This window comes from Mytilus edulis, chromosome 10 (genome assembly GCF_963676685.1).
Source record: "Mytilus edulis chromosome 10, xbMytEdul2.2, whole genome shotgun sequence".
Lineage (NCBI taxonomy): Eukaryota > Metazoa > Mollusca > Bivalvia > Mytilida > Mytilidae > Mytilus > Mytilus edulis.
In genome coordinates this window covers 62,302,086-62,429,911 of record NC_092353.1, presented here as the reverse complement: position 1 = coordinate 62,429,911, position 127,826 = coordinate 62,302,086, and the positions used below count along the sequence as shown (strand labels likewise).

The 127,826-nt window shown below is 33.2% G+C and overlaps 3 protein-coding genes across 9 annotated transcripts; 2 read left to right on the top strand and 1 right to left on the bottom strand.

Moving 5' to 3' along the window:
* The first annotated feature begins 26,943 nt into the window (after positions 1-26,943).
* LOC139491667 (uncharacterized) lies at positions 26,944-87,434 on the top strand. 4 transcript variants are annotated; one of them, XM_071279463.1, is made up of 5 exons: positions 26,944-27,543; positions 31,564-31,617; positions 35,866-35,983; positions 37,320-37,459; positions 55,914-56,558. In XM_071279463.1, exons 2-5 carry the CDS (start codon positions 31,607-31,609, stop codon positions 56,170-56,172), a joined length of 528 nt encoding a protein of 175 aa, XP_071135564.1. In that variant the 5' UTR covers positions 26,944-27,543; positions 31,564-31,606; the 3' UTR covers positions 56,173-56,558. The 4 variants fall into 4 exon arrangements, with proteins under 4 accessions (XP_071135564.1, XP_071135563.1, XP_071135560.1 ...); XM_071279462.1 differs by having other exon boundaries at positions 26,949-27,543; positions 31,509-31,617; XM_071279459.1 differs by lacking the exons at positions 35,866-35,983; positions 37,320-37,459; positions 55,914-56,558 and adding an exon at positions 84,559-87,434 and having other exon boundaries at positions 27,164-27,543; positions 31,509-31,617.
* On the bottom strand, positions 62,434-75,101 carry LOC139491668 (uncharacterized). 4 transcript variants are annotated; one of them, XM_071279465.1, is made up of 3 exons: positions 74,969-75,093; positions 67,403-67,456; positions 62,434-64,287 (listed from the first exon to the last, which is right to left on the bottom strand). In XM_071279465.1, exon 3 carries the CDS (start codon positions 64,109-64,111, stop codon positions 62,831-62,833), a length of 1,281 nt encoding a protein of 426 aa, XP_071135566.1. In that variant the 5' UTR covers positions 64,112-64,287; positions 67,403-67,456; positions 74,969-75,093; the 3' UTR covers positions 62,434-62,830. The 4 variants fall into 4 exon arrangements, with proteins under 4 accessions (XP_071135566.1, XP_071135567.1, XP_071135565.1 ...); XM_071279466.1 differs by lacking the exon at positions 74,969-75,093 and adding an exon at positions 69,573-70,000; XM_071279464.1 differs by lacking the exon at positions 67,403-67,456 and having other exon boundaries at positions 74,969-75,101.
* A 10,485-nt stretch (positions 87,435-97,919) lies between the features above and the next one.
* Positions 97,920-113,266, top strand: LOC139492894 (uncharacterized protein DDB_G0284459-like). The gene is made up of 6 exons (XM_071281045.1): positions 97,920-97,953; positions 99,167-99,274; positions 105,676-107,850; positions 109,316-109,390; positions 110,849-111,430; positions 112,508-113,266. The coding sequence occupies exons 1-6, from the start codon at positions 97,920-97,922 to the stop codon at positions 112,561-112,563; spliced, it is 3,030 nt and encodes a 1,009-aa protein (XP_071137146.1). The 3' UTR covers positions 112,564-113,266.
* The last annotated feature ends 14,560 nt before the right edge of the window (positions 113,267-127,826 follow it).

The window sequence follows — 127,826 nt, the reverse complement described above, 5'->3', positions numbered from 1 at the left end:
TGACCTATATTATTTACTATAATACTGTAAATAGTAAAACCACTTTCCCATGTTTACGCACGACGATGAACATCCAAGGGGGGCTCTGAACCGTTTTTGCTTATGGATATTTATTTATAACATATATATATTGATTTATTGACTGATTAAATAGTCATTGCTAAACTTATAACTGTTTTTGTTATATTTTGTCTTGAACTGAATAAGAAACCAGTGTCTTAGAATACTCAGTCCAGCTACCAAGGTTTGCAAGTTACCATTGCATGTTTCACGATTACCAGTGAAAGGTTATAAAAGGCCTGCTACCAAGGTTCTAGTGTTAAGCAAACAACTCATTAGTAATTGATATACAATGTACCAGTTTATGAATTGTAAGATACGATTTTGCTGCAATGTTGTTCTGAAGTAGATACTTTTCTTTTTATACAACCCAAATGAATCTCAGCCTTGTTTGTGCGCATAAGAATCATGTGTCCTCAGCAGCTAAATCAGATTTCTCTGTAACATTTAGTGTTTACTAAAAGGATGACAATAGTATTGTGGTATTTTTTAAAAGAGGGGCAAAAGATACCAGGGGGACATTCAAACTCCGAGATCGAATATAAACTGACAACGCCATGGCTAAAAAGAAAATGATAAACAGACAAATAATAGTACACAAAACACAACATAGAAAAGTAAAGACTAGGCAACACGAACCCCACCAAAAACTTGGAGAGATTTCATGTGCTCCGGAAGGGTGTAACTTAAAATTTATGATACATTGTTAACAACGGTAATTGGGATAATAATCCTGTCACTTATGAATTGAGTAAAACATTTCTGAAAAGAAGATGGAAATGTGAAAGTTTACGGGCGGTTGTTGCAACAGGATACCGACAGCTCACATGGCTCGTCAGACTAAGAGCTAAAAAGTGGATCAAAGTCCATGAAAATTTGATTTAAACTTTATTCATTTCAACAAAGTTATTGAGATTGTGTTTAGGATTTTACCATTTACGGCAATAAGAAAACTTTTAGAATTTAATGCAAAGAAGAGGGGGGGGGGGGCAAGGGGTTTAACTGTAATGCTGTTATGGGGCAATTTAAATCTTTATTATCTGTTATTTTGAAAATATATTTGCTGTTAGCTGTTATTGTCTTATTCTTTGTTAGCTGTTATTGGGCTATTAGTTTTTTTGTTATCTGTTATTGTGATAATGTATTTGCTGTTAACTGTTATTGAAAATTGGAATGTTAGCATTTTTTTTTTGACAGTCAATATTCGGTATAAACTGAAGATCATTGGACATTGGGGTCTACCACTACTAATATGTTTGTACCGTATTCAGAGAAGGATTCCATTAACATTTACCCATCACAGAAGTGAGGTCCAGGACAATTCAAGTATATCTTATGATTATCCTTTGTAATAAATTCCATTTTTTTTATGAATGTGTATTTAGAATTATCTTAATTTTTTGTATGAGAATAATGTTCCTGGTTTCCCGTACGAACATATTACATTAAAACAATACTTAATATGACAAAAAGAAAAACATATGACCAGGAATATCTGACAAGGATCTCGATTAAGGACTAGGTCTAACAACCAGTTAACCTTTTATATAATATGGTACATAGACTCAGCTGTGTAATTCCTTTCAAAGCAGAACCAAATGCATTGTACAATGAAAGTTCCAACGATGTACTTGGGTCCGAAGCTGCACATAACTCATTACAAACAAAGATTTCTTTCGTTTCAAGCCATTGTTTCCCTACTAAACTATGTATTCTACTTACTAGTACACTTGGTACAATCAAAAACCTCAGCTGATAAAAAATTGTTCAAATAAGGCCTTTGAAAATAGTGAAATAAATTGCTTTTGGAGTGTCAAAATTCGTTTGAAGTACTTGATAAATTGCATGCTTATAATTGATTCTTTTGATTTTGCTACCCTATATACCACTTTGCCTCATAGTCTTATCAAGAAAAATTCACACACCTCATTAAATGGTCATTTAGAAAAAGTCAGAATATTCAAACTCTTTTAGGTCATTTTATTAGCAACAAAAGGAGCTTCAGTCAATATATATAAACAATACACCAACGTTTCATGAGAACTGCTGAAAGCATTTTTGAGTTATTTTTGAAAACAAGAAAATACCACCTTTTTCTAATGAATAAAATCCCTTAACTCAATAACATAAAATCTAAATAAACAAAAATCGAAAGGGAGTTTACAACAATAGTTATAAACATTTCAGCAAAGTTTCGTGAGAACTGCTGAAAACATTTTTGTGTTAATGTCTGAAAACTGGAAAATCCCCCCTTTTTAATTAATAAAACCCGCTAAAACGTAAAATCTAAAATTTATAAAAATTGAAAGTGACCTCATGTTAATAGATATAAACAATTCACCAAAATTCCTTGCTTTGTGAAAGCATTTTTGAGATATTCTCAGAAAACTGAAAAAAAACACCAATTTTATTGAATAAAAACCCATTAGGCAGCAACCATTTGATTTTCTGGGGGGGGCTATGGTTTTTTTTTCTGGACAAATCTATTTTTTTCGCGACAAGTCGAAAACAATTTTTTTCTTTCAAGTTTAGCATTACATATAGTGGCAGCTGAGGGTGAAACAAACAATTTTTTTTTCTCAGAATCAAAAACAAATTATTTTTTTCTCCAAAAACTGGAAACAAACTTTTTTTTCCAAAAAAAACCATAGCCCCCCCCCAGAAAATCAAATGGTTGCTGCCTTACCAATAAACTTAAAATCTAAAATTTATAAAAAAAAAAAAAAAAAGGGAGCTCACGTCAATAGATATAAACAATTTCCCAAAGTTTAATGCAAATTGGTTAAAGAGTTTTTGAGTTAATGTCCGACATGTTGACAACAGACGGACAACAGTATACCATAATACGTTCCGTAAACGAGCGTGTAAAAAATATTATAATCTATTGAGTAGTAATTTAAACACATTCTAGATACATAAATTAATACTAAAAACATAGTCATAGAAAATGGAATGCATTACAAAGGATTATATCCGTAATAAGAAATACTGATTTGTCAAAGACCGAATTATTTTAATATTTCATTTACTGTTATCTGTTTTTGTACATTTTAATTCCTTGTTATCTGTTATGAGCCAAATCAATTTGCTGTTTAGCTGTTATTGGGACCCCCCTTGCACCCCCTCAAAGAAGGTTTAGAGTCTTTCGCCCAAAAATACTATCAATTTCTTCTTATCCTATGTTAACCTCCATGCAATAAACATCCCTTTATGAACAATTAATTGAACTGTGTTGTTACATCACTGTTCCAAAAAAGCAGGAAAGGAAGAGGGTTTGGGTGGGTGGAGGTGGAAGGGAGCGTGGAGCGCAAACAACCATGTTAAGCCCTGTCACGAGTGTCCAAAACCAGTGGTTGTCGATGGCTGCTATCATATTTGTATTTTGTTCAAAGTTGTATTTCAAATCAGGCCGAATGTCTTCAATTTTAATCGTTTACTAGTATTCGTTATGGTTTTGCTCGTTGTTGAAGGTGAGACTTTGACTGGCAATTGTTCATATATTGTTCCATTATAGCAAGTTTTTATCAGTCATGTATGAAAAGCATGTCTTGGTCGTTTTTTGTTTTTATTATTCAGTCGAAATGTATTGAAGACAGTGTATATATTAAGGAAGAAATTAGCGGCACCAGTAGTTAGATCATCTAACCTCGTATATTTAACTGAAATAAACCGGTCAAACGTTTATTGTCGTTATAAATGTCGCTTTATCTTAAGCACCTTTTAAAACTAATTGTGTTAGCATAGTATGTAGAGAACCATCAACTTAAGGGCATTTAATATCTTAAATAAAACTATTCTAATTAGATATATGTTCATCTGATATAATATTAGAAGGAAGATGTTGCCCTTTCATGTACTGTAAGTTACGATTGTTTGAAAACACTCATTAAACAGCCAAAGTAAAAAAATAGGAGTCACAAATCCGATTGAATACAATTATCGGCCCAATTTTATTGAGTCTGTAACGTTTGCTTCAAATATGACAATGTTTTTACCCAAAATCACCATCACCGTATCAGGACACACCAGCACAATGACTGGACCCACCAGCACATAATCAGGACATGTCTAAACTGGGAAAATGATCACTTTTAATAAATTACACAATAATTTTGTCGTGTGGATTTAGGTATAGAAAGCGGACTCCAGGAGCATTTTGTTTTATTTTTTCAGTTCTAGATTTTCTAAAAATGAGCACTTTTGTGTTACGCTACTGAAACAGTTTAGAGGGTTACATTTTTAATGTATGCCAATGAACCCATAAGAAACAAAATTAAAACATCTCAACTATTTCCTTCCATTTTCTATGCGAGAAAACGTCAAAAATAATTATTTCGTCTTCGTTTATATATCTTTTATGATCACCAGCACCAGTCAGGACTGAATCACCAGCACAGAACAGCCCCCTCCCCTGTGGTATAACTAGTTACTGTAATTGATTGTGTTCATTCGATTAAATTTAACTACATAATTTTGATTCAATTTTACACGATTGAAACCAAAACTATGCTTCAAACGTCAATATGAATGTCCAAGTTTAACTAAATTATCATGTTTATTATATTCATAACATTGTTTATTTCAAATGTTCAATACACATAACACATTTTCTCGCATTTAATAATACAATGTTTAACAGTATATGAGGGTTATAAACCTTAATGTTAAACTGATCTTTTTAATTTTATCAAAAAGTAAGTTTCTATACTTCATTCGTTCTTTATACTAATTCATATTCAATAATTAAATTTATGGTTTGTAAGCTTAGCCATTTTATTCCCATGTACCTAGTGCTTATAAAGCACAGCTTGTGTGTCCTTGGCGCCAAATATTTGTCCTTCGTGCACTAAGAATTCATTTTGGGTATTTCTACGAACTTGAATGTATCCCTATTGTTAACGGTTTCAGCGAAGAAAATATTACGTTCATTGAAATCTGAGACGTCAATGGGACGTCGCGTATGAAATGTACACTATGAAAAAGAAGCCAAAGAAATAGCCCCAAAATAGATAGGAAAATTAACAATAAGAAAAGAAATTTTGTCCCATTTTTGGGTACAAATTTTGATATGCTGAGTACTATGACAAGTTTTAAAAATGACAACGATAATCATTTATGTAAGATATTATATACACTAAAATTGAGAATGGAAATGGGGAATGTGTCAAAGAGACAACAACCCGACCAAATAAAAAACAACAGCAGAGGGTCATCAACAGGTCTCCAATGTAGCGAGAAATTCCCGCACCCGGAGGCGTCCCTCATTGATAATTCGATTGTTTTAAAACAGAGAATACCCCGGATTCAAGTAATTTTTTGTTGAATCTTCATCCAAAGCAATTACAGTAAAGGAACATATCTACAATATATAAGATAAGATAAGTTAAGATAAGATAAGAGATTTTATTTTCCAAATTATGTCCCCAGGGAGGCATTATACACATAACAAATATAATCGTTACAACATACAGAATTTATATGACATTCGTATAATAAACCTAAAATATTGATATAAAGTCATACAGGCTATTATAATTATTATGTCAAATTAAAAAAGTATTTTAGAGATGTGGCAAACGTTTTTCTCACTTGATTTTGTAATATTTTTGCTAGAAATGTATAAATAAAATTGATTGTTTATCTGCAACAGGTCCCAGTGTAAGATGCTGAAGACACTTTGTCTAATGGATAATCAATTATAACGTGGCTGTATATTTTTTATTCACAACGACTGCTTGTCACATAATTGGATGACAAGTTACCTTTATCGATTTGCCCAAATTCTCATATTTTATTTATAACATGATAAAACGTTACTATATCTCATCAACAATGCATGGGCTCGTTATATTGAATCGGCATTCCGTGCGTACTTTAGACCAGACGCCTATGGCACGCCGTTATTATATTTATTAAATTTCGAGATATCTTATTTAGTTAAATAAGATATCTTATAAGCTAATTGAGATATCTTAATAACAAAATGAGATATCTTATATATTAATTGAGATATCTGATTTATTAAATAAGATATCTTATATATTAAATAAGATATCTTATAAATTAAATAAGATATCTTATTAAAATGTTTATAAAGATATCTTATTAAATATATAAGATATCTTTTTTAAAATATAAGATATCTTTATTAATTTATAAGATATCTTATTAACTATATAAGATATCTTTTATATAGTTTATAATAGAGATATCTTATCTACTTGATAAGATATCTCCATAAGTTAATAAGATATCTCTATTGGTTTATAAGATATCTCTATTATTTAATAAGATATCTCTTTTAGTTTAAACGATATCTCTATTAATTAATAAGATATCTTATAAAGTATGTATGTAAACGATATCTTTATAAAGAAGTAAGATTTCTTATATACTTTATAAGATATCTTATTAATTAATAGAGATATCTTATTAACTTATAGAGATATCTTATAAACTAATAGAGATATCTCATAAACTTTTAGAGATATCTTATTAACTTATAGAGATATCTTATTAACTTATAGAGATATCTTATAAACTAATAGAGATATCTTATAAACTAATAGAGATATCTTATAAACTTTTAGAGATATCTTATTAACTTATAGAGATATCTTATTAACTTATAGAGATATCTTATAAACTAATAGAGATATCTTATAAACTTTTAGAGATATCTTATTAACTTATAGAGATATCTTATTTAATTGGTTATAAAGATATCTTATTTAATATATAAGATATCTCCATAAGTTAATAAGATATCTCTATTAGTTTATAAGATATCTCTATTAATTAATAAGATATCTTATAAAGTATGTATTTAAAAGATATCTTTATAAAGAAGTAAGATATCTTATATACTTTATAAGATATCTTATTAATTAATAGAGATATCTTATTAACTTATAGAGATATCTTATAAACTAATAGAGATATCTTATAAACTAATAGAGATATCTTATTTACTTTCAAATTAAATAAGATATCTTAATACTTAATAAGATATCTTGTTAAATAAATAAGATATCTTCAAATTTGAATAAATATAAAACGGCGTGCCATAGACGCCATCTAGCTATCCATCGAGATGATATCCGAAGCCTGCTGATCATAAAACCCGATATGAAGATTACTATAAAGAAAAATATAGATAACGAGCAAGTGCAATCGGATTTTGTAGGTCTGTTGATTACATGTTATAGTTTTAAAATACTTGTAAATTATCGTTTTAACTGCAGAAGAACGATTTTTTTGTGGGCTGCATCAGTCAAGGAAATGCTTTTTCCTAATGTCTGACTAGTATTAAGGTTGCATAATATTTCAAAATGTCTGACTGATTAAAAATGGAAGTTTGAAACTACAAAACAAATGTGTTGGCTAGAATCTTAGGTTGTGGTAAACAATGCAAATGCGTAACTTAAAGACTTACATCCAATAGATTTAGTATAAAGACGTCATGTCTGTTAACATATGTACAAATGAACTGTAAAAAATGGTAAAGTCTTAATTTAGAGCATTTTTTTAAAAATGATAGACATTCCTTTTTTTCAATCTACTGGGCAATTTTTTCTGTTTGATTAAGTAAGAGTATTAATACAATATCAGTATGATTGACAATAATTGGAATTGTATAATTTTATAGAACCTTCTCTTTTAAATGCCAATCATAATTGACCACATTCCATAATTCCTAAAATTAAACGAGACTTACCTTGGTAAAGTCGAAGTTTGATTGGAGTTTTATGAGTCATGAGACTCACTGAGGTATAAAATGAGATAGTGCTGCGCAGATGTGACCTTCAGCTTTAAAAAAGATTCTTTGTTGGATTTCATGCATTAATATATACATATTTTTTTACATAAATAAGGCCGTAAGTTTTCTCGTTTGAATTGTTTTACATTGTCTTATCGGGGCCTTTTATAGCTGACTATGCGGTATGGGCTTTGCTCGTTGTTGAAGGCCGTACGGTGACCTATAGTTGTTAATGACTGTGTCATTTTGGTCTTTTGTGGATAGTTGTCTCATTGGCAATCATACCACATCTTCTTTTATATATATATTTTGCGAAAGCAAATTTACAGATCTAACATTGTTGGGTTGATGTTTAGACGAGTTGTATATATATATATATATATATATAAGTCTGAAAATTACTCCAAACAGTGTTAGAGTTAGATTTTCTACTGACAATTTTTTTTTTGTTCGTCCCTCAGCGGGATTCGAACTCACACCTTTGATACACTACAGCACCAATCGCTTAGCCTCATGTCCAGCGCTCTAGACCACTCGACCACATCCGCTATATAAAAATATAACTTCAATAGTCGTAGTGTTACCTTGTCACGGAAGGCTAATCTAGAGATAGACATGAGACACGTGTTTTATATATATATATATATATATATATATATATAAATACAACTGTAATTGTACCATATTGTTCTTACTGAGTATATAATAATTATCTAAACAACAACTTGCATGACGAAATAAAATACATTATGAATTACTACTCCCTCTCAACAGGGTGGAAAGGGAGGGCATTTTATATCTCAGTAAGTTTCATGACTCATAAAACTCCAATCAAACTTCGACTTAGTCTCGTTTAATTTTATGAATTGTATTTCGTCATGCTCACTTCCAGTATAAAATGAGACTTTAAAGGAAATTAGACAAAAAATATCCTTTGTTCAAAAAGAAATTAAAGAAATAATGCTTACTGTGTTACTGTTTCAGAGCACCTTCTGCAAACCCATCTTTCACTATCTTCTTATCATAGAATTTAGCAAATGTTTTGACATTTGACCATCCTGCTTTCTTTAGGATTTCATCTATTGAAACAGCATTAAAGTTATCTTTAGAAGTCGAGGCCGATCTAACACTTTATCTTACCTTCTATACATTTCCAGGAATATGATTGGTTAAAAGCGTCCGCGTGCAAACCGTGTATATTTGATATTAGGTTAGTAGGGAGGCGGGGCTTATCTCATACACGGTTAGTAGTGGAGTTACTTGTTATTTGTACATTATAGTTGGCTCATCGCAGGATAAAAGATGAGATGTGAGTATACATCAATGCAACAGTAACCAATCAACAAAGATATCCGAATGATATTTTGATTGATATTTTGATTGTTGGTTGCTTAATTTCCAGTGGCAGATATTTCGTGCATGTTCAAGATATCCGAATGATAGAGAGCATATACAGCATTCAATATTAGACAGCTGTTTATATAAGCGCTTTGGTATATGATACAGATATTTTCTTGGTTTTTTTTTGTTGTTGATTAAAATATTCAATTTTCTATATTTATACTACATATATATCACTACGTTGCATCTCTCAGCCTGGTTTCGAGGTATTTTACTAACTCTGAAACAACCCCAGTTTACTATCCACCCTAAGAACCAAAAAGGCAACTAACTCGACGCCATCTTGCGTCCTATTGATAAATAATAAAACTTACAAAGATATAGGAAGATGTGGTACATGTATGAGTGCCAATGAGACAACTCTCCATCCAAGTAACAATTTATAAAAGTAAACCATTATAGGTCAAAGTACGGTCTTCAACACGGAAACTTGGCTCACACCGAACAGCAAGCTATAAAGGGCCCCAAAAAAGTACTAGTGTAAAACCATTCAAACGGGAAAACAAACGGTCTAATCTATTGAAAAAAACGAGAAACGAGAAACACTTATGAACCATATCAACAAACGACAAATACTACCTGGATTACCAATCGATTTTTATGGAAAACGTGTCTTTCTCGCAGCCCGATCACAGACGTCGTTTATATTTATTAAATTGGTATTGTTCGTAACATTTTAGTCCATCTCAAGCATATAGTAAAAAGATTTTGACTTTTTTCACTACTTTCACATTTACGAGCCCGGAATGTGCTGTTAATATTCAGGGTAAGGTTCTTTTTCCCGAACTTTGTTAAAGGGAAGTAATTTTCCCCCGAACTTTTTCGAAACATTTCTGCTCGTAAATGTGAGCAGTATTTAATAAAAACGTGGGTTTTTTTTCAGAATAAGATAGAATTAACCTTGGATTGTGACAACACTATGTTAATACAGATATGGTTTATGATTGTAATTTTTGTTTCACAATTTGTGTCGCTTTAGAAAATCCAAACGTGGAATTCGAGTCTTCCGATGTCGATCGTTTGTTCAAACAACTAGAAACGTATGGAGAAACAAAACTGACATATTACAAGAACCTACACAAAGAAGAATTAAAATCGGACTTTATTCGGCAATACTTGGCGGTTGCTGTTTTGTCCAAAGAAGAGGTCCACGATTATAAAAACTGGGCCGGTCAGATGCCAGAATGGTGGAAAGGGAACAATTCACGACTTCAACTTATTTTCAACAGAAAAATAGAAAAGGGCGTATTCCACACAAATCACAAGAAACCTTTGCATGGCGAAATTATATTTTTGCATTTAGATTCGAAATTAGATGAAATGCTTAATTCATTTAAGGCCAAACAAAAAGAATCATTTTCATTCGTTTTTTGTCTTTTCGTTCTACATCCCTTATGCCAATATAATGAATATTGAATATTCGTGTGCTGAAGAACTTGCCAACCACGCACTTTTACACAACAAAGATTACCAAATGATGGTTGGTTGGACAGAAATATTTTGAGATAAAACTGCCAAAACTGATGATTATATTTCGAAGAAGTACATGACTCTTGGTGGTAGTCAACAGTTCCAAAAAGAAAATGGCAAGTTTCCGAAACATCCAACAAAGAATTGTTTAAACCTGCAAAGAAACTTATCCAAGCTTTGTATTTTAAATGTTTGAATTCTATAGACGATGAAGACTGTTGCATGATAGATTCATCTACCATTTTAGAATAAAAGAACGATAGAAAAAAGTGGATATTGGCATATTATATCAATTCCATGTATCACACTTGTATATATGATTCCAAATTTAATGGACCGCTTACGCAGCTCAGACTTGAATCACTTTATAAATGCACCGATAATCACATTAATGAGAACACTTGAAGTGCTTGTCAAAAGTGTTCATCGCATCGCACAAAAAACTTGCTTACAACGTGTTCTTTATATTCACAAGCTTATGCAACCCATATTGGAAAACCATTTAACCTACAGAATCCCTATAATCCTGAATGGATTCAGGTCCGGTATCCTGGAGTGATCTATACAAAGACTGTAATTTAGATATTACTCAGAATCGCCAAATGTAATGCTTCATGCCAGGTGCTAGTATGAAAAGCCTATGCACAAAAATGGGAGATGATTACACAAAACTTCATGACAAATACAAATAAAAAATACAACAAATGAAACAACAAGCCCCCCATAAACAGGGAAAAAACAACAGCAATCTCAACATTTGTATTAAGTGACCTTCTAACATCAAAAGGCAACACCTCCAAATCAGAAATTTTGTTTTCCTTCAGCCTGACAAAATAGTTGTTTCTTCAAAGTTGGGAATCATAATATTGTATACCTGCGTGACTAAATGTTGGGGGCATATTGTTTTACCCCGTCCATCCGTACTTCCATCCTTCCTTCCGTCCGTCTGTCCCAAATAGGGGATATGATTTGTCCGGGTGTCTTATCTTTCAGCTTTAAACTTGAGCTTTAAATTGGTTGTTATTCCTTCAATAAACGAAGGTGAGCATATCGTCTTGATATTATCAGGATTATGATTTTCTCTTAATTTTCCACAAGTGACGAAACTTTCCCATGTAATTGTAATGTAAGGCATGCAGGGTTTATCCTACAGTTTTCAATATAGAACGTTTGTATTATGTTAGGTGTTGTTTCATACACCGAAGGTGTGCATTTTATACGGATTTCATTTTCTGTTAATATTGTTCCACCGAGACCGGTTGTTGAACTTTGACATTTTAATGTAATGTAAGGCATGAAGGTTACATATTGTAAATATGAAAATTCCATTCTCTCAAGAAATGTATGTTTGTGTGTTATAGTCTTGCTACGCAAAATAAAACAATAAGAAATAGTTATTGTTACTTCCGACACTAATTGCCGAAATGTATTTGAGGACAGTAAACCAATTTCATATGAAAATTTCAGTTACTTGTAATAAAAATGTCGGTTTTTTTTATTGTTACCAGCAGTTATTGTTATCTGCAAAAATGTTCATAAACGGGATTCTTTATAAACTGTCTTCGTGTCATTGCACTGTATACGTTGTTTTACCATATTTACGTATTTCAACAAACTTGTATGATCCTGTATGAATAAAAAATTATTCATTTCAAACGCAACAATGATAAATTGAAAGCATATTGATGCATATTTAGATTTTTTAAGTTGTTTACATGTGTTGCACTTCCTTATTTGATTTTTCGGTGGCACTTCATGCATATCCAATATTTAACTCTCATGCATGAGCATTTTGATGTAAATACATTTCAGTTGATACCACTTCAGACACCTGTTGCAAACTATAAATCCATTTTTATTTTTTTTTTCAATCGTATGATACATATAATTATAAAGGAAAAATAAAAATAAAAACAGATAAATATATGATTCATCTAATACCTGGTTTTTCGAAATTCTGGAAGAGATGTTCCACATTAGATCATTTATTTGAAACGTATGGTTCACAATGTAAAACGCACCCAGAACGATTATACATTTAACTATAAATAGATTCAAAGGATAAATACCTTTTGCGTCATCAAATACAGTTATCTTAATTGCTTTTTCAAACTGTAAATTACATGTACACGAATCAAATGTACCCGTAATTGTTTAAATAAAACGTAAACTATATTAATTGTTTTTTTTTAAGTTTCTGCATTTCATAGTTTGTTTATAGTTTGAAATAGTTAAACATGATATAATAATAAATATTTTTTTGAAAATCACCCGGAACAGATTTAAGGATTATGTACCCTTCTGTTGATTCAATGCTAAACATATGGAAATTTTATAGAAAATCCACAGCCTTTATCCTTGTACTATCATATTTGGCATTTTGATGATTGATATAATTTATATAGGATTATTGCATGCAGTGCTAGCATTAATTTCCTTAAAACAAGTTTATTAATTTATTTATTGGTTAAAATAAATAAAAATATGGACCAAATCAAGTACACCATTTAGGGTGCGCTCGACTTAAGTGACTTTGCACGAGGTATTTTGGAATTTACAGGTTGGTTAGAACTTTTTGTAAAAAATAAATACTAACACATCATAGAAAAGCAAATGAGTAATCTATGTTTCAAATTTTATAACAAAAATCTCTGTATTAAAGGCTGTGGATTTTCTATAAAAATCTTGGTTTATTTGCCACAAAGTACTCTTTTTCTATTAAATGCAATGAAACGGTAAATAATAATGCTTTGCATCAAGTTTCTCCCTAGTATATGCACAAAATGGCGTGTCTCAATTATTCATTATATCTGTAGCTTTAATACAATTGATGTTTGAAAAATTTGTACAAAAATGGCTACAGAAGGGGTCATAAACCTTAAAGGACGATTACGTTTTGCGTCTTGAAAATTAAATTTTGTTTATTTACACTTTTTTACGTAATTAAAATTTTAAAATACACGTATTCCGAAATTTATATATAAAAATAACAACTGCACTCGTTGGAACTATTTTGTATATAACTCTACAGAGGTATCCAATATGACAATAGCGAGTAATCATTTTCAAAGTGTTAAAATGGATTTATTTAAACGAAATTACATAAACCCTCGAGGTTTCTGTAATAAGATAAAAACGTGGTATGTGTTTCATTACATTTTTCCTTCACTGACTTGTGTTCTTCTCGTGCAACAAACATATTGTTCAACATAAGCTTCTCCGGAATGTCGTGTTGGATATGATGCATAATATGTCAAATCCATCGACTGAAAGTGTGGACGACATTGCGAATTTACATGGATCTGTGACCCTTGTCAAATATTAAACAGAACAGCAGGTAATTATAAAATGACGGATCACTGCATAGAGAAGACGAAATATCTTGGAAATATTTCCGTAAGTTATCTTATTATAAATGGTTTATTTAAAAAGAGGGAAAATTAAGAATTAAAATTGGTTCAAGTTTGCATATCCAATCAACACCGACAACATATATGTATGTGGTTATCTGTAATAAGTCTCCCAAATTTTTGAAAATATTATAGCAAACTATATATATATATATATATATACCAACTTATTCAACATTATCCTCGTCCACTAGAAGATTAACGACATCATGTGTGCATAATGTGTAGTTTATTTGTAAGTCTGCGTATGGACGTCACGTTCGATGTACGACCTTATCGGTTCCCTGCATCATTGTACGCAGGACACATGCTTAGTTATACCTTTTAAGAAGATTGCAACCCTTACTTGAGCACGATATGTAAAAAGTCAATTCCGAATAATATTGTTCGCGCGATAAGTCCGCGTATTTATGTACGGACCTATCGGATGTCTCAGTCTCACTTTTGTCGTTTTGTGACAAAATTACCACTGAAAACATTATGATGTTGTATTGTCACTCTTAAAACGTTTGTGTGAAACACGTATTTCAATGACATGTTAATTCAATGTCAGTGCATCTTTTATACATGGATATAACCAGAAATACATCGGTGGAAGTCGTGCGCAGAATAGGTGAAGTATAAAATATGGAAAAACTTCAATATTTTCAACAACATGCCATGAAAAAAGGCATAAGTAGAACTTCATAAAAACTGCATTTTGTTTGCTTTTCTTTTGCATTTTTTACACGAACAAAATAAAAGAAATAGAGTTTTTTTTTTAATTTAGAAACATAACTTATATGCACTGAGACAAACGTATGCTTAATCCTTAAACGATTAAGATTAACGTGTAAAACTGATTACTGTCATTTTTCATTTTATTATTATTTTTTTTTTGCTCTTTTGCTAGAAACTATATGAAATATATAAAAAAAAAACATGTGATACTTTCAAACCTCAAATTTAATATTGATAAATTCCGATCTGATATTGTGATGTCGTTAGGAAGTCAATGTCTCATATTGTGACGTCTCTGATAAGTTATGTTCCAACGTCAATTATCTGTATGATTGGTCGTCACTCTGTTCATCTCTTAATAAGTACCGATTATCAGATGTGAGATACAATATGACGCTTTTGTCGAGTGAGCGCAACTAAAGAGTTCAAAAAGGTTTCATATGTCGAGCAGCTCATATGTATCAAATTCAATAAGCAGACAACAAAATAATCGATTTATCGGGTTGTATTTGCGTATTTTGCATAATAGATAAAAGTGTTTCTTTGTTTTACCCGCAACCGGAAGACGACTTGATAAGTTCGGGTCAAACGTATTAACATCGGCTCATATATTATGACATCGCTGATATGTTTGGTAATTAAAGCTGGGTAAACGTATTTGACGTCACAAAGTCGTGATATGCAATTTTATTAAGAGATGAACAGAGCGACACAGACAGTGGGACGACCGATTGAACTCCATGTCACGGCTTTTTGACGTCAAACACGTTGACCCTGACTTATCACCGACGTCATAATGACTGAACTGACAATGCTAAGTTTGATTCCAGTTTGCTAGTGAATTAAGAAATTGATTTATATCATGCAAAATACGCTAATACAACCCGATAATCGATTATCTGCAAATTGATATTGTAATATATCAGATGCTCGACACAATATTAAGCTTTTTTAAACTCTTTCCGCTGCGCTCATTTGACCAAAAAAAAATTAATATTGTGACTCGCACCTGATAAACGGTACATACGAAATTACGTATCAACTTGGTATACTGGTTGTTTTTGAAGTACGTTGCACTATTTTTGTCGTTCCTCATACTTATTTAGTACTTTCTCTACTACATGTATCTATTATTTATTTCTTCATGATAACTATTTTCACACTTAACGAAATGCATTTTAGCAAATCATAACATTTTTTCCGGAAAGATTCCTGTCATTTATTGTTTTAATCAATTGTAAATGAACAAGTGCTGGTTTGTGTAGATTTTTATTCAAAATAAAGTTTGAGCATATTCATTCTTTTAAAACATTTTTGAAAGCACATTTTCCCATGACGAATACGACTTCAAATATAACTGTTTAATCTTTTTACAAAGAAGAGTTTATGATAAAACAACTGTTTTAATCCTTTATGTTAGAAAAAAGAAGTATTTGATCTAATAAAACCATTCAATTGTTTATAAGACGTGTGAATTATTAGTATGATGTAAAACATGTAAAAAGTAAAATAACAAAAATACCGAATTCCAGGGAAAATTCAAAATGGAAAGTCCCTTAACAAATGGCAAAACCATAAATATGTTAACTAAAAGTCAGTTGTCATCAACTATTCGACATTAACTTTCCAGTTAACCTTTTTCTTGTTCATTAGTCATCAAATATGTTATGATAAATAAAATAAGTTTTGAGGTAAATTCAGTAAATAAATATACATCATCAAGGACCGTTCAGTTTAGTTACAGTCTGCTAAATAACAATAAAGTCCTGTGATTCAAGCTTGGTAGGTACAGTTTGTAGTACATATTTTCGAAGAGATGGATCAAAACTAGGGTTAAAAAATATAAAGAAATGAATGTTGAATGCTCTTAATTGTTTTATTACAGGGTTGAACAGTAATGGTGGTCACTGTAGGAATTTAGTGCGAATCTAAAGTGTGTGTATGCAAGGCCATGTGAATAGCCCTAAACTGTAACATGACAACTAGTTTTGATTGTTGCAAAATGTTTAATCATAGAAATATGGAGCTCCGAGGAAAATTAAAGCAGAAAGTCCATAATCAAATGGCAAAATCTAAAGCTCAAACGCATTAAACGACTGGATAACTGTCACATTCCTGACTTGGTTTTTCATTATAAAAAAGAAAGAGCTTTATTGGTACTTTAATGAGTGATATATGACAGCGTATTATTTCTAAAGGTAACCCAGGTATAATAGTTTTAATTCAAGAAATAGGTTTGCACTGAAGTCTATGGTAGATTGTTTTTTCTGAGTTTATCCCTTGTATGAATTTTGTGTTGGCGTGCAATTGGACAATCAACAGAAATATAAAAGGACATGATAGCAAATATATTCATTGTAATAGAATAGGGAAATTGTTTAACTAATCATAAATTTATATTCTGTTTCAGTAATCAAACAAGTCAAGCAAAGACTTTTGCAAGAAATCTGAGGAAATATGAGTGGAACTTTGAGACTGAATCTTGTGGAAATAATATTGTTATATTTCTTTCTCGATACGATAGGTAATTAAAAAATGTTCATCCTTGTTTTTATCGAGTCACCAATTTGATATAAACATACGTAAAAGGAGGATTTTTATCATAGTTAACTGGATGATGTATATATCTATCATCTATAAAAAGAAACAGAATTGTTACGAATGTCACTGAGACAGCCATAGGCAGATCCACGGGGGGCTGGGGTGCCCGGGCCCCTATTTCGTGGGGAAAATTTGGTTGATTATATCGGGAATCATTGAAGCATAACTGGAGCGGGCCCTCTTAGGTCAGTCAGCGGGCCCCCCTTAGATAAAGTTCTGGATCCGCCACTGACAGCAATCGACTAACGGTAAAAAAGAAAAAGAGAATTCAAAACAACAACAACTGCATGGCCTTCAAAGAAAATCCATATCATATTTTAGCATTATTTTTTTTTTGTAAATTGTTAAAGGTCATAACCAGTAAAAACATTTAAAATAATTATAGGGACAAATATCGACCTGCTTAAGGTACTATTGGAGTTAAAAAAAAAAAAAAACAACAACAACAACACAGTTTTTTTGTATATTGTTAACAAAAAGTTTATATCTTGTGTATTTTTTTTAAAATAGAACAAAAGTATAGGTCACTTAGCATGCTGTAGGTTTGGATAAATGCGTAACTTTTTTTTTGGACAATTAAGACATTGTTATGTTAATAAAAAGAACACTTTGCCCCAAAATATTTTAAAATAAAAATGAAAAGATTAATCTAACAAATAGAACGAAAAAGAAAAAAAGGTTAACTTAATTTATAACAATTAGAACATGAATGTGTCCATAGTACACGGATGCCCCACTCGCACTATCATTTTCTATGTTCAGTGGACAGCGAAATTGGGGTCAATACTCTAATTTGACATAAAAATTAGAAAGATCATATCATAGGAACATGTGTTCTAAGTTTCAAGTCGATTGGACTTCAACTTCATCAAAAACTGCCTTTACCAAAAACTTCCACAAAAAGCTTTAACATTTAGCGGGACGGACGGACGGACGGACGAACGGACGCACAGATCGAAAAACATAATGCCAAAAAATGGGGCATACACAATACTTTATTCCGTTATGGAAGTATATATCTGAGTAATCTTCTGTGATCCAGAACAGTAAAATTGTTTGTATTTGTTTAACAGTTTATCATCAAATAATACAATGTTCTTCATTTGAACATTCCTGAAACAACATTTGCTTATTTCATAGATAATTAGGAACTATCGTTTATTGTTTTAAAACAAGCAACACTATAGCCAAACGCAATATGGACGAAAAGACAAGCTACAATAAAAAAAAAACACTTCACATAAACCAAGGGATTGGGGAAAACGAGTCTTACACATGTTATGGGTTTTCTCATCGCTGAAGGCTGCATGCTGGCCTATTATTTCTTACATGCTTATCAACAACCGGAGTTGAAGACCTGCAGATACAGAAAAGAATGAACGATACGTTCCTAGGTAGAGACAACACGGATATTGAAAAATAAAGCAACAAAGAAAACACAAAACAACACTAACAACAAAACTTACTGCAGTGCTTTAAAACAAACCTCAGGGGAAAATCAGGATACTTCTCTATATGTTACATCCGTTGTGCAAAATGATATGTATCGCCACTTTCGATTGAATTGCTTCAGCCATCAATTTCATAAATTACAAAAAACGCTTTCCAGAGGATCTAACTTTAGTATTGAACATTTTGCTGTCAATGAAAGGAGAAAGGTTTTGGCATCTTTTCAAAGTTATTTGTTTTTGTTTTTTAAATAACCTCCAGAATAACAAAGTTCGTCGACCTTGATAATACAATTATATATGTTTCAAATGAAACAGATCAAAACCAAAAAATAGTTTGTCAAATGTTGAGCCTATATGTACATGTGAACTGTATCAAATCAGGCTGACGAGGCCGTTAAACAATAAGAACATTGAAATGTGATTTTGCCGCTTAATATAAGGAAACAATTTTGGAACCATAATATCAGTTTATATAAGGTCCAGTATAAAAATGTATTGTGAAAAGTCATTCTAAAGTTTACAAAACGCCTCGGTGGTATCGTGGTTTGGATTTCTGGCAGAGTCAAGCCAAAGACTTGAAAATTGGTATTTGCTGCTTCTCTGATTAGCATGCGACATTTAGGAATATTAGTAAATACTTTTCAACTCGGATTCAGAATAACGTAATAACGTTGCCGGGTTAGGTGACAAGTCTTCCTGAAGACTTGCCAACCGTCTCATTTAAACATAAGGCTCAACCTTTTGGTTCATTACAAAGCAAAGTCTATACTCATAACACTTGAGCATGTTCTCTTCCTTAATAGGAACTTAATTTGCACCGATGTAACACATGCATCCAACGAAAAAAAAACTAATGAATATATAAAGAATTTGAGCCGATTTAAAAAAGCAAATCTATATACAAGATATATTACCATCAAAGTCTGCTCAATCATACTTTTTAACTAACAAAGCCCTCCTTAAAGATAATATATTGCATGTTTTAGTACTTCCTGATTTAGACCACTTTACTCTAACTGTTTACGGTAGACATTTGGTTTTACCCCTTCGTTCCCCTATCCCTGGATCTTTTGTCTGCCACTGAATCAGGTGAAATGTTTTGTCATAATTCTGTCAATATCTCTGTCCAAATAGACAAAATAAACAGTATACGATATGGGCTTTGCTTATTGTTAAAGGCCGTACAGTGACCTATAGTTGTTAATTTCTGTGCCATTTGTTCTCTTGTGGAGAGTTGTCTCATTTACAATCATACCACATCTTCTTATTTTTTATATTATGAATATATGTATATATATAAGTACGTCTGAGTCAGTGACAACTCTACAACAGATTTATCCATCGGATCACCAGCAATGATGGTGATACGTGGCTGTGTACATTATGTATATACAACTCGGTCTAAACATCAACCCAACAATGTTAGATCTGTAAATTTGTAGGATCCTTTACTAAAGATAATTGAGCTGATCTGTAACAATAACATCTCCATGCCATATATATCATGTACTGTAGTACGACGCTAGATTAAAACTGACGAGAAAAGGTAACACGCGGCCACCGAAAGCTTTATTTTTGTGAAGCCGAGGTGTTCGTGTGGTCTAGCGGGACGGCAAAAGGGCAGGCGATTTGGTGTCACGATATCTCAGTAGCATGGGTTCGAATCCCGGCGAGAGAAGAACAAACAATTTACGAAAGCAAATTTACAGATCTAACATTGTTGGGATGATGTTTAGACGAGTTGTATATACATAATGTAAACAGACATGTATCACCATCATTGCTGGTGATCCGATGGATAAATCTGTTGTAGAGTTGTCACTGACTCAGACGTACTTATAAATATAATTATTTTCTGTGACTGTATCTTGCATTAATTTGTAGGATCCTTTACTTTAGATAATTGAGCTGATATATAACAATAACATCTCCATGCCATATATATCATGTACCGTAGTACGACTCTAGATTAAAACTGACGAGGAAAGGTAACACGCGGCCACCGAAAGCTTTATTTTTGTGAAGCCGAGGTGGTCGTGTGGTCTAGCGGGACGGCTACGGTGCAGGCGATTTGGTGTCACGATATCTCAGGAGCATGGGTTCGAATCCCGGCGAGGGAAGAACAAAAAATTTGCGAAAGCACATTTACAGATCTTACATTGTTGGGTTGATGTTTAGACGAGTTGTCTATATATATATGAATTTAAACTGCCTAAAATGTTGTGCAAAATATAAAAAGTTGGTATGGTATTCCTATGGACACCAATTGCACCGCTTTAATAATATACTTGTTCGTGTACGTGTATGAATCACAGTTTATAACCAAATTGAGTAAAGACCCGTCTAAATTGCATTTAATTGACAAATTCAACAACAATTACCGTTATCTTGGTGATATATTTTCGTTATACAATCAAGACTTTTATAAATATACTGCCTAATTACTTTAAATCAATCAAATATAAACGGTAATAACTGTCCTTTCCTATATTTAGACAGTACAATACACATGCATGGACACGTTATAATGAGCCCGCATGTCATGCATATTTAACACTATTTAAGAGTACATGTCATTTACTATTCATCGAGATGACATCTTCAGAATATCATATGTATATTATCATTTAACCTTTAAAAGAATGATGTTTAGTGGGCCGGATCATTTACGAAAAGGTTATTCCTAGTGTCTCCTTTAAAAAAAAATTCACTTTTCATTATAATTGACATTCCGTTTGTTTTAATGAATGGACCACATGCTTAACCTTCTCCACTAAAGTTCAAATCAAAGTTTTGTTTAATACGGATTTAGATGAGTTGAATTATTGACTTTCAAACCACGTATTTAAGCTTTTTTTTAAGGAAATTTAACGCTACAGGCTTAAAATTATAATTTCTATATTATAGGTTATTAACTGGCTGTTTCTGTATTGGCCCTGTTATAGATTCAAGGTTAGCTGTATTGGATCCAGTTCATAATACTTTTCTTAAATGCTTTTAATTTGTTGATTAAAATAGGAAACTTACCGTGGTGAAAAAGATACAGAAATTTATATCTGAACTTTTTCGCAATAAAGATGAATTTTTTGTCAACATTGATGTAATTCAAGATTTCACGTCCAAGTACTTAAATGCTATTACAATTCATTTTATCTAGTAAATATAACGTAACTGGAAAGAATAAATTAGACAGTTGAGTCATTGAATCGTCCGCGTTCTGATGATGATTGTGATCAACGGAAATAAAACAGTGATAATAAACGGAAGTTTTACTCAAAATGGCTATGAAATATTTCCGTTTCAAGACGTTACAAAACAAGGAACATAATTAAAAACTTTTTTTTATGTCATTTTAAGTTAAAAAATATGATATTTATGTATTTTCTGCAGAACGATACGTTCAAAGTTAAGTAAGGTTAGGCGTTAGAAAATTGTAACATGCAGTGAACGGGACAGCCCATGAGCCAATACGGCTGTTTCCGTGGTGGTTGTTAAGATGAAGGAGTGTTGAGTAAGATTCCAATTAGTTAGTCCAGCGTCCGAACATACGGTAGTATAATAAACTGAGAAAACGACAGTTAGAGTTAAATATACTAACGATGACAAATGTTTACACTACAGTACTGTATGTAAAGTTGTTAAACGACCTTAGACTGGATGACTTATGAACTAATATTTAACAGAAGCTTTCCAAACAACTAGATATACAGTCCACAACCAATTCAAATTTGCCGAAGAGGTTATACTTCTAGATAATGCTCTATTAATAATGAGAGACTGGTATCTGGAAACTAAGATGACTTAACCAGTGTTTTACATTTGTTAAAACCCTAAATGAGTTTAACCATAATAAATGAGGATGGGACAATTTTTGAGATACAACGTTTACAAATCAGAAGTCGTGTAGCTTTCTAGTGACATTATATACTGTATCACATTTTACAACAACAAACTACTGCATCTACTGTAGTTTTGGAAATCATGTAAAATAAGATTAAAATTATATAGATACCCTCATAATGATTGAGGCCAAGTTAGGTTTAATTTGGCCCAGTAGTTAAATCAAAAGCATAAGATTTTTTAAAGGCTTTACAAAAATTACCAATAAATTGAAGAAAATAACTTTAAAGGACAATAACTCCAATAAGATGTCAATTACCAATTGGTCATCTTAACTTATATGTAGATCTTTCTTTTCTTGATATTTTTGCTGTTTACAGTATAATCTCAATCTATAATGATATTAAAGATAATATCATTTCCTCCGCTCCAAAATGTATTCTACCAGAGCCTGTATAATGCTGAAAATGCCTTTGAATATTTTTTATAGAACACTCTCAAAAGAAGTTTGTACAGGGGTTCTCCTGACCCCGACTAACCAACCGGGTCGGGGCATTCACCTAATATAGGTATGCTGAAAGAAAAGATATAATAACGGTTTATATAAAAAATTCAACTGAATAATTCTGAAAATGGAACATATGAAGGAAGAATTATTAGCACCCCCCACCCCCTGTTGAAAAATCAAGTCAACCCAATTTAGTCTTACAATATTTACCGAAGACCCTTATCATTATTTAAATTAGAGTTCAAGCTGTGACCATTTAAAATTGTTATTTTTTACATTTTTCCCAGAGACTTCTATAGTAACCCCCTATGTTCTATTTTTACCAATTGGGACCATGGTGTTTGTAGGGCAGGGTCATCGGATACATTTTCCAATCAGGATACTCTATTAATAATTGTGGCTAAGTTTAATTTCATTTGGGCAAGTAGATTAAGAGTAGAAGTTTTTTGTGAAAGATAAAAAATAATTACGCAAAATAGTTAACAATTTACTATAAAGGGCAATAACTCCTTAAGGGGTCAGTTGACAATTTTGGTCATGTTGACCTAATGAACATTTTAACCCCGATAGATTTGCTCTAAATGCTTTAGTTTCAGAGATATAAGCTAAACACTGCATATTACCCCTATGTTCTATTTTTAGCAACGCCAGCCATCTTGGTTCATGGGCAGGGTTATCGGATTCATTTTTTAAACTAAATACCCTAAGGATAAAAGAGGGACGAAAGATACCAAAGGGACAGTCAAACTCATAAATCTAAAACAAACTGACAACGCCATGGCTAAAATGAAAAAGACAAACAGACAAACAATAGTACACATGACACAACATAGAAAACTAAAGAATAAACAACACGAACCCCAGCAAAAAACTAGGGGTGATCTCAGGTGCTCCGGAAGGGTAAGCAGATCCTGCTCCACATGTGGCACCCGTCGTGTTGCTTATGTGATTACAAATCCGGTAAATAGTCTAATTCGGTAGGTCACATTCATGAAAGGGAAGGGGACTGTAGTTACGACGTCAGGAACATATCCGATATCATTTGTGAAACGGTTATTCCATAACGGTCAACCAACTCGTGATGGCGTCCGTAAAATTTACGAAGGAATGATTTCAACTTCACCATTTGGAACTCTTGGTTCAATAGCTTCCTTCTGAGCAGTAACCCTCTATCAAGAAAATCATGATAGGAAATGCAAGCACGGGAATATAGTTTCAATTGGGAGATATATACCCCGTATGCAGGTGCTGCTGGAATGTTGCTACTTAGAAATGGAAAGTTCACAATTGGAAAGCTGAAATCATCTCTTTTGTCGTAAATTTTTGTTTTCAACCGACCCTCATTGTAAATTTCTAGATGTAAGTTAAGATATGAAGCCGACTTAACTGTATCTGTAGTAACTTTTATCTCCATTCGATGGGATGGATGCGTTCCAGTTAGTCACCAAATTTTGAATTGTTTAGTGAAAGAACGTCATCTATATAGCGGAAAGTAGGATTAAAGGATATTGCTAACTTATTATCGTTCTTCCTAAGAAGTTCCTGCATGAAGTCGGCCTCATAATAACAAAGAAACAAGTCGGCAAGTAGAGGGGCACAGTTTGTTCCCATTGGGATGCCGACAGTCTGTTGAAAAACACGTCCTCCGAACGTTACAAATATGTTGTCAATCAAGAAATCAGGCATCTTGATAATATCGGTTTCAGAGAACTTTTTGTTTGAATCAGAGTGATTCTTTACAAAGTATGATTTATCCCTCCCTAAGACAAGATACTTGTATCTACGTTGGACATTATTTTTTATGAAGTAAAGTAATACCAACTCTTTCAATTTGTCTTTTAGTTTGGAATGTGGAATACTTGTGTAAAGAGTAGAAAAGTCAAATGTTTTAATACTGTTACAAGATGAAAGAGAGTTAGATTGTATGTACTCTAAAAGATCTATGGAATTTTTAAGTATCCACATCTGATTCACGCCACCTCTAGAATAGGCAGTTTCACAATAACTTTGAAGCCCGTCTTTGATTGCTGATAAAATAGATGTTAATAATTTAGAAAGAGGTTTCGTGGAGCACTTGGAAGACCCAGCAATATACCGTTGTTTGTAAGGACACTTATGTAGTTTAGGTATCCAATACAGTGGTGGAAGATCCAGTTCTTCATCTTTGGTTGAAATACCAAAGGAACAAAGAACAGACCTATGATTATCCAGGATTTCCTCTTTGGTAAGTGTCGTGAGGGTATATGTTGAGTTTCCAAGTGAATTGTCTATACCTAATTCGTTTATCAAGCAATTAATGTAGTGACTTTTACAGACAAAAACGATGTTATTTGGGGATTTGTCTGCGGGGAAAACAACATATTTATCATGAAGGTCGGATAAGTGTTTAGCAACATTTGGGTCTTTAAAGATTGACGTAGCATGGGCATTGATGGACCCATTCAGTTTCTTTATTCTGATTTGTATTAACGACCTCACTGCCTTAATCCATTCGGATAGAGTGGCTACGTCTTCCTTTTCACGTTTAGCCTATTGCCTGGCATAATCCTCGACTGAGTCCATCAAAATTTTAAAGTTGTATTTCGATAATTTAGGCCACGTTTGGTTTAACTTGGCCTAGTAATTTTAGAAGAGACGATTTTGTAAAAGATTACAAAAATTTACGAAAACTTGTTAAATTATACTTTAAAGGGCAATAACTCCTTAAGGGGTCAACTGACAACTGGTCATGTTTGACTTATGCGTAGATCTTTCTTTTCTGAAATTTTTTGCTGTTTACAGTTTATCTCTATCTATTATAATATTCAAGATAATAACCAAAACTGCAAAATTTCCATAAATTAACAATTTAGGGACAGCACCCCAACAACAGGTTGTCTGATTCGTCTGAAAATTCCAGAGCAGATAGATTTTGACCTGATGAACATTTATACCCCCGTGTCATATTTGCTCTAAATGATTTAGTTTCAGAGATATAAGCCAAACACTGCATTTTACCCATATGTTCTATTTTTAGCCATGGTGAACATCTTGATTGGTGGGCGAATTCATCGGATACTTTTTTTTAACTAGATACCCTAACGATGATTTAGGCCAAGTTTGGCCCATTGGTTTGAGAGGAGAATATTTTTGTTAATGTTAACGACGACGACGACGGACGACGGACGCCAAGTGATGAGAAAAGCTGACTTGACTTGGATAAAAAGGAGGAGGAGAACAAAAAGTTATTCAAAAAGTCAGAGAAACTGACAACCCACAGCATAAAATTAAAAACGACGAAAACAGCATAGAACACTAAAGATTGCTTCGATCAATAATAATATTTAATTTGACTCGTACACAAATAATAGCTGAAAGGAACCTGATTAATACACACGTCTTAAATTGAGAATCATATTATGTGCAAGAGAAATTTCTTTTTTCTTTCTTTTTTTGCTTATGCTTTTTATGTATATATTTTTTTTTTTTTGCAATTATAAGATATATTCATGAGGGCAAAATAAAAATGAAAACCAACAAAAAATATGTTTCGAAATCCTGGTAGAGATGTTCCATTTAACCACACATGTATTTAGAACATATGGTTCACAATGTAAAACACACCCAGAACGATTATACATTTAACTATAAATAGATTTAAAGGATAAATACCTTTTGCGTCATCAAATACAGTTATTTTAATTGCTTTTTGAACATGTAAATAACACGTACACAAATCAAATGTACCCGTAATTGTAGAAAATGAAACATAAACTATTATGTACTGTTTTGTATACTTTCTACAGTTCATTGTTTGTTTATTGTCAAAGGGCTGAAAATGATATAACTATTTATTGAAAATCACCCGGAACAAAAAAAAATATAAACAGATTTAAAGGACGAGTACATTATGCGTCTTGAAAATTAAATTTTGTTTATTTACACTTTGTGCGTATTCAAAATTCAAAAATACACGTACTCGTAAGTGTATATATATATATATTAACAACAACTACACTGTTTGAAATTATTATGTATATAACTCAACAGAAGGTGTTAAAAGTGTTAAAATGAATTTATTTAAACGAAATGACATAAATACTCGAGGTATTTGTAATAAGAAAAAAACTTGGTATGGATTTGACAATATTTTTCCTTTACTGATTTATGTTCTTCTTGTTCAACAAACTAATTGTTTAACATGTGCTTCTCCGAAGTGTCTTGTTGGATATGATGCAAGGACAATGCCAAATCCATCGACTGAAAGTGACCATGGACAGTGTGGACGACATTGTAAATTTACTTGGATTTGTGACCCTTGTCAAATATTAAACAGCACAGCAGGTAATTATTATGATATGACGGATCTATGCATAGAGAAGACGAAATATTTTGAAAATATTTCCATAAATTATATAATTTTAAATGATCCATTAAAAAAGAGAGGAAAATACGAATCAAAAATTGGTTCACGAGGTTGCCTACCCGATCAACGTTGAATAAAATATGTGTACGTGGTCATATTTAATAAGTCTAACACTTTTTTTTTTAAATATCATCACAAACTACGAAACAATTCAACATTATAGTGGGTCTCATTGGGGTCTAAGCGTGACGCGGGATTGCCGATTTTTTGTAAGCGGGACACGTGAAAGTCAAATTATTGTGTCGTGAAAACGGGAAATGAGGTCTAGCGGGACCCGGGAAATGACAAAATAATGAGAATTGCTTACGTACATAGTGTAAGCGGGATACGGGAATCTGATAAAACAGTAAGCGGGATCCGGGATCGGAACCCCCCAATGAGACCCCCATTATAGTGGACACTTAACTCATCCACTAGAAGATTGGCACCGTCATCTGTGCACAATTTGTAGGTTATTTGTAAGTTCGCATATTGACGTCATGTTCAATGTACGACCTTATCGGTCGGACCTGTTATCTCGTCAGCATTGTACGCGGGACAAAATGTTAAATTAAACATGAAAAATAATATTTAAACAACCGAACTCCAAGATAATTCAAAAAAGGGAAATCCTAGATAAGTATGACCAGGTTGTTAGTCACCTCTGTCATATTAATTAGTTTCTGGGGGAAACTAGCGGTAGATGAGATAAATTCCAAGTCGCTGGAAAGTTTACATATTTATTTCACATCCATATATTTCAAATATTAAAACATCATTGAATAACAACATAAAAAACAAATATAAAATACAAATTCAAAAGACTGATTGACATACGGAAAATGAACCAATCAAATATCTTTTTATTAAATAATATTAATTCGTGATTTGCCGAAAGCGGGGATTACGGATTACAACCATATAAGTATAAGTTTGTCAAGAATGGCCTTCGGCAGTTATCACTTAGTGTCGAATTATCTATGTTTTTTGTTACAGAACCTTTTATCTTAAAGACGGATATAAATCTTTGATAGTTAATCTGAATTAAAGGATTATAGTTAAGTGTAAAATACAAGTAACTTTTGAATAGCGTAACATACAATAAACTAATAAATTATTAGAAACGCAATGAAGACTCAGAATAATTAATAAAAAGCAAATATTATAAAAATATACAAAATCCTAAACGTGAACTTTGAATGAACAATTGTGGGATCATATTACTCCGTCGCTCTTTATCTGATACTCCCGTATCAGCATGTGTAAATTATGAACGATATTTCAAAATGCACACTAGAAAGATCTAGAAAAATTAAAAAGAGCAAATTTTATTTACATTATTTACAAGCGCGCTATTACGAACCTTTGTCGTCTAAAATTTTCTCTCTCAAAATATCTTTAAAGTACATTTAATTAAATCTAAGTGTGTCTAAATACCAACACGAATAAATCACGAATCAATATGTATAAAACGAACAGTCTGTAATATTTGCCACCATGCAAATAACAAATGAACACTGTGTGTCTCTCTCTCATAAATTCGATACTTGAATCTATATGGGAATATAAAATAAATCAGTAATATGTTTATAAACATTGTCATTGCATTATGTCATTGTTTTGTCAAATAAATCTGTTTTCATCACCAACTCTATTTCGGCCTGGAATGAACACTAAGAATATCAAGGAGATTCTCTTCAATCTGAACTTTGTTACTACATATTTTAAGTTTCAGGAACATTTGTCCGAACTATTTCTGTAGCACTATATGAATATGTATGTACACATCATTGTTATATATTGAATACATCTATTTGAATGTGACCATTTATCAAAATGTAGCTTATTGTCTGATATCTATTGTAAACAAAAACGCAAAGTGTAGATCATTTCGATACTTGAAAAGGCAATGTATGGAACATTGTCTATAATATTGTTTGTAAAGCTAAAAATATATATTTGCAAGTAAATAAAATCTCAACATACTCATCTAAAAATCTTATGACAACTTGGTTACGGATATAAAATGCTGGTAAAGAAATAGGGGGAAAGGGGGGGGGGTGTAAAACTGTTGAACTTCAAATTGAGAAAATGAGACATAAGAACGAAATACGTATAATATTCAAGTGTAAAAATCTTTCTGATTGAAAACGTGCTGAGTAAGGTTCTAATGGAAAATATAAGACACTATCTTGACTAAATAAATTAGTTCCTTCCTACTTATACTATGATATATGCAAATGACATTAATGCATTTTGGTGTGATGAACACGCAGTAATTACATTGTAACTCAAGTTATTTGAGTAATCAGCAGTCAAATGTCACGTATAATGTTTTTTGACATTTTAATAAAAGTAAAATTTTCAAACTATTCAACAATATACTGTTCGGTATTGTGAATAATTTATAAGAAGATTGTAGCCCTCATGTGTGCATAATATGTATACAGTCCAGTACGGTTAAAACGAGACGATTTCAATTTTCCTCACCTTAGTATAGCAATATACCAACTTCACTTGCATATGGGATATACATTTCCCAACTCATTTGGTATTCAAGAGTTTGCAGCTGCTACTCAGACTTTGTAAACCGTCACCAGTGTCTGAGCAAAAAGTTGATGAACCAGGGTTATGTAAAAGAACGTCTCGTCCTTTTAAAAAGAAAAACGTTCATCGGAAGATACCAAGACCTTGTTGATAAATATTCCGTATCAACTTCGCACATAATACATGATGGTCTTGATGTATAGATGATAGGTACTGACGTTTTTTTATCATATTGATTACGTGTTATAGTGTTCTTTTATTTGTCTTTGTAAATTACTAAAGTTTACTGTTTGGTCCATTTTTGGTAATATCGTTTAAACGTGGCTCGGTACTTGTACATCCCGCCATTGTGTTGTTGTGCTGATGTTATTTTTTTGTATTTTTGTGTTTTAATGTTGTGTATGTGCTTTTTCTATATGCCCTTTTGTTTTCTTTGTTGACATATTTGTTTGTTTTATAGTGATTGAGATTATAACACAATGTTGACTGTTGTACCCCTATTTATGACATTTTTACCTATTATGTCTGTTTGTTATGTTCTCACATTGTTGTCAATATAATGGAATTGTATGCGACTGCCATACAAGTGAGAGGTTTAGGTAGTTTTAGAACCAGGTGTAATCCACTATTTTCTACATAAGAAAATGCCTGTACCCAGTCAGGAATATGACAGTTGTTTTCCATTCGTTTGATGTGTTTGAGCTTTTTTTGATTTTGCCAAGTGTTAAGGGACTCCCCGTTTTGAATTTTTCGTGGAGTTTTTAATTTTAGTTTTTTTTTAACTTTTTGTTCGTATGATCATGATGATAAGTCCGCGTATTATTAAACGTTTAATGTACGTACTTATCGCATGTCCCAGTCACTTTTTTGTGGTTTTGCACATGCTTTGTTGCACAATGGGGATTTATTTTAACTCAAAAACGTATAAAAATGAAATGCAAATCTACTGTCAGGTCATCTTCTGTTTGTTTCTTTGTTACATATATAACAACAGTTTCAAAAAAACTTCAGTTGAAGTCATGCTCAGAATAGACGATATATAAAATGGAGATACTTCAATATTTTCATATTTCAACATGTCATAAAAAAAATGCATTGGTTAAACAATTTCTAAAACTGCATTTTCTTTTTATTTTCTTTGCATTTTTATACGAACAAAATTAAAGAATAGAGTGTTTAATATGTTTTAATTTGAAATTATTCCTTAATTTATATGCACTGCGATCAACGTATGCTTAACCCTTAAACGTTTAAGATAAACGTGTAAAAGAATTCAAATTAAACATAAATATCTAGGTATCCAAATATGTATAATAGATATATTATTGCAATGTTATTTTTGTTTTGTTCATTTCAGCTGATGAAATTGATGAAATGCTTGTTGATGTTAAACCACCTAAATCTATTTGCAGAAATGTGGACTGATACAGAATTTCATTAGCTGTAGTGAACAGAATGAAATATGGGTAATGTGTTCTGGTTGTTTTTGTTTTTATCTATTCATTCTTTATGATATGTACAAAATCAGGGTCTAATTAGAATATCTTTAATAATGTTTTATAGAGATATGTTTTTCTTCGTACGTGGTTATTCAATACTAACTCTTACCAATATCCTAATTGTGTCGAGAGGTTGATAGTTTGCATTATCTATGTGCAAAGCTTAATCTGGTAATTGTTACTTTAGTTATATTCAATATCTGTTTCCTCCATTGCACATTTCAAACGCTTGCTGTACTGTCTGAAGAAAACTTGCGTAAAATGTGCTTCTCATTGGTGAAGGCCAAAATATGACATGAGGTTTGGAACGCCGAGTGTTGTGGTCTGTGCTTGTAAGTTGGCAATCAAAACCTATCTCCCAATAAAATCACCTCGCCCAGATGGTCTTGTTTGATTTTCTCCTTACTAAGCATCCGTCGTCTATCCTTCGTCGTTGTCTGTCGCCCGTTAACATTTCCACAAATATTTTCTTCTGAACTACTGAGACAATTATAACTAAGCTTGACAATGGCTCTTTTATTATAAAACTGCTAAATACTGTCTATTTAAAAACTGAAGAAAAACAAATACTAGTCAAAAACTTCTTATTCCCTCAACAGTGTAAAGATAATCAACCATTTTACCCTTAAAATTTTAGATTCATTTTATAAAGACTTTTTTACCACACTAGTCATATATTTTTGATAAACTTAAATTTAACAGGATTCCTTAAAGTTAGAAAAATATACCAAACAAATATGTGGCTGATATTTCAGCTTTACAAGAGGCGAAACAATATTGGACAGATAAATAAACGCATTTATGTGGAGAGTTGTCTCATTGGCAATCATACATGTACCACATCTTCTTATTTTTGTAGCAAGTTTGTATTAAATATTTGTTATAAGATGGATCAAAACTAGGGTTGAGAAAATTAAGATGTGAATGCTGAATTCCCTTAATTATTTTACTACAGAGTTGAACAGTAATGGGAGTCAATTTAGGAATTTATTGTTAATCTAAGATGTGTGTAAACAAGGCCATGTGAATAGCACAAAAATGCCGCCTGACCTTATGTTTTGATTGTTGAAAAAGATGGGGCTTTATTTGTACTTTACTGAATGATATATGAAAGTTTCTGATTTCTAAAAATAAACCAGGTGCCTATTAAAGCGTTTAAACCCGCTACATTTGTTTGCACCTGTCCTAAGTCAGGAACTTGATGTTCAGTGGTTGTCGTTTGTTGGTGTGGTTCATAAGTGTTTCTCGTTTCGCGCTGTTCGGTGTGAGCCAAGGCTCCGTGTTGAAGGCCGTACTTTGACCTATAATGGTTTACTTTTACAAATTGTGACCTGGATGGAGAAAGTCTTATTGGCACTCATACCACATCTTCTGATATCTATATAGTTTTAAATCAAAAATAAGGTTTGCATTGAAGTCGATTTGAGGTTTTTTTAATGATTTATCCCTTTTATGATTTTTGTGTTGCAATGGTCGTTAATATTTAGCAATAGTTCAGTATTATTGTGCTTTTACTTTTTACTTAGGCAATACTTAGTTTAAGAATTTTTTTTATGCATACCACTTAGTAAAAAAGGGATGAGTAACCTAACTTAAGTGTTTATTCTGTGTAAGAGAAACTTCTTTTTTTTAGTGAGCTTTTCTCATCACTTGGCGTCCGTCGTCCGTCGTCGTTCGTCGTCGTTAACTTTTACAAAAATCTTTTCCTCTGAAACTACTGGGCCAAATTTAACCAAACTTGGCCACAATCTTAAGGTATCTAGTTTAAAAATGTTTCCTATGATTCCGCTCGCCAACCAAGATGGCCGACATGGCTAAAAATAGAACAGAAATATGCAGTTTTTGGTTTATATCTCGAAACTAAAGCATTTAGAGCAAATTTGACAATGTTTATCAGGTTGAGATATATCCGCCCTGAAATTTTCAGACGAATCAGACAACCCGTTGTTGGGTTGCTGTCCCTAAATTGGTAATTTTAAGGAAATTTTGCAGTTTTTGGTTATTATCTTGAATATTATTATAGATAGAAATAAACTATAAACAGCAATAATAGCCAGCAAAGTAAGATCTACAAATAAGTCAACATGACTAAAATTGTCAATTGACCCCTTAAGGGCATACGATACAGTTACAGGGGAGGTAATGACGTTGCTAACGTAAATTGTTATTTTCGCGACGTCGGGAAAAGATTCATTTTTCGACTGATTTTTATCATTCAACGTTATTTAACTTGAAAACGAGATTTCTCTTTTTTAAAATGCCATTTGGTTTGATTACGTAAGAAGATTATGTGTGCCAATTTTCATGAAAACGTAAATAGTGCATTTTTTTTTTTATTTGATAAATATAAATTATGTTTTGTTTTACATTCATGAACATTTGATAAATATGAGTTATTTGAAAAAATAAAAGCACAAAAGGACATTTATATAAAACAGAATTTACAAATAATTTAGCAACAGCTTGTGTTTTGAGCAAATATATAAAATTTCGACCTCATTTTACTCAAAAAGTAGCACATGAAGGAATATTTTTTATAACATATTTGATTTAATCAGGCAAAACATAGCCTGTATGCAAATTGTCAGCAAATTTTCAATATGGGATCAAAATTGTATCGTTATTGCCCTTTATAGTGAATGTTTAACCATTTTTCATAATTTTTTGTAATCTTTTACAAAAATCTTCTCTTTTGAAACAAATAAGACAAATTTAACCAAACTTGGCAATATTCATCCTTAGGGTATATAGTTTTAAAATGTGTCCAACTGCCAACCAACATGGCCGACATGGCTAAAAAAGAACATAGGGGTAAAATGCAGTTATGGGCTTATATTTCTGAAACTAAAGCATTTATTACAAATCTGACATGATGTATAAATGTTTATCAGGTTGAGATATATTTGCACTGAAGTTTTCAGACGAATCAGACAAATCGTTTTTGGATTACTGCCTCTGAGCTGGTAATTTTAGGGACATTTTGCAGTGTTTGGTTCTTATATTGGATATCATTATAGATAAAGATAACCTATAAACAGCAAAAATTTCCAGCAAAGTAAGATCTACAAATAAGTCAATATGACAAAAATTGTCAATTGACTTTTTAAGGAGTTATTGTCCTTTATAGTCAATTTTTCGTAAATTTTTGTTATCTCTTACAAAATTCTTCTCCACTTACAATGTAATCTACTGGGCCAAATAGAATTAAACTTAGCCACAATTTTCAATAAGGTATCTTGATTGAAAAATGTGTCCGATGACCCTGTCATCCAACCAACATGGACGCCATGGCTAATTTAAATTGTAAAAAAAATAATTCAAATGGTGACAACTTGAAAACTTATTGAAATAATGAAAAGGGGTCTTTTCTTAACTATTGTAAGACAATGGGATGACCTGCTTTTAATTTAACAGCTGGGCTTAATTAAACCAATCATTATTAGAGTATCTTATACTATTAATTATGATTTTAACCTTATTTTACATGATTTCCAAAACAACAGTAGATACAGGTGAGCGACACAGGCTTTTGAGAGCCTCTAGTCTTATTGTTGTTTCCGTTGGTTATGCATGTTTTCAATTTTTTCCTACAATCATAAGATATATATTTATATATAGGGCAAAATAATAAAAACAAATAAAAAATAGGATTCGTCTCTTTACCAAAATGTACGCAATCCTGGTAGAGATGTTCCATTTTAGGACATTTATTTGGAACATATGGTTTACATTGTAAAACGCACCCGGATGGATAATAACTATAAATAGATTAAAAGGATAAATACCTTTTGCGTCATAAAATACAGTCATGTTATTTACTTTTTGAACAGGTAAATAACACATACACAAATCAAATGTACCCGTAATTGTAGAAAAAAATATCAACTATTCTGTATACTTACTGTTTCGTATACTTCTACAGTTCATTGTTTGTTTATTGTCAAAGGGTTTTAAAATGCTATAACTTTTTATTGAAAATCAACCGGAACAAAAAACTATGAACAGATTTAAAGGACCACTACTTTTTGCGTCTTAAAAATAGAGTTTTGTTTATTTACACTTTGTGCGTATTTCAAATTCAAAAATGCACGTTCTCGTTATTGTATATATAAAAACAACAACTGCACTGTTTGAAACTATTTTGTATGTAACTCTACAGAAGTTTTTAGTAAATGAAAATTGTTTCACTAATTATAAATTAATATTTTGTTTTAGTTTCGTAACAAGTCAAGCAAAGACTTTTGCAAGAAATTTAAGGAAATATGAGTGGAACTTTGAGACAGAATCTTGTGGAAATAATATTGTAATATTTCTTTCTCGATACGATAGGCAGGTAATTAAAAAAATGTTCATCCTTGTTTTTATCGAGTCACCAATTTGATATAAACATACGTAAAAGGAGGATTTTTATCATAGTTAACTGGATGATGTATATATCTATCATCTATAAAAAGAAACAGAATTGTTACGAATGTACTATAGGGGTTAAAACAAGCAATGATACACTTGGTCGTCTCTTGTTAACAAATAGTTTAAATCTTGGGTTTTTTTTTTCTCAAAAAAGTATAGGTCACTGAGCTTGTTGTCATGCTGTAGGTTTTGATAAATGCGTACATTTTGTTTGGACAATACAGAAAAAAAACATTTTTTTATGTAAATAGAAAGAAATAGGAAGAACAAAATAAAATATGAAAAGATTATCGTAATTGTTTTAAAACCGGCAACACTATGGCCAAAAGCAATAACGACGAAAAGACAAGCGACAACAAGGAAAAAAACTACACAGAAACCTTGGGATTGGGCAAAACGAACCTTACACGGTATTGGTTTATCTCGCTGCTGAAGGCTGTGCGATAGCCTATAATTGCTTACATCGACTTCATTTGAACTCTTGTGGATATTTGGCTCATTGGCAATAATCCATTTCCCAAGTTTTATACTTATCAATAACCGGGGTTGATGTCCGGAAGATACAGAAGTTCCTATTCAATATATAACACGCTATGCGTTACTTTCAAAACAATAGTTTGAATTGAAAACAATATTTCTCGAACGAAGAATAAACGATACGTTAATAGGTGGAGACAACACAAACATTGAAAAAGAAAACAACAAAGAAACCCCACAAAACATTATCGAAAAAAACAGAATGCACCAATTTAAAACAAACCTAAGAATCAAATTAGGATGCTTCTCTATATGTTACACCCGTCGTACAATATGATATAAAACGGCTCTTTCGAATGGGTGACGTCTGCCATCAATTTCAAAAGTTACAATAAACGTTTCAAGAGTATCTAAAGTTATTATTGAACATTTTACTAGCAATAAGAGAAGCAAGGTTTTTGGCATCTTATCAAACTCATTACTGTTATTTGTTTTTGTTTTTATTACCTCTAGAATGACAATATTTGTCGATCTTGTTCATTTATGTAAAAGATAAATAGTAATGCCACGGGCAAATGTATAATAACAAATATTGGCTATGTTTACATATTCAAAATGCAAGTAAAACACCGCCATGATGACAAGAGGGGATACCGTCTACCTATTTTAAGCATAGCAAAGTCTCAGACCGAGGTTTAACTATTATTAAATATTGCTTCATTGAACTTGATTACAAGCAAATTTATTATAATGAAATGACGATGATTCATGTTGTTCTGTAGATATATACATCAGCTGGTGAAGCTGCTTTCGAGGTTTTAAATCAAAAGTGCATAACTGGCATATACAAAAAAGCAAAAGAAGTATATTTTTTATCTGACGACTTTGAAGGAGGATTGAAATTCATGGTACAGGAATACAAGTATGGATTAATTTCTATTATATATGTTCGCACTGTATTCGTTAATCGTGAAATACCGCAGGTTAATAACTTTGTGAAAAGATGAATTCAGCAAAGTCGCTCCCATTAGACAACGCACAACTGAATACGTGTTGTAGAAGAACCTAGATATGAAAAAAGGAGTAACAAAACAACATTTATTAATCTATGGTCTCGTTGAATAATTTAAAGGAAAAATATTTCAAAGGGAGTAAGCTTTCAGAGCTATAATTAAAATCACAGGTCCTGTTGTTATCGGTTTTGTCAATGATAATTGCAAAGAACCTGAACACAGGATTACTATCTGCGATAAAAAGATTTTACACAAATTACCCATCGAATGACTGAGAATACAAATGTGTTCAAATAAATCAGATAAACAAATATATTTTGCCAAATTTTGAACCTATGATGTGAACTGTATTTAATAAGGCTGAAGACGCCGTTAACATATACATGCTATAAGAACGTTGAAATGTGATTTAGCCGCAAATATGACAATGTGGGAAACACAATATAAGGAGAAAAACACCAGTTTGGTTTATTTGAAGTTGAGTCAAAACAATGTATAGTCAACTAAAGACTTAAGAATTGCTGTTTCTCTGCTTAAATTCTCTGATTAACATGCGGTAGTTTTTCGCTACATTGGAGAGCTGTTGGTGACCTTCTGTTGTTTTTTTCTATGGTCGGGTTGTTGTCTCTTAGGCACATTCCCCATTTCCATTCTCAATTTTAACATTAAGGAATAATAGTTAAGACTGGTTATTTCGAAGTCCGAATTTGTAATGTGGCCGGATACTGGGCGGGTAAGGTGACAAGTCTTCCTGGGGACTGTAACCTTGCAAACAAGCACGTCAAAACATCCGGCCCAGCCGGTCGTTTCAGTACAAAGCAGATTATATATTCCTATATCGCTTGATCATGTTCTCGTTCTTAAAATGAATTTAATTTGTACCGGACGTAACACATCCATCGATCTATCAATTCGAGGTTACCAGTGTAAAATCGGCAGAGCCAAACTAAGCCAGAACAAAAGAATATGTGAGGTATAGGAGCCGAATTAAACAATTTAAAGATAAGTTACAATTAAAGTCCACTCTGCCATATATAATTAAATAAGAAAGTCCTCATCATTGTCAAACACTCTGTGTTTCAATACTTTTCTGATTATGACCACTTTCCTCCTACTGTTTAAGGCAGACTTTTCGATTGCCCCTCTGTCATCCCACCAATGGATTCTTTATCTGCCACTGAAGTACTTAAAATGGTTGTCCAAATTACTACAAACTCTCGGAATTTTAACGTCGTGCGCTTCAAATTAAAAAACGATGTGTTACTCCAAATATTTTATTTGGAACAGTTTTAAGAGAACTAGTACAAAGAGAATATCTATTCGTAGACTCGTAATATATACCAGTTTTTTTTTCTGTATGATCAACACTTACTTACTTACTATTCGGACAATAGCAAGTTTATTGTCGTAATAGCCAGTAAATAAGTAAACTTGAGAATGGACATGGGGAATGTATCAAATAAACAATAACCTAACCAAAGAGCAGAAAGTAGCCCAAGACCACCAATGGGTCTTCAAGACAGCGAGTAAATCCCGCACCCGGAGGCGGGCGTCAGCTGGTCCCTTAAAACAAAAATGTGTACTAGTTCAATGGAAATGGAACCGCGCTGAAGTACGTCCATTATTCAGAGTTCATTATTCAAAATTCAATAATGAATAATGAAATAGTTCACTATTCACGATTCAATGTTTAAAAAATGAATAATGAAATAGTTCATATTTCATTATTCAACTTGAAGCGGTGAATAGTGAAATAAAAATATAAAAAATTGACTGTGACACTATATCTATATCCCGTATTTCTAAATTCGTCTTTTTGGTGTTATCAAACAAACAAAAAATATTCAAATAAATATCAGAAAAAATAAATAAAAACACTCTTTAAATTTTAATTTGATATATTTATCTAGTTCCTAGTTTCGGATGATAAACTAGTGGGTTTTCCTAACTATTTTTAACAGAAATTCCTTGGTTCAATGTATGGACGACCTGAATACCAAAACATATGTTTTTCAAAATTGAAAAACTCTACGTGGCCTTTCTTTTTTTGATTTTCACTGGACTTTGCTATTCTTCATCCTTTAATAAATCATGGATAAAACAAGTTGATTGTGCCGCAATGACCATTAGAGGAGTTAAGGAGGACATAAATGCCAAAATACGCGTGAAAATTAAGAAATAGCCAATTTTGAATAATGAAATAAATATTTTGAATAATGGAAGGGAATGCTGCGACCCCTTAGCCCCTAATTATAGATAAACAGTATACCTTATTCGAAATCTTAATACGAGAATAACAAAAGGTATATAGTCAACTTGTTCCGCAACGCATATTAGAGGAATAATGAAGGACCTAAAGATCGAAATACGCTTGAACATTAAGAAATAGCTTATTTTGAATAATGGAATGGACTGCTGCAACACTTCAATCCCTAATCAAGGCAAAATATGTATACCAAATTAAAGCTTATTGATAGAGGAATAAACTGAGTATAAACGATATGTGCTGCAATGACCATTAGAGGGGTTACTGAGGACCTAAATGCCAAAATACGCGTGAAAATTAAGAAATAGCCAATTTTGAATAATGAAATGGATATTTTGAATAATGGAATGGAATGATGCGACCCTTTAGCCCCAAATTATAGATAAATCTTATACCTTATTCGAAAGCTTATTACGAGAGAAACAAAATGCATATAGTCAATATGTTCCTAAACGAATATTAGAGGACTAACGAAGGATTTAAATACCGAAATACGCTTAAACATTGAGAAATAGCTTATTTTGAATAATGGAATGAACTGCTGCAACCCTTCAGTCCCTAATCAAGGCAAAACTTATACAACAAATTAAAGCTTATTGATAGAGGAATAAACTGATTATAAATTATATGTGCCGCAATGACCATTAGAGGGGTTACGGAGGACCTAAATGCCAAAATACGCTTGAACATTAAGAAATAGCCAATTTTGAATAATGAAATAGATATTTTGAATTATGGAATGGAATGCTGCGACCCTTTCACCCATAATTATAGATAAACCTTATACCTTATTCGAATGCTTATTACGAGAGGAACAAAAAGTATATAGTCAACATGTTCCGCAACGCATATTAGAGGAGTAACGAAGAACCTAAATATCGAAATACGCTTGAACATTAAGAAATAGCTTATTTTGAATAATGGAATGGATTGCTGCAACCCTTCAGTCCCTTATCAAGTGAAAACTTATATACCAAATTAAAGCTTATTTAAAGAGGAATAAACTGAGTCTAAACGATATCTGCCGCAATGACCATTAGAGGAGTTACTGAGGACCTAAATGCCAAAATAAGGTGACGATTAAGAAATAGACAATTTTGAATAATGAAATAGATATTTTTAATAATGGAAAGGAATGCTGCGACCCTTTACTCCTAATTATAGATAAACCTTATACCTTATTCGGACGCTTATTACGATAGGAACAAAAAGTACATAGTCAACATGTTCCGCAACGCATATTAGAGGAGTCATGAAGGACCTTAATATCGAAATACGCTAAAACATTAAGAAATAGCTTATCTCGAATAATGGAATGGACTTCTGCAACCCTTCAGTCCCTAATCAAGGCAACATTTATATACCAAATTAAAGCTTATTGATAGAGGAATAAACTGAGTATAATCGATATGTGCTGCAATGACCATTACAGGGGTTACTGAGGACCTACATGCCAAAATACGCGTGAAAATTAAGAAACAGCCAATTTTGAATAATGAAATGGATATTTTCATTAATGGAATGGACTGCTGTGACCCTTTAGCCCCTAATTATCGATAAACTTTATACCTCATTCGAAAGCTTATTACGAGAGGAACAAAAGCTATATAGTCAATATGTTCCGCAACGCATATTAGAGGAGTCACGAAGACCTAAATATCGAAATATGCTAGAACATTAAGAAATAGCTTATTTTGAATAATGGAATGGACTGCTGCAACCCTTCAGTCCCTAATCAAGGCAAAATTTATAAACCAAATTAAAGCTAATTGATAGAGGAATAAACTGAGTATAAACTTTATGTGCCGCAATGACCATTAGAGGAGTTACGGAGCACCTAAATGCCAAAATACGCGTGAAAATTAAGAAATAGCCAATTTTGAATACTGAAATGGATATTTTGAATAAAGGAATGTACTGCTGCGACCCTTTAGCCTCTAATTATAGATATACCTTATACCTCATTCGAAAGCTTATTACGAGAGGAATACAATGTATATAGTCATTTTGTTCCACAACGCATATTAGAGGAGTAACGAAGAATTTAAATACCGAAATACGCTTGAACATTGAAAAATAGCTTCTTTCGAATAATGAAATGGACTGCTAGGACCCTTCAGCCCTTAATTACAGATCTACCCTATACCTCATTTGGAAGCTTATAAAGAGAGGAACAAATGGTATATAGTAAATTTATTCCGCGCATTAATGAAGGACTTAAATATCGAAATACGCGTGAACATTTTGAGGGGAATTTCTGCTGGGACAGGACCTAAAAATCCGAAAATCTTGCACGCTCGTTGACGAAGTTTAGAGGGCAAAACGTGGGTGGTTGGGTTGAAGGGAAAATGTGGGGGTTGGGGTCGTGGGAAAATGTATCTCTGTGGAAGAAAGAAAACACACCAAAACAAATCCACAGATAAAATAACCACAATGGATTGTAAGATAAAAACAAATATGTTTGATCAGAGAGAGAATATGGCGCAAGAGGTAGAAATTTTGGTAAATACTGACGAGGAAACTCTCAAATGGCGAGAAGTAGTTCAGGACTCACCCTGTATTGTCAAAGACATTTAAGATGTTTACACGAAGTGTTGATTTGCCAAAAGTATAACCTTGTGCTCGGAAGAAAAAAATATTCGCACTTGGGGATGTTAAAGACTTAACAAGCAGCTGACCATCGTCTGGGCAAAGAGAGAGACCCATGAAGCTGTGCAAATCCTGAGCTATGGGATAAAAAAAGACAGGCGCACCGGGCCGGGTATGATTACCACGACTCTTATATTTTTATAAGTACGGTATGATTGGAAGTGTTCATTTGTTTTAAAGGAGCATACCGAGGAGGGAAATGTTTTTGAAGGGGCTGTTAGCATCTAAATATAAGACCAGACCGGCTCCGTCGTGAAATTGCTGACCACGCTTTAAGTAGAGTCCATACCCGTCTGGGCGTTTAATGATTTGAGGTAGAGACCGTTGCCACATGGATTCACTGTGCAAACGCATCCACCACGTTTCAGGTACAATCCAGACCTTAAGGCCTTGTTGACGGCTACACCACCCAAAGCGCTCAATCTCCAACACCCAAGGCTGGTAGAATAGTCTTTTGCTATCATGGGGAGTGTCCTCATTGCCAGCCTTGCCAACATGGGTAGGAATCCACCTACTTTTTGCATGTTTACCTTCATTTGGGTGGTACTCAGCTCCCAATTCATACCACCAGTACCTTTTTTGTAGAAGCTTGGTAATCTTGTGAACCTGCCGAGAGGTGAGCCAGGTTTGCATGGGACAAACGAATAGCGACAGGAATCCTTTCTTGGCAGCCCGTTGTAGTTTATTATGTTGACCTTTTGTCAAGTTGAAACCATGTTCGTGAGAAGTCATTTATTCATACCTCTCGAAGATGAAAACGGATGGAGAGATGTTCACCTCTGAGATCGATGTGCCTACCGTCTTGGTCGTTGAGATATGTTTGCATGCGATTGCTGGTTCGCAAGATCACTGGCAAGTATACTAGGATCTTGGGGGTTTGAATGATTTTCATGCCAGGACCGTCTGCGGGAAAAAAGCTGTAGATGAAAGACTACTGTATACCATTTACATAACTTCCATGGTTGATATATCACTATTCGCCCAAATGCTGTTGATTCTGACGATATTTACAATGTGCTCCCCTTCTGTATAGCGGTTTGTGATCACACCGAACGTGAAAATCTGTCACTTGAATTCCAAGACGGTGTTGATGCTATTGACAACGTCGAAGTATACTTGATAGAGTCTGGCGAGGGTCAGCGTTGCTCTTAGGGTCGCCCGGTTGGCATAGATGATGATCTTCGTTTTGTGTTTGTTGGGCCGTAGCTGTCGCTTGATTTCATTGTTCATGTCTTCGAGGTCATAGGAACCTGTGCTTAGTGCGATGGAAAACCAGTAGGCACCATCGTCGGGAGAGTATCGGAAGGAATTGTTACCTGTATGCATATGAATGTTAGGGATGGAGTTATTGGTTTCCAGGTTCACCGATGTCATCTCGTAGGTCTTGGATTCCTTAATTTGCAGTTGAGATTGAACCGGGTAAGGATTTAGGAATCGTTTCTAGAAACGATGAAGGAAAACCAATGCTTGGGGTTGGTGTTATTAGCAATTTGTTGCAACCATGTGTTATCCATTTATTTATGGTACGCCATTGTCACATATTTTTGCTTCCACTCTTCGATACCGCCATACTTCTCAGTTGTTTAATTACCTTCACCACGATCGCATAGACTTCGGCAGGGCGGCTGGCAAAGAGGAGTTACTTGAAGGTGAATTTTATCCATTTTTTTACTTTTTGTACACGACGTTCATCTTCTGACCATCGGATTCAAACTGCAGGATTCTGTCGGAAATCACAAGTGCAAATAACTCGGTGTTTGCAGGTACTTTGCGCTCGAACTCTATCAGATCTGAATGTCAACGGTCGACTCTTTCAACCGCTCGGTCTGGTGACTCACATCAATGACAAACAGTGGGTACAGATCGACGAAATCGGAGGGGTTAATGTTGCAGTTGCTGATAAAACGGTCCATGTTGAAGTAGTTTTTTCAGAATCTGCGACATTCTTGTACACTCTGGCGATCTTGGTTTGTGTGAAACTGGTATTGAAGTCTACCGCCGGGTAGCGTTCTGCGATGAGAGTGACGTAGATAGTTCGCAACTTGTAGTGGTCGAACACGGCTGCATATTGAGTCCGATCGTACTTTTACCGGTCTGAAAGGCTTCGATGATGTATCTCGGTTTCTCCCGACCGCTCTTGGCAGACAAACGCCAGTGGAACTGTAAGGTTTGGGTAACACTTGTAGAATCACACTGTCGTATTCGGAAACCACAATCGATCTAACTCTTGCTCTGGATGGTCTTGTACAACCGCAGTTTTTTTTCATCGGAAGGAAGGAAGGACGTGAGGAACAAACCAAGAGATCTTACTCAGGATGATTTTCGCCACGTCCTCATGTTGATTTTCGCCACATCGTTGACGGCAGCAGCAGGATGGCATTGTGGTCCGAGTCGCGCACGAGTGGCAATTCGTGCTTGAATCCATACACAATTTTATTGTTATCGTCTGCAAAGCCGAAAATGTGTCTCAGGGGTATGGTGAATGAAAACGATCCTTTGTTGGCGGGCTTAGTGATAATATACCCATGAAGTACTGCGAACCCTGTGTTTTCGGCCTCGGCTTCGGTAGATAAATCTTTGTACCCCAGCTAGTTGAGACCTTGGGATTTGGAGAAATTGTTGCGATAAATCAACATTCCCAGCATGGTGATGGCAACGACTGGGTCGTTGATATGTTCGATCAGCTGGTCTGAGAGCTTGCATTAATTGTAACTGATGGTCTTGAAGAGATACATGATTCCATTGTGAATGAAAGACACTAGATCTGCATTAGCATATGCACTACCGTGGTTCTTTTACAGTAGCCCCTCTACCAAGAGATAACTTTCAGCGGGATGGAGGAACAAGTCTGGGTTTCGATGTTGATTCGTATCTCACCTGGATTATTCAGGTTGGCACCAGCTTATGGTTCGTATTCGTGAACTTGATATTCTTGGAAACATTCGTCGAACGTCAACCCTTCGGTGATGTATTTATTTATAGCGCTGCAGGAAGTCATGAATGGTAGCAATGCCAGAACCGGAGATCAGGTTGTTCAACTGGGTTTGCTGGGTTTAACATTGGACTGTTGAGTGGACATTCTGCGTTTTTGGGGGCGGGTCACCTTGATTGGCAACATTTACTTATAGTATGCTATAATGAAGCGCCATATATTCTTCGATGCTGATATGTCTACCCTTTTTCATAGCATGAATAATCGACACAATTTCGTTGCGCACACCATTATTTCCTGCTCGGTATGCTGCAGCACACAGTTCCAAGCGATCGAGAATCTGCTTGAAGTTGAAAAAAATTCTGGTAGATGTGGGACACGATTCCCTTCCACTTGTAATTCTTATTCGCCTTCGGGGTTCTTGAAAAGATGGAATTGCCTTTATACATAGCACCAGAACCTTTCAGGATCTCTGCATAGTCGTCAAGGTCGTCGAGCTCGAGCGATTCTGGTTTCTTTTTCACCATGACTTCCCAGAGGCCAAGGATTCCCTTGTAAAACTTTTAGAAATTGTGGTCCTCAATGCTCTTCAACTTCGTTCTTTCTTTGGCCTTTGTTTCTTTTACTTAACTTTTTTGGATTCGAGCGTCACTGCTGAATCTTTTGTAGACGAAACGCGCGTCTGGTGTATATACAAAATTTAGTCCTGGTATCTATGATGAGTTTATTTGTACTTCACACTATCCATGAAAAAATTATCCCCGTTAAAAGTTACTGTTGAGCTTCCGATGAAGATACCATCGTTTTCAGATCGCAATCCAAAGGTGTGTTCAGCGGAAGTAGTCATACTGAGCTGCAAATGTGCTTGAGCTCCGAGGACAGTGTCTGTAGGTGGTGCAATAAGTAGTGGATCGGCAAACTCGGGTTGTGGAGGAGGGAGGGAGGGAGGGCACTGTTGCAGGGAGGTCTGCGATCTTTTTGGTGATCTGTGAAGCTACCTCTCGTTAAGCCTCAACCACATGCTTGAACACCTTGTTAAGGTCCCGGCTGCGGCGATGCTGCAATTAACTGGTTTGAATCTCCCTGGCAAGTGCCTCACGCTGCTTAGGGTCGATAATCTTAATAAACGTTATTTATCTAATAGGATCGCATGCTGTTGAACGTCCCGATGAGTTGCACACGAAGGTATTACACAGCTGATACGGATCCCTTTTTTCTTCGAAAGATTCAAGTGACATGGGTATGTGCATTGGTGGCCTCGAATCGTCTTGGTAGGGCATTTGGGTTGAAAAAATTGCCGTTGAAATCACCTCCACCGCTTTTGATCGGGCGAATGATCACGCAACCGCATTTTCAACATATGCTCCTCATATCGACTGGAGCCAATCAAAATTGCATTTGCAGGGCCATTCGAACTTGCAGGGCTGGGGTTCTTCTGTGTCCAGATATTCTTCATTCTTCAGTTCCATAAAGAAATCTTCGGGCTGATCCATTCTTTATCTTATACCTCATAGAACTTATTTAATTTGCATCGATATTTTCCAGTTGCCTTGGTGCTTGTAAAATCGATGGTTACAAATCCATAGGGCTTGGACCAGCAATTGCTTACACAGAGCGTCAAACTGTTCCTTAGTGAGATCGTTGAAGTGATCGCGCCTGATGTGGTCGATATTCTTAGCGTTCTGCCGGATCGACTAGCGGGGCAGTGTGAAGTAGTTTTGGCACAGGTAGAAACAATCGACGTTGTCCTCACACGTGTTCTGTTTTCTCAGCATCAAGTCGTCGAACACCATGAGGTTCACCATGAGGTTCTTGCAGCTGGGATCAAATTCTCGGGGCTCTGGTACATCGCTCCCTTGCTCGAAGAAAAAAGTGTTGATACCACTCGGGTGTCGTGGTGGTGGTAAGGTGTTGACCACATCGATCAACGAGTAGGGTGACTTGCACTTACACTGTAGGAGGTCTCGGATATCTTCTTTAGGGAAGCTTTTTTCCAGCGCTTGCTCCAACAGCTGGTAGATAGGTTGGTAAAGCGATTATCCGAAGACGAACAATCGATTGTAGTCGGAGCCATCCATCGCGCAGACATAGGTTGTTCAGCAGCGTCGTCTTATCACAGTCCCACTTCCCAATGATCGACCGTCTTATCGATTGCTGAGGTAGGAGGTAGTGATTACTCCTCGTGGGGGCGTTGGCACTGTAGGAAATGTCTTCAACGTTCATTTATTAAAATAAAATAGCGATGATTTTCTGTGTGAAAGTTGTAGAAAGACGGACACAGTTAACACCAGCGAGGTAATGACCAGCAACGGGCGACGGTGAAAGGTTGTCAACTACAAGGTGCGCGATGCCAAAAAGTCTCAGTTTGTTGCTACAACCGGTACAGGGTTCATGAACAAACTAATCAACCGATTACCCATGGAAATGCATCTACCCGTACACAACTTCACCGGGCCAGGGACTAAACTTAGCAAGCGACTACTTCTCGATGGCACCCAGAAGGCTTGCTCAAAACCCATTACTCAAGTTGACCAGGCAGCATATCCCCACGATCTTTATTTTGTTATACCCAGCACAAGGATGCAACCGCACGCAACTCCATCTGTGACGAAGCTATGCTAGCCTCGCTTAACATCATTCCCAACTCTACCACACGCAAACGCTTGGACTGCAGCATCGTCGGACCCATCATCGGTACCAAAGTTGGATTCGGTCTGGGTGTTAAAAAAAGTTCGCTGGACCGATGAGCTAGCTGAGGAGTTGCACAAACCAGTTCGACGCTAGTTTTATAAACGCTGTGTAGCGGTGGGTGGTGTGGATGAGACCTGGGCGGCCGATCTCGTTGATATGAGTGACTTCACCAGGAACCACAAGGGAAATAAATTTATGCTGATCATTATCGATGTCTTCTCCAAATATTGCTGGCTGCTACCACTCAAGAACATGAAGGTGTGACGGTGGGGGATGACTCCAAGTGGTGTACCCAAGAAGCTATGGATAGACAAAGGCACTGAGTTTTACAACAAACATTTAAATCAGCTGCTTCAACAGCATGGTATCGATCTCTATTCCACCGGGAACGAAGAGAAGTCAAACGTTGGATCCGCACCATGAAAGAGAAAATGTTCAAATACTTTTCAGCCAACTTCACACGCACCTATATCGATGTCCGGGACGATCTTGTTCGCCAGTACAATACCACCAAGCACCGCTATCAAGATGGCCCATGTTGCCGCAAGTCATAAGGAACATGGAAACAAGTTGTATTGGAATCTTTACGGCAGCATACCTCCCATGAAACCACCGCGATTTTCCGAATCACCAAGAAGAAAGGTACATTCGAGAAGGGATACACCCCCCTCTGGACCGAGGAAGTATTTAACATTTCCCTAGTTTTGTCAGAGATCCACTGGGGAAATCTTTTCTACGATCTTTTTATCCGTCTCCTCAAGGGTTTCAACCAAGTCCGTGGCCGCGGTGGAAATCTAGTTTCCCGAGTGAAAGTATCCCTCGTTCTCATTATCCGCCTTACCCGTTGGATCAATCTTTACAAAGGTACAGTGCATGATCACATTGTTTTGCCCCTTACAATGCCCAATCGTCTATAAGTTCCACCCGGGACATCCGAGACATCTTAAAGGAAGTCTGCACGTCCATGCCAATAATGGGGGTCATATTCCAGGTAGTAAATACATCTTTAAAGCTTTCTTCGGCAAATGTACCTCAATTTTATCCCCAATGGCTTTCATATCTCCCCAAATCTTTTCCTGCACCTTCTTTAGCAGTCGATCTATCGACAGCCTGCCAATCCCTTTCAATCCAAGTTGTTTTGCCTGGGTGATAATCTTTTCTCGTGTGGGGTTTGGGACGACGATAAAATTTAAGATTTGTCTTCGTTTCTATCAACTCTCAACCAACTGATCTTTCCTCACCCGGGAGTACCCTCGAAGGTGGTTCATTTTGGCTATACCTCTCTGGGCTTTGATGTTTTCAACTACTAACTCCATGTTCACTATTGGATCCATGTCTTTATCCTAGCAATAAAAAAAATCAATTTAGGTCACCCCAAAACCACCATCCCCAATTCACTGGTTTTTAGACCTAGTTTTCGGGCCTACAAAACATATATATCCAAACACTTCCGATCCTATAATCCTCATAAAAAATAAGAAAGTCGTGAAACGTACCCCATGCGTCTGGATTTTTTCATTCCATAGCTCACAATTTGCACAGCTCCATCGATCTCTCTCTTTGCCAAGACGATAGTCACCTTCTTGTTTTATCTCTCACATCCCCATGTGCGAATAGGTTATAATTTTGCAGACCTTTACAGTGTCAACATCTTTAATGTCTTTGACAATCCAGTGTGAGTCATGTCCTACTTCTCGCCATTTGAGAATTTCCTCATCATTGCAGCGCTGTTCTCGATTGCCTTAACAGCGGACAGTTTTTTTTAGAATTTCTACCTCTTGTGCCGTATTCTATCTCTGATCAAACATATTTGTAATTTTGAAATCCATTGTGTTCATTCTATCTGTGAATTTTTATTTTTGTGTGTGTGTGTTTCTTTCTTCCACAAAGACACATTTGCCCTCGACCTCAACCTCAAAATAGGTGTGTGGCAGAACTCTCATAATCATACTACTGTTCCTCTCTTGATAACCTTTCAAATGAGGTATAATGTATATCTGTAATTAGGGGCTAAGGGGTCACAACAGCCCATTTCATTATTCAAAATATCCATTTCATTATTCAAAATTGGCTATTTCTGACTTTTTAATGCGTATTTTGGCATTTAGGGTTTCCATAACCCCTCTAATGGTCATTGCGGCACATTTCGTTTATACTCAGTTTACTCCTCTATCAATAAGCTTTAATTTGGTGTATAAATCTTGCCTTGATTGGGGACTGAAGGGTTGCAGCAGTCCATTCCATTATTCAAAATATCCATTTCATTATTCAAAATTGGCAATTTCTTAATTTTCATGCGTATTTTGGCATTTAGGTTTTCCGTAACCCCTCTAATGGTCAGTGTGGCACATTTCGTTTACACTCAGTTTATTCCTCTATCAATCAGCTTTAATTTGGTGTATAAATTTTGCCTTGATTAGGGACTGAAGGGTTCAAACAGTCCATTCCATTATTTAAAAAAAAACTATTTCTTAATGTTCAAGCATATTTTGATATTGAGGTCCTTCGTTACTCCTCTAATATGCGTTGCGGACAATGTTGACTATATACCTTTTGTTCCTCTCGTAATAAGCTTTCGAATGCATGAGGTATAAGGTTTATCTATAATTAGGGGCTAAAGGGTCGCAGCATTCCATTCCATTATTCAAAATATCTAATTCATTTTTCAAAATTGGCTATTTCTTAATTTTCACGCGTATTTTGGGGGTTTCCGTAACCCATCTAATGGTCATTGTGGCACGTTTCGTTTATACTCAGTTCATTCCTCTATCAATAAGCTTTGATTTGGTGTATATATTTTGCCTTTATTAGGGACTGAAGGGTTGCAGCAGTCCATTCCATTATTCAAAATAAGCTATTTCTTAATATTCAAGCATATTTCGATATTAAGGTCCTTCGTTTCTCCTCCAATACGCGTTGCGGAACATGTTGACTATGTAACGTTTGTTCCTCTCGTAATAAGCTTTCGAATAAGGTATAAGGTTTATCTATAATAAGGGACTAACGGGTCGCAGCCAAAATATCTAATTCATTATTCAAAATTGGCTATTTCTTAATTTTCACGCGTATTTTGGCATTTAGGTCCTCCGTAACCCCTGTAATGGTCATTTCGGGACATATCAATTATACTCAGTTTATTTCTCTATCAATAAGCTTTAATTTGGCGTATAACTTTTGCCTTGATTAGGGACTGAAGGGTTGCAGTAGTCCATTTCATTATTCAAAATAAGCTATTTCTCAATGTTCAAGCGTATTTCGGTATTTTAATCCTTCGTTACTCCTTTAATATTTGTTGCGGAACATATTGACTATATACATTTTGTTCCTCTCGTAATAAGCTTTCAAATGAGGTATAAGGTATATCTATAATTTGGGGCTAAAGGGTCGCAGCAGTCCATTCCATTATTCAAAATATCCATTTCATTATTCAAAATTGGCTATTTCTTAATTTTCACGCGTATTTTGGCATTTAGGTCCTCATTTACCCCTCTATTGGTCATTGCGGCACATATCGTTTATACTAAGTTTATTTCTCTATCAATAAGCTTTAATTTGGTATATAAATTTTGCCTTGATTAGGGACTGAAGGGTTGCAGCAGTCCATTCCATTATTCAAAATAAGCTATTTCTTAATGTTCAAGCGTATTTCGATATTAAGGTCCTTCGTTTCTCCTCTAATACGCGTTGCGGAACCTGTTGACTATGTATCTTTTGTTCCTCTCGTAATAAGCTTTCGAATAAGGTATAAGGTTTATCTTTAATAAGGGACTAAAGGGTCGCAGCATTCCATTCCATTATTCAAAATATCTAATTCATTATTCAAAATTGGCTATTTCTTAATTTTCACGCGTATTTTGGCATTTAGGTCCTCCGTAACCCCTGTAATGGTCATTTCGGGACATATCAATTATACTCAGTTTATTTCTCTATCAATAAGCTTTAATTTGGCGTATAACTTTTGCCTTGATTAGGGACTGAAGGGTTGCAGCAGTCCATTTCATTATTCAAAATAAGCTATTTCTCAATGTTCAAGCGTATTTCGGTATTTTAATCCTTCGTTACTCCTTAAATATTTGTTGCGGAACATATTGACTATATACATTTTGTTCCTCTCGTAATAAGCTTTCAAATGAGGTATAAGGTATATCTATAATTTGGGGCTAAAGGGTCGCAGCAGTCCATTCCATTATTCAAAATATCCATTTCATTATTCAAAATTGGCTATTTCTTAATTTTCACGCGTATTTTGGCATTTAGGTCCTCATTTACCCCTCTAATGGTCATTGCGGCACATAACGTTTATACTAAGTTTATTTCTCTATCAATAAGCTTTAATTTGGTATATAAATTTTGCCTTGATTAGGGACTGAAGGGTTGCAGCAGTCCATTCCATTATTCAAAATAAGCTATTTCTTAATGTTCAAGCGTATTTCGATATTTAGGTCCTTCGTTACTCCTCTAATATCCGTTGCGGAACCTGTTGACTATATATTTTTTGTTCCTCTCGTAATAAGCTTTCGAATAAGGTATAAAGTTTATCTATAATTAGGGGCTAAAGGGTCGCAGCATTCCATTCCATTATTCAAAATATCTAATTCATTATTCAAAATTGGCTATTTCTTAATTTTCACGCGTATTTTGGCATTTAGGTCCTCCGTAACCCCTGTAATGGTCATTTCGGGACATATCAATTATACTCAGTTTATTTCTCTTTCAATAAGCTTTAATTTGGCGTATAACTTTTGCCTTGATTAGGGACTGAAGGGTTGCAGCAGTCCATTTCATTATTCAAAATAAGCTATTTCTCAATGTTCAAGCGTATTTCGGTATTTTAATCCTTCGTTACTCCTTAAATATTTGTTGCGGAACATATTGACTATATACATTTTGTTCCTCTCGTAATAAGCTTTCAAATGAGGTATAAGGTATATCTATAATTTGGGGCTAAAGGGTCGCAGCAGTCCATTCCATTATTCAAAATATCCATTTCATTATTCAAAATTGGCTATTTCTTAATTTTCACGCGTATTTTGGCATTTAGGTCCTCATTTACCCCTCTAATGGTCATTGCGGCACATAACGTTTATACTAAGTTTATTTCTCTATCAATAAGCTTTAATTTGGTATATAAATTTTGCCTTGATTAGGGACTGAAGGGTTGCAGCAGTCCATTCCATTATTCAAAATAAGCTATTTCTTAATGTTCAAGCGTATTTCGATATTTAGGTCCTTCGTTACTCCTCTAATATCCGTTGCGGAACCTGTTGACTATATATTTTTTGTTCCTCTCGTAATAAGCTTTCGAATAAGGTATAAAGTTTATCTATAATTAGGGGCTAAAGGGTCGCAGCATTCCATTCCATTATTCAAAATATCTAATTCATTATTCAAAATTGGCTATTTCTTAATTTTCACGCGTATTTTGGCATTTAGGTCCTCCGTAACCCCTGTAATGGTCATTTCGGGACATATCAATTATACTCAGTTTATTTCTCTTTCAATAAGCTTTAATTTGGCGTATAACTTTTGCCTTGATTAGGGACTGAAGGGTTGCAGCAGTCCATTTCATTATTCAAAATAAGCTATTTCTCAATGTTCAAGCGTATTTCGGTATTTTAATCCTTCGTTACTCCTTAAATATTTGTTGCGGAACATATTGACTATATACATTTTGTTCCTCTCGTAATAAGCTTTCAAATGAGGTATAAGGTATATCTATAATTTGGGGCTAAAGGGTCGCAGCAGTCCATTCCATTATTCAAAATATCCATTTCATTATTCAAAATTGGCTATTTCTTAATTTTCACGCGTATTTTGGCATTTAGGTCCTCATTTACCCCTCTAATGGTCATTGCGGCACATAACGTTTATACTAAGTTTATTTCTCTATCAATAAGCTTTAATTTGGTATATAAATTTTGCCTTGATTAGGGTTTGAAGGGTTGCAGCAGTCCATTCCATTATTCAAAATAAGCTATTTCTTAATGTTCAAGCGTATTTCGATATTTAGGTCCTTCGTTACTCCTCTAATATCCGTTGCAGAACCTGTTGACTATATATTTTTTGTTCCTCTCGTAATAAGCTTTCGAATAAGGTATAAAGTTTATCTATAATTAGGGGCTAAAGGGTCGCAGCATTCCATTCCATTATTCAAAATATCTATTTCATTATTCAAAATTGGCTATTTCTTAATTTTCAGTCGTATTTTGGCATTTGGGTCCTCCGTAACCCCTGTAATGGTAATTGCGGCACATATCATTTATGCTCAGTTTATTCCTCTATCAATAAGGTTTAATTTGGTGTATAAATTTTGCCTTGATAAGGGACTGAAGGGTTGCAGCAGTCCATTCCATTATTCAAAATAAGCTATTTCTCAATGTTCAAGCGTATTTCGGTATTTAAATCCTTCGTTACTCATATAATATTCGTTGCGGAGCATATTGACTATATACATTTTGTTCCTCTCGTAATGAGCTTTCGAATGAGGTATAAGGTATATCTATAATTAGGTGCCAAAGGGCCGCAGCAGTCCATTTCATTATTCAAAATATCCATTTCATTATTCAAAATTGGCTTTTTCTTAATTTTCACGCGTAATTTGGCATTAGGTCCTCCGTAACCCCTACAATGGTTTGAATATTTGTTAGATAAGACCAAAAAGACGAATTTAGAAATTTGGGATATAGCTATAGTGTCACAGTCATTTTTTTATATTTTTATTTCGCTATTCACCGCTTCAAGTTATGATATCCCAGTTAAATAAAAACCGATAATTTCACATGTGAAATAAACGTGGTTATTTCACTCTCTGATGTCATACAACAATAGGCGTTGTCAAGACGTCGATAACGTCGGATCAAAACAAATTGTAAATGCGTAGGAAAAACATATAGTCCCTTACATTTTCTACATTAATTTCATAAAAAAAAAGCCATTTGACAATGTAATAAAAAGTATAACTAATCGCCGTATTTGAATATCAAAAATAAGACAACTTGTGACCGAACGCCGCTATGGATTAAACTCGTGCTGCGCACTCGTTTAATCCATGCGTCGTTCGGTCACGCGTTGTCTTATTTTTTGATATTCAAATACGGCGATTAGTTATACTATAATTCATTTTTTAAACATTGAATAGTGAATAGTGAATTATTAATTTTCATTAATCATTATTTAATTTTGAATAATGAACTATGAATAATGGACGTACTTTAGCGCGGTGGAAATGGACGTCACACTGAACTCCGAAACATATAAATGAACTAAAATTTAAATTTAAAAAAAATACAAGACTAACAAAGACCAGAGGCTCCTGCTTGGGACAGGCACAAAAAAGAAGCGGGGTTAAACATGGTTTGTGAGATCTCAACCCTCCCCCTATACCTCGAGCCAATGTAGAATAAACAAACGCACATCAACACTCACAGTAAAACTCAGTTAATAATAAGTCCGTGTCCGATGTCAGAATAGGTTACAGAAGAAATAACAATGATACATAAATTAACAACGGACTAACTAGCAGTTACTGACATGACAGCTCAAGACCTCAATTTACCTGATTGAAAGATTATGTCTTCATCATATGAAAATCAAGTACAATCCCTCCCGTTAGGGGTTGAGTATCATACCATCATAAAATATATGATAAGAACATAACCCGTATCATGCCAACAACTGGTTTTAGAATAAATGTGTTGATTTCCGATGCAATATTATTTCCTAAATATTCCATCTATAATATCGATAATCTTTCAATGGATCATTTTGTTGGCTGTATGCAACGTTGTAAATTATTATACATACTTTGATGCAATTTTCTTTTCAGAAAAGCTTTAAAAGAAGGGAAATGTTTTTATGGTGTACATTCATTAGCAGCATGGGAAATCGCATTAATAATATGTTGTCCAATTCTATATATTTTTGTGATATGTTGTTCATGTTGCTTGTGTGCGAAATTTTGTCCGTCGAGTTCTAATGGCGGTTCAAACAGTAGTCATGGAGGTGGTGGAGGAGGCGGAGGTGGAGGTGGTGGTGGAGGAGGAGGGGGAGGGGGAGGAGGCGGTGGCGGTGGTGGTGGTTGTTAAGATGAAGAAGTGTTAATCAAATAAGGTTCAAGAGTAGGATTCCAACTAGTCCAGCGTCCCAACATAGTGTAATTCACTCCGAAACGGCAGTCAGAGTTAGAGATACTAACGTTGACTAATGTGTATACTATAGTATACTGTATGTAAAGTGGTTACCCTAGACTGGATGACTTATGAGATAATATTGAACAGAAACTAATAACTATTTGCCTAAAACATGAACATAAAAAAAACTGGAATTCATGAAAATGTATTAACGAATCCACTGACATGGAATGTACACACTTGTCAGTTCAAATCGGGATATTGCACCAGGGTACATTTTGGGCACATGTTTTATTGTACGTTTTATTATTAAAATAAATTTGTAACGACTAAAACAGAAATGATTTCCTTAGATTTATTGATAGACCGTTTTAAGAAATACTCTAGTTTCCTCTACTGATGAAAATAAATGGCCGCCGTGATGTAGCCCAGTGTGCTTTAAGTGGCGTTTAACACTAGCGAACGAACAAACAATATATATTTAAAACTTGGTGATATTCAGTATTATATCTAAATTTATTTGTTGTCGAGACTTGTTCACCTTCAATCTTGTCGTCAGTAGAAAAAGTTAGAATTAAAGTTATTTCATTTTAAGTATTGAAATACATATCTTATGTCAAGATGGGGAAAAAAGAGGGTTTCAGGTTTGAATTCAGGAGCATCTGGCCTTTGTTAGTCTTGTATGGGTTTTTTGTTTTTAATTTTGGTTCATTTATATGTTTCGGAGTTTAGTGTGACGTTTATTTTCTCTGAACTAATACACATTGTTGTTTAGGGGCCATCTGAAGCCCGACTCCGGGTGTGGGATTTTTCGCTGTGTTGAAGTCCCATTGGTGACCTTGGGCTGTTTTCTGATATTTGGTAGGGTTGTTGTCTCTTTGACACATTTTCCATTTCCATTCTCAATTTAATTGACTTCCCGGCTTACCTTATTTATGTTAAACTACTCTGAAGTTTTGATTTGAAGTTAATTTTGACAATTTTAAGGTGATCCGTATATGATCAATGTAATAAAAAAAATGTGCAAAATATTAAAGCATCCTATATACACACATGTACACTATTATTAAGAAGGAAAATTAATCCTAAAAACACATCCCCCTTTTGTCAAACAACAACAATTTCGGCTGCTTTATGTCAGCAAATATAAACTAAATATTACATTTTCTTGAGTGTTTTTTTTTAATTGTTGACCTATTTTATTATAGTTAAACAATGCGATTTTTATAAATTTACTTTCGAAGTTTTTAATTTGATTCTGACCAGAATCGTTTATATTTTTACGTTTGAATATACATGTAGGAATTATTTATATGCCTCTCGGTATGTGAATTTGATGATAAGTCATAATTATACCAACCTTCCATATTGGGATTAATAAGATGATAAAAATTAGTAAGACTTAATATTAAGCTGAAGAAAATAAGTTTATAATCTTTGTTTCGTGTGTCGAATACCAAATCTATCTAATGAGATAGGTATACCATTTCCATTGTAGTTTTCACTTACAGTGATACAATAGGAATAGTGTTAACGTCTAATAAAGTTTAGACATTGCCAGGTCTGTTCTAGACTCTAGACTTTTTTACAGATTTTTCAAAGTTTTAACTTCCATATCCAAAACCGAAAAGTTATTCCACGGTTCGCTTAGCTGTTGCAGGCAATTTCGAAACATTATGCATTTTTTACATGTTTTGAAAAACATTTCACTTAAAGTATTTTTTAACCAAAATATAGCATCTGAATTGAAGCAACAAAGCATACTTCCGTTATAAAAGTGATGTTGAATATGAGTGATTGTTCTACTAATGTTTTAGATTAATAAAAAAAATCGTGAAGAAAACAGTTATTAATGTTAGTCTACTATATTTGCTGTATAAAAACACTTTGTAACGTTTTCTAAACTTTGTTTTATGTATTTTTGAAACACACCTAAGACTTTCAAGCAGTTCAAGCAACTGTATATTAGTACTAGCGGTATAAATCTTGATTTTATGCAAAAGTAAAAGATCCATTGTCTTTTAGCTTGCGATGTGTTTTACGTTTTGGTGTTTTACATATTTAATTCATATTTGGTGACCTTTGACCACTTCTTTATTTTGTATTTTGTTCGTGTTTTTTTTTAACAATATTTATCACTTATTCACCAAAAAATATGAGAAATTCCAACTATATGACAGTACAACAGACCTTACCAAGCTAAAACTGTTGACTATTAAGTAGAAATAACGTTAAAACAAAATAACAGCAACAAACACATGACCCATATAGCCTGAAATGATAGACACCATAAATGATCGTTTAAGCTATATCTTTTCGGATAACGAACCTAAATGAATGTTGAGCAACATACTCAGTTGAAGATATGTTTTTTTTTTATAATCAGCTGCACATACGCCTACAGTTTTCAAATCAAAGACTTCGAATTTTTAGAACGCCTTAATTTGGTTCACAATTTGAGATTCGTTTTAGACATTGGTTTATAATTCCTTAGTTTTGACAATCTGTTGAAATTAATAGACATCATTTTTTTTTCTTGCTATTAGAAGACTATATGTTCTTTTTAGCACAAGCAACTAAAGTATATGGCCCTTTAAAATTACAGACCACAAGTATTTGAACCAAGACCTTTGATAACTTAAATTTGAAATTTGCTGATTTCCTTTGAGTTTTATGTTAGTAAATTAAAAGATTAACTGATTCAGTAGTAGATTTTATTTTTGTCTGAAAGTATTAAGTTGGATAATTTATTCATCTAACCGTCTAAATTAATAGCACTGCAATAAGTTGATTCTTTAACTGTCTCGTTGACAATAATTCCATGAAATTAGCATGGTCTTGCTAAATATCGCATGTTTAAATCATTAACCGGGTTTTCTACCACAAAATCCGGATATAGGTATAGGGAAGTACGCCGGGTATTGGGCATTATATTTATAATAAGCATTATTCTTGGTTTTCGCACAATAACTTTAGTATAAGTAAATAGAAATCAATGAATTTAAACACAAGGTTTATGACCACAAAAGGAAGGTTGAGATTGATTTTGGGAGTTGAGGTCCCAACAGTTTAGGAATTAGGGGCCAAAAAGGGGCCCAAATAAGCATTATTCTTGGTTTTCGCACCATAACTTTAGTATAAGTAAATAGAAATCTATGAAATTTAAACACAAGGTTTATAACCATAAAAAGAAGGTTGGCTTTGATTTTAGGAGTTTTGGTCCCAATAGTTTAGGAATAAGGGGTCCAAAGGGTCCAAATTGAACTTTGTTTGATTTCATCAAATATTGAATAATTGGGGTTCTTTGATATACCGAATCTAACTGTGTATGTAGATTCTTAATTTTTGGTCCCGTTTTTAAATTGATCTACATTAAGGTCCAAAGGGTCCAAAATTAAACTTAGTTTGATTTTAACAAACATTAAATCCTTGGGGTTCTTTGATATGCTGAATCTAAAAATATACTTAGATTTTTGATTATTGGCCCAGTTTTCAAGTTGGTTCAAATCGGGGTCCAAAATTAAACTTTGTTTGATTTCATCAAAAATTGAATAATTGGGGTTCTTTGGTAAACCGAATCTAACTGTGTATGTAAATTCTTAATTTTTGGTCCCGTTTTCAAATTGGTCTACATTAAGGTCCAAAGGGTCCAAAATTAAACTTAGTTTGATTTAAACAAAAATTGAATTTTTGGGCTTTTTTGATATGCTGAATCTAAACATGTACTTAGATTTTTGATTATGGGCCCAGTTTTCAAGTTGGTTCAAATCAGGATCCAAAATTATTATATAAAGTATTGTGCAATAGCAAGAAATTTTCAATTGCACAGTATTCAGCAATAGCAAGAAATCTTCAATTGCACAGTATTGTGCAATAGCAAGAAATTTTCAATTGCCACTAATGCGCAATAGCAAGAAATCTTCAATTGCACAGTATTGTGCAATAGCAAATATTTTCAATTGCACAGTATTGCGCAATAGCATGAAATATCTAATTGCACAATATTGTGCAATAGCAAGAAATTTTCAATTGGAGTTATCTTTCTTTGTCCAGAATAGTAGTTGAATCAACTTAAGGAGGTAGACCTAGGTTAAGGGAAATAACTCTTAAAATCATCAGTACGTTTGTGTCAACTGTTTTCATAAATATATTCTAAGCTTCCAGGTTACATAGATTATTTCCAATCTGTTTCAGGTAAATGCTTGAAAAACATTAATGAAACTTGACTTTAACAAACACATAACTGATTTAAAGAGTAATCTCCCTGATTTTTTCTTATTTCAGATTTCATAAATAAAAAGAAAATTTCTTCAAACATTTTTTCAACAGCATAGTAAATTGCGCAAAGGCATAAACAATATTTTAAGTTCATTAGACCACATTCATTCTGTGTCAGAAACCTATGCTGTGTCAACTATTTAATCACAATCCTTTAGATCTGAATCCAGCTTGAATGTTGTGTCCATACTTGCCCCAACCTCTGCGGTTGTATAAAGCTGCACCCTGCGGAGCATCTGTTTTTTTGTTGTAATTTTTTATTTATGTGTGTTTTGTAAATCTACTTACTAATAGAGATTAAAAACGGTCGAATGAAATTCTGAAGAAAAAATAGTTAAACCCGACAACATTTGCATCTTCCTCACGGTCACATGTCAGAAACATCGTCAGGAGTTGTCATACGTAATGGACATTTCAATAAAAAAATGTATCAACTTATTTATTTATGCGCACGTGTTTAGTTTAGATTTTGAGAGTTTTCATATTCAGCTCGCAAACAGAAGGACCATTTCTGATAAATGTTGTTTCATATTCCGTCTTAAAAGTTGTGTAAAGATATATTGGGGCGGGTCGAGGCGACGATCATTTAATAATTGTGTAATTTTCAATTTTTCGTCAGCTTTATAAATGAGAAGATGTGGTATGAGTGCCAATGAGACAACTCTCCATCCAAGTCACAATGTGTAAAAAGTAAACACTTAAATAGTTCATTTAAGGTAGCACAATACAAAGATTTTATAACTCCAACTCCCAAGTTTTAAAATGCTGTAACTTTCTTAATAATGCTTGAAAATTTATAAAAGTGGTAGTTTTGGATAGCTAACAGATTACTCTTTCAAATTAATGCAATGTTAGTATTATGCAACAATTATATAACCAATTATAATATTAACTGTGTCTAAAATATTTTTCACCAAATTTCCACTTTCAAATGAAATTAGCTTCTTAATTGATTACATAATGATTGCATAATAAAAATATTGCATTCATTTAAATCTTTTATCTCTCTATATATACCTCTTTTGTTATTTTCTATGCATTCATAAGAAAGTTACAGCATTTCAAAGGTTAGTGATTGGAAGTAAAAAAATCTTTGTATTGTGCTACCTTAAGTGACATTAATCGGACAAAGCGGCATAACTCGGATCTATATTGGTAAAAATTGAAGGTGTTTTACTTCAACGGGTACAGGTACCCGATACAAAAATAAACATTTTTATGGCTTTATGAAATTCGAAATATGTATAAGGGAACATAATGATACATTCAGAATGCTATGTATTAAAATTATTTTGCTATTCCTTTTTTAACCTTACAAAATTTAGTTGGAGTGCCTATACACGTTATATCGTAATTTTGTATGCTAATATGGCAGATCTTTTACTGTTTCTATATTAATTTATTCACAATGATGTTAAATAAGCTAGTATTGTAAAACGAGACACTATTATGGCAAATAGCAATCAATAATACACATTTGTACGACTTTGCCCCCAGCAGAGCTATATGGTGTTGTACGACTTTGCCCCCCTCCCCCAAATTTGATCCCAAATCTTATGAGAAAAAATTTATTATGGTCAAGCAGATGAATACCGTAAATAGTTTTAATTTAAACAAAAATAAATGGGTGATGGTGTTGAAAAGTAAATAGTTAATATACTCAAAAAAGAACATACCGCCCCCTGTATGAAGCAAAATATTCGGTCAATAAATGTTTTCTTGAATATATTGATATGAATAGTATTTTGGACAATGCTGAAAATAAGAAATGATGATACAGACGTGAATATTTCAATAAAAATAAGACAGGGGGTCATGAGGAAGTTTGCCCATGATTCAATTGCACCTTTACATTAACCAAAAGATACAATTTAATACAAATTTCCATAGACATATTGCGATTGTAAATAATTATTAGTTTCGTTTTAAAAAAAAAGGCACAGTTCAAGATTTTTAATTAATATATTCAAGGTAATCTAACAATGAATTGTATAAAACGATTATGAAATAACAAAGTAAGATTTGGATCCGAAGAAAAACGATTAAGTTTGGTCTTAGTAATACATAAAATTAACAAACAATTCATTATTGGTAAAAAAAAACAAGCTCAAAAGTTTCATTTTATAGACACTTCTATTAATCAGTTACCTTGTTTTCACATTTCATTCTGTGTTAACGAATGGAATCAAGTTTACTTCCAAAATAGTTCTTATATATTTTTTTTACGCTTTCCTCAAGGCAAGATAAACGAACAACATATTTTAAGTATAAACTTGAGAAGCAAGAAGCAGGTTCCTAAATATTAAAATGGTATGACTGGTCAATACTTGCTGTATTATTCATGATCTGGAGTATTAACAGGGCATTTATCTGGTCGAAAATCATCAGATTCCTCTTCATCTAGAAGACCATTAGGAATTTCATTCCATGTTGGTTTTATTTCAATAACTAAAGATCGACCGTCATTTGATAAAGCTCCATGTCGATCGGTCGGTGTATTGACATCAATCACAGATTGTAACACTCGATTGTCTCGCCCAAAATGTGATAATACGGAGTCATTGCCAATTCTTGTGCTTTCCCGACTACTTAACTCCATTTTCGATTTTACCATTTCTAGATATTCTTTGTAAGCATCAGCTGATTTATACTCCTTGTTAAAATATGGAAAAACAGTTCGCAATGTTGAATGCTTCCTGTGAAGACGGGAACCATGAGGTCCCACTGTTTCGTATTTAAGTGGCCTTTCTGTTCGGAGCTCCATAGGATGATTTGAGTTTCGATTATGAAGATCTGTTGGTTGTCTTACAGTTAATAAAAATTCATCATTCCCACTATGAATCTCTTCTAAATGAGATTTTATCTTTTGTACTTTTAAAAATCCTATATCTACTGTTGTTTGAATATTCTTTTGTTTTTCGAGTTTAGAATCTAGCACACAGTGTTCTTGAAACTTTTCTGGCATATGCTCATTATCTTTAAATGTTATCTTTTTCTTAGGGGAAGTCGTTTTAGTTTTGCTAGCACGTGGAACGGCAGTTTTATTCTGACAAGCAATGCTGGGCAACGTGATTGAATGATACCTCAGATCAGGTGAACCACAGTATGTGTTGCGGTATAAAATATCTCTTGCATCAAGTTTTGGACTATTTTTAGATCGCTTCCATCTTAAATCAAGTTCACTTGCACTTCTAGAGCTCATAGCAGATTCGTCATGTGACCGTAGCGATCCATCCGGAAGTAAAAACCTTATGGATCTAATCGTATTGCTTGATCGTTCGGAAAAAACGACGTTACTGTTTTCTTTCTCAAGAGGAATATGTGGTATAGCAGTTTTACGCCCGGGACTCTCAGGCGATGTGGTTCCGGTCGAATGTAATTTTTTGGCGGCTGGTCTGACAACGTCCAAACAACAAGACTGTCCAAAATTAATGTCGGACAGCAATGGTGCACGCACTCCATCGGTAAAATATCTGCTGTGTGATGATTCAATTGCAACTTTCCTATTTCTGTCTTTACTTTGTTTTAATCTGGATTGTGCTCTCTGTCTCTCCAGCATTAATTCCTCATTTCCTAAATAAGCTTTAAATGGAGTGTTTGCCACCTGAGTTGACATTTTTTTGTATTATTTCATATGACAAAACAGACTGGATTCTTCTTCTTCCATTTTTTTGTAAAAAATAAACCACAGCTGATTCACGACAAACAAACAAGTTTTAATATTCCATATCTGTTAAATTTTTCAATTTTAAAACTCCACTTTGTCTGTTTTAAAGTCCCTTTTCTTTACACCTGCAATTTAAAATTAAATTCTCGTCATATATGTGTAAAAGCATTGTAAACTAGTTGTATAATTCATAACCAAACCACTTTAATCTGCTAAAGTTATTGTCCCAGCGTAAGCCGTCTTTTCAATGTTTGTAGTTACAAATACAAGGGGATATGAGAAACACAATGCAGAATATTAAATAATTAATAGTTCTTGCACTTTGTAGATGTTTGTCTGACCTTTAGAAATTTACACAACAATTTCACATCAAGAAGAATCAAAAACGTACGTGAGATGTATATATTATGTATATATTATGTTAAGAAAACAGCCAATCTCTCTCTATTCTTCACATTTTCATACCATAGAATTTGAAATTAAATCTCTTATAAACCTTGCATCAAATACTTTAATACTTCTTTTCATTTAAATTGTTTATAAATGATTAATAAAATATTTGAATTTCCAACATTCGTCCGAGCCAGTGAGAAGGTAGATTTAACAACAAAAGATTGTCTACTATTTTGATATTTAAATAAACACAGATTGACTTTATCATATTATTTATCTTCACCAAGTCTTATGATATTCACATTATTTCTAAATCTTTAACGACAGGGCGGGTGTGGGAAGTTAAATAGAAAAAATAAATAAATAAACAAATAAATGTAGTGGGGACTGGTTCTTAATTCATTTTGGATATAAAAACAAAAATGGGTTGGAGGTGTGCTGATTTGACTATAGACAAATTATTGATAGAACAGCTGTTTTCGGCCGTTGCGAAGTTGAATATATATCATTCATTTTTAAGGATGGGTTAATACCAAATGTCGATTCTTCACATCTCAAGTCATTGATATTAAGTATTAAAAATCTTCCATAGCAACAAGAGAGGGTGCCCATCCGATGAATTTATCCCAGTCAAATATTAATTTTAAATGTTTTAAGCTTTAGAATTGACATTATCAAAGCAACTGCAATTCAAACGATGATATTTCTGTCATTCGTTTTCAATAGAAGAAATGACAGAAATATTCCAGTAATCTCCGAACAACCTTGTACCATTGAAAAACATAAGACGTATTAGTTATCAACGCTCAGAGTATCAACGCAACACATCGTAATGGCGGGTGATGCATGCATAGCCGCAGACGCCTACCCTATCGACGCATCCGGTCTCGTATCATTTTGAGTTCATGTGCTGTTCCCTCAGTTTAAGTTTTTTTTATCTTGATTCGTATCCTTTAAATAGATTTATGAGGTGTGAACATCATGGGTAAACTACAATAACCGTTGTCTCTACTTCATACTTTATAGCGTGAAACATCACTTGAACTTGTTTAAAGGAGAATGGATTAAAAAGAGAGTAAAACGCACATTCACGGTGTACAAAATTAAACCTTCATCCATCCCGAAAACCTGCTCAACTACCGACAAAACGACACATGTGAGATATGCCGAACATTCAAAATTAACCCAAGTTGAGCTCAATAATGAAGAAAGTTTTATATTTACAATATTTTAGGGCAAATTTTGTGATAAAACTTATATATATTTATGTTTAATTAAGCCAAAACATATTTTATTTTACTTGAAATTAGTCTGAGAGGAACACAAGTACTTAGAGATAAAATTTTGCGTTATGACCCAACCCTAAATGTTGGGTCATGACCTACTAGAGTTTATCATCGGATGGCAACTACTGTTTATACTTACTAATAACATATTGTAATGCCTACAAAATCTTTTAATCAATATCAAAGTGGATATGTATTTTACATTTATGGTTAAATTCCTGATGACTGTTATTTAAATAAATAAATTACGCGCGACTAGTTTGTTTACACTAACTTTCTTGTTATCAAAGTATCACAATTCATTTGGTAGACTGAGCTAGCACGTTGAGCTTTGCATGATAAATTTTAACTCTTTGCATCAGTAGCAAGTTGATTCTCTTTACTTTGAAACCATTCGAAATTTTTCACCTTTGCTTTTCTGTACGCAGTAATAGGATACATTTATATGCAATACCGTGACGTAATATTCTAGTTAAAATACCCGGTGTTCATATCTAAATTTAAACAGATATATCTTAACCCTTACCAATAAATATTAATTGATTAAAAGATTATAAAAAGGGCGATTAAATATCGTAAATATGGATTGAAATAATACTTATGTACATGAACTACAGTACTGCAGATTAATGAAGTATGTTTGATCTTTAATCTATATACACGAATTGGTTGATCTTTTAATCTTGTAATACCCCTATCCTCACACCAACTCCCTCCAACCGCTACATCCCTCCTAGAAACATAAATAAATTTATACTTGCATCGCACAACTACCTGCGCTTAGCTTATTCACTGAATGTCGGTGGTAAACGCAGCCGCTTATATACGTTTTTACAGTGGTACCTAACACTACATGTAGATAACTCTGTAAAATTAGCTTAACGTTTTAATCACGTTTTATTGTTAAGGAAATATTAAGCTTCTCACTGATCAAAACTAGTGTTTTTCAAACTGCTATTCTTCATCCTCTGATTATAGATATAGCATGTAGATTGTGCCTCAATAATCATTAGAGGGGTTATGGAGGACTTAAATGCCTAACGCGTGAAAATTCAAAAATAGCCAATTTTGAATAATGAAATGGATATTTTGAATAATTGAATGGACTTCTGCGACCCTCCAGCTTCTAATTACAGATATACCTTATACCTCATTCGAAAGCTCATTCATAGGGCTGACGAGTCTCAGACGTCCATTCCATTATTTAAAATAAGCTATTTCTTCATGTTCACCCGTATTTCGACATTTAGGTTCTCTGTTACTCCTCAAATAGGCGTTGCGGAACATATGGACTATTAATATATTCTTTTTGTTCTTCTAGTGATAAGCTTTCGAATGACGTTTAATGTATACCTGTAAATAGGAGCTATAAGGTCGCAGCAGTTCATTCCATTATTCAAAATAGCCATTTCATTATTCAGAATTGGCTATTTTTTAATTTTCACGCGTATTTTGCCATTTAGGTCCTCTGTAACCCCTCTTTTGGTCATATCCATATTCAGAGTATGAAAGAATTGCTAAGGTCAAGTGAAAATAATAAGAAAAAGCCAAGTTTACTTACATTTTGATATATGTTTTGGTATTCAGATCATCCGTACATTCATACAAGGAATTTCTGTTAATAAAAGTTAGAGAAACCCACTAGTTAATACTTTCTTTTTCATATCAATTTAAATATTTGATGAATAACGCCACAACGACGAATTAAAAATTCAAAAGTACGGATATAGTGTCTCAGTAAAAAACAATGATTTTCTATTTCATTATTCACTTTTCAACTTGAATACTGAAACATAAACTATTCCCTTATACATCACTAAACGTTGAATAGTGAATAATGAATTATTTCGTTATTTATTATTGAATTTTTAATACTTCAGCGCGGTATTTACATACATTTAAAAAAAACAAATATCGATGAATCAGAAAATAGATGTTCAATTCCATCTCTTAATGACATTCCTTTTACATAACTAGAAAAATAAAGCAATAAATGCAGCATATAATAGTACTCAGTAATAATGTTGCTATTGCATTGTTAGGTGCTTTTTAAATCACAATTGTCAACTAGATGTTTCAACAGTATAAATATTTACAGAAGGAAATGCAGTATGGGTTTATCTAAAGACTCATTTATAAGAGAATATTAACTCTAATTGGGTCGATCGTTTTTCGATTCTTTACAACAGCAATGAATTCTATGCTTTAGTATTGAACGGTAGGAAATAAACGAGAATTTGCAGCGTGATATGACAATAAAGAGTCGAGTTGGTCTTATATTATTGACTTCCGAACGCATCATCACCTGACTTCCGAACGATGATGCATCACCATTGTCGTCACAACAGTAGTTAAGACTATAAATAATTGTATTTCTGACCAAATATTTTACTTTTAAATAATCACCTATTAGTATAATATTTTAGAATAATTTGTTTGCGTAATGAAACGTGATAGTATTGAACATAGTAGAAAAAAATAGTTCTTTAGCAGTTAATAATTAATAAAATGCATATGTGTATAGAAACTTCTAGGTTCTGATTGTATACTCAACCATCAAGTTAAATTGAACATTAATTTTGAATAAAAGAACAACATCACTTAAATAGCCAATTAATATACAAAAAAAATAGTCAGTCTTCACAACTGTAAACTTTTATTATTATAAAACATTACTATAAAAAAGACTGTCTATCTACTTACCCTTTTTCAAAAGAATAAATCATTTAGATATACTTTTTTTTTTACCTACTATATGTTTCGATCAGTAAATAGTCAGGATCAGATATAATTTGAATGAAACACGCACACGACAATTTCGACCATATCACGCGAGAATATATTTATTCAAAACAAATTATATTGCACTTTCGATCTGAATAGATAAAAACACTTTCTATTTTGACATAGAAGATTGGTAATTTGAAAGTAAAGAAAAATCACGCATGCCAAGACGGTAATGATTAGAAGTGATATCGTGTGACAAAATGGTATATGACTATTTATAGGGATTTACAAATGCGAATAAGCAGCTATATGGAGTGAGCTCCTCCACTCCCCTATATGTTAAATAAGTGGATTTGTTTAGTGCATTTGTCTTAGTTAGGACTTCCGCTGTCATATCGTGGCTTTCAGTATTCAGTTCTAGTACAAGTCTGATTTGTATGGAGAGTTGTCTCATTGGCACTCACACCACATCTTCCTATATCTATGAGCAGAATTGTTTGTTGATGGTGGTATAATCATTACCATAGAGTTGGTCGAACAAACCATAACCTATGAAAGTTGTATATGTCAGATTTTTTTTTGATAATCAAGTATTAGAAAGATATTTACAAATGAAATTACATACCTCTAAGGAGTAGATACACATGATTTCCGAGTTGCAAGATATATGCCTCTTTTGTTATTTTCATGTATTTTTCTATACTTGTTTGGTTTATTTCCAATTTCAATAGTAAACATAACTGTCGTCTTTTCAATAAAACTTTTATATTTTCCGTCTCGGCTTACATTTTATGTGAAAACGTCTGTCTACTTCAAACTAAGAAGATATAAAGACGGGAATTTAAAAGTTTTGATGAAATAATATTGAGAATGGAAAGACTTTAACTGAAATGATTTTATTTTCTCTTGATTTTTATTTTTTTATTTTCGACAGTTAATGAGAGCTTTTTATGGCTATTTTCAATTACATTAAAAGTTTTAAACGATACATGTTTAATACTTACAAACATTAAATGCATGGCTTCAATCCGAAAAACACAAACAAGTCCTTTGATAAACATATATATATATTGGATAAAATTTCCTGTTTGTTTCCTTATAAAATACATTATATTGCATGCAACAATTCGATCTCCGATCCAAATCTCGAAACATTATATTGAAGTTTATCATTTGCGTGATAGTTCAGTAATTAAAGTATCTCTAAATGCATTACCGATCCGAACAAGTCAATACACATTTGGTTTAATTATAATGATCTAATGACAAGTAAAATGTCATTAACAATCTGTTAATATCGAAATACACTCACAATATTTTCTTTCAGCTAAAATGAAATCAATTCGTGTGAAAAATGTATTTAGACAAGTTTTAGTGATCATTAAAGGTTTTTATGGCCGAAATCAACCGATTTAGATTTCGTTATATTTGGTAGACTATGAAAAAACAACATGGTTGGTTGTACACGAAAATTACAATATTGAGTGTTAAAATGTGCAATAATTATTATTTATGTATTTAAATCTTCAATTAATATAAAGACACAGAATTATCAATTCATTTTGCACAATTCTGATAAGTGTTTTTCAATGGATCTCGCAGAGTGGTTATAGCGAAACAGGAAAATAAGAAAAAAATCTTTTTATTGGCATCTAAACTGACAATTTATTTTCAATAAATGTAAAACATCAAAACATAAATCTATTGGGGATTTGATGATCGCAAATTAAGTTTACTGGCGACGCGTTAGCGGAGACAGTAAACGGGTATTTGCGACCATCAAATCCAAAATTGATGCCGTCGGAGCTTAAAATACAATATTGTTATCTCCATTCTAATGAAACTGAAAGAAAACAACGTTAAAACATGTATTTAAAATCTGTTATATGCCGTCTACGCTTGCGCGTACGTCCCATAGCATCAATTGTCAATTGATGCCATGTAAGAAAGTGACGTTATCCAATCAAAATGAACGTTACTTGGTACAAACGTTGTTCATTAGAATATTACATTTATGCTCTTTGTTCTTTCCCGTAATGCTTCGAGCATTATAGAAACATAACCCAATTTTAAGTCGTCCCTTTGATTAAACGTTTATAAAACCTCCAGAGATAGCTTGTCTCAACATTTTGGAAAGCGTAGCCTTATGATGCATTGATTTTCACACGACGGGTGTCGTATATGTGGTAGGACCTGCTTACCCTTCCGGGGCACTGCAGTGTTTTACTGGGTTTCGTGTTGCATAATCTGTGGATGTCCATATTGTATATTTGTATACTTTTGTTTTTACTTTTTGTCAGTATTTTTTTGTTATAGTATTGTCAGTTTGTTTTCGAGTTATGAGTTTTAATATCCCTTTGGTATTTTTTCGCCTCTTTATATCTATTTACAAAACTTTGATTTTTTTGAAATATTAAGAATATTCTACCCTCCTTCAATGCATTCTAAATATATCACAATATAATTAAGCATATTATACTATACTTACACAGTTACGTGTATTGATGTTAAACATAAATGGGACCTCAGATAGTAATATAATATTTCAATTCTCCTTTACAGACAAAATGAGTTACCTCTCTTTCTTCTGGATTTTCATTCGACACACTCATTACAATTGTAGGATGTATAAATTTTTTTCAATATGTATTCGTCAGTCATGATAATTTTCATAGCATGCTAGTCGCTCGAGATGGAAAATTATCGCTAGAAACTAAGCATGCACGTGGCGTTGCTAACGAAATGACGTGAAATTGACAACGTCGGTAAAATAGCGATAAAAAGATTATCATTGTTCATCTTAACTCGATTGTCTTTCCCGCTTTCGTCGTCCCAGCTCAAGTGAGGAAATCAATCTCGTTGAGAGGATCACCGATAATCTATAAATATCAGTATGTATGGTCGCATTATGTTTCTGTGTGTAAGAGAGAGTTGTTTTGTCAGTTATTTGTATTTTTGTGTGTAACGTCATCTTAGTCTGAATAAAATGTATAAAAGGAAGCAGATGTGTTTTTATCTGTCAGTCTATAATCACCTCCATCCTCTCTTCCAGAGCTATTCCCCATAGTCTGTAATATGGTGGAGACCCTTAAGCGATCGATGGATAACGAAGTATACATTTTTTTTAGTTTTATTTTCTTTGGATTTTTAACATTTTTACTTGTAAGTCGCCGGACAGTTCCGATATAATCTGACATGCCACTATTATGCTATCGCTGAACACTTTTAATTATTTTTAAATTTATAGCTGAAAGTTTATTTTAGTATTTATTGCTATTGCACCAAAGTTAAAATGGATTTTTGGATAAGGGGGATCTCGGGTATAAATCAATTTTTATTAATATAAGATTTCGCTATATTTTTGTATAAATGAACTTTATCTTATACTTGATAAAAATAAAATGAAGAAAAAAATGGGGTCACTGTTCATTTACGCTCACAATCTGCCTCCGAAAGAAGCATATACTTTTGTTAATGTCCTTTTTTCTGTTCAACTACTAAGAGAAATATCGAAATAAAAAAAGAACTTAATTACAGATATCGCTTAAATTTTACAATTATTTAGTTTATAGCTTATTCAAATACAACAATAAAAAATATAGGTCACCGATGAGTTTAAAAAGATATTTCGATTTTAATGCCAAATAATGGCATTTTTGCACCAAAGGGAGATAATTTGAAAAGTTTTTTCAAAGATATCTACATTTTAAAATTCACCTCGGGTCAACACAAATTGATTTTTTTTTTTTTTTGAATGTTTTTTTGTACAATATGATAAAGTAACAACTGTTTACGATAATAAATAAAATTTGTAGTGAAAAATAAATGTTTAATTTTTTTCTGAAAATTTTATACCCGCAAGCCTCCTTATTTGATTTCCGTAACATTTGTATCCTGTTTATATATATATGATATTTTCATTTGACATTATTGAATTAGTATCGGTGATAACTGTATCGGATTCGCCATGCATTCTAAAGTTCCGATTTCATCATAAGAACCATTTTTACTGTACAACAATCTTTTTTCCCTAGTCTGTAAGAATAGGACGTGATATTATTGTTTAAATAATACATTGTAGTACAGCATGTTCTCTCTTCTTAGAAACTCTAAATCAAAATTTGACATACATTGAATGCAGTGAAACTAAAGAAGGCATTATGTGCTAGATGATGGAAAAAAAGTCTTGACATAACATTGAGTTTCAACATGTCATAAGTATGGAAGGGAATATCCGCCAAAATTATACAATTATTAATTTGTGAAATACAATTTCTTTATTCGTAACATGCAATTTCTTAATTTGTAAAATGTAATTTCTTTTGTAACATGTATTTTTCCATAAAAAAAATCGTAAAATATTGGGTGTGAGTTGGTAGAAATACGAGTTGATAAATATTGGGTACGAGTTTGCGAAGGTACGAGTTGACGTGGCTCCACAGCGACCTCGTGTACTATGTTATTCTAGATTTGTAAAACTTCTAGACTTGTCAAACTTCTTGATTTGTAACATGTTGATTTGTAACTTGTTTTTTTTTCTTCATGAAACGAAACTTCTCATTGGCTGGTAGTGGTAACAATTACACAGACACATCTCACAAAATGTGACTAAAAATAAAGTAACTATACATTTCACAAATTTAGAAATGTAACGAATGAAGAAAATACGTTAACAAATTAAGAAACTGTTTTTATACCTTAAGAAATTACATTTCACAAATCAAGAAATGTAGAAATTCATGTAACGGATGGAAAAAATACATGTTACAAATTGAGAAATTACATTTTAAAAATTAAGAAATTGCATGTTACGAATTAAGAAATTGCATTTTACAAATTAAGAATTGTATAATTTTAGTGGATATTCCCTTCCATGGTATCATAAGAAAATGAATTTCATTTTCCACTCTATAGTGTTACATAATTTATAGGTTGGTGATTTTTGATGCAGGAAAACCAAAGATATGCCATTTTCAAGAAAATTTTCTGGAAAAAAAACGTGACATATACGTAAAACATGAAAATTGTACACTTAGACCATGAACTGCTATCTGATGAAAAATAAACTACAAAAAATATATATGGTATTCAAATTAATATTTTGTTCTTATTATTTATTTATTGATATACATTAATTGGTTTTTGAATCGAAGTTCGGTGATTTCGTCTTGATTTTGATAAATTTTAATGCAGGAAATATGATAACGACTACAAAATGCAGTAAGTATCATTGTTATTACTATTTGTGTTCGTTTTGTTTCTGCTTGAGATTTCTTCCAGATTCTTTAATTTTCCCGTACATTTCCTCATGCTCATAACAGCAAGATCAGGTTGTTCCGACAATGACAACATTTGGGTCAATCAGTGTAAAATCTTCATAAAAAACAACTCGAGTTGGTCTATTCTAAGGCTAAAGTCGAATTTTCAGAAGGGAGATAACTCAACAATTCTTGATAAACTATTTTGATAAACTGTGTTATACTTCTTATTTACGAACTATTCAGATGGATACAAAGTGGTTCCAGGGTTAAACTTCCGTACAGTGCTAATCATGAACTTGAAAATAAATAAGAACAAAAATGACTCAGTTATATTTTACTTCCTCTATTTGAAAAAATGATAACATTATAAAAAATTTGCATTTTTATATTTATATAAAAGTATTTCAGAGCAGTTTCTGGGGCTAAGTCAACAATTATGTTATCAAAAGTCGAAAATAATTCTTCTTTTTCAATTTTAGCATTTCATTTAATGGCAGCTAAGGGTAAAACAAACATTTTTTTTCTCAAGGCCAAAAACAAATTATTTTATCAAAAAATTGGAACTTTTTTCTTTTTTTCCAAAAAAATCAATAGCCCCCCCCCCCCCCTCCAAAAAAAACCCACCCCAACACAACCACCACCAGAAAATCAAATGGTTGTTGGCTGCCTAAGTTCAAATTTAAAAAAAAGAAAGAAAAATCAGTAACACTATATAGCATTCGATCAACGGCGTTAAGTAATTGTTAAAAGACGGCCAATTTAACATGTTTAAGTATTATTTTCTTTAACAAAAAGAACCATGATCAACCATGCTTTAAAAAATAAAAGGAAATCTATTTCTGACCTTAATGGCAATTTAAAAACAGACAAAAGAAAAAATCCAAATTGGCGCCAAATTATTTTTTCCGCAAAATTAACGCAATTTCAGAATGGCGGGTTTTAATATCATTCCCATTGTTGTCTTAAGAAAGTAGCAACAATGGTCGTTTCTAAGGGCTTGCTTTCCGACTGAGTAGAGCAACCGGATGTGCCTTTTTGGCCAAAATGAATAAGGGAACTCCCCGTTGCACATCCTTTGACATCAATGATTTTCGTGTACGTCAACTGAAACAAATTGCTTGTATTTTAGATTTACTCACGCTGTCCCAACTGTAACCTTTTTTTTGCCGTGAACCTTGTGGCCTAACTGGCCTCCTTTGCAAGCCGCAGGGTGAAGTCAAAAAGGCCAACGAGTTTTATATTACGTTTTAATTAGCCATACGTCATAGAGCCAGTTTACGGGAATTGGTACATGGCCGGAATGCGTATTTCATATTCCAACTACCTGAATTTGGTTTTTGCCACAAGATATAATAGAAGAACCATAATTTGATATTGACCATGGCCAGAGGGAACTAATAAACCAAAAGTAACTCATCAGTATTCAAGATGCAAATCAAACATAAGTATTAAGACCGTCTTTTCAAGGGAGAGTGACATGACAACATGGTTAATGAAATTCTGTATACGTTAAATGATAAACACAAAGATGATGTCCTGTAAAAGTTGTTGTTTTGTTTATGGGTGTTATTTCTTTTTCTTCTTCGTATAAATTACACTAAACAACCGATATACAAATAACTCTTTTTATTGATAGTCTTTTGAAAATAACTATTCTGAATTTTATGTTTTTCACTAGTATATATATGAATGCATCGACACATTTTTTTCAGAATGTGTGTTCCCTCTGCAACAATACTAAATGCAAATTGACGTACATGAAGTTTAAAAGTGGCGGTGGTACAAGAGTGAAAACAAAAAAACAGATCTCAACTGACAACAATTAAACCAAACCATACAAATTGTATAATTTACTTACAACAAAAACAAGGCCTAACAATATTTTGAATATCCTGTTGAATGAAAATGAATAAAATCTGCCCACATAATATTAATAAATAAATATTTGTGTGAATAATCGAAGAAAAAAAATCCCTCCTACAAATATTATATTAAGAAACAACAATTGTAATTAAATGCATATGGTATTACGGAGTGTCGGTGCCTTTTTGTATATTTGTGACTGGACAGAAAATGACTATTTTCATATGTATTTAACTTTCATATTTTGTACTAAATGTGCTTTATGTACTTGCACATGTAATTTAGCTTCCGATTCGTCTATAAATGCCTCTGCAAGTCGGCTCACCTTATGAGATATTTTGACCCCTCTACATCTTCTTCTGCCGTTCTTCTTCTCGTGGGACCAATAAATCCAAACCCATACCATAATATCTACATGTAGGTCGCAAAATCCAATGGTCGAGAGACGTTGCCAACATCAATTCCCATACCCTCTATTAGGTCACAGGAATAAAGAAATTGAAACCTCATTTTGTCCTTTTCAGAGCCCGAAGCAACTTACCAAAAAATAAGGCAGGATGACAATTTATTTTAAAAAAAAATCAGTATGAAACAAATAAAGAAAGGCAGGACCGAGCAGAGTGAAAAATAAAAAAGACAGAACAGAAAATAAAACTAACAAAATGCAGTTCAAAATTTTTCATCCTTGCCCACCCTTTAAAATCAATTGAGTTGGTAGCTCCCTAAAGAGTTTTTATTTGAGTGCCGTAATCACAGGAACATGTCTCTGAAAAAAAACTATTTCATATATAATACCTTATTACAGGTATATGAGATATTTTTTTCAGAGACTTTGCCCGTGTGGCAGAAATCCATCTTCAAATCCATGCATGTTTGAAATCATAAATAACGCTATTAAAACGGATCCCATAATAACGATAATATATATCTTAGTTTATATTATCTGGAGTCGTGTATTTGTATTTGCATACACATTGTAATGTGTTCATGATATTTTCAAGATTTAAAGAAGTTGAGTGGATTAATTCCGGTCTTGCGCAACAATAAAACAAGGTATATAACAATTTACTGGCCTGTAATGCGTATTAAGCATGTATTTGATCGGATTATAAAATTAAAAGATTTATTAAATATTAATTTAGTTTGGTTAAGAATTATATTAATAATCAATATTTTTTAAATCGTATGGGAACGAAGCATATTTCCTCATCTTCTTTTCGGTTTACGAACATCCATGTTTTAGATTTACACCTAGATGCATCTAATTCACCACTACTCTTTATTTATTTAAACAGATTTTGCATATGTTTTATGAATTTAAATTACCGTGTTTTGTTTTTATTCATTGTAGTAGCAGTTTGTATATTTAAATACAGAATGTTGTATTATATTTAAGAGATATAAACGCTTTATCAAGATCTGGTCTAACTAGTCACCCATCATAAACAGAACGCTACGGTCTTACAAATATCTTTATAATGCCGATAGCCGACATGTTCCGCTCGATGGCTCCCAAGACAGACCATCTTGCCAATAATTTTAAATCTGTTATTTGTAACTAATATTAATCGTTAAGAGGGAATTTTCTTCAGATTAGTTGCCACACATTTATTTCAAAATCATGGTTATGGCGTATTGGTATATTTAGCGAATTTTAAAGATTTCTTTTTAAAATGTGAAATTTGAACGAAAAATACAAATTGGAAGATACGTTTAGGATATGGACATCGAAAATGGATATTGTTTGTAGTTTCCGGTTTCTGTTTCAACGGTGAGTGCAGTCTTTCATCATAATTTATGTTAATTTAACAAGAAAAGACAAAATCAAAATAGTCGAAAAATAGTTATAAAAAAGAGAAATAAAAAATCGAACTAACAAATTCAAATAAACGACATGCATACTGCATATTGATTTTAGTAAAGAAAATTTCAAAGACGAAACGAATTCAAGACCACCATATATAATAATATATTATACTAGAACACACCCGTCATATCGCGGGTCCGTGACTGAATTAAAGTATAATTATAACTATGCGTTTGCCTTATTTTAGTATTGGTAATGCATCTGATAAAGTCATGCCGATTATAAGATGCACAGTTTTCTCTGCTTTCAAAATCTTTCTGTTTGAACCCGTCGACCTGGAACCTATCAATTATTGGTAATATTAATTATTTGCAAAACAAAAGGGCCTGGAATGGAGTACTTTTTAATCAACACCATTGTCCTATATTTATTATATATTAAGTTGAATTCTTTGTCGTTTTTACCCCATAACGGTTGACAAAATGGACCTCGGTATTTTAGTATTATAGATCCATGCACTTTATCAGCAGCATATAAAAAAATATCATGTTCAAAATAGGCATGAAAGAAAAACAAACAATTTCACCGACTCATTTATTAACTTTTATGTATTCTCCATCTGAGACAGCTTTTAATATGCATGGTATAGTATCTTACCCTCTAACTGAATCATTCTAAAACGTAACGTCTATAATCACTTGTTAGGATATCATATTATGCTAAATGTCCCGTTACCCCTTTATGTTAAAATGCATGTGTGTCCAATAAATTAACACGAACCTGTTAATCTTTGATGAAATCTAAAACACTATACATTGATCCATATACAAATGCAGTTTTTTCGGGAAAAGATGTTTTCTTTCAAATTGTTGGGTTTCTGTCGCATCAACGTTTACCGCTCATATCTATAGATGGAGTTAAGGGGACTCTTATGAAGCTACAATTATTTACTGCATATACTTTTCACCACTCCCACACTGTTATCGTGACAGAGGGCACTTCTATGTCAAAATATAGAATCAGCATCTGATTTTCTTTTACAGCGTGCTTGACAGTTACAAAACAACACTGCATAAACCTTAAAAACGACTTTAAGAGACAAATTACAATTAGAGAAAATTTAAAATATATATTTTTTATCCTTCAATATCTAATACTCTGTTGGGCAGGCTAATCTTCGAGTATCATGGCATATATGAGATGGTTTCATTATAAACGAAGATGTATCAATTTATGGTGACATTGTTAAAGTTTTCAATGGGCGTATGGTTGGCATTTAAGTTCTAAATCTGATATAGAGATAAATACTTTACTCTATTTGTGTATATTATCTTCTTTTACGTTGATGTAATTAAAAGATATAATCTTTTAACAATACCTTGTCAATGTTAAGCAAAAAGGATTGCATCTTACAAAGAAGAATAACAATACATGTATATTATTAAATGTATATATTAATCTCAGAATAATAAAAAAATGGAAATAAATATACAAAAATATAGGACAGCAATGTACATTCATTACTGTGCTTTTGTAAACAAGCCCCGCAAATTACTATATAAAGGATATATCGGGGGTGTTTTTGTCGCATTTGTTTAATTGTTCTACCCTTATTTTACAAAGCACACACAAGAAATTCAGTATACGAACGAATGCAAGTTCAAAGCTTTATACTAATCATGACTATGTGCATTTAGGAACTGCTCGCGAGTATATATACATAATCAAACCAGTAAACGATCATGGGTCACAGCAATTTAAATAAAACAACATGAGCAAATTTACAGATCTTACATTGTTAGGTTGTTGTTTAGACGAGCTGTCTATACAGAATGTACACAGCCATGTATCCCATCACTGCTAGTGATCCGATGGACAAATCGGTTGTAGAGCTGTCACTGGTTCAGACATACTTATAAATATAATTATTTCTGTGACTGTATCTTACATTAATTTGAAGGATCCTTTACTACATATAATTTAGCTGATCTGTAAAAAAAATACCATTTGCATGCCTTATATATCATGTACTGGTAGTACGACGCTAGATTAAAACTGACGTGGAAAGGTAACACCCAGCCACCGAAAGTTTCATTTTTATGAAGCCCAGATGGTCGTGTGGTCTAGCGCGCCGGTAACAGTGCAGGCGATTTGGTGTCACGATATCTCAGTAGCATGGGTTCGAATCCCGGCGATTATATATATATCCTCCCTCGAATTATTTTGCCATCTATGCCATTACTAATTGCTCTTTTTATCATATATTAGTGTATTACAATTAGATGGGTTTTTTGTAAGTCTAATAGGTTAACCGTTTTCTATTTCTACCAATGTAACTAATTATCCCCCTTGATCATACATATAAATCATACTTCTACAGTATTCGATTAGTCCCATTCCATATAGAGACGCCTAGTTATCTACTTATTTGGATTTCATTTTGATTTATTTTTAATAGAATAACTAGTTGGTACTTTCTCATTGACATGTTAGCATTTTACAGCAGAATGCATTGAGTGTGTAGGTAAAGGTAATATATTTGGTTAGCCTGCTTTCTAGCTGAACCGTGCAGTGATTAATATGTTAGGTAAACTACTCTCCTTTAAAAGTAGACTAGTCCGACATATAACCAATCTATATATGTATGCAGGACTAAACTACTCCCTTTTACATGTAACAATAGGTCTTAAAGTACAAAAAACATTACAGTTAAACAGAAGACAAGTGCTGACTTTTAACCGACATATACACATGTAACAGGTTTCATAAAATCATGTAAGCCCTCGACCCTCCCTCTTTAAATAAAGATAAGTTCTTTCACTGAGTTGTTGCTTTTTAGGCACAAATATGTCATGACAATAACAAATTTAATAACATACTACTTTTAAACTAATATATTTTGCAAAGGGGGTGATACAAGACGAATCCATAAAACGGAGGCTGTTATTTTTCATTGGTTTGTCACAGGTCGTAAAAAGACATATAATATGCTCGAAAAAAAAAATTGAGAAAGTTTTTGCTTTTTTTTTAGATAGGGTTATTCCTTTGTTGGCTTGGTGTCTCATTTTCTCAAATTAAAATCGAATAAGAGAATTAATCTGAATAAATTGGAAATCTGTCTGTGTAAAAAGAATCATGTTCAGTTTCTTATAGTTCGAAGTTTATAAATATATATATATATATATATATAGAAATATTGTGATTATGTATTGGTTGTAAATCCTGATAAAGCTCTTTACAATATTCAAACAATAAATATTTAATACTATAATATATCATTACATCTTAAATGTCTTTGTGTATGTAATACGTCCGGCGGAATGTATTATAATAATTATTTCGAATCTTTGAGAGCCAAAGTTGGGTTTTTTCCTTGTCAATTAATATTTTAAATGTAGTTTGCTTCATGTAAGGTATTTGTTTCACATTTCAACTCATATCTTTTTTTTTCGTTATTTTCATTTTCATCCTAATAGAATATAATTATATTCATTTTATATTCTTGCATTTATATAAAATTTTATGGCATACTCCTATTAAAAATCATTTAGTTACCATGCTATTGGGATTGAAACTCATTTAATATGAAAATGTTATGTACGCAATTTATGGGGAGGAAACGGGAATAGCCGAACATTTCTAAAGTATCCTCGTTCGCTTTATCTATGAAAATACCGTATTTTTTCTATTAAAATCGAAATAATTCCTTCATGTCATGCTCTGTGCTTATTTAACATACCATTGGGTAGGCTTATATATAACCATATTTTATATCGACAAAGTTAATGCATACTCATGTTAAAATGACCATAGAGCATGACATGAAGGAAATATTTCTTAATTAATCGTTTTGTAAATACAATTCAAACCCTTGTGTTGGTTTTGTTGTTTTTATTACGTACGACTTATTTTGTAATCGGGGCATTTTAACGGATATGTATGTCCTTGCTCTGATTTGATTCAAAAATCTCTTTGGTAAGATTTGGTAAGATTTAACGGAAAGGAAAGGGATACAACTATTAAAGACCGTGTACTTATTATCACATTTCCCGTACAACTTATTCTAAAAACCTGGGGTACAAAATAAATGTATTAGGTCTCATTATGAAGTCCATTTCAACTGAATTAGTAAACATTTTTATTAATGGGCCAACTGAGGTCCACCTCCGAATGCAAGATTTTCTCGCTGAATTGAAGACCCATTGGTGGCCTTCGTCTGTTATCTGCTCTTTGGTCGGGTAGTTGTCTCTGGACATATTCCCAATTTCCATTCTCAATTTATTTTATTTGTGAAGCATGATGTGACTCAAATCCTACACTACAAAACACCATAACTTTCTAAAAAACGCACTACAACGTTCCTTAATGTAAAACCACAAGATTAGCAAAACGGAAAATTTAATTTAAGCAAAATAGTTTACTGGTCGACTTCGTTAAATTATTAACTTCAAGCGACAGTCACATAAGGTATTTTTACTTGCTCTGTATCAGCTTGCAATGCAAGGGAGTAGGTCCAGTAAGGGCCGATTTGGCCTCAAATTTCGGTGACATCCCATTAGTCCGACAACCATTATTCCGACAGCTCAATAATCCGACAACTCATTATTTCGACATCCTATTATTCCGACAGCTCATTATTCCGACAATGCATCTGTAATTATTGTATTAGTGATTTTTTCTTTAAAAAGGGCAACTCCGTTCTCGATAATATTTGAGGTTGTCCGTTTAGATCTCTGACGGGATATATGTGTCTAAGTGCCTTGGGTTGATATACACATGTTTTTTGCAAATACTGAATCCATACTCTCGTTCACCTTTTTATGCATCAAAATTTTTATTCATGTCCGTCTGTACGTCCGTTTGTCCGTACCAAAGTTGATTTCTGTTCTCTAACCTACAAAAATGTAAGTATGCCTCAACCAAATGTTAAACAACACACAAATGTATACACAATGCTTAGTATCACACAACACAGATCAAGTTTGAATTTTAGTGGCGCCTCTGTAATCGTTCTAGAGTTATGGCCCTTCACAAATGGAAAAAAGCTACATTTTTCGTTTCCGTTCTCTTACTGAAGTATAATTTGCCTCAATCAAATTTTAAAAAATACATACACATTACTTATTACCACAAAACTCAGATCAAGTTCAAATTTGTGTTGTGTCAATTTTATCGTTCTTCAGTAATGTCCGGTTACAACTTTATAAGGTAGGCAAGCAGGGGCATCCGATATGTGCCCCATGGACACATTCCCTATTTATTGTTTTACGGATCCGGGTATTAATTTTTTCTTAATTTTTCGGCGCGGGTTTCCATTGTCGTTATTAGCTATTCTAGTCTACGGGTTTTGTGTATTTCTCTTGATTTACCCGACTTTTTTTTATCAGATCTTCAATTTCCTCACATGTATAAACCAAGTTGTTTTAGAAATACAACCAATTTGAAAGACTTGATGTAAAAGATGGCTTGACTATCTTGGATATGAAAAAATATATTAAATTCCAAAAGATTCAATCACTTGCCAGTTTGTATTGCTTAGGATTTCACGATAATGGATGTTGATAATAAAACTAAAAGTGAAAATATATATCAGAAGATAACATAATTGCAATCCCTTTAACTCCCTTCATATCTGAACAGATAATTTTATTACTACAGAAAGTTTCAGACATAACTAAAGGCAGTTTCAGACTACATAAATATAAGACCGTTTCAGTTCAGCGGCTGGAATTTATGGATACATTAAAAAATAAACCCCCCAAAAATGAAGTTTTGTATGCAACTTACCCTCTTTAACAATGGAGTGGCTTCTTGTGTCAATAATGGTGTGTCTGTACATTTCATTTGCGTCAATCAACTGACTAAAGATTTTAAAACAGAACTATACAGATAACTATGACCGACAAAAATGTCTGATTTGGTTTAAATATATTGTTAATGGTTACAATGCTATTCTATTTTTTCCTTTAAGATATCAATGCACTCAAAAGCATTTATTATGTTGATCCTGTAAAAGATGATGTTAACAAATAGGTCATGCATGACTATTGAATACTCTTAAAAATTCGGTCAGGCAAATATTTCCCAAACTACAAAAATATGATTTTAAGATGTAAAGGACGAGTCTATACCATGTGCGAATCGTCAAAAATTCATACTGCTTACAACAAAATATTATATAAAGTTATAAAAAATATGTTTTTATATGCAAATTAAACAAACTTGAAGCTTTCTAACGTAAGGTAAAATTGCTTATTGCTTCTCTTTTATTTCATTTCAGAGACTTGCTTACCCATCAGGTGCACCTCGGGACTACCCCAAATTTTAAGAGACTTCCTTACCCATCTGGTGCAACTAGTATCACCCCAAATTTTAAAAGAAGTTTTGAGAATTGCTTTCCATCAGGTTAACCTGGGATCATTCTTATTTTTTGCGGGTTCATGTTACTCAATCTTCAGTTATTTGTTGTTTTGTAGAATGTTGTCTTTTCGTCCTTCTTTGTTTTGTTTTGTTTTTCAGAAATGGTTTGTCAATTTATCTTCGACTTACAATATATGAATTCTGATGGTCCCTTAAAGCCCCTTTGGCATCTGTTATCTCTTTTTAAGATGACTTTTTTTTTTCTGTCTGTTATCAAATAAGATATATACATTTCCCAGAACAAGTTCGTTTCCACTGCGGCTACACAAAAGTTTGGAATGTACTTGTTCCAACCATGATGAGTTAGGAACCGTCCGGCAACTTTATGTAAAAGACATCATCAACTTTTACTTGATTTTGGTCCTTAAAAATACAAAATAGATTTATTATTTTATTTGTCATGAATATATCCGTATTGCAATCCCTGACAAAATAATTCAATTCAATTCAATTCAAATATTTATTGTCATATAAACTCTGAACAATAAGTTTGTGACAAATAATATAAACATACACAAAATACATTTAACAAACAAAACCATGAAAACAAAAAAAGAATAAACATTTGATGCTTTTAAATGTATTACTATTTATATTCCAATCTATATTATGCAATCTATTTTATTTCTGATTTTTCAGAATTCACCAGGATGTAAAGGGGTTTTAACGAACCATTAAATCATGAGTTGCAACCAAGTGGTATTGGAACTTGCCCACGATGTCGTCAACAACGCTCCTAATAAAATGGCGACTGTTATTGAAAGGTTGCGAGTCAAAGGAGCTCCAGCTCCAAGAAACACTCCAGCGTCGCCACTTTTATCAAGATCGAGCAGAGCAATACCCAGCACTGTTATTGCTTTAGACAAATCGTATGAAATAGTTTTGAAAAATTCTAACAAACAACTAATTGAGGCGGGAAATACAGTAGCAGTCAGACGACAGGATTTTCTAAGTCGCTTGCAGCATGCAAATCAAGGCATTACTTCAATGGATTCACCTTATGACTCAAGTGAGGTAGGCATAACAGAAGAAAAGCCCAGTTTTGTTCTATGTGGAAAACCCGTAAATGGTTTCACTACTAAAACAATTGATAAATATTTAAAAGACCAGAGAGTTGGCAACTACAAAACGTCTGCCCATGAAGTTACGCGAGTAAAGTTACAAAATAAAGAATCCAAAACCAGAAGTGAACCTAACAGGTCTGCTGGTCTTGAGAAATCTGTAAATTTTAATGAATCACTGACAATACAAGATACTAATAGTATCAAGTCAAATAATGGTGCAAACAACCCCCCACCAACGACACCAGCGCCCTCTGTTATATCTTTATCGAAGCGAGGCACAAATATGTCGTCATTTGAATTGACAGGGAAAAATTTCAGATCAGCATCTTCAGCTGATTGGAGAGAAATAATTGGTTCTTCGGATCAGAAACGCTCCAGATTAGACAAGCAGGCGAAATCAGCTGACAATCCTTTAAAACATTATCTACGAATAAACAATAAGGAAAGAGCTCGAAACCAATTTTCAGATAACTCTGCCAAAAGTTTCAGCTTGCCTAATTCATTTTCTACCAAGGGAATCAGAAAGTTCAATAATCCATATAGACTTCTCAAATATTCAAAACGGCAAATGCTCCTGCATCAAAAAGAAACCACGGATCATGACCACCTACAGAGAATAACACATCCGCCGAAATCTGCACCTCATTACAATGGGAAAAGCATGGATCTACCAAAATCCATATTGCGCGTGCCCAATCCTTGTTCGGAAACCTTTTTGCTGCAAATGATGCTAGATTCAAATACCATGTCTGGAAGAAAACACACAAGTTCTAAATATTCAGATATTGCCGTACACAAGGATTTGGAAGAATTTATAATGATACGTTCACCGTCTTCGCAGAGTAAAGGCATGTCCAATGGGCCTAAATCATCCAAAAGTGGTAAAAGTGTTTTGAATGGATTAGATGAAGAGTCCATTTGGCCAGGAAACGATGTCCAAGAGGAAGCATTAGAAAACCGAACGTCTGCAAAAACTTCCAGACTTTGATAAAAAAATTTTTTGGCCTTGAAATTAAATTGAAAATAAGCTTGTTGGCATACATTAATGTTCAAATCGCCTTCTGCATACCAACATTAATGTATGTAGTCTGTCCGATTGAAAGTTGAAATAATAAATGACAGAAATTATATAAACTTCTTTATCGTGAATGGAATTGAGGAACAACGTTGACAATTCTTCAATGTTTTATTTTGAAAGAACTATTATCCATGAACGACTTAATCTCTTTAGTTCAAGACGTTGTTCAGTGCACTGTGCAGCTGATGGACTTTCACAAAGGAAAAATAAATAAAATGATAACCCCCTAACCACAAGAAGAGAAAAATAAAAGATACATTATAAATACTACCGGTATATTAAACTTTCAAAAGGGCCTCTTTTAAATCTTCATTAATCTCCAATGATGCTTTTTATTATCTACGAAAATGAATTTTGAATTCAAATTCGTTTTACACGTAACTTTTAAATTACGAAATCTTGAAATGTACTTTAATTTATGCTACAATTTCAATCTACAACTAAAGCTACAAAGAGTCAAAAGCAATGCTAACCCAGAAATATGTTTGTCTAAATTTTAGTGATCTTGACCTTATTAAATCTATGAATTTTTGAACATCTGATTTTTGCCACCCTCCTTTTTTTGTCAAAAATCGTCACCAATTATTCATCTGGTACACGTGCTAAAACAATGAAATTCTTATTACGTGGTACCTAAGAAATTATACCTTATGTTTGCTCGAATTAGTCCTACCTTTGCGCGAAAAAAAATCCACGTTTGCGCGAAATTTACCGGTTGAAAAGTTACTACATTTGCGCGGATTTATACAAAAACATATGAAAAAGAAGTTCATAACTTCCAATAAAAAAACAGCAATTTAATACTGTAAAAATAAACTGAACAGTTTTGCTGACGATATAATGTCAAATTCTCCTGTAAATGAAAATTGCAACAAATTTGCCGACTACTTAAGTAAAAATTACGTTACCAACGAGTCACAATTTTCACCAGCAATGTGGACGCCTCTGTCCAATGAAGAATCATAACGCACAGACGTTGGTGAACAATGGGCCATAGTCTTTTCATAGCCATAACAACGTACAGTTTTATTCAACTCATCCAGCCAACTACACTTTCGTTGAGATTATTCTACAGGTTCAGGTGACTACTTACATTAAAATTTGCGGCAGCGGTAACCGAGCACTTGTAAAACGCAGACAAAGAGAAAATTTTGTTTACCGATGACTTCAACAATTTCTGAAACTTCAAACTGGTGACATTTCACGTCAATGCTATCTCAAATCACTAAGATACAAGTACCAGACAAGGACTGATCTATAATAGATGATTCCCGTATAGAAATCATCCGCATGTTTACTGCGTTTTATTTATGACCATATACATGTACTTTGAATGTTTCTTTTCCATAAATGTGGCTGTATTTTATTCAAAACTTTTCTTTTACGTAAATGTAGGACTTTTTGATGTTTATATATAAACAATTGAAGACTTGTCATATACATTGTATATGTTTTTCAATATATGAAATAACAAGTTTTGGTATGATCGCCAATTTATGTTCTAAACAATAACCGAAAAACATATTACAGGTAAAAAAAAAATCGTGTAAATTCGCACACAAAGTTATACCATTTCTCCGCGCAAATGTAATGTGTGTCATTTTTAAATCCGCGCAAATATAGGTCGGCCCATTTACTGTATGATTTCGGGCAGGACATTTTAGCGAACAATTTTGAACTACTAGGGGACATTTGAGCGCCGAAATTAGAGCCCATTTTAGCGCCGGAATAATCCGTTCGCCTGTATTTTCGATAGCCCATTTTAGCGAAAACTTATCCGGTTGAATAATACTCGCTAAGCTTTGGCCAGAGGTTCAGTGTAGATCAGTGTAATTCAATGCGAACAAATAATAGTCTCGAGTCGTTCATTGCCAATCTTTATGATCATTGTTACATATACTTTTAGTTGTCACCCTGCTATTTTGCGTTTTTCTTAATACTATTGTCAAAGAAAAATACTTTTTCTTGATACTATTGTCAAAGAAAAATACTTTTTCTTGATACTATTGTCAAAGAAAAATACGAAATATAGACGAACGTGCCCTAAAATCTAGACACGATAATAATAACAGTTCCTTATGCAATTCAACAGACATTAAGTACTGTATTTTAATGGACATCATATGTTTTATGTTGTGCTGTCTTGAGCCTGCTAAAGTTTTTTATTTATTATATATTATAATGGGTTAAAAATATTTCGCTAAAATGGTCATTGACAATTTTAATTTTCTATAAAATCGGTTAAAAATCAGGCGCTAAAAATAGGTTATACTTTGGCGCCAAAACGTCCGATTTTTTTCGCTCAAATGTCCTATTAATGCGCTAAAATGTCCTCCGCCGATGATTTCATGAGAATATATCAAAAACTGCTTCCATAATTCATATATTCCATGAATTGAATTCAAGCGATGCTTAACTTCGTTTTCAGTTATGATGAATTATACTAATTTTGTTATCGTCTTATAATTGTTCGTTCTACTTTATTGACTTTTTTCATGTAATTGTTTATAGTACTATTAGTACGATTTTCAAATGGAACAAGATTAAGATTAAATATTCGTTAAGTAGAAGGTGGAATGTTAGGATGTATGCATAATCACGAATTTGTTAGTTGACTGATAAAAAAAGTAGAAATTCAGAACAAAACCAAAAAAGAGATAACGGTCGGAAACAATATAGCAATTGTTTTTCAAAGTAATACGTGTTTAGCAAGCTATTTCTCTCAGTTTTCAAAAGTACAAAATGTATTTAAATGTATCATAAAAGCTATATATTTTAAAACGTGGAAGACCTGGATGTTTCATACTTAAAGTTTGTATATAGATGCCTTATGTTACGAACTTTCCGTCAGTCTCATGTCCAATGTCATTGACCTCATTTTCATGGTTCAGTGACTACTTGAAAAAAGTTAAGATTTTTTGTAATGTTAAATTCTCTCTTATTATAAGTAATTGGATAACTATATTTGGTATGTACTTACCTTGCAAGGTTCGCATGCCTGTCAGACAGTTTTCACTTGACCTCGACTTCATTTCATGGATCAGTGAACAAGGTTAAGTTTTGGTGGCCAATTCCATATCTCAGATACTATAAGCAATAAGTCTAGTATATTCGGTGTATGGAAGGACTGTAAGGTGTACATGTCCAACGGGCAGGTGTCATCTGACCATGACCTCATTTTCATGGTTCTGTGGTTATAGTTAAGTTTTTGTGTTTTTGTCTGTTTTTCTTATACTATATGCAATAGGTCTACTATATTTTGTGTATGGAATGATTGTAACGTGTACATGTCTAGCTGACAGGTGTCATCTGACCTTGATCTCATTTTCATGGTTCAGTGGTCAAAGTTAAGTTTCTGAGTTTTGGTATATTTTTCGAATATTATATGCAATAGGTCAACTTTGGTGTATGGAAATATTTTATGATCTATATGTCTGTCGCGCAGGTTTTATTTGACCTTGACACCATTTTCACGGTTCAATGCTAAGTGTTAAGTATTTGGGTTTTAGTCTGTTTTTTTTTTTTTTTAATTTATAAGCAATTAGGTAAACTATATTTGTTGTATGGAAAAATTGTTAGCTTTACATGTCTGCCTGGCATGGTTCATCTGACCTTGACCTCATTTTCATGGTTCATTGATCAATGTTTATTTTTCTTGGTTAATGTTGAGTTTATGTAACAGTTGTTATAAAGCTTTATATTTAGGACTATCAACATTATATCAATGATTAGTGAAGAAGGCGAGACATTCCAGCGTGTGCACTCTTGTATAACATTTGTAAAAAAAAAACATCCAGAAAAGAAATCTTGCCTCCCACATCTATGCTTCTTTTTGTAAATTCATTGGGGGTGTAGAAGCGTTGAACGAAGTACATTCTAAAAATGTGCGCACGGTCAACGTTTTAACAACCCTATGAAATTACAAAAAGAAGCATTCAATACTTATTACATTTTTAGCTAGGATCATAAGAACAAGTCATGATTTCTGTCAAGTTGTTACCTAATTTACCTGTCAGAGCACTTCATTTTGGGACCTCGTGTCATCATGAAAGTTAAATGAATGTGAATTTCAGGACCGAGATTACTGTTAGCCAACCAAAATAACGTAATATAATTAAACATACATGCAATGTAATTATTAACAAATGCAGAATTGTTTTACTGCTATTCATAACGCCCAAAAAAGTTGGAAAGATCCGACCAGACGCAGTGTTGGACTTGTAATGATGATGAAGATGTATTGCCGGGGGTTTCTCAATAGTCCAGCGGCAATTTAAATGCATATTCAGGATTAGAACATGTTATATTATAAATATTAAGCCTGCTTTATACTAGACCATCACGCTTGAGTCGGTTCGATTTTAAAGGGTTACATGAAGTTCATACGGTCACTGTCCATAGAAATCCATGTCTATCAACTCGGATACACTATTTTGACTCAAAGCTGACAGACTCGGATTCCTAAATGTCGCGCGCGTGTTTAGTGGAAAAGTAACAAATACCAATTTATGTTTTTTTTTATACTTTTGTACCCAGACGGGTTAGACCCCATGACCTCCTACACTCGAAATCAGGCGAACGCGATAATACGAGACCACCAACTTATGAGGTGTAGAACTATTCGTGTGTTAAGGAAACCTTGATGCCAAGTTTTTGTTGTTCGACGCATTCAAGGCCAAGTACTTGTCTATCGATAAACACGTCTGCTTATTTCCTTCATGCATGCTTGCATTTCAGGTCACACTTGTAACTGCATGCAACGTGTACATGTACACTGGAATTTACCGAGCAGTGTGCCTTTCACTTTTTAATAAGATTATAAAGACATGTTTTACAGGGATACTTAACCATTCAGACAGTGTTACTGTGTTTGGGTCCTTGTTTGTATAAATCAAATACAAATGTGTCGATTTAATTTCAACACAAAAACAAGTTAATGTAGATGTTTTATTCAAAAAGTCGTTTACTACAAATTACTAGAGCAGAAACCAATTATCTTCCAAAATTAGAGCAACCTTAAGTGACACGGACATTTGTTATTATTTACAGCATTAAATTACAGAACTATGTATACTGACATATATTCTAAATACCTTAAATACTTTCCTTAATAAACAAATGTACGTAGATGTATATAAAATGATACAGTAAATTTACCTTCTTGACAATTATTTCACTAAATATAGTACGTGCCAAGGGTAAGCAAGAAAGTTTTCTTCATGGATTGCATTCTATTATAAAGGGTAAGTGATTTTGTTCGACCTAATGACCACACTTAAACCTGCAGATATATAATTATTTTTTTCGTGAAAAATTGTTGAAAGGAATTAACCTCAAAAAATAAAACTAAGATGAATATATTAGTTAAACAGAAATTGTCGTTTGTTGTTGTACATCATATTTGTATGTCTTTTATTATTTTGTATACACAGTAAATCAGTTCACTTGTTTTGTCTTTTGACGTCTTTAACTTTTGTCATATAGGATCCTTTTATGACTTGTTATGCGGCATGGGGGTGTTGTTACTATTGAAGGTCGTACGGTGACATATGGAACCTTCTACGTCATTTGCTCTTTGGTGCTTTAGTTGTTTGGTGCTTTAGTTGTTTTAGTGGCAATCATAACCATATGCATATTACTTATACTTTTGTATTAATGTCCGTGCAATTTCTATGTGTTCTAGTGAACCTCTCGGAACTTTGGATCTTAAATTTCTCCATCTCCGTTCTTTATTTGACCTTTTACACTGTTTTATTAGAACGTCGGTAATGCGCCTTTCGCATCACAAGTACAACTTTTAAACATGGTATCTCATGGAGAATTTTTCTCATTGGCCCTGATATACATGTATCTATCTATAATGAGTTTATTCACAGAGAAAAAAGTTAAATACTAAAAAGACTTATATATAAACTTGACCGGGTCTAGGTTTGCCTTTACCTTTGGGTCTTTTTGTTTTATCAGCTATTCAATGAACTTCGTATGGTTTGGGCTTTCATTAGTCTCGAGCATCATCGACGAGACATACAGACTGAGTGTGGCCATAAGTATTCGTCACATGAATTTTTTCGCTATATATTGTATATAAAACAACATTTTTTCAAAAATATATTTTGTGACCATTTTTGGTTTGAGTTTAAGCACCTTGGTACCATAAGAAGCAGAAATGTCACAGGTTTATTTGTTTATTTTCTTTTTGTGGATCATTTTCATTTTTTCACAAGATAAACACAAATATTATTTTCTGTTAAAAAATTCGCTATATATTCAACCAAATTAGATTATAAAAATTTATTATGTGTTTAAATCAAGAGAAAACAAAAGCACCTGAAGACAAAACTATTACCAAATATAAACAAACGTACTTAAGACAATTCTACATCTTTTAAGGCCTTGTTGATTAAAAAATCCATCCATAAATGCCCTCAAAATATTTTTTTGAAAAAATGTGTTTTTATATGAAATAATAGCAAAAAAAAATCAGGTGAATTGCCCTAGGGAAGCTAGCTCACATTTCTGGGTAGGCTTAGGAACAATATAAACAATCCGTTTACTTTTCTCTAGCCTGGGGTCCTGGCTAATCTTATCAGTGTATACCTTACGACGCGCAGCTAGATATCGGGCCGGGATACCAGGCTAACCTTTCTCATCTTTCTTTTTCAAATTCTAATTACAAAACAATATCGTAACATAATATTGTAGAACACTATACAAAGAACGATAACTCTTATGGAAACTGACTGAGTCTATGGCGTGTTTGAAAGTTACTTCTGCTTTCAATGACGGTTTTGTTGTATAATCCCGCTGGGAAATAAATCATTTTTGTGTACAGACGTCTGTAGTCCGCCTTTTTACATTTAAAACAATATTTTCTATGACCATTATGTGGATCCGAACTTGTCTTCGAACATTCGTAATGAATTTCTGTACTCAAATACGATTTATTTCCATAGCAGGATCATACAAAGGGGAATAATTAACTTTAAAAATTATTTTTTTAGATTTTTATACGACCGCATTTTTTTTTTTTTTTTTGAGATCGTAGTTATAAAATGGTATGATGTCGTCGTTGGTTTCCGGATAATAACTTTGGCAAAGTGAATGGATCTCTATGATTTTTTTTAAGAAGGTTCAATTACACAAAAGGAAGGTTGGGATTAATTTTGGGGATGATGGTCATAACTGTTTCGGAATAAGGGACCCAAAACAAGCATTTTTCTAGTTTCAGGATAATAACTTGTGTATAAGTATTTCGATTGCTCTGAAATTGTACCTATTGTTTAATACCATAAGTAGAAGGTTGGGATTTATTTCAGCAGTTTAGGAATTAAGGGCAAAAAGGGGGCCAAAAACAGATTTTTTTTGGTTTCCAGTCAATAAGTTGTGTGTAAATGTATGGATCTCTCTGATCGTGTACCACAAGGTTCCGTATCGCAAAGGGAAGGTTGGGATTGAGTTTGGGTTTAATTTCCCAAAACATGTAAGAATAAGGGGCCAAAAACGGCCTATTACAAGCAGTTTTATAGTTTCCAGACAATAACTTGTGTTTGTGTAGATATATGAAGAGTATGGATCTCTCTGAAATTGTACAACAAGGTTCCATGTTACAAAGGAAAGGCTGTGAAAGAGTTTTGGGGTTATTGCTTCAAGAAATTGGGAGTGGGTGGGACCCCCCCCCCCCCCCCAATGTATTTAGGGGATTCATTTTTTTTTCTCAAAATTTTTCAAATTTCGAATATTTCAAAGGTTTAAAGAAGAAATCTTCAATTGCACAGTATTGCGCAATAGATTAGTAAGATCTTTTACCAAATTTGCCCCAACTGTTCAGGGTTTCGACCTCTGCCGTCGTATCAGGCTGCGCTCAGCGAAGCATTTTATTCAATTACTTTTGATTTAATTTACTACCACAGAAACGTATGAATTCTGTTTTTTTTTCAATAGAAGGTTCTTAAAGTGTGCGGACCATCATGTCATTATGACTTTATGTTCTCCCTGTATCATTTGTAAATATATATAAAGGAAAAGTCAGGGAACTATTTCACTTAAGGGTACAAGTTATAAACATAATCCACACGAAAATCACTGTATTAATAGAAAACATAATGTGATAACAGGAACATCTATATTAGAAATACATGTACATGCATGCTGTTTAGTGATCCATGACACCTGTCATATTTATTATTGATATGTGTCCCACCCAACATAAAAATTGTTTGATCATTCGTCAATACACAGCAAACTTGTGTTTGGCGGCAGAATCAGTGTATTAGGATTAATATATTTCACGGAAGATAAATTTAAAACTGCAAGGTAAATTAATTTATTCATTAATATCAATTTTAGATTAATTTAATTTGTATTAGTAATTGAATCTTTTTTGTTTATTTTTGTATGATGTTATGCAATGAATTCGTTTATTGCCATTTGATAACCGACCTTCCGTTTTGAATTTTCCTCGGATTTCTGTATTTTTGCTTTTATACTTTTGATTAGACAGAACAGAACAATTATTAAACATAAAATATTGACAGCTATTTTAAAGCTAAGGGTCGATTTTGGCCTCAAGTTTCATCTGATGAAAGATTTCGGACAATTTTTAAACACTTACGTGTCTACTTCAGTTGATTCAATTAGTTTATGTGAAAGATTTGAACTGATTTAGTCTAAAGACGAACAAATTCAAGTTTGAAAATGAAAAATCTATCAAATATGTCATAATATGTCACTTTTCAGATGTTTTTTTTTCTTCTCAAAAATGAAAGTGGCCGCCTCCGTGTTCACTCTCAACCTTTATATATATATGTTATGTATTTATAATCAAATACAACTCATATTTGAATATTAAGAATGAACACAAATGCAGCCACTTCTTTTAGAGACTTACTAGAACTTTATTTTATAATCAAGTCAAATGAGACTCATTTGAATAAGGGAGCAATTCCGGCTCCTTGGAGCCTCTAGTTATGTTTGGCATGTACAGATTCGTGTAAATTAGACTGCATTTCCATTCTTTAGTACCTGCAATGGAAATGCAGTCTAATTTACACGAAGTTCCAGTATGTGCAAGTAAATAATTTTAATTAAGCTTGATTGCATTTAAAAATCATCAAAAGAAGATAAATTTGTTACAGTTTACGCTCAAACTTTGCCCCCACTGGCGACCATTTTGAATATTTCCTTTCGCTTCAAAAAGTGAAAATGCTAAGGTTGTCGTTATTTTGACATAGAGGTCAGGAGCCTGTAATTCAGTGGTTGACGGTTGTTGCTGAGTTATATGTTTGTTTTCGTTCATTTTTTTAACATTAATAAAGCCGTTTAGTTTTCTCGTTTCAATTAAAATGTTTAACATTTGTTATTTCGGGGCCTTTTATATCCGACTATGCGGGGGCTTTAGTGACATAATGATGTCGTTATTACGACATGTTATGTCGAAATTACGACATGCTATGTCGTAATTACGACATAAATTATTTTTTTTTAATGACCCTAACCGGCTTCCGTAAAAAGTAAACTTTATTGATATGAAAGCTTTACGCCTAGACAAACTTTTATAAATAAAAGAAAAATTGCTTCGGACGAACCAAATGTTGTTTTTCAGTTTTTTATGTTCAAATTCCGACAGAAAACTAGTGATATTCAAGGTCTATTAGCCAGTAGCAAAATAATTAAAGGGGAAACAACTTAAATGTATTTCTTATCTGTTCACAAAAGAAGTAATAGGTATCTCATCGCATATTGTAGAGGTCTGCACATGGTTTACATAATAAAGAATAATGGACATGTAGATGATTTATGAAAATAGAAAAATTAGTCAAAGAACAAAGAATAGAAAATAATTAGGAGTTAAGTAAAAAAAAAAACAATAACTGCGGACAATAAAAGAATTGAGTAGTACAATGAATTATGATTTAAGAAGTGAACGATGTAGAATAAAGAAATCATATACTAGTACATCTTAAGCCTCGGTCACACCTTACCGGATAAGACGAACGGACGACTAACGGATGAAAATAAAAGTTGTCCGTTGACAGAATTGATATCCGTTGGGAGTCCGTTGATGTACTGACCAAATAAAACGGAGCCTAACGAATGCATAACGGACATGCAACGGATATGCAACGTACGAGAAACGGAAACGTACCGGACAGAACGGATGTCGAACGTACATCCAACGGACGAGTACCGTATAAAACGGACACCTAACGGAAGCTTACCGGATAAAACGGATGAACAAGATATACGAAAAAATTAAAGGCGACAATAATAATACATGTAAATCGCATTAATATTCAAAATGTTCTGTGTAAGTGGTTTTGGTTTGTTCTTCAAAATGCCGCCAAAGGGCAGTGTCTGGCCTGAATAACAGCTGCTTGGTTGTGAAGATGTGCCCTTACTCTAAGATCGATTATGAATAATAAGAATTCATGAATCTTAAGAAATCTAATTGGCATTTCTGACGCGAAATTTTCAATTGGCATTTATCCGGTTCAGATCCGTTCATCATCCGTTTTATCCGTTATACGTCCGGTAGAAATCCGTTTTACATTCGTTCAACATCCGTTTTATCCGTTAGACGTCCGTTAGAAGTCCGTTGGTGAATTTATCTGCCAGACCTCCAACGGATGTATAACGGACACGTAACGGATACAAAAAGGAAACGAAACGGACGAGTACCGTACAAAACGGACGCCTATCCGACGTGTGACCGAGGATTAATAGCAGAAAAAAATCATGACAGTTAAATCATTTGCATGATAATTTTTCAAATTAAACATTATTTTTAAAAATAAAAATATTTCCCTTAATATCAAAAGAATTAAGAAAATAAGGATCCCCATCAAGTCTCGTTCAATTTAACATTGGACATACTGAGGATATAGAGGATTCACAATGTCTAAATGTTTATCAGAAATATTAAACTTGGTAAATGTTTATCATAAATATTAAACTTGGTAAATGTTTATCAGAAATATTAAACTTGGTAAATGTTTATCAGAAATATTAAACTTGGTAAATGTTTATCAGAAATATTTTGTTGATTATATAAGTTAACAATAAAGTGGTTGAATAATTCATTATTTATAATAATTATAATTATACAAAATGACTTTGTTTTCCTTTCCTTTCTTTTTTTATTTATTTGTGTTTACTTCACAATTATGAGTGAAATTATCGATAATTTATTACAAACGAAGGTATGAGACACAATAAACGCCGACTATTTATATGTTTTTTATTACTATGAATATATATCTTGTTGTTTTATAAATAATATGCTATGATGAAGTAGAGTGAGTAATCTTGCATTTCATTTTTTTTCAGCCCAAGGACACCTTCAGATATGGGAAATGGTATGTATATTTTATTTTTTTCCTATACAAGTTAACCTTGCACTTTCGGTTATACATATGAAATGTCGGTCGGTGCCAACCCCTCTTACTTCACTGAATCCGCCCTGTTTTGCGACATCTTTATTTTGTCAGATCTGTTCTAGAGCCCAATTTGTGACTTGTCGTTTTCAAAAGATTCATTTGTCAGCATGGTCACCAAAATCCTTTCTCCCAAAACTAAACAGCTTTTAAAAATCCTAATTGAACTTTTAAAATATGTTCTATTATACTGTATTGTATTTCATTGTATTCCACTGTATTTAAAATGTATATTTGTTTGTTCGTATTGCTTGACCCTTATGGGTGTAATAAGATTATTATATAAAGATTAAGTTATTTAAAAATCATATTTTCTTAATAATTATATCCGTAAAGGTAAAGATCATGACACAAGCAACTATCAAGGCCATAAATAAGTTAATTTAATGGTAAATCGTCTGCTATTCATCCCATTTTCTTTAGCACATGGGATTGTACTCTATCTCGAATACATCACTTCGTAATTGTTACCTATATATCCCTGTATAAATAAAGATGTCAATTTGTGCATGATGTTATTCAATTGTGACAGAAAATAACACTATCAAATGGTTTATATACAATTATAGATAGATTCGAATAGTCCATTTCTCATTTCTTTATAACAATATTACGACATGTTCGTCGGGACATTTACTAGATTAATGACACACTACTTGTCAGCTTATATGACAAATTAATGAACTAAACTAGATATCTTATTACGTTTTTATGTTATAACAGTGGTCAAACATATATTTTTGCACACTACAAGTAAAAATAAGCATAAACAATCTTTCTGAGAGAGATAAAGAGTGAGAAATCTGTCCGCGTATTGAAATTCAAAAGCATTCATCATTGTTCAGCATTTTTAAAAAACTTAAGGTTCCACTAAAGTCAAAATATAGGACACTTCATAAACATCTAAACTTTGCCTGTAATATTCAACCTATAATGAATAAAGTTCTAAACTATGGGAACATATGTTCATGTAAACATACACACTGTCAAAATTGTAAATATAAAATTTTTTATGTTGTGGCCATACCGGTTTTGAGGGTGAACCCCTAATTTTCCAAAAAATCTGGAGGCTTGAGAGATGTCTAAATTTGTTAAAAATTGGTATGAATATATACTGTAACATACAATGCAGTACAAGCTAATGTTCATTTTTTAAGAAAATGTATCGATTTACGAGTTTCAGCTAAATTCATGCATCTAAATGAACGAATATCAAAGATACAATACAGAAATTGGACGAAAATGTCATTGCAACTAATTTATTTGACAAATAAACACTAGCTTGTACTGCAATGCATGTAATAGTATTCGCCTATACCAATTTTATACAAATTAAGTCATCTCACAGGCCTCCAAATTTGTAGGAAAATTTAGTGTTCACCCTCAAAACCGGTTTGGCCACAACATTAAAAATTCAAGTTTATTTACTATTTTGACAGTGTGTATATAAAATTGTTAAGTATGTTTAAATGAACATTTGTTCCCATAGTTTAGGACTTTATTCATTATAGGTAGAAAAATACAGGCACAGTTTAGATATTTCTGCAGTGTCCTATATTTTGACTTTAGTGGAACCTTAAGAAATAAAAAGAAATTGAGGAAAAACTAGAAAGTTCCAATATTTGTGACATTCGCACATTGGTAATGCCCTCTTAAAATTCATTTTTTTTCAGAAACCTCCAAAAAGTCTAAAAAGTCCTATGCTTTCGAAATAATAGATGAGCACGATGAACTTAACCCAGAAGAGGTCAAGCAAATCGTTGCATCAGAAGTTGAGAATGGTAAGTTTATTGAAGGGTAACGCGTAAAATAATTATCTGTAACCATGGTTTCGTAAAGTATTTTCTTAATCTCTACAAGAGACTTATGTCCATATACCTCTATTCTTTTTTCAGTCTATGGTCACATGAAGAGACTTTTATATGCACACAAAATTAGAAAAATATACTGGTACTTTGTCTAATTTGTCTCTATATCTGTTTAATTCCTACACAGATTTTCTTGTACTAGACATGTGCTATAATAGATAACTGATGTATATTCTTTACTGTTTCTTCTTTTGTTATTTTGCCATTGTTGTTCCACTACTGTCTAATGTAAAGGAAAAGTGAGCGCATACAAACATCTTCAACAATGCGCCATTCTTAGTTTTCTCATTTCAAGATGACTAGTTAAACTCAACTACAAACACATTCATCGATATAAAAAAGAAGATGTGGTATGATTGTCAATGAGACAACTGTCCACAAGAGACAAAAATGACACAGTCATTAACAACTATAGATTACTGTACGGCCTAAATACCCATTTAAAAATAAAATAATGTGAATGTAACATTGTACCTTCAAATAAAGACCAGAAAAACTTGAAAACACCTTGATTTTTTTATTTCCCCTCAGTACCTTTTCTATTTTTTTAGCTCACCTGGCCCGAAGGGCCAAGTGAGCTTTTCTCATCACTTGGCGTCCGGCGTCCGTCGTCGTCCGTCGTCCGTCGTCGTCCGTCGTCCGTCGTCGTTAACTTTTACAAAAATCTTCTCCTCTGAAACTACTGGGCCAAATCAAACCAAACTTGGCCACAATCATCATTGGGGTATCTAGTTTAAAAAATGTGTGGCGTGACCCAGTCAACCAACCAAGATGGCCGCCACGGCTAAAAATAGAACATAGGGGTAAAATGCAGTTTTTGGCTTATAACTCAAAAACCTAAGCATTTAGAGCAAATCTGACTGGGGTAAAAATGTTTATTAGGTCAAGATCTATCTGCCCTGAAATTTTCAGATGAATCGGTCAATCGGTTGTTGGGTTGCTGCCCCTGAATTGGTAATTTTGAGGAAATTTTGCTGTTTTTGGTTATTATCTTGAATATTATTATAGATAGAGATAAATTGTAAACAGCAATAATGTTCAGCAAAGTAAGATCTACAAATAAGTCAACATGACCAAAATGGTCAGTTGACCCCTTTAGGAGTTATTGCCCTTTATAGTCAATTTTTAACCATTTTTCGTTAATTAAAGTAATCTTTTACAAAAATCTTCTCATCTGAAACTACTGGGCCAAATTAATCCAAACTTGGCCACAATCAACTTTGGGGTATCTAGTTTAAAAAATGTGTGGCGTGACCTGGTCAACCAACCAAGATGGCCGCCACGGCTAAAAATAGAACAAAGGGGTAAAATGCAGTTTTTGGCTTATAACTCAAAAACCAAAGCATTTTGAGGAAATCTGACAGGGATAAAAATGTTTATCAGGTCAAGATCTATCTGCCCTGAAATTTTCAGATGAATCGGTCAATCGGTTGTTGGGTTGCTGCCCCTGAATTGGTAATTTTGAGGAAATTTTGCTGTTTTTGGTTATTATCTTGAATATTATTATAGATAGAGATAAATTGTAAACAGCAATAATGTTCAGCAAAGTAAGATCTACAAATAAGTCAACATGACCAAAATGGTCAGTTGACCCGTTTAGGAGTTATTTCCCTTTATAGTCAATTTTTAACCATTTTTCGTAAATCTAAGTAATCTTTTACAAAAATCTTCTCCTCTGCAACTACTGGGCCAAATTAATCCAAACTTGGCCACAATCATCTTTGGGGTATATAGTGTAAAAAATGTGTGGCGTGACCTGGTCAACCAACCAAGATGGCCGCCACCGCTAAAAATAGAACATAGGGGTAAAATGCAGTTTTTGGCTTATAACTCAAAAACCAAAGCATTTTGAGGAAATCTGACATGGGATAAAAATGTTTATCAGGTCAAGATCTATCTGCCCTGAAATTTTCAGATGAATCGGTCAATCGGTTGTTGGGTTGCTGCCCCTGAATTGGTAATTTTGAGGAAATTTTGCTGTTTTTGGTTATTACCTTGAATATTATTATAGATAGAGATAAATTGTAAACAGCAATAATGTTCAGCAAAGTAAGATCTACAAATAAGTCAACATGACCAAAATGGTCAGTTGACCCCTTTAGGAGTTATTGCCCTTTATAGTCAATCTTTAACCATTTTTCATAAATCTAAGTAATCTTTTACAAAATCTGCACTGAAACTACTAGGCCACAATCATCTTTGGGGTATCTAGTTTGAAAAATGTGTCTGATGACCTGGCCATTCAACCAAGATGGCCGCCACGGCTAAAAATAGAACATAGGGGTAAAATGCAGTTTTTGGCTTATAACTATGAAACCAAAGCATCTAGAGCAAATCTGACAAGAAGTTAAATTGTTAATCAAGTCAATATCTATCTGCCCTGAATTTTTCAGATGAATTGGACAACTGGTTGTTGGGTTGCTGCCCTTCAATTGGTAATTTTTAAAGATATTTTGCCGTTTTTGGTTATCTTGAATACTATTATAGATAGCGATAAACTGTAAACAGCAAAAATGTTCAGCAAAGTAAGATCTACAAATAAGTCAACATGACCTAAATGGTCAATTGACCCCTTAAGGAGTTATTGCCCTTTATAGTCAATTTTTAACAATTTTCATTAATTTGGTAAATTTATGTAAATTTTTACCAAATATAGTTCTCTGTTACTAATGGGCAAAGTTCATTATAGATATAATTGTAAGAAGCAAAATCGTTCAGTAAAGTAAGAACTTCAAACACATCACCATCACCAAAATACAATTTTGTCATGAATCCATTTGTGTCCTTTGTTTAATATGCACATAGACCAAGGTGAGCGACACAGGCTCTTTAGAGCCTCTAGTTTGGGTTACTTTTCCTTTTATTTTATGATATGAAATATATGTGGTATTTATGATCATATACAGTGTAAATATAGGATTACCAATGAGACAACTGTCCACAAGAGACTAAAATGACACAGAAATTAACAACTACAGGTCACCGTACGGACTTTAACAATGAGCAAAGCCCATACCGCATAGTCAGCAATAAAAGGCCCCGATATGACAAATGTAAAACAATTCAAACGAGAAAACTAACGGCCTTATATATATATATATAAAATGAGCGAAACACAAATATGCATGTAACACATAAACAAACGACAAATACTGAATTACAGGCTCCTGACTAGGGACAGGCATATACATAAATAATGTGGCGGGGTTAAACATGTTAGCAGGATCCCAAACCTTCCCCTAACCTGGGGCAGTGGTATAACAGTACAACATAAGAACGAAAGTTTGAAATGTGGTTTGAATTGAAAGGTAGAATGCTTTTTAAAAAATGGGAGAAACAAGCATTAGCCTTTCAAAAAAGGCTAGTCGACTCTTAGCTGAGGAAAATAGAAAGTGCTCTCGCTTTGTAGATTAATTTATTTACTAGAATAGCCACGTGCATCAATCAACAAATTTTACCAAACACGTGAGGTTACACGTTATGAAGTAGTATATATCATTTAACGTTACATTGTTTACGAAACTCCAGAAGATTCGACTATTTATAGATAAAAGTTACCTGTGTACCAATATCATGAATATGCATGATTAATGACCAGGCAAAATCTAATTGCTAAAATAGAGAGGACAAATCCGATACTCTACGGGATTGAAGGACATTTACTAGGTTTGGATTGTCCTAACCAATCAATAAACTTATATCAAATATTTTATTTTCTTGGGCCAAGACCAGGCCTTGATGCCCCTACCCTAAGTTTGAAGTACGTCGAAATGTAAAGGTATACGCTTGGCGAACGCTATAACTCCAGGATATTTTTATGCAGCATAAAAATTTTCATCCAGCTAAAGCGTTTGCCAAGCGTTTACCTGTACGCTACACGCACGTAGTACATACGCTACAAGCGCGTTGAAAATGCTACAAATACGTTTAGAGCACGTTGTATACGCTTCAAGCTCGTTCGACTTTAACTAAAATATATGCGGGTGTGTTTGTTACAAACACCCCATAATTAAACCTCCCACACACGCATGCAGAAATCACAGATTATCGTCCAAGATACGACCGGGACGCGTCTCAAATACGTTCAAGAGACTTTTTTTCCATTGTAGCGTGCATTTCATCTGCGTTAGACAAACGCCAGACATACGCCAACATACGATACTTGAACGCCCGATAAACGCTTAGGTACGCTCCTCGTACGCCCAATTCACGCTAAAAGCTCGTTGTGCACACGATACAGATATGATTGACAGGTTGAATGCATCCAAAATTACTAGCGTATTGAAAGCGTACATGATTTTTTACCACGCCCGGTGTACGTCGGAGCTATACGCTTATGTGTGACGCCGGTTTTATGCATGTGTATATTTATGGAAAGAGAATCTTCCATACATTTGATTTCCAATAGTTATAATGGTGAAGTATAATATCTTTTTGTTGTTATCATCGCAACAATCTGCATTTATTTGATACAACAAATTGCAAAAAAAGAGGGTGAAAATGTCACAGAAGTCTCAAAAATGGTCTAAAGGGAAAATTCAATCAACTAGAGTGATACCTTTGCTGATACCTTAGACATTTATCTATCAAGAGGTCCAAACAAAATCATATGCATTTCTACTCGTTTTTCCATAAACATTGAATTGAAGAAAACGAGCGTCAAATCTTTACCTATGGGCGGTACGGATAGGAAAATACGGACTGGCAAACAGAAAAATGGCCTATAAAACATGCTAAGAACAACATAAATGTTCATATATACCCACTTGGAATGCTATATTACTCTTCAACCAACTAAACATCAATGTTATTGTACAAAAACTTAAATATTTAAAACATTCACATGGCCATAATTCGAAACTAAACTGTGTATTGCTGTCTATATCCCCAAACAAAAACAAAAATCCATGAAGTAATTAAAATACACACGTTCATTTAACGTTCATTTTTAAAACAACAAGGGTTTATTCCTTTCAGACATATTTCGACAATTGAGATCTAAGAATATCCCGCTCAAGGGAATTCCGAAAAGTGCTACATGTGCATTCATTAAGTATCTGATTCTTTTTTAAAACTCTTCCGTGACTTCCTGGTGTAACGCGTACAGACAGATGTTTAGAAAATAGTATTAATTGGATATGTAACGTATAAGTTTAGATTAAATTTCAAAATTGAATAGTATTTCCTTTCCTGAGTCATTCATAAAATGTGTATATTTATCTTTCAACATGTTCAACGCGTGTACAAATGGATGATTAAAACTGCGAATATGTACTCGCAAATACGACAACTACATGTCTGTCTTAACATTGATATGATTATATAAAATGTGTGTTGTGGAATTAATATCGGTATCAGGAATGTAGGAGACTTTCTTAATAAATCTATTAAATCTACAACTCATAGCACAATTGTTATTTCATCAATCAGAATTGTGTATGCTTGTTAATTCTCTTGGATTGTCATAACGTTTGCCACCCATGCACCCAGTGTCTTTTTTGACTAACTATTAGTTTTACTATTGTGGAAGGTCGTGTTTTAGTTGTTGACAAGGGACCCTTTTCTGTAAGTCTACCATGGATATTCTTCATCTTCTTAATTGTTAATTGTGATATTATGTTTCATGCTACGTCCGAACTTGCCAGTATAATAGTAATCTTGTTATCTAAGTTAAACGTTCCATCGACTTCATTTGGTATTGATCTAACATAAAAACAACAAATCCAACAATTCAGGTTTTTTCATAATACCTTGATACTAAAAAGTACCAAAATATATACACTAGTCTGATAATTTCGAAATAACATATATATATCAAATTATGCGATCAGCTACAGCGTTTAGGGTTACACTTTGTATTTGTATGCACAATTGCCCTACTTTTTAAACTGTGCTTCCCATTTCATTGTTTGTTTGTTTGTTTGTTTAAGTTAGTGGTACATGCTGCAATGTATATCTGATACTGCCATATTTAGGTTTCAATACGTAATGGTTAAGATACACAAAAGTAGGAGCACGCATAACTCGTTTAATCCCTCTACATTTTGTGACTGTACCAAAAACGTGACCTGGACTCTATATAACATTTGAAGATGCGATATGTTTGCATAAGACAACTTTCCATTAGAGACCAAATGACGTAGAAGGCCGCACAATAAATTACTTTTGTTTCTATGTCTGGTTAATGATGGGTTTGTGTGTTGGTGGTTGTTGCGGTCTGTTGAACTGATTGATATTTTTGCGATTTCTGCTATAACTTTTATGAACTATTTATATTCATATTCGATTAATGAGTATTTGTCAATACTTTTCAGCAATTTGTTCAATCGAAACAAACATTAAACTAAAGAATGAATCGCCTCTTCCTGACACCAGCTCAACAGAACTAGGTGATAATGAAAATCACGAGAAACAAGAAATTATAAGTAAAGATCACCCTGAAAAAGAGCCAGACGACAATTCGTCACATCTAAACGAAAAGACGAAAGAAAATGAAACAGACATTAATTTGACCGAAGTAGAGGATACTATTAAAATCGAGACACATTCGGCACTGTCCTGTCAGATCGCGGATGCTGCAAACAGACTAACATCCGGGGAAGTCAACCACGAAAACCAAGAAACTGAAGAATGCACGTTAGGCGAAATAAAGACCGAAGATAATGTAAAAATGAAAGAAAAGAAAAGGTCTAAGAAAGAAAAAGATTTTACAAAACGAAAAGAATCCAAGAAAAAAGAAAAATTATCAAAGAAAGAGAAAAAGCTTAGTAAAAAGGTTTCACTAAAAGAGGGAAAGGAAACAAGCAATATGATAGTAAACGAAAATTATGCTAATGTCAATTATATTCCTTGTCAAGACACAATATGTATTGCTTCACGTAAAGATGGCGGCGACAAATTTCAAGATGAAGCTAACACAAAGAATACAAACTATTCCGCAGATATTAATCAGGAACGTACACAAGTGGGCGATAATTCGGTATTAGCTTCTGCGGATCACATATCGACAAAAGAATCAGACGAAATAAAAAACATCGACGAACAGAGAGAAATATTACCCAAAAATAAGATTGATGCTTCTTTAAACTCGTCTATTTCTACCACAAATACATGTGCAACAATCACTGGGAATATGGATATGAACCGACAGGGATCAGTTCAAAGTAGCGACAAAGAAAGAACAATTTCAGACTCGAATATTAATGTGAATATAGAAGGTCCAAGCAAAGAAGGTAAAAACTACCTCCAGGAGGCATTTGACCTGATTGATGCAGCACAAAGTTCAATTCCCTCTACAACTGCTAAAAACAGTGAAACATCGCATGGTGACTGTGCTCCGAACGCAGACATAGCTCTGTCAGCGAGAATAAGACGAGAATCTCAGACAATATTGGGTGAATCAGTCATTGAACATACCGTATCTGATGAATCATACAAACTTTCCAATGCCAAGGAGGAAAAATTAAAAACAAATGACACAGAGAACAATGGAACTTCCCAAATTCACCCAGAAAACAATGGAACTGCTCTAATTCACCCAGCGAACAATGGAACAGCTCAGATTCACCCAGAGCAGCCACCAAATCTCGTAAATCGAATATTTAACAACAATAACAACACTATTACTGAAGTTGTTAGTAATGGCGATAGTGTTAATATTACGATAACAACAATTAACAACCTGATCGATGGTGTTAATGATACTGTGGTTCTTAGTCATGTTGCATCAACAATTAACAATAATCCAAATGACAGTGTTAGTGAGACGATTTGTTTGAATCCTTCTGCCTCAACCATTAATAACAACCCAATTGTTAGTGATAACACGGAAACAACAGATATGATAGTTTCAGATCAGTCAAGTATAACTAAAGAATCGAAAGAAACAAGTCAAAGCTATGAAAGTGAGAATGTCAAATCAAAAACTGACAAAAACAATGTTGCTATAGGGCAAAGTTTAGGGATTAATCCTGATGATACGGGAAATAAACCAAGTAATGAAAATAACCATGATGACCAATGTTCAGTGACCGGGAATGATGTTTTAGAAAGCAAAAATAGTAATGCGTGTTCAGATATTAATAGTTTAAAGACATCCATGGTATTAGATAAAGGTGATCAGCTTGAAAAAAAGAAAAACAAAAAACAAAAAGAGGAAGAAAAGAAAAAACTAAAGGAAAGTAAAAAGAAACAAAAAAGTACGAAGAAAAAAGCGAAAGCAGACAAAGACAAGGTAGACGATGAATGTAATCTTGAGACTCCAGTAAGTAATCAGAAATTAAACTCATTCTGCGTGGAATCTGTTGAAAATGAAACATCAACCTCAGGGGAGAATGGAGATAACAAGCTAAAAGTTACCCTTTCAAAATCTTCAAGTAAATCTGATGATGAAAAAAAGAAAAAGAAAAAGAAAGAAAAGAAAAGTAAAGGCAAAACGATAACACCGCCATTAGTTGAAATTCAAAGGGAGATCCCTATAACTAATAAAGGTAAGTGCATCCCTTTTTATGGCTTTTTAGAGTTCTTAAAAAGAATTTAAAAAAAACAATCAAACTGGAAAACCAACGGTCTAATCTATATAAAAATAAGAAACGACTCATAAAGTACATTTTGTACGTGAATTGAACTGGAAGAATGTTGGTTAATGTTTGTGGAATTTAATTTCATTAATGTTTAAATATAAGGTATATACACAAGACGACATCTTATTTTGTTTTGTGTATCACCCTAAAAAGCCCTCTAGTAAATATTACAACATGTTGGTTAAGAAACAAGTTTTAGGTCAAATATACAAAATATTTTATGTATGAATTTGACTGATTAGCATGTTGTATGACCATAGGCCATGTAAAGTTTGTTTACTCTTAGGTCAAAGTGTAATATGTTCTAGCATTCCTTGAACTCATAAATTGTTTATGAGAAAACTTCAAAAATATAGCTTATCTTGTAGATTCAAATGATAAATTTTGCAGCTTGTAGATATTAATCGGTTTAATGTATAGGGAAGGTACATGTATTTTCTGTGATTTTCATTATTATCTGTATATTAGTGCTCTTTTAATTAACAATTTTTTTTAAATAACTTAGTTTTCCCGAATGAAAAACATGGGATACTAAATGGAAAATCTAAAGTCAAAGTAATACAAACACCACCAAGGCCGGTTTGATACGAAATCTTCAAACTGTAAATCCCCAGTCACACTGTCACAATTTAAGAGCTACGTTTTACTACGTTTTGAAAGCGTAGCGAAACGGGAATATTCGTAACGAAGCGTATCGAAACGTAGTAATCCCAGTTTGTTCAAAACTGGACCTGCCCCGTATGTTTTGAAAATTCAACAAAAAACGTACCGAAAATTGAAACGAAGTAGAAACCTTGTAAATACGTATACCAAAGCTTGGAGTAATGCAATAAAACGTGCTTACTGTGTATTGAAACTTATCAATACGTGGTGAAAACGGGGATCTACACGTACTAATATGTAGCAAAACGTGACAAGAACGTAGCACAAACCTAGTAAAACATAGTTTTCAAAATAACGAAATATTTTTGTTCAAAACGTAGTTGAAACGTAGAATTTTAAAACGTAGTAAAACTGCTGTATTTGGCAAAACTTTTAGGAATTTTCGGTCCTCGATGCTCTTCAACTTCGTACTTCTTTTGGTCTTTTAAACTTTTTTTGATTCGAGCGTCACTGGTGAGTCTTTTGTAGACGAAACGCGCGTCTGGCGTATATATAAAATTTGAATCCTGGTATCTATCCTATGATGAGTTTATTGACAGTGTGACTGGGGCTTAAATACAATATAGTCAGAAACTTCATGTGTTTACGGTGTAAAGATAACAATGTCATCATTTTGGCATTGGCTTTCCATGTTTTGATTAAATGTCATCATTGCATTATTATTATTGTTGTGAACATGTTTTATGATTAATTCAATGAATACTTTCAGGTATTTTTGATGATGTCCCAATAGAAATAGAAGTCAACGATGTTGATGTCGTGTCTCTGTCTTCACTCTCCTCAGGTATTTATTAATAATACCTCAAACATTTTAATGTTGTACTATTTTCTGTTTGATTTGTATACATGTATTAGCTGTTTCCATTAACTATTCGATGTAGAAGTTTTCGCTTCTTTTGGGCAACACTTTGTCATTTGATGCTAAGAACAATCAGTTTTGCAATCTGGCTCCAAATGTTTTTCTCTCTCTCTCCTGCCATTGAGCAAAAGATCTTTGTTTGATGTTTCCAGTACTATATTTTTTATATCTAAAAGTCAAGTACATGCTTCAAGGGGGTACCCAACACTTGGACTAAAATAGATTTGGATGGTATAACTTTCATTAAGTTTTGACAAAATATTCACTTTGATCTGTTTACAAAAACATGAAAATTTCTAGAAATTTGAATCGCACAATTTACAAAAATTATTTGGTTGGATATACAGCAGTATATATAACAATAATTTTGATCGTTGAAAACTTGGTTTCCCCTTACTAATTGTATGTGATTAATACGCTCAGCTGTATTTTAGAGAGAGTTAACACCCTTATGTGTTCTGTTCCCCCTTAACTCAGTAGTGGTGCTATCATATCGAAGAATACCTTTCGACCTTGACATTTTTTGTTGACTTTTCTAATGTTGTATCAATATCTGAATTTTCTTACAATTTTAATTGTTTTTAGGGGGGGTATAACTTTGTTAAAATTAATGTAGTACTCCAAAAAATATTATTGCTTGATATTTTTTTAACATACAGTCAAACCTGATTAAACCGGACCCTGAATAAACCGGTTTCCTGTACATTCCGGCCGAAAATGAAAGTCCCATTTTTTTCCCTTCAAAGTCTTTGTTAAAATACCCCTTGTAAACCGGACCCTGTGTATTCCGAATTCCGGTCTAACTATGAAGTCCCAATACTCTTAATTACATTAATTATTACCTGTCAAAACCGGTTTGTCTAATTAATTTCAATGATCGATATGCAATCAAAACATATTTGTTTATACAGTATGACTTTTCAAAATAATCAATTAGTCAGGTGTTAAACTGTGAAGTGAACTTACAATCGTACAGTAGTGAGCTGTATTATTTATTAAAACATTATACACGTGTCAATTAAACGACAAGACACACCGAATATATCTCGGATTTAACTTACGTTTTGTAACTTGGATAAACAAATTTAAATCGCAGCGTAAGAAATTTACATCGTGATGTCGAAACCCTGGGTTCCCTACTGTGAACCTCTAAACAAATGACCTTGATAATGAAAAACACCCGGATGACAACTATCAATGGGTAAAGTACACTGTACGACAACGTTTCGATAGTGATGAAATTACGTTGGATATTATATTCTGGCTTTTTAATAGGCCATTCCAACATTTCAAATAAATAATCATGGAAAAAAATCGAAACTCTCGTCTCACAATCCAAACAACGCGAGCATTATGATGTACTTTCATAAATTATACTTTCAGATGAAACAGAAATTACGCAAAAAGGGGATTCAAAAGAGACGTCTACGGACTCTCATCTTCTAGGTGTGAACGAAGCTAACACTAGACCAAAAAGTGACGAATATGTTACAATAAGTGTCATAAAAAATAATCAGGAGATTCCAACTGCTGGAACACAACAGACAAAAATAGAAGATAAATCTAAAATAACGGAGCTTCCTCTGAGTGACGCAACGACTGACGTAACTAAACCGGATGTGTTAAACGATGTTTCGAAAACACCAGAAATGACACCCGATATTTCAACTTCCGACTCAGCAACCTTTGCAGACAGTGAAATTTCAAATCCAAAGAAAAAATCAAATAAAGAATCTAAAAAGAAAAAAAGAGGTTCAAAATTATTACTCTTTCGCAATAATTCTGACGTTTCTAAAGCTGAAAAGGACATTGCGACACAGGAAGTTTCATTTGAAACAGACCCAACAACCGATTTACCAAAAGAGAGAAGAAGGTCATTTTCAGAATTTCTTCGACCGGTTTTTGGTAATATCTTTTCCAAAACAAGTTCTACCTCATCTACAAAAACAAAACAGAAAAAGACCGGTAAGTAGACTATTATAAATAAGAAAATACGAAAAAGATTGTAAACATTATAAGGTTATAACCTTATCATGCAGAGTTGAAATTAAATTTTTGTCTTGAAAACAACTTTTGGTCTTGAGCGTATAGTCGCAATTGAGGGTTATTCAAGAAACACGTGTGAAGTTGCCACGTCTATTTTTCTATTTTTTTTAAATTTTTTTTTTTGCTTTTAGATTTATACTTCACTGAGCTTAAAATAAAGCTTAAGGTGCCAAACATAGTACCATATACGTTTTGTATTTGATCTTATACTTTTAAACAGTTACCTGCATTAGTGTTTACTAACTGACAAAACATATAGCAGTCTATTTTCGAACAGTGACGTTTTGTTTTTTATATAATCAAAAGTATACCAAAAAGACATGCGCGCATATAAACAAATCAGCGTTAATTTTTTTGCATGGTTTTATTTTAACAAATTTAGGGCCATATTTTATGTCTTCACTCGAAACATTAAAATCAGCGTGTGTGATCATTGCTAGTACAAGCGAAGGAGAATTTTCCTAGACATACCTAATTGAACATATCCTTTGAGCATGATTGGTGTTTCTCTTGATGTTTGTGGCCATACAGATAACTACAATTGTTAAATTCTGTGTACTTTTGTCTCTTGTGGAGAGTTGTCTGTCAAGCAAGAAAGCATATCACGTCTTCCTATCTCGTTGTTATTTTTTATTTTCATTTTTTTTATGTTGTGTCACATACTATAAATATGTAGTTTTATGGCAATACATATTTGAATTGAATTGAATTGGATATAAATTCAGAACAAATTTACCTTTAACGACTTTTATGTACACGAGCAGGAACATTCACCTTACCTTTTTTTCAAAACGTTACTGTGAAGCGGCACGTACTTTTCTTTGTCAATGTTCCAAAACAACACTTTCCGTACAAACAAAATAGAGATTCCACGTGACAGCAACTTACCAACAACCTATTTATTCTTTTATAAATTGTGATGTTTTTATTGAAATATATTTTTTAGTAATTAATATTATTTATATTACTTAATATTAATTAGTTGTTATCTTTCAGATTCGGTAGAAGATCAGCAGCCAACTGAAAAAGGAGATATTGATATGAAGGAATAGGCATTACCCTGAAATTTCTGTACACTTTTAGTGTAGCATTTCTGCTATCCCATTTATATTGGCATCTAAAAGATTATAATAACCTTTTTTAAATCGATATCATCATTGTACTGTTGTGTAATATTTTTTAAAATTAGAACTGCAATCAAGTATTGTGGCTGTCACAATATGTTTCATCAGACGACAACTAGTTATTTTTTCGACTTGCAAAAGCGCGCCAAATTCGACTTCTTGCACATTCAAAATAATTTTGCATTAGGGCAGCTTCCCCGGAATTAAAGGATTAATTTTTCTACGTGCACATTCCTATACAATTATTTTGTCTTCGTGCAGTTCCCCGAGGGAAAAGTGATTATTATTTCCGATTATTTTTTTTGTGCTTACTTGAGTCAAGTATGGTAAATACCTGGATGATAATTTTTTTCATACCGTTATAAAGTTGTAATTTTGTTCCAAATATTATTACAATTTTTCAAAATGTTCTTAATTCTAAAAAAAAAAGAAGGTGATGTGTGCACACGAATCACTTATAAAAAAAGATGTATATATGCGAGAGTGTGTGTGGTGAGGGTCGATGTGTGGGTAATTACCTTTGTCAATGAATGATTATAGTTCATTTAATTCATTTTCCTTATGTATAATACATTTCAATCTGCATAATAAACATATAAATTGTATTTAGTTGATAAATAAATATTAAGTTTCCCCATTTTATTGCTAAAAGTGGCATTTTCTTACCTTTTCTTATCGTGTCCTTATCTTTTGTTTCAATCCAAAAGAGTAAGTGGTCATGGGTAATAGAAATAGTGGCACTTTGGTCTTACTTCGACCGACAGTAAACTTCTTGCTAAAGTAAGGTGTTCGATTTGCTATGCAGGATGAACAAGTACACAACCACGTACGATCAGAATGAAAACGATAAATCCCTATGTCTCGTGTAGAGATGATATTACGCTCTCATCTGCAAGTTAAGAACATTTGAAACAACTGTCTGATTGGTATAACTGTGTCCTTTTAAGAGGCAAAATTCTGTCTCTATCCAATATACCCTCATTGCCAATGGCAAGCAATCTATCTCCCCAACCCAGATTGAACAAATTTTCGACACCGGCAAACATTTTTGGCGTAATATGACAGACAGTAAATATTTTAAGGATGAATAGTCGTACAAATCCATGCCAAGATATTGCCTCCGTTGAAATTTTGCAACCATCCCGTAGAGCAAATTTACACAGATGATTAATATTGACCATTTGGTTAAGGCCGTGTTCTAAGCAACACGTACATGCAAATCATAAATAATTTGGTGAAAGAAATCAAATATTTAACTACTAATAAATGCCGTAAGAGGTCAACCGGAATTTTATTGCGAGGATTTCTTGGCATGCAACATATAGAAAACTCAGGGTAGTATTTCATGTCCAGCGGCACATATCACAGTGTTATCCGGATTCATCGTTATACGATGCGGGAAAAATTGCTATTGTGAAATTCAATTTCATATAAATTGATTCGCGTTTAACAAAACTATGATCTGATGTACAATGATTGATGTATTCATTGCACTATACTGAACTTCGGCAAGAAAACTATCAATCCCAGTCAATTACGATTGGAGTCGAACCAAGCTACCACGTGTATAGGGTTCGAACTCTGGAATAAGTGAAGCAGTAATTCTTACTAATGGAAGAAACTTGTTTCTCACATTATCCAGTTTTCTTTTGATATATAGTTTTCTTTTCTATAAGTCAAATTCAAGAAACCAAGACGTTTTAAAACGAATTGAAGAAAACAAGATAGCCGAGAGCATAGTTCTTTCAAACATACTAAATTTAGTCCTGGTATCTATGATGAGTTTATTTACAACCACTGGGTCGATGCAACTGCTGGTGGAGATTTATTTCCCTGAGAGTATCACAAGCCCAGTAGTCAGCACTTTTTGTGCCGACATAAATTGTCATTGATATGGCTATATTTATAAATTTACTGTTTACAAATTTTTAAAATGTTTTGAAATACTAAGGCTTTTCTTCCTCAGGCATAGATTACCTTAGCTGTATTTGGCAAAACTTTTAGGAATTTTGGTCCTCAATGCTCTTCTACTTCGTACTTTATTTGGCCTTTTAAACTTTTTTGGATTCGAGAGTCACTGATGAGTCTTTTGTAGACGAAACGCGCGTCTGACGTATATACTAAATTTAGTCCTGGAATCTATGATTAGTTTATTTAATTTCATCGCTGGGAGGCTGTCTCGTCGTCACGCAACAGATAGAAATTTTTCTTTTCATCCATGTGCCTATGAACTTTGTTTTGAATTGCAGTTTCACTTTCTATATTCGGTATTCATTCTAATGTAAGCTCCACTTGGCAAAAGTCACGTGATGTAGCAATATTGTATCTTGGAGTTAGGCTATGTCTTTTTTTTCGGGCTAGGACTTCAAGCAGACCAAACGTATGTTTTATTACGCAACTGTATATGTTCTTATTAAATAAAGAAAGTTGCCAGTCCGATACATGGGTAGATCGGTTAGAAAACAAGGTTTTAATTTTTCATTAGATTGGAAAGCTTTATTTGAGGGTTGAAATCGGAGAGCAAGACAAAAAGGGGGTCAAGTTCTTCCACAAGGAATATTTTTATCTTCGGAAATCTACATTCGAAAGGTGTTTTTTTTTTAATTTATTTAATTAAGAGAGGGAAAAACAAATGTAAGGCAAATTGTGAATGGTCTTTCTTCCTTTTTCCCGTGAGAGAATCTCGTATATATCTGGTTTACCGTCAAATCGATCACGTGTCTTTTGGTTGTTTCTGTCACTAGATGGCTATATCATTGACATGTATCCATTGTTCCCATATTAGAGCACAATGCAAACGTTAATGTTGTTTTAGAACATGAATTTTAAGTTTTATGACGTGTATAATAAAGTTAAAAAAAAGCAAAATAGCGAATCAAAGAATTAAATAGAAAAAGACGAAACGATCTGTCTTTCTGTACCTAACATTTTTTAACTGAGTAAAACAATAAATGTCTTCACTGGGAACTCTCGAGCGCAGAGGCGGATTTAGAGGGGGGCCCGGCCCCCCCCCCCCCTTTTTGGAAAAAAAATTGGTTGCTTATATAGGGAATCACTGAAGCGTGACTGTAGCGGGCCCCCTCTTAGCGCAGTCAGTGGTCCCCCACTTATGAAAATTTCTAGATCCGCCAGTGGAGCGAACACCTACACTCTTCAGGTTAGCAAGGGCAATACTCTGTTTTTAATTTTGTAATTTTTGCGCATGGGATCGTAAAAGGTCCTGTCAATGGTTCAAAGTATTGCTTGTCAACTAGGTTAACGCGTGGTGCATGTGAATAGGGACTGCTCTATTTATTCTCGGAAATTTTGCAATCTTTTGACATACACTTTTCTATTTAAATTTGATATTCAACATTATACGATGTTGAATTAAAGTGAGTAGTGGAACTTGAATAACTTTGAAAAGTTTAACTTGTTATAAGATTTAAACAAAAGGTTGCTTCATATGTATTAATATGATGGACACACCAACCTTTAAAGATAAAAAGGCGATAAAAAAACGAATTGAAGAAAACAAGATAGCCGAGAGCATAGTTCTTTCAAACATATTCTTTCATCACTGGGAGACTGTCTCGTCACGCAACAGATAGAAAACTCAGGGTAAACATTTATAGAACAGACAAGGGGCAGTGGCAAAAATTTCATGTAAATTATGAATATAGAGAAGAATATTACCCCTGCACTTTTGCCAACAACTTGTTTCCATCCACGTGCCTTCGTACTTTATGTTTTGAATTGCAGTTTCACTTCCCATATTCGGTATTCATTCTAATGTAAGCTCCACTTGGCAAATATCACGTAATGCAGGAATATTGTATCTTGGAGTTAGGTTATTTCTTTCTTTTCGGGCGAGGACTTCAAGCAGACAACAGATATGTTATAACACAACTGTTTATGTTCTTGATAAATGAAGAAAGTTGCCGGTCCGGTACATGGATAGATCGGTTAGAAAACAAGGTTTTTGTTTTTATCTTTTAAATTATTATATTTGAAAGCTTAATTTGAGGGTTGAAATCGGAGAGCAAGACAACAAAAGGAACGGGTTCTCCCATAAGGAATATTTTTATCTTATGCACTGTGTTTTTTTTTTTTTTATTATTTAATTAATCAAAAGAGGGGAAAACAATTGTAAGGCAAATTGTGAATGTCTTTCTTCCTTTTTCCCGTGAGAGAATATCGCATACATCTGGTTTACTGTCAAATCGAGCACATGTCTTTTTGTTGTTTCTGTCGCTAGGTGGCTATATCATTGACATGTATCCATTTAGGTATTTTCCTATTGAAGCAAAATTCTAACGTTAATTTTGTTTTAGAACATGAATTAAAAGTTTTATGTCATGTATAATAAAGTAAAGAACAGCAAAAAAAGCGACTCAAATAACTTAATGGGAAAAGATGAAATGATATGGCTTTCTGTACCTAAATGTTTTTAACCGAGTACAAAAAAATGTCTGCACTGGGATCTCTCGAGCTGAAACCTACACTCTTTAGGTAAGCAGTGTCGATACTCTGTTTTTAATTTTGTCATTTTTGCATATGGGATCGTTAAAGATCTTGTCAGTGGTTCAAAGTATTGCTTGTCAAAGACGTGTCTACTAGGTTAACGAATGCTGCATGTGAATAGGGACTGCTCTATTCATTCTCGGAAATTTTGCAATCTTTTCACAAAGAAAATACCCTTTTCTATTTAAATAATAAATAATGCATTATACGGTGTCGACTTTAAGTTAGTAATGGAACTTGAATAACTATGAAAAGTTTAACTTGTTATAAGATTTTAACAAATGTTTGCCACATATGTATAAATGTGATGTACACACCAACCTTTAAAGATAGACCCCTGATATGTTGCCTTATCCTTGGAAATAGAAGTCCCCTTCTATGTGCCTTATCTTTTGAAATCTGAAAGATCTTCTCATTAGTTAATGCTTTCCCCTCAAATATCTGACAAAGAATTTAAATAGTTCTGCTTTAAAATTCATTTAAACTTCTACTTATTCAAAATCAAAGTTAAAATCTTTCATGTCCAGCGGCACGTATTAGAGTGTTATCCGGATTCATCGTTATACACGACGAAGAAGAAGAAACAATCAAAATCAAAATAAGCAATATACTTTTGATTCCTCGTCGTCAGATAAAAACAGTTTTGCAGATAAACGATAGTGTATAAAACAGTCTACGGAAAAGAAACAGAAAGACAAGGTACATGTAAACACTAGTGAGCAGAAATCAAATGACACCTATAACGTTGTAAAAGATAGGAATAATTCCTTTCAATACACACCTTTAACAAGCACACCTGGAATGACATATCAACATAATTATTCACCTGTTTACCCCCCGCCATCCGTTCCCCCATTTATGACTTATACCATGTCACCGGGAATCGAAAATACATTAAGAGAACTCTGTCAAAAAGTAACGTGCATCGATCTCAAAATGACAAAGCTTGATAAAATAGAAGAACGATTGAAGTTAATTGATAATAGGTTTAAATCTGTTGATACAGAATTAAGCAGTTGTAAACAACGGTTAAATCATCTTGAACAAAACGCCCAATTTCTATCAGATGTACACGACGAGCAAGCTGCGCTGAAGAAAAAACTTGACACAATGACAAGTACAATTGAACAAACAAAACACTCAGTAGTAAACTTTTAGATATCGAGACACAAAACCTTGAAAAAACCTGCTGTTTTTTTCATTCGATGAGGAACCAGTTAAAATTAATACATATGATAATAACACCGACAAACAGGGGGAAGGAGACCAAAGTGGTGAAAATGAACGTTGTAAGGAACAAATACTTGAATTCTTAGAAAACACTATGAAGTTAGAAGGTGCGACCAATATACATTTGGAAAAGGTGTTTCGTTTAGGGAAACGAAAACCCAACGCGATTAGACCAAGGCCAATAGTTGTGAAATTTAGTCGGCTGTCGGATAGAACAAAAGTTAAAAATGCATCAGGTCGTTTAAAAGACACAAAGTTTGGAATTAGTCCGCAGTATCCCCGTGAAATTGTTGAACGGCGGAAAAAAAATGGTTCCGATAATGCTGAAAGAAAGAAAACAGAATAAAACAGCGTATACTGTAGGTGATAAACTTTATGAGAACGTAGAAATATGGGAAGGTTAGGAGTCAGCGGAGAGTGTAAATAAAATATCGGAACCCCAACAAAGTGCTATTAATATATGTGCTTGGAATATTTCAAAAGGCCTAGTGCGAAAGCTACGTGATAAGGAATTTGTTCAAATTGCATCTGAATACGACGTTTTATGTCTAAGTGAATGTTGGGTCAAATGTCCGGATGAGTTTGAATTAGATGGCTATGAAAAGAAATATTTGGCTAGATCAAAATGTGGTGGTTGTGGAGTAGTATTGTTCTATAGCGGGTTTTCAAATATTTTTCAACAACAAAATGGACATTTCTCAAAGTGGCTAAATCAGAGCATCAAAATGAGGCTAATCGACCAATACAAGCAGACGTGGTACTCTTCAGTACAAGACTCACCAAAATGCATTAACTATAGACTGTTTAAAAAAACATTGGAGTTTGAGAACTACTTGAATATTCTTGAAGATAAACATTTGTTTACATTATGTAAATTCAGAGCAGGTAACCATGCGTTACCTATAGAAAAGGGAAGATGGCAAAACATTGCCCGAAATGAAAGAACATGTTCGTTGTGTAGTTCCGGTGAGATAGGCGACGAATTTCATTATTTGTTTTGCTGTTCGCATTTGAAGAACGAAAGACAATTATTTCTACAAATTAAGTTTTCAAATAATCCAAATATAATTTCATTTTGCTCATTATTTAATAGTAAAAAACAATCTGTCTTAAGGAAACTGTGTTTATTTATTAAGTGTATTAATAAAAAAGTTTGTCCCTCCATGTAAATGTAATCTCATAAGCATATTTGTATTTGTTAACCTTAACTATTGTGTCTTTATTTATATTGTATGTTTCTCTGTAAACTTGTATCTAGTTTTTAGAGAATAAAGTATCTATCTATCTATCTATCTATCTATCTATAAAAAATGGCTATGTCAATTTATTGATGTAATTAAATATGAAGTTGATAGTATGATCTGGTTAAAATTTGACAAACGAATTATGCCAAACAATAAAAATTTACATATGTGTGTTATTTACATGCCACCTGATCGAAATGTGTATTATAAAAAGTATAATATAGATGTATTTGATGTTTTACAAGAACAAATTGAATTATTTGCAACTTTAGGAACTGTGTCTGTCATAGGTGATTTGAATGGAAGAGTTGGTATAGAACCGGATTTTATTGTAGAAGACACGCTAGATAAACATTTTCTTTTTTTGGGGCGTCGTATACTTGATATATGTAAATCTACAGGTTTACGAATATGTAATGGCAGATTTGGTACTGATAGTAGTAAATATACTTTTCAAAATAAAAACAGTTGCAGTCTAATTGATTATATTATATGTTGATATCACAAGACAGTATTTCTACTTTAATCAAGGCATTAACTGTTAAAGATTTTAATATGTTTTCATGTCATGCTCATGATCAATGTACTTGTGTAAAATCTGTTTACAATAGAGTGAAATGGAATGAAGGGTTTAAAGACGGTCTTGTAAATGACATGCTGACAAATGTTCAAAAGTTTGATGATTTAATGTTAAATTTAACGGAACATGAGAACGATATTGACAAATGTGTTGGTGATTTGAATAACCGGCTTACAGAAATTTGTGAACAATACACCAAAACAGAAGTTGAATTTACAGATTATTGTGAACATTGTATAGATAGTAATGCTAATAAAAGTCGAAAAATCGTTTGTTAAAATAGATGAACCGTGGATTTCAGAAGATTGCAAGAATCTTTATAGACAATACAAATTAGCTTTGAATATTTTTAATGCAAACCATTCTAACGACAACAGAATAAGACTAAACTTAGCTAAACAGAAATATAAATGTACAGAGACTGAACTTAAAAGACATTACAAAAACCAACAAGGTAATATGTTGAAAAATTTGCGAAGAAAAAACCCAAAGAAATTCTACCAGAAATTCAAAAGACCAAAGACCGAAAACGAACATAAAATAACTTTGGAACAATTTCAGAAACATTTTAAAAACTTAATGTCAAATAACACAGAAACGGACAAGGCAACGAAAACAGAAACTTTACAAAACCTACACGAGGAACTAGACATTCCATTTACAGATACCGAATTAGAAAAATGCTTGAGGAAATTGAAATATGATAAATCTACTGGGTCCGACAACATCATGAACGAATATCTTATTGCTGGAAAAACTGTACTTATTCAAATATTGTGCAAACTTTTTAATAATATTCTTAATTCCGGAAATTTCCCTGAAATATGGGTTAACAGTATCATCGTACCTGTTTTTAAAAAAGAAGACGTGAATGACCCTAACAACTATCGTGGAATATCTTCAGTATCGCATGTTGGGAAATTCTTCACCTCGCTGCTGAATACAAGGTGGCTTCAATGGAGTGAAAAGAATAATGTATTGACAGATTCACAATTTGGTTTCCGTCCTGGATTTGGAACAGTCGATGCCGTCTTTGCCCTTTATTCCCTTATCATTAATTCTTTGGGTAAAGGTAAACGTTTATACTGTTGCTTTGTAGATTGCACTAGAGCTTTTGATAGTGTCACACATTACAAATTATGGCAAAGATTAGTCAGATGTGGAGTAACTGGTAGACTTTTAAAAGTCATTAAATCTATGTATAGCAAATTAAAAACATGTGTAAAACTTAATGGAAAATTTTCTGAATTTTTTTAATGTACTGTTGGTCTAATGCAAGGGGAATCCTTATCTCCTCTGTTGTACTCATTATATGTCAATGATATGGAGATAGAACTTATTACACAAATAAGGATGGATTGTTTAATATAAATGAAAGCAATATTGGAAAATAAAATTATGCTCACATCAGTTTATAGTGCCAGCATGTCCTCTTTTTCATCAAAATTTTGAATCGTAAACTAATTTCAGTAGTTTTGATATCTCAGACTGACTCATGAATATAACAAAATTATTTGTCCGCATCAACCAAAACTGACCATATTTGACAGCATCAACCAAAACTGACCATATGTGACAGCATCAACCAAAACTGACCATATTTGACAGCATCAACCAAAACTGACCATATGTGACAGCATCAACCAAAACTGACCATAATTACACTTTGTTACGTATGTAAATCTTAATATATATATAGCCGCATACTAAATCTCTTATAGTAATACATATTACGATGGATTGTATAATTCAAATGACAGCAATATCAATGAATATTGGAACACATTGGCTACAAAAAAATTTCCACATCAATTTAGAGTATCAGCAAGTCCTCTTTTTATTCAAAATATTGAATTGTAAACAAATTTCAGTGGTTTCGATATATCAGACTGAGTGAGAGTTGTTTTAAAAGAATTATTTGACCGCATCAACCAAAACTGAACTTATTTACACTTTATCATGTAAATATACATGTATATGACCTCATTGTAAACATGGTAAACCAATATTATTTCTATGTGAGGACGGATCGTATGATAAAAATGACACCAACTTTGAAACACAATACACCTTATCGCTAATCCTGGCTGACCCGGCCTCTTGAACTTTTGAAGCATACAACAATGACTTTTCCATTGTGGCGTCAGATATTTTGTTTTATGACGTCAAAATTTTACGGGAACCTGTGTGTTATTTAGTAATGGCAGACAAATAGCGACAAGGTGTATTTTTTCCATATCTAAGAATTTAGCGCACCGTTATTTCCTCTGTATCCATAATAATGAACCGTCATTAAACATGCTAAAGTGACTTTTTAACATGTTTAAGTCAGTAGTTTGTGATGGTTTTTTTTAAAAACAAAACTATTTAATGACCATGATGGCATCATCCAACACTCACATGACTGATTCATATACTTTATTTTAAAAATAAAATAAAAAGTACATGTATGATGTATGGGAAGTTCTCTTCTTGGAATAGTATACTGTTAATATAATTTGAAGAAGGCAAAGAAAAATGCATGATTTTGTTTGTAGCCGAACGTCCAGGGGCAAATGTTTCATTCATGTTCAGATCCAGTATTTTTTTCTGAGTTGCAGACTCCCAGATATCATTTATAATCGTTACGGATAAGTCTGGCTAAATTGACGAGATGGTGCAAATGTTTATATAGTTTTTTTTACGTTGTACAACACTTTTTTCATTAATATCCCATAATTCATCCACTGTACAATTTTCGTTTGAACATTTTTCAAAACAGAATCTTAAATGAATGTAAATCCAAGGCAATTAAGGTAAATTACGATCAAAATTCCATGAATTAAATGCAGATCTCGAGTTTTATTTAGGAAGAGACTGTTAAAAATGGGGAACAAAGAAACGTAAACAATGATGTTTCCGTATGCAATCTTATAAAAATATTTCTCCGATGAGTTGGGTAACCTTCTATTCACTTCGATATTTGTACATGTAACGTAATAAAAGTCGTTTGATCAGTAAAAAATATAGAAAATCTGCTATTTAATATATAGCAAAGTAATTGGAAGTGATTTATTTCTTCTAAATTCTAAAGTGCCCTTACTGCAGTGACGTCATTTAGAACTGTTCTACAGTCCTGACTGATTTAGTCAGTTCTGCTGACAGTTCTACGGTTAGAAGTGATTTGGTCAGTTCTACCTAGAACTGATTTAGACAGTTCTACCTTAGAACTGATCCTGACAGTTCTACCTAGAACTGATTTAGTCAGTTCTACCTAGAACTGATTCTGACAGTTCTACTTAGAACAGTTCTAGGGTAGGTAGAACTGTTCTAGGACAGGTTAGAACAGTTCTATGACAGAATATTCTGACAGTTCTAATGAGAGGTTAGAAGTGATCTCCACTGTAAATATGCCACCTGGATGCAATCTTGATATGTCTGCATTGTATGTGATATTAACACAACCAATTATGATTAATGGTCGCCGAATGTTACCACAGTGACTATTTGTTAAATGACACTTTTACAGATATGATTGAGCAAGAGCAGATGAAAAATAAAATGTGTTTTCTATGACCCATCTATGTCCTTGATGTTTAATCAAATTCAACTTTGATTTTAACGTGAAATAACATATATATTTTATGGCAAAGTTTCAAGTTTTCCATGTATGTATCAGAACAAGAACATATTTATGTGAAGTTATGAACACTGCAAACGTTGGGACGAATTTCAACGTCCTAATTCAAACAATTTGGATTAACCAACTACTGTTACATAAAGTTGTTATTTTCTTGATTGTAGGATATTTACACGTTTAATTGATTTCTGCGCATTTAGAGGATTTTATTTTTAAAGCTCATTAGACTGCTTGATTAGTTATGCCATTTCGAGAACTACTGTCATAAATTTTCTAAATCAAAATGCCTGGTTGCAAAATGCATTTCAGTGGTTGTCGTTTGCTGCTGTGTAACATCTTTTTTGTATATTATTTTGTACATGAATCGATTTATGTCGGTTGTAATATCTAATAAATATAAATCGACTTCCTTTCAGCAACTAACAAAACAATACCAAATGTCATTTTTTTGTTGAACAATTTAACACTATTTAGTCAATGTTTATTGCTGCAGCCAAACGTTATAAATGGATCAAAACGTGTTGTCACTATAACTAGTGTGATAATAACCGAAATACGTTTAAACTCTGTGTACGTTACAAATAAGACACAAAGTGAAACAAAGTAAAATATCAAATCAGATATCTGAAAACATTATAATTAAAACATGCTTATGACGTTGCTGTAAGAAACTTTCAATGATATACAGTCGCCTATATATTTTTTTTTATCTGTACGAATCTGTATCAAATGTTCTGTTATGAATAAAATAAGTCCACTGAAAGATATAAAAAATCAAAGATTAAGACCTCAGAAAACAAGTTTAATACCGCCAATTGTGAAATGCCTGATCCATATACCTATGCTGGGAACCCCGTCAGTTATTGTTTTTTGTTTATTGAGTAGTTAATACATGTAATAACAGATTGTTAGATTGTTATTTTCTTAGATATTCACAACTGTTTATACTAACGACTTTTGAAATTTCTGTTAATTAAATGTGTTAATCTGCCAGAATAACCGCTTATCGATTTGGAGCGTCTAGCGTGCGACAGTTTTTAATATTTTATGATTACCGACATTCTACATATCATATAAGGTTCATATCATGGACAAACCGGTTTACAATAGTTACTTGTTCTTGTATCTTCATGAAAGTATTTATCTGTGTTTCAATGACTTTCTTTTATTATACCCCACGCAACAGAGGGTATACTGTTTTTGACCCGTCCGTTTGTCCGTTCGTCCGTCAGTCCTGTGCTTGTCATCGCAACTCCTCTAAAACCACACTAAAAAATTCCATGACACATTTTTAGATAGTAAGGACATACTATGTAGATGTGCATATCGACAGGAAATTATGATTCATTTTTTTTCTAGAAGTTACGCCCCCATTGAACTTATTTGCCCAAATACACTACTGCAACAGTTTGTCATCGCACCTTTTTTGAAACCACCCAACAGAATTTCATGAAACTTTGTAGATAGTGAGGACATACTTTGTAGATGTGCATATCGACAGGATATTATGACTCATTTTTTTGTAGGATTTACGCCCCTTTGAACTTATTTACTTCAATATACTTCTGCAACAGTTTGTCATCGCAACTTCTCTCAAACCACAAAACATAACTTCATGAATTTTTGTAGATAATAAGGCCATACTTATGTAGATGTGCATATCGACATGAAATTATGATTCCTTTTTTTTATAGGAGTAACGTCATCTGGAATTAGTTTGTCCCATTATACTACTGCAACAGTTTGTCATCGCAACTTCTCTGAAACCACTCAACAGAATTTCATGAAACTTTATAGATAATATATACTATGTAGCTGTGCATATCGACAGGAAATTATGATTCATTTTTTTTCTTACAGTTTTTTTTTATTTGTCCAGTGACAATGTGGGGATGTTGTGTATTTGAGCGCGCTCACTAAGGTTCTTTAATTGAAATTGTAAATTAGTAATCAAGGTTCAACAGAAGAAAATAGTGTGATTGATTTAAGCATTTGAAGATGGATTGTCAATCGATTTTGTTTTTCAATATACCCTCTTGCATATTTAAGTAATAAGTATTGATATATATATATGTATAAATATTGGTACTTTCGCCTCCTTCATAAATGTAAACAAATTGAATGTTACGATTAGTATTACGGATGACAAATTAAGATACCAAGGTTTGCTGTATGACAACATTTTTTTTGTTTTTTTCACGTCTGATTCACAAAGATTTAATCATTCAAAATTTATTTTGTTTGAAGGTGCGAGAAACTCATAATATGGTGTTCCCATAATTTTGCTACCATGAACTTTGTAAATTTTAACAAAATCACTCGTAGCAATGAATTATGCCAATTGTAAAATCTACGATTTGTGCAAATCCATCATTAAACGAGTTATAACATTTGTTTGTATATATAATATGAATGTCAGACAATTTAACTTTAAAGACCAAACAAAAAGCGAGAAAAAACTGCCATTTGGTCAAAATTCCAGAGGGACTGATATATATATATACAAATCGACGAGCTGACAAGTCTATTACTTCAACTGTACAACAGTGTAAATCAATATTCCTTTTGGGTGAGAGTCTTTTCAAGGAATGTACATTTCAATAACTGTGAGTGAGATGCTTTTTTCCTAAAGTAACTGCCAGTTAATGATTCTTATCTTAAAAAGTAACATTTAATAGAAAAGCTGAATTTGAAATAAGTGACATTGAAACAATGTGGTTTGAAATTAAACCAGTTCACAAATATTTTTTTTTATTATGTTCAGTATACAGACCTCCTAGTTCACTAATTAATTTGATTGATGAATTTGAAAAAGAAATTACAACTGCCATCAATCATAATTTAGATATTATTTTAGTTGGTGATTTTAATATAGATTTTTAAAACCTAATAAACAACCACAAAAATGGCTAAGTTTATTAGAAACCTACAATCTCAACCAGATAATTCAAGAGGCAACAAGAGTTACTCCTGATTCTAGTACACTAATTGATCATGTTTATGTAACCAATAAAGATTTGATAATAGAATCACATGTTGCTAAATTTTCGATAAGTGATCATTATCCAGTGTGTTTAACTAGAAAAGAAAAACATTCCACTTATATCAAAAAAGATATTCATACTACCATTTCTTACAGAAATTTTTAAAAATTCAATGAGACAAATTTTCTAAGTGACTTATCTATTGCACCTTTTGATAGAATTGAACATGAAAGTCACCCATGAAATTGAACATGAAAGTCACATGTATTCAGATGTGGTATGACATATTTAATGCAGTTCTAGATAAACATGCACCAATTGTTACTAAAAGAGTAAAAAGAGACAGACAACCTAAATGGATCACTAATGAAATTGCATATGCCAGAAAAATGAGAGAGAAATACCATAAATTAGGAATGTGGTCCGAGTATAAATTTTGGCGAAACAGGACAAAACACATAATCGATGAATCAAAAGAAATTTTTATTCAAAGATGGTAAAAGATTCAAAAGCTTTTAAAGATTTGTGGAAATGTATTCACAGTCTTAACCCATCCCAACAAGAAAGGCCATATGAACTTTTCAATGAAGATGGTGTTAAAACTAATAATGTCAGTGACATTTGTAATGTTTTTAATAAGTTTTTTACATCTTGTGTTGAAAACCTGAGGACTGACAGATGTATGAGCAAAACTCATGATTATGCAAAATTAAATCAATTTGTACAAAAGAAATTTACTAAGTCAGAACAAGTAAAATTTTCAATCCTGCCAGTCACAATAAATGGTCTATTTAATGAGATGATCAAACTTGACATTAATAAATCCACCGGATCTGATAACATAGGACCAAAAAATTTTAAAATTGAGTGCTCCTTTCATAACGTCATCTTTAACTTACATTTTTAACAGAATAATAGATACAAGTACATTACCCAGTGTTCTAAAGAATGCAAGAGTAACCCCTGTTTTTAAAGCTGGTGAAAAATTCATGGCAACAAATTATAGACCAATTTCTGTACTTCCCATTTTA

Bases quoted from the DNA above. Each gene is read 5' to 3' on its own strand.
- LOC139491668 (XM_071279464.1), bottom strand. From the start codon at position 64,111: ATGTCAACTCAGGTGGCAAACACTCCATTTAAAGCTTATTTAGGAAAT.
- LOC139491667 (XM_071279459.1), top strand. From the start codon at position 84,601: ATGAGTTGCAACCAAGTGGTATTGGAACTTGCCCACGATGTCGTCAAC.
- LOC139492894 (XM_071281045.1), top strand. From the start codon at position 97,920: ATGGGATTGTACTCTATCTCGAATACATCACTTC. The intron at 97,954-99,166 runs GTAATTGTTACC...ATTTTTTTTCAG, and splicing joins TATCTCGAATACATCACTTC to AAACCTCCAAAAAGTCTAAA. The intron at 109,391-110,848 runs GTATTTATTAAT...TTATACTTTCAG, and splicing joins TCTGTCTTCACTCTCCTCAG to ATGAAACAGAAATTACGCAA.